The sequence below is a fragment of the Poecilia reticulata genome, chromosome 6, assembly GCF_904066995.2.
Source record: "Poecilia reticulata chromosome 6, P_reticulata-male-v2, whole genome shotgun sequence".
Lineage (NCBI taxonomy): Eukaryota > Metazoa > Chordata > Actinopteri > Cyprinodontiformes > Poeciliidae > Poecilia > Poecilia reticulata.
Genome location: NC_088835.1, coordinates 31730054 through 31837722, shown reverse-complemented (window position 1 = coordinate 31837722; position 107669 = coordinate 31730054). Strand labels below are relative to the sequence as shown.

The 107669-nt window shown below is 45.1% G+C and overlaps 5 protein-coding genes and 1 long non-coding RNA gene across 12 annotated transcripts; 3 read left to right on the top strand and 3 right to left on the bottom strand.

Annotated features, from left to right (window-relative positions):
* Positions 1-5401: 5401 nt before the first annotated feature.
* On the bottom strand, positions 5402-24802 carry mlycd (malonyl-CoA decarboxylase). The gene is made up of 5 exons (XM_008436466.3): positions 24214-24802; positions 17401-17513; positions 16645-16801; positions 15413-15565; positions 5402-11307 (listed from the first exon to the last, which is right to left on the bottom strand). The coding sequence occupies exons 1-5, from the start codon at positions 24757-24759 to the stop codon at positions 10768-10770; spliced, it is 1509 nt and encodes a 502-aa protein (XP_008434688.2). The 5' UTR covers positions 24760-24802; the 3' UTR covers positions 5402-10767.
* A 1817-nt stretch (positions 24803-26619) lies between these two features.
* On the top strand, positions 26620-51973 carry LOC103481169 (DNA topoisomerase I, mitochondrial). Its single transcript, XM_008436468.3, has 20 exons — positions 26620-26778; positions 27010-27132; positions 32543-32588; positions 32687-32721; positions 34109-34216; positions 34288-34375; positions 34501-34628; positions 34701-34816; positions 35699-35820; positions 37089-37211; positions 37313-37500; positions 38033-38177; positions 39124-39267; positions 39343-39528; positions 44475-44543; positions 47838-47952; positions 48666-48793; positions 49278-49378; positions 50849-50998; positions 51669-51973. Exons 2-20 carry the CDS (start codon positions 27023-27025, stop codon positions 51769-51771), a joined length of 2205 nt encoding a protein of 734 aa, XP_008434690.2. The 5' UTR covers positions 26620-26778; positions 27010-27022; the 3' UTR covers positions 51772-51973.
* hsbp1b (heat shock factor binding protein 1b) lies at positions 51594-56138 on the bottom strand. Its single transcript, XM_008436467.3, has 4 exons — positions 55949-56138; positions 53620-53686; positions 53399-53525; positions 51594-52554 (listed from the first exon to the last, which is right to left on the bottom strand). Exons 1-3 carry the CDS (start codon positions 55991-55993, stop codon positions 53401-53403), a joined length of 237 nt encoding a protein of 78 aa, XP_008434689.1. The 5' UTR covers positions 55994-56138; the 3' UTR covers positions 51594-52554; positions 53399-53400.
* A 949-nt stretch (positions 56139-57087) lies between these two features.
* On the top strand, positions 57088-83903 carry LOC103481170 (solute carrier family 66 member 2). 7 transcript variants are annotated; one of them, XM_081608420.1, is made up of 5 exons: positions 57088-57359; positions 60298-60571; positions 60642-60775; positions 74587-74803; positions 82768-83030. In XM_081608420.1, the coding sequence occupies exons 2-5, from the start codon at positions 60363-60365 to the stop codon at positions 82931-82933; spliced, it is 726 nt and encodes a 241-aa protein (XP_081464546.1). In that variant the 5' UTR covers positions 57088-57359; positions 60298-60362; the 3' UTR covers positions 82934-83030. The 7 variants fall into 7 exon arrangements, 5 of the variants coding, with proteins under 5 accessions (XP_081464546.1, XP_008434691.2, XP_008434692.2 ...); XM_008436469.3 differs by having other exon boundaries at positions 57089-57359; positions 60337-60571; XM_008436470.3 differs by lacking the exon at positions 57088-57359 and adding an exon at positions 57968-58664 and having other exon boundaries at positions 60337-60571.
* LOC145552053 (uncharacterized) lies at positions 83013-83705 on the bottom strand. The gene is made up of 2 exons (XM_081608421.1): positions 83137-83705; positions 83013-83103 (listed from the first exon to the last, which is right to left on the bottom strand). Exons 1-2 carry the CDS (start codon positions 83703-83705, stop codon positions 83079-83081), a joined length of 594 nt encoding a protein of 197 aa, XP_081464547.1. The 3' UTR covers positions 83013-83078.
* Positions 83904-86095: 2192 nt separating the features above from the next.
* LOC145552051 (uncharacterized) lies at positions 86096-88328 on the top strand. The gene is made up of 2 exons (XR_014087995.1): positions 86096-87423; positions 87523-88328. It is a non-coding gene; the product is annotated as an uncharacterized LOC145552051 (long non-coding RNA).
* The last annotated feature ends 19341 nt before the right edge of the window (positions 88329-107669 follow it).

Sequence of the window (107669 nt, the reverse complement as noted above, 5' to 3'; positions counted from 1 at the left end):
TTTGGAACCAGTTTGAAACCAGTCTGAAACCAGTCTGGAACCAGTTTGAAACCAGTTTGGAACCAGTTTGAAACCAGTTTGGAACCAGTTTGAAACCAGTTTGGAACCAGTTTGAAACCAGTTTGGAACCAGTTTAAAACCAGTTTGGAACCAGTTTGGAACCAGTTTGAAACCAGTTTGGAACCAGTTTGAAACCAGTTTGGAACCAGTTTGGAACCAGTTTGGAACCAGTTTGGAACCAGTTTGGAACCAGTTTGGAACCAGTTTGGAACCAGTTTGAAACCAGTTTGGAACCAATTTGGAACCAGTTTGGAACCAGTTTGGAACCAGTTTGGAACCAGTTTGAAACCAGTTTGGAACCAGTTTGGAACCAGTCTGGAACCAGTTTGTTACCAGTTTGTTACCAGTTTGGAACCAGTTTGGAACCAGTTTGGAACCAGTCTGGAACCAGTTTGTTACCAGTTTGTTACCAGTTTGGAACCAGTTTGGAACCAGTTTGGAACCAGTTTGGAACCAGTTTGAAACCAGTTTGGAACCAGTTTGGAACCAGTTTGGAACCAGTCTGGAACCAGTTTGGAACCAGTCTGGAACCAGTTTGGAACCAGTTTGAAACCAGTCTGGAACCAGTTTGTTACCAGTTTGTTACCAGTTTGTTACCAGTTTGGAACCAGTTTGGAACCAGTTTGAAACCAGTTTGGAACCAGTTTGGAACCAGTTTGGAACCAGTTTGGAACCAGTCTGCCAGAGTAATTTTAAACAAAGCGTTTGTTTAAAGAGCCTTTTTGAAACACAATGATTTCAGTCTGACTTCAAACTGAAAAGCTGCTGAAACACTGACCTCCTTTAAATCTTATTTTGTGTGTGTTGATGTTTCTGATGATTTTACTCATCAAAAGTTTGAAACTGGTTTTCTGTCTTTTATGTTTTAGTGTTTTTATGACATAAAGAACTTTGACCTTCCTTGTTGCTGAAATGTGCTCTATACTTAAACCTGACTTAGTTTTCCTAAAGTTTTATGTAAAATAAAAATGTTTATTATCATTCTATGTTTCATGTATCTGCTGATCACCTCGTCTCTTCGTTGTCGGTCATCCATCCTTCGTTCATCTGGTCCTCTGATCTTCCAGACTTCCTGTCAGCGTGGAGACGTTTCTGTGAGACGCTCAGACTGACGCAGACGCTGCACAGAAACTGAAGGACTTCAGAAGTCGGATGGTTGTGTGACCTCTGTGCTTCTGGCTGTCGACAGATTTAAAGCGACAGGACTGAAGGGCGCAGATGTTGCAGCTGGAGCGTTGGATCCGTCATCAGAGCGCCGGCCGGCAGACGCCACAGATTAAAATCAGTTTATAAACTGCTGAGGTCTCATGAGACCAGCAGCACCAGTGTTACCAGTTAGAAGTTGAGCCTGAACCTTCGCAGCAGGGCGGCTTGTGTAAATGATTAGGGAGATGATTCAGGAAGCTCTTCAATTACAGCGTCAGTGTGGAGTATTTACAGCAGAACCAGCCGGTTGCTAATGAAGCTCTCAGCTGAAGCCATTATCAATCCTGATCTTCATCCGTCACCAGAGACAATTATTCCTGCTATCGACGGCCCTCAGACGTCTCCGTCCCGAAACGGCTCCATTTAACCCAACCATGGATTAATCGTGTTGTTATTTGTTGGCCAATTTGCATGTAATTATTTAATAGCCAGCGTTTGTTTAAAGAGCCATTTTGAAACAAAATGATTTCAGTCTGACGGTTAATGACTCATCACACATTTCCTCTAACAGCTTCCACTCACTTTATGGGAGCAGTTTGGAGATTATCTCTCACGCCGACATCCAAACTGTTGGTCTGCAGACTCTAATCATTTTCTGAACTTTTTCTTCTTTACCTTGTTGTGGTTTTTATTAAATCTGGTTTATTTACATCTTTGCCTGATGTTGATCATGTCCGTTTGCAGCAGTAAAAGTCCAGTCGTCTTGATTTAACCAGATTAACATCCTGACATCCTGCAGCAGGTTTTCTGCTTCGTGTTTTCGCCTGCAGCATGACTAAAGCCAAACATCAGAACAGCATCAGCATTTAAAGTCCTAATTTAGGTCTTTATTTAATCCTGGTGACTAAATATTTCATCTTCCAGCAGCTGTAATGTAGGATTATCGTGTTTCTCCAACAGTTCTGATCTGAGATCTTCCTGTTCTCTGATACTTTATGAAACTCAGGATGTCCGACAGTCTGACCTGAAACTAACGTCGCTAAAGTCTCCGATTTAAACGCTCCCTCTGCGATTTGGCCACAAACTCAGCCTGTTTGATATTTAATCATATTTCTGTTGTTGTCAGAATCTAACAACTCTTTACTGTTTGATGGAATGATTTTCTGGTCCAAATGCGACAGATCCCACAGCGTGACGGTGAAATAATGAGCAAAGTCCTCCAAGAAACGGATTCACTGAGCGAAAAAGTGACTAGGCGATAAATCACATCATAGATAGATGGATATTAAAGATTTGTCCTTTAAATGAGGGAAAGTCAGGACACCCTGTGTTCTAAAGGAAGATGTTTAGTTAACTTCACATTTGGTCTCCCCATCCACACAGCATGACACTTCCACCTCCGTGCTTTGCTGCTATCCAGAGAAAACTAGCCATGTTCGTCCTGCAGCTTTCGGTCCAAACACATGACTTGTTACCTGCAGAGCTGAATGATGCAGATTTGCATCATTCTGGAACAAAACGAAAAGCTGCAGGATAGTAGCCTTTACTGTTTATTTACACACATTCATATTCAAGAAATATGAATATATATTCAAATGAGGCTCGTTTGTCAGATTAAAGTTTAGAAAATAAACTTTCAGCCGTTATTAAAAGTATTTTTCATTAAGCCTTTTATTTACCATATGTAAGCAAAAATCTTACATTTTTTTATATATTTACTGATTTGTGTGTGTGCGTGCGTGTGTGTGTGTGTGTGTGTGTGTGTGTGTGTGTGTGTGTGTGTGTGTGTGTGTGTGTGTGTGTGTGTGTGTGTGTGTGTGTGTGTGTGTGTGTGAATCGGGTCGGTTCTGTTCTCCCATCCACTCTTCTGATCAGATAGATTTTATGAAACGGAAGCTGAATCACAGAAACATGTTTCTCTGCAGATCCTCCTGCTTCACAGACATTCAGATTAACGCAGGAAGGATCAACATGAAGGTGATTTTATATTTCTGAATAAAAACATTGAGAATGAAACGTTTCTGTTTTACTCTGGAAGATTTTTGTGATCCGTTTACAGCAGCAGATATGATGAATGGAAAAACTATAAATCTGACCAACAATGAAGGAAGATTCAGTTACTCCAGCGCCTCTAGTGGCGTGGGGTGGTAACACCATTAACACAAGCACATCACTAAACTAGAATACCACAGTGTTTATTCACTATTAAATCCAGCATCACTGGCACCGTAAAAGATTCTCTAATATATTATTTTCTTAATGATGTAGAGCTAAGAGCTTATGGTTTTCTGATTTTGTAATTTTATTAGTTGTGCTACCAACCCCAGGACGGTGAAGGAGGCAAACAGAAATCTGCTCTTCCAGGGATGTGATGAAGAGGAAGGGAGAGAAGAGGAGAGCCGCCCCCTGCAGGGAGATCAGCCATGAACCCGGCTGCTGGGAGAGAGCCACAGAGCGATCCGATCAGTGTGCAGGCAGCTTAGCCGAGATCAGAAGTTAGAGGACCGGCAGGTGACGTTCATCAGGGCAAAGGTCAACCGACGGGATCAGTGACGGCGGCAGCAGAAGAGAGGAAAGGTTTACATTAAAGGAATAAAAAGCTTTAACTTTGGACCGACTTCTGGACCTGAACTGATCCGATAAAACCACCAGCATCAACCAGACGCAGCTAACCTGATATTAACCCAAACATCTGAGTCGCATTTTGGCTCTAAAGCTCAGTGGAGATCCGCCAACCAGGAGGATCATCTGGTAACCAAGTTTTATCCAGAGGAAGCTTCAGCCTGGACTCCAGAACCCGAACAGAACCTCCGGCTGATCTCCGCCGTGCTGCGTCTTTCTGTCTACAAGGACCAAATCATTCAGAGCCTCACAGAAAACAGCAGAATTACAATAACTTTTATTTAACAACTAAATTATTAAAGCACTTGTTTTTTAATTCTGATTCTGTTTGACAGAAGCAAAATATCCTGGAATAAATTCAGCATAAAAGCTTTCATCTCGTGATGCTCCACCAGGTTTCCTTCATCGAGCCGTCCTGAACACACCGCCGTCTCATCTTCGTTTTGGTGAAAACTGATGGAAGGACGCCGCAGCTTCAGCTGACATCACTTCCTTTGTGATTATGAAACTTTACCGCCACGCAGTCAGCAGAACGGAAACATCAACAAATCGCATAACTTTCTTAAATATGTGTTTCTATTACAAACATGGAAACTGCTTTGAAGCTGCACATGGTCCCGGTTTGATAAATACAGGAAGTGAAGCGTTAAAGTCCGTCTCCCTGAACTGGGATTTTAACTGGTGGGAAACGATGCCGGTGGCCGGACAGCATGGACCATTTACTGTCCATCATGTTTGTTTTAGTAGCCAGAGGACTGAGTGTGAAACTCATCAGCAGCAACGCTGCGACAAATCACAGCAAACTCCTGCTGGCTGGTTGGTTGGTTGGTTTGCACCTTTCAAAGCGAATAGCTGCGGGTAAAAACAGGATTTAGGGATTACCACCTTGGATAAATGCGACGTCGCTCACAAAGTCGGCCTCTGTCTGATGAGGCGTCTGGTTCAATCAGCCACGATCAGGTGACACTTTTTAATTGGTTAGCATTTAAATGGTTATAACCTGTCAGGAGGAGTTAATGGGAGACATGGAGGAGGATCTATGAGGCGGGGTTATGTGGAGAGTTTGAAGCAGAAAGTGTGTTACATGCAGTGAACAGCAGCGTCTGTGTTGATGTTGTAATGAGTGAAAAGTTTTAACTTTTGAGTCTCATTCTCGTTTCTAAAACATGAAACTGAAGAAATCTGGGCTGAGAACCTTTTATACAAAAACACGTCCTGAAGAATCTCCGATTAAAAAAACGTTTTGAAAATAACATTTTAGCATTTCTCTTTTTCAAATGTTTTTCTTTGGTCTGATGTAATATTCTAATTTTTAAAGCCATGGTTCATTAATCATATATCAAAATGGCCGCCATTTAAAACGGTTTGAATAATGTTAATATAATGACTGACAGATCCTGTTAGCACGGTCCATCTAATATCAGAAATCATATTCTGCATAAAAACACAAAATGACTGAATATTATGACACAATAAAGATTACACTTTGTAGATATGTAGTGTTTTAGCTTTTATTCAAAATAAGAACAGGCAGTGAAAGACGCAGATTAAATTAAAACTTCAAAGGAAAGAATAAAGCAGGAAGAGATTTTATTCAACCAAATGAGAAAATTATTAAGACAAAAATGAGAAGGAAAAATACAGAAATGTCAAACTAAAAGAAATGGACAGAAAAACAAGGAAGAGCAAAATCAAAATTATTCTGGAAACTAAGACCTGATCAATATCATTATATGGATCAATATCCATAGAACATTTAGACAGGAAATCAGACGTTTGACCAGCTGACCATGAAATAAATTAGTTAAATGGAGGCAGAGGAATTAAAAAAACTATGTTGATAAAGTTTGGACCGACTTCTGGACCTGAACTGATCCAGAAGTCCAGAAGAGTTTATCAAAAGACACTTTGATAAAATGTTTTTTGGCTGTATCAAAAAAAGGCACGCCACACTTTTCAGATTATTTGAAAAAACTGTTAAAAACCATGAACTCTTTTCTGAAAGCTCCTGCCTCGCTCATCGCCTCCTGCAGGCTGATCTCCTGGCTGCCTGCCTGTCCAGAACCAGAACCAGAACCAGAGCTACAGGCTGTCTGAGCAGAAACCTGATGACCATAAAACCTGAGAGGCCTGGCAGGTTGAAACAACAGAATAAGAACAAATAAAACATTCTCTGTTTTATCTGTCAACTCTGCAGCTGTTCTGACCTGAAAGGAAGAAACAGACGGGCAACGAGCGACCGACTCGGTGGGTTCTGCTTCAGGCCCGCTGGGCCGACGGCGGCTCAACTCATCCATGAAGCTGCAACTTCTGCTGCGTCCCTGTAGTTAAAGGTCTGGCTATATATTTACATTATTGGTGATAAAGTCCCAGCTATGTGTCTGGTAACAACGTTAAGCTATATTTACATTTAGTGAATAACCTAATCTGATACAAGACGTCGGGTCCAGTAATGCCGACAAATCAGGGCAGAAAATGCCATTAAGAAGCCAAATGAGTTTTAATTACGTCTCATAACCAGACAGAGCAGATCTGTCAATCTCAGGCTAACTGGGCCAGAGGGAGCGGGGCGAAGGGGTTCAGGGGAGATGGAGGGGGAACGGAGGGGCACCGGGAGAACGAAGGGGCATTGGGGGAACGGAGGGGCAACAGGGGAACGGAGGGGAATGGAGGGGCACCGGGAGAACGGAGGGGTATGGGGGGAACGGAGGGGCACGGGGGGAACGGAGGGGTATGGGGGACACCGGGAGAACGGAGGGGCACCGGGGGAACGGAGGGGTATGGGGGACACCGGGAGAACGGAGGGGCAACAGGGGAACGGAGGGGAATGGGGGGGCACCGGGAGAACGGAGGGGTATGGGGGACACCGGGAGAACGGAGGGGCACCGGGGGAACGGTGGGGCACAGGGGGGAACGGAGGGGCACCGGGAGAACGGAGGGGCACTGGGGGAACGGTGGGGCACGGGGGGGGGGGGGGGGCACCGGGGGAACGGAGGGGCAACGGGGGAACGGAGGGGTATGGGGGGCACCGGGAGAACGGAGGGGCACTGGGGGAACGGTGGGGCACGGGGGGGGCACCAGGGGAACGGAGGGGCAACGGGGGTACGGAGGGGCACGGGGGGAACGGAGGGGCACTGGGGGAACAGGTTGGAGTTCATGGAAAACAGGAGAATGGAAATGTTTGCTTCACTGAACAAGGAGAGAGTCTGAATGAAACTCTGCTGCCCTCCAAAGGCTGCATGATGCAAAGTGGAACGAGCTGCAGGTGTGTGTGTGTGTGTGTGTGTGTGTGTGTGTGTGTGTGTGTGTGTGTGTGTGTGTGTGTGTGTGTGTGTGTGTGTGTGTGTGTGTGTGTCCTGATTGCTCACAGAAGCATGAAGCCCTTTGAAGACGGTCCAGAGGATTGGTTGGACTGCCAGAAGTTGGAGGAGGAGAATGGAGATGAGAAGCATGAAGGAGGCTGGGGACGGCGAGCGGGATGAATGGATTAACGCACCTGAATGAATCCCACACACACACACACACACACACACACACACACACACGTCAGCAGCCTGCAGGAGGAGCCCGTATCGGCTGAACCCTCTTCCCTGGCTGCGCTGCGGCGGCGAACGGACCACAGTGACATTTGGAACATGCGCTGCAGCAGCCGGAGCCTCTGCATGCAGCAGGCATCGATTTCCTTCAAATGTCAGGAATGTGAGCAGCAATAAGGCAGCTGAACGTTTCCACACCGCACTAACAGACTGGATGGTCCACAAAGAGAAAATTCACCAACTTCTGAGAGGTGAAAGGTCAGCGACCTGTTCCCCTGTCATCTGCTGGGCCAGCAGCTCCAGAACCAGAGAAACTCAGCAAGCTGATGAAGAGATGACGAACCCTGAGCATCGTCTTCATCACACTGACACTACATTCACACAGCAACAAAATGCAACTCCCATCCAATTCATTTCATGGCTGATCGGCCCAATTCTGACCTTTTGACCCGAAAAAAATCTGATCTGTGGAACTAAAATGGATCTGAGTTCTTTGAAAGCCTGCAGCCGACCCGTCGTGCTGCGATTTATTCAACATGGGCCACGTTCTGGCTAAAGCTCGGCTATTCCAGTTGCTCTCTGAAACCCGACTGTTTGTCTGCATGTTTGTTCACGGCACTAATTAAAAGCGATCGGAGTCAGAATCCTGTATGAACGGGTTCCGACCCCAAAGCCAAGATAGCCGTCCACCAGCAGCGCCGTGTTTACGGCAGTAAAGATGGCCGCCGCAGTAAAGATGGCCGCCGTCTGGGTGGATTGTAAAGTTGCTGAGAGCGACGGCATGGTCAGCAGACGGTCAGCAGGAAGCTGATGAAGCTAACAGCTAACAGCTAATAGCAGCAGCCTTTAGTGGAGCTGCAGCCTCTGACCCGGTTCTGACCCGGTTCTGGAGTCGGACCAGGAGCGGTCGGTTGGGATGTGATGCGTTCACTGACTCAAACCGCTTTCATCACTTCATTATTATTTTCAGCCATAGTTCAGATTTGCTGCTGGGTTTTAACATTCAGACGCTTTGGAAACTATCGGACCTCATTTGGTTCCAGAATCTTTATAAACATCAGCAGCGCTGCACTGAGGTGACGGCGCTCATGTAACATAAGTCACTTTATTCCCATGGTTTACAAGCAGCCATGTTTGTTTGGTTGCGCCTTCTGAACCAGTTCTTTCTTGCAAATATCCTCATTTTGTGTGTCTGCAGATGGAGACGTGCAGCTGAAATCTGCAGCTAATCAGAATTAGCCGCAGCCTCCTCTCTGCTGTTCTGGTCACTTTTGATCTGGAAAGAATGGATTAGCTTCATTCCTAAGGCGATTTCCTCACGATGAAATGCGCCATCAGCATGCACACGCGCAGGCAGCGTCGCCGCAAATTACAAGGACCGTCAGCGCTACCGGATTATTTTAGCTGAGGCGCAAATTTCCTCAAAAGAGAGAAGATCCAGTCGATTGTAACGAGGTTCTGGGATCAGCCGGAGTTCAGATGGAAACATTTCCGTCAGATAAACTGATCAGCAGGACGGAAAACCTGACAAACGTGGAAATTAGTCAGTTAAAAATCAAGACTGAACACAAAGAGAAAAACAATAATGGTTTGAATATATCGTCTGAATTAGCCTGATGTTTGGTAATGAATATTTAATGACGTCACGTTTAAATTAAAATCTCTAAAATCTCCATGAATTATCCAGGTTATGAACATGTGAAATATGACAGACACAGAGTTCACATGAGAGCTCCGGCTCTGGTCTGATGCTGCTGCCTCCAAAGGAAGGGATGTGTATGAAAACGTCTGAGCTGGTCCTCCAGTCCAAAGGCTCACTGATGTGATTTTAACTCTGCTTAATATTTCCAATCAATAACTAAATCCTAAAACTGTTGAATTATGAAGCTACGGTTTCATGAACATAACTATTATCAGCTCTCCGTTATGTTTTATTTTGGCCAGAGCGAGTCTAACCGAGCAGCACTCGGGTGACATTGGAGTTGTTTCCATGGCAACCCGTGGCGGCGTCCGTCCAGCTCCAGCCGGTGCTGGACGTTCCTCCGTCTCCACAGAAACCCGTTTCCTTCCTGTCCCACGTCTCCAGAGACGCTGCAGCCGCCTCAGAAGGGCAAACGTTAAACAACTGTCCTCTTCATGCCTCGTTATCCACACACACACACACACACACACACACACACACACACACACACACACACACACACACACACACACACACACACACACACACACACACACACACACACACACACACACACACACACACCCTCTCCATCAATCTGACCATTTAGTTTAACTGTATTTCTCACTCCATTAGTTTCTGGGACGCGGAGCAGCGCAGAGCTAAGAAAGGAGATGTGTTTGAAAAAACAGAAAGGAAGTTTGACTCCTCTGAGATAAAATGTAATTTCACAGTCAACTTGCTGTGATGTATTATTCCACAACAACGGGGCGGCGGCTGAACGGAGACCTGCTCGGCACCGAGTCCTCAGGACATCAGTGATCTCTGGAGAATGATCACCACTCCGAGTGTGGAGGGAAAAATCATTACTGGAGAAAAAATGCAACACATTAGGTCAGCGCGACAGTTTAACAAACAGAAAAATATGTTTTTTAGTTTATGAAAATATTTCCAGTGGGCGACTTCATGCTTCTTTAATGAGCTTTAAAGGCAAGAAGAAGAAGAAGAGCAGCTGCAGGTGAAGCTGAAGAAAGAAAAAGATCCATTTATCTTTGTTTTGTCTGTTTACGGTGCAGCAGCTCATCCTGATGAAAGAATAAACAGCATTTATTCCAGAACCCCCCATTACATGCCATTACCTACCAACATGCTCTGGCATTGATGGATGCCTTCTGCTTCATTAGCTGCAGTCTGCTCTGGGAATCACTTACACAATATCAAACAGCTTTGGCTAGAATCTAATGAGGCGCGCAGCAGATGGGCCCAGTTACATCATGGAGGAAACGGCCCACTTTCTGTTCCTGACGTCAGGAGTCCATCGCCGGGGGGCCCAGGGGGGCCCAGGGCCCATCAAACACTGACAGAACAACACATCAGTGGGTTTCAAATGAAAACTAAACTGTTAACGTTTAACTACCACTGTACACAGGAAAAAAGAGCAGCTTGTTTCTGCCAAAGAATCTTGAGTTTGAAAAAATTTAAATTGGAAAAACTCTGAAATTTTCTAGAGAAAAAGTTAAAAATTTGAGTTTCAAAAGTTTATATTTTTAAACCTTTGTAACTAATAAATTTCTATGTCTTTTTCTCTGAAATTTCCAAGATTAGTTTGAAAATGTCAGATTTTTTTAATAGAAATGTTTGAGCTCAGTTTTTGGTGGAAGCTTGCTCCTCTTTCTTCTCCGTCTGCAGTGCGATGATGATACTCTGCTGAATGCGACGCAGTCACAGCTTGCTGTTCTTCAGAAACTGCGACACGAGGCCCAGAACCTGCTGCGAAGCCGCCACCGCCTTATTCTGAAGGTACAGGACGCTGTTGTTGCTCGTCTCGTTCAGGAAGTAGCGGTAGTTCACCATGATGCCGCAGGAGTTCGCCACGCCCCTGGGGCTTGTGTCGGCGCGCCAGTTGATCCGCCACATGGTGGCGCCGTTCTGCAGATGGAAGTTGGCCACTGGGTTGAGGGCGAAGCCTCGGCGCTTCTCTCCGTAGAGGTACCAGGCGCAGAGGCGCATCAGGACGGGCTCCAGGGCGAGGCACAGCTTCTCGGAGCGCGTCCACTCCCCGGTGGCGATGAGCTTCCGCAGAGAGTCGACGGGCGGGGTTCCCGCGTCCAGGGCCTGCTCCACCTCACGCCACTCCTGCTCCGATAAGAGGTCGGCCCCCCGGCCCTCCTTCCTGCACTGGCTCAGCAGGCCTTGAAGCCAGGAGCAGAACCCCGGGATGGGCGACAGGCTGGAGAACTGGGCCATGTGGGGGAACTCGCTCTGAAACAAGAAGAAATTCATCTTACTTTGTAAAACCTTTTGAGATTAAAAGCATGAAACCCACTTCCCATAACCCGCTAATGTCCACTAGCGCACTAGCTTCATTTTTTCAGATAATTTCTAAAGTGCTGATTTATTTGGCTGTTCTGTAAACTTTCAGTTAAAGTTCGACACCCGTGTTGACGTTTTGGTAACCGACTGAAGTAAAACCATGCTCTTATTTTGAAGATTGATTACGCAGCAGTTCCGCTTCCTCTTCTCATGTTTCCCTTTTTTTGGCAAATACACAACAAACAAACGAATAAAACACCAACAGACAAACAACCGGGGAAGCAAATTAAACAAACTCAAAAATTCACATCCGAATCTCAGTTTCTCCACCTGTGATGCGATGCAGCAAATGTTTATTCAGTACCCAGAATGCACCACTGTAGAACCACCTGTGGTGTCATAGCCACTTAGGTGAAATCAGGAACTATGAAACTGAAACATGAGTGAAAAAAAACAAGTCACTTCCTGAAGTGCAAACCGTACAGTTAGGTGTCTACTAACAAGTTTGGTCCTGTCATGGTTGAAATTAGCATTTTAGCATTAGCTTCCACTGGTTACTATGCTGGCATAGCAGCTAGCATTAGCAGAAATAATGTTTATGATAAGTGCTTTGGGGTTAGCGCAGCTAACCTTTTAGCTAGTGGCGTCAGCCACTGATGAACCCCAAATGAATCATAATCAGCCCTTCTGGTGGATAACAGAAATATATTTGACTCCAGAATGAGAATAAAACCTAAAGGTTTCCTTCGGTCTTTGCTCTCGTGGAAACGGCTGCAGAGTTTCGTGAAGCAGCTGTCTGAGTGGATCTGTGTCTCCATCCTGTCACAGATCCACTCAGACAGGAAGCAGCAGAGACAACAGGGAGGAAGTCTGCAGAGACCTTCAGCCTTCACCGGTTTTCAGAGACGAGACGGAGGTTCAGGCTCGGTGTGAAAGCAGAACCTTGTTGCTCTGGCGGCTCGACCCCGTCGGTTCCTCCGTCTGGGACTTCATTAGGAATCATCTGAGCTGCTTCATGAGGCGGCCTGCTGATGCTGATGGCTCTCCTTCCTCTTCCATCCCTCGGCTGTCCCACCTGTCACCTGTCCCCGTCTCTAAACTGCCTCCCCTCCTGTGTGTCGTCTCATCGGCGGCGGTCACCCACCGCTCTGAGCTCCCTGCCGTCTCAACACCCTTTCATTTAGCAGAAAGAAAGCCTCTCTTCTCTTCAGACACATTTCTGTGCTTGGGCGTCTGCGTTAATAAGTGAGAGAACAATATGTCAGGCAGAAAGGCAATCGCTGTCTATGAAAGTGGAAGTGTGAGACACCGCCTGGTGGGACACTTTATTTTTCTTCTACTCTACCTTATTTCACCCACCTTTCAATTTAAAAATCAAGGCTCCTTGCTGTTCTCCCCTTTATGTTTCTTCACACCTGACTATGCTGTAGCTCTGCCTTCCTCACACTGAGCAAAAGGTAGTGGAAAAGAGAGCGATGGTATGAGTAAGAAAGCAGCGGGAAAGGCGAAAAAGGGAACGGATGACAGAGCGAGTTCTGCTTGGGGGTCCAATCTACAAAGACAAACAAGATATTTTTCCTGCACCTGAAATTGCAACTGTGACCTTTTCTATCCCACTCCATCATCTCTCCATCATTACAGGCAATGCTGTCCCTGTCGGACAGCCTGGATCTCTGCACATCATGGTTAGCGTTAGCTTCAGGAAGTCAGCTACTTCGATAGCCGACAAGCAAATCAACCAATCAGATGATGAAACTCGGTGCAATTAGCTTTCAGACGTGGTGATTTGATGAAGTTCAAAGCAAGAATCACAATGGGGGGAAAGGGATTTAACTTTGATTACATTTCCACAGTTAAATGCAAGATCTGCTGCCATTTCATACCAAACAACAGATTCCACCAACTAACGACCCATAAAATAAGGATGGAGTGGAGAAAACTGTGTCAGCATATCCCAGGCCTGTTCCGTCCGCTTTAATCCGGTCAGTCTGCCTGGAAATCCGGCTCGGCTGGTGAGGTGTGAATGCTAGTCGACCTCTGACCTCTGGTGCTCCGGACTTTGGTCTGGTTCAGTTAAAGTGAATCTGGTTTGGTTTGAATGTGAACGGCAAAAAAAATCTGCAAATGCCACATTGAGAAACTTTGGGGTCCACAGAGAATGACATGTTGGCATATCTGCTGATGAAACGATGACGCGCTAACGACGACACGCTAACAACGACGCGCCAACGACGACGCGTTAATGACGACGCGTTAAAGATGACGCGCCAACGACGACGCGTTAAAGACGACGCGTTAACGACGACGCGCTAACGACGACGCGCTAACGACGACGCGCTAACGACGACGCGCTAACGATGACGCATTAACGACGACGCATTAACGACGACACGTTAACGATGACACGTTAACGACGACGCATTAACGATGACGCGCTAATGATGACACGTTAACGATGACGCGTTAACGACGACGCGTTAACGACGACGCGCTAACGACGACGCGCCAACGACGACGCGTTAACGATGACACGTTAACGATGACACGTTAACGATGACGCGCTAACGATGACACGTTAACGATGACGCGTTAACGACGACGCGTTAACGACGACGCGCTAACGATGACACGTTAACGACGACGCATTAACGATGACGCGTTAACGACGACGCATTAACGATGACGCGTTAACGACGACGCATTAACAACGACGCGTTAACGATGACGCGTTAACGATGACGCATTAACAACGACGCGTTAACGATGACGCATTAACGATGACGCATTAACGATGACGCGTTAACGACAACGCGCTAATGACGACGCGTTAAAGACGACGCGTTAAAGACGACGCGTTAAAGACGACGCGTTAACGACGACGCGCTAACGACGACGCGCTAACGATGACACGTTAACGACGACGCATTAACGATGACGCGTTAACGACGACGCATTAACGATGACGCGTTAACGACAACGCGCTAATGACGACGCGTTAACGATGACTCATTAATGGTGACGTGTTAAAGACGACGCCTCAACAATGACCGACACGTGGGATCTGAGTCCAGACTGAGAAAATAATACATTATTTCTGTTCTAGATGTTAGATTAGGTGAATAAACACAACATTACTGTCATGTTCAGTTTGTGAAGCTTTCAGTTCAGCAGACTTCAGATAAAATGGCTGATGAGAAGGAACCTGGAGACAGCCTGCCATGTCTCTGAGGTCCCCGTCTGCAGGCTAGTTATAATAAAAAGTAAACAAAATGTTCTGCCTTGTAGATTTCCTTGTGCGGGCATCAAAAGATGCTGATAAGCGGCTTCTGTCTTCCTTCAGATTAGCTTCTGTAGCGTCAGAGTGATTAATCTGCCCGACGGAACAGCAGGAGGTCTCCGCTCCCGTAATGACAGCTGTCTGTGCCGTCAGAAAGGTCAGCGACCTCTGCAGCCGCTACCGGCCGCCTTCAAAACAGGAAAATAACTCGGAGTTTAATGGACCAATACTTTCAACAAATCTTTAAACTGAAAGCAGGTGATTCTCTGAGCATTTTCCGAGACAGAGGCTGAAAGGAGAGAGGAGCTGAAAAGCAGATTTGATGCCACCAACAGCCTGAACTGAGGCGTCTGGTTTCTGAGCAGGAAGCGGCTCTCCGTCTGCTCTGTCATACTTCCATTACGAACGCAGCCTGGAGGTAAACCGCTGGCAGCAGTCTTCTCACATGAATAAATGGACTTGAAGCAGCTTAAACCAGGTTTTGATGAGGCTGTGCTGCAAAGTGCTTCCCCCATCTGCTGGGTTGAGTGGCTCCTGATGTTGCGTTTAGGATTTTCAATCATGACACAACGAGCTGCGGCGGCCCAACATGGAGGGCTCTTGTCTGCTTATTGAGATGAATGGATTAGATTTCACCAAAGAAACAGCCTGTATGTGGAATATGTACGTTTTTACACCCAGAAACCTTTACAGCCCTGACACGATGCAGAAGTATTCATACCCCTGAAACTGGGTCAGACCAGCATGTTGGCTCAGCCCAGCAGCACCTTGACCCACCTGCAGCTCCCGGACCACGCGCTTGATGAGATAGTTGCCCAGCTCCACGCCCTGCAGGCCGGCCTGGGTGGAGGAGATGGAGTAGAAAATGGCTGAAGTGATCTTGTTTATGTCCTCCTCTGCATCAAGAGTCGCAAATTCCCGAACAATACTCTGAGGGAAGAAAAAGCACACGCCGCTGCATCTTTACTTACGGTGGTCAGCGACGCGGAGGAACGAGCTGCTCACACAAACAAACACAAAAAAACCCAAATGTAACAGAAAATCACAGCAAAAACAGCAGCAAGTATGAAAAGCTACAAACTCGCTCCACAACACAAAGTCCTCCGAACCACTAGGGGGAGACAAACCAACTGTATTTGGGTCTTCAGATTTAACTGGACGTCCAGAAGAAATGTGAGTTACACGGTTCTGGTTCTGACCTGGATGTTGTCTGTGCTGGTTCTGGTTCTGTTCTGGTTCTGGTTAGATAGAACAGCAGCAGATTTATGCAGGTGATGATGTCACCTGCTTCAGACTCCCCCTAGTGGTCAGGAGGACAACTGCTGCGTGTGTGCTTCTGGTTCTGACATGGATGTTGTCTGTTCTGGTTCTGACCTGGATGTTGTCTGTTCTGGTTCTGGTTCTGACCTGGATGTTGTCTGGTTCTGTTCTGGTTCTGGTTCTGACCTGGATGTTGTCTGGTTCTGTTCTGGTTCCGGTTCTGACCTGGATGTTGTCTGTTCTGGTTCTGTTCTGGTTCATGTTCTGACCTGGATGTTGTCTGGATGTTGTCTGTTCTGGTTCTGACCTGGATGTTGTCTGTTCTGGTTCTGGTTTTGTTCTGGTTCCGGTTCTGACCTGGATGTTGTCTGTTCTGGTTCTGACCTGGATGTTGTCTGGTTCTGGTTCTGGTTTTGTTCTGGTTCATGTTCTGACCTGGATGTTGTCTGTTCTGGTTCTAACCTGGATGTTGTCTGTTCTGGTTCTGGTTTTGTTCTGGTTCCGGTTCTGACCTGGATGTTGTCTGTTCTGGTTCTGACCTGGATGTTGTCTGGTTCTGTTCTGGCTCTGGTTCTGACCTGGATGTTGTCTGGTTCTGTTCTGGTTCCGGTTCTGACCTGGATGTTGTCTGTTCTGGTTCTGTTCTGGTTCATGTTCTGACCTGGATGTTGTCTGGATGTTGTCTGTTCTGGTTCTAACCTGGATGTTGTCTGTTCTGGTTCTGGTTTTGTTCTGGTTCCGGTTCTGACCTGGATGTTGTCTGAAATGTCCTCGGTCAGCGCCACGTGCAGCACCACCAGCGGTTCCCCCGGCATGGCGGCGTGTGTGAAGGCGTAGCAGCGCCGGTTCGGACCCACTCTGCGCTTCAGGTCGGTCCAGTTCCTGACTGGGTGAACCGCTTCGTACCTGGCAGAGAAACCCAGTCAGGTTTAGGCAGCAAACTCCTGCCTGACTATAAACTAAAACTCCTTTAACTTCAGAGGGAAACACTCGGCTGACGTCAGTCCTCTCTACTGCCAACATCTGAAGTCATTTAGTTTAAAACCCGGCTTTGCCTCAGAGTCCGGGCGTTTCCTCCCCTCGGTGCCGCGGCTCAGCTGGTAGAGCTGCTAATCTGCTAATTGCAGAGATGAAAATGCAGGAAGAGTTTAGAAAAATTCAGCCATTTAACAGTTTTCTTGGAGCAGGAACTCCAAATCTGTCCCGTGTTCAGGTGCAGCGAAGGCTTTCATTATTTCCTCAATTAGTAAGGAACCGTCTGTAGCTGCTCCCAACTGGGGCAGGTTGTGTTTCAGTGGGATTCACTCACCGACGCGGCGCTTTGGTCGATCAAATTCACCACGTTCTCATCTAAATTAGGAGCGAGAGAAATTTTCCAGCGTCCAGAGGATTACTGGTCAGAATGATTGGACATCCTGGTGCAGGTGGGCAGCGGGGCAAAACATTTTCCTATTTTTACAAATCTTTACCTAAGCAGGAGGAGCAGTGAGGACGAAGGGTCTTACTGGCTGATCTTCTGCAGGATCTCACAGGGCGACTGCCAGGTGATTCTCTCCAGCCGGAGCAGACCAACAGCAAACCACTTGGACAGCAGGCTCTTCAGAGTACCGTTCAGGTCCTGCAAGGACAGAAAACAGCTTCCAACTAAAACTCAGATCATGGCGAATGAAGCGATTCAACGTTTGTTTTATTGCTTCAATGAGCCTGACACTATTCTTAGGCTATTTTCTTCCTGGTGGTCCGGTCGACCCGGTTCTACTGGAACCAGAACATCTGCTCCACCTCCAGCTGCTGTGGTTCTCTGAGTCAAACCAACCTGTTCCCCTCCTGGCCTGTGGGGGCGCTGCACCAAGAACCACTGAAGGAAACGACACAGAAACCTCTGAAGACGCTGAGAGCAACTTCCTGTTTCACCAGATGGAAACAAGATGGAGGTGTCTTTCGCTAAAGTCTAAACCCAGACTGAGGCGGACCAGAGTTCGCTTTTTGAGCCGAACTTTCAAGGCAGATGGAGTAGAGTTGGATAAAAGCGGGCTAAGGACCAGTCCTGTCCGGTCCACTTTAACCCAACTCCAGTCTGTCTGCGTAGGAAGTCCGGTTCATTTGAGGAGGTGTGACTGTATCATCAAACCAAAAACAAGCAAACTCTGGTCCTCCAAACCTCAGTCTGGGTTTGGTGGAATCAAACTCTGGTTCGGTTTGAATGCATGTGTGCCTGGAAACCGCTCCAAAAGCAGGAAGTGGACTACAGCGCAGGGCATTCTGGGTAAATACAACCAAATCAAACATGCTAGCGCTAGCAGCAGAAATGGCTCCTGTTCTTTAGCCTAAAGAGAAATCCTCCAACTGCTAAAATCCTCCATCTTGTTTCCATCTGGTGAAGAAGGAAGTTGCTCTCAGCGTCTTCAGAGGTTTTGGTGTCGTTTCCTTCAGTGGTTCTTGGTGCAGCGCCCCCACAGGCCAGGAGGGGAACAGGCTGGTTTGACTCAGAGGAGAGAGAGAGAGAACCACAGCAGTTATAACCAAGTCTGCCAAACGATCAGTGGGAAAACATCCAAAGTGGAGTGAGCAGAGTCGGTGTGAATTCACCCTTTCAGCTCCAGGTTTTTAATTGAAGGAGCTCAAACTTAAAACTACCGTTTTATGGCACAGATTGGCTCAAAGCTTCCAGTAGGAAATGAAGTATTTCACACTCTTATCTTCCACAGGCCGCACGGTCCCCTGGCTGTCTGCACGCCGCTTGAATGTTTACACATTATGAATAGTGATTTGCTGGAGCTTGCAATGGACGTAGAAGGGGCCACTTCAATAAACACCTTGCCATTTCAAAGCAGGCATGTCCTCCAGCAAAGGTCAGACTTCATTTAAAGCAAATCTCAAACACACAAACAAGCATGCAGCACACAAGCTCTGGAACGTCCATACAGCTCCTACCGACCGTTCCATAGGACTTCCTTTAATAGCAGCTTGTCAATCACAACGGCCAACACAAAACAAACAACAGCCGTGGCAGAAAAGCTCCGTGAGCATCCTTCAAATCCAAACCTGACCAAATTGGAAATTCCTCTCCACATACATGCATAAATGCATCAGGCTGTGCATCATTCAGCTCCACAGCACACAGCTTCAGGAAATAACTTTCAGTTGAGCAAAACTTTCATTCCTGCTTATGTGATGCAGCCTGTGTGTGTGTGTGTGTGTGTGTGTGTGTGTGTGTGTGTGTGTGTGTGTGTGTGTGTGTGTTCGTAAAGCTGCCTGAGGTGAAGTAATGCATTTTGCTCGATAATCCGGGTGAGCCATTTTTGTTGAGAAGGCAGCAGCTCTATAGCAGCAGAGCCGCCGCCGCCTTGGGAAGCAAACTTTTAACCACACAATAGGGAGGTCAAACTGAGATATGTATTTCATTGACCCTGCAGAAGATGAAGTCTTTAGAAATGGAGGGATCAAAGCCTCAGGCTGGAAAGAGACCGGCTGACAGAGGAGAGGGCTAAAGAAGGAAATCCTCTGTTCTGTTGGAGGGAAAACGAAGCACACCGTATCAACACCTGGACAGTGGTGACCCGCCGATACGCTCCGGTGTGATGAAACAGTGCTTGATACTGCAGGACCGTGAACATGAGGGAATATTTAATCAGAAAAGACCAAAGAGCTGCCAAACGACACCAGAGACAAAACTGTACGCCTAACTATTGAAGTTATTTTAAAAAAAATGGAAGAAACTCAAGATGGTTGTCAGTCTCCCTCAAACCGGGACGGCATGGAAGAGCCGACCTGATGGAGCATCACTGATCATGAGAAAGGTCAGGGGTCAGAACTACCTGGGAGGTTACCGTAGTAACAGACAACGCCATCATCGATTAACATCCTGCACTTCAACATTTTCAATTCAAAAACCATTTTGTTGCTAAATTGTTAAATAAATAGTCATAGAAGCTGAACAACAAAGACATTTATAGATTTTAATCTGTTGTTCAGGATCTTCAACCTTCAGGTTGGAGAAAAGTGTTTTTCCATACATTCATCTCTACAGAGTTTCCATGGAGCTTCTCTAGAAATCCGGACGCTGACATTAGCATTAGCTGCTACATGTTTAGCATTGAGATGCTAGTTTAGCCTTGAATAGCTTCGCTGATAGGCTAACTCCTTTTAGTCTTTTCCAGCTTCCAACCAGATCGTTTGAAGCAGAAATTAAACCCCAGTGGGACCAGAGAAGCCGCTTCCATCGCCGTGCGTCACATTTACAGCTGTACCAGAAACACGGTATGACGGTTCGGTTCGAGACGATGACCCCAAACACCCAGGGTGTCACCAAGCAGGGACGCCATCAGAAGCATTTCAAGACGAACATAAAAAATCTATGGAGGGAGCTGAAACTCCCTGGAACCTGAAAGATCTGCAGAAGATCAGTATGGACCCGTATGGACCAGAACCTCTGCTGCAGGAAACCTGATCCAGAACTACAGGAAACAAAGGTTTCTGGGTCAAATACTAAAGAGGAACTAAACTGCTAATAAACTGCCTAAACAGGTAATTTATGACACTATATTTATGTTTTTGTGCAAATGTTAACATTTGCATTCATTAACATTTGGACAAGCATGTAGCGACAGTGGAGAGGAAAAACCTTTCCGTTCACAGGAAGAAACGTCCAGCAGAACCGGACCCTGTGAAGCCGTCTGAAATGACTGGAGGTTTGAGAAGACAGAGCAGAGACACAAAAACATTGCATGAAACTGGATAAAATCTTTAATTATTTGTCTGACGCTGCTGAGACACAGAGCTGCGGTAACCGCGCCCCCGTCGCCATGGTGACGGTGAAACTCAAATGTATGTTATTCAGGTAAATTCATACTAGACGGAGGCGATTACTTTTTCCACACAGGTCCAGATTGGTTTGGACAGATTTTTATTCTCTTAATAAAAGGAAACCATCATTTAAAAACTGACTTCTGTATTTATTCAAGTCATTTCAAGCTTTATCTAAGAACCTGAAACATTTAAAAGGTGACAGAAAAAGAGAAATACTTCTTTTTTTTACAGCCCTGTAAAGGTCAGAGTTCATATTAAAATCTGGTCATGTGTGGCAGGTCTTTCAGAGCCCTGTAAGGGACTGCTGTGGGATTTCCTGGACAGACTGTTCAGTCCAAACAGAACCTCACTGAGACCTGAATGGGAGCAGACCTTTACCCCAGTGGGCCTCATGCCACCTGTCAGCTGGGCTGGGAGAAAATAGCCCCACACAGACCGTCGGTGTAACCCTGAGGAGCCGTCTCCCCCCAACGTCAGCAGTCAGAAATAGATCATCAAGAATAAATCCCTGGATCAAGGTGACTAATCTACAGAAAACTCCAAAGTACATTTATTACAAGAAGCAAAGATTGATGCAGATGCAGAGCTGCATAATCCAGCCTTGCTTCCTCCGTCTTTGATGGTGTTTTAGCTCCACTGTGACAATCATCACACTTTGATTTCCTGCAGTCAGTAAACACATCATCATTCTGGTACCAGAAGCTTCACATCTAAAAATGACCTTTCCTCGTTTTTAGCTCAATCAATCATGGAGCAGCAGAAAGCAGAGGCTGATCGGCTCCAGCGTGACCCGGGAGGCATCGGAGTGCAGGCAGCCGGGACCTTTAAGGCTGTAAAGCTCTCCGTGTGGCTGGGCTGCAGAGACTGAATGCTTCTGAACAGCAGGGAGACATTAACACTGAGCTGGACTGGCTAAAGCTCAGCGCGTGATGATGACGCATCGATGAGAGGTCAACACCTTCACAAGGTGTTTGTCACAGCAAAATGGTTTCATTCACAAAGAGGACAAACATGTTTCACTCCATCATACATTAAAACACAAAACCAGGAAATGTCAGGACTGACAGATGTTTAGTTTTACAGTCAGAGTTCAAGCAGCAAAGTCTCAGTTTCACCACCTTAAAAGCTTTGATGAAAAGATGGATGTCAGCGGCAGTACCAGAACAACAGTGTTTTCACAACTGATAGTCCAGTAGCCTCTGTGTGCCTGGGGAACCAAGACATTTAACATCTGCTGCATCTCCAGCTGCTGTGGTTCTTTCTTTCTGCTCTGAGTCAGACCAGAGCAGAGGCTGAACTACCTGTTCCCCTCCTGGCCTGTGGGGGCGCTGCACCAAGAACCACTGAAGGAAACGACACAAAATCTAGCTACATTTCCACTGACCATAGAATAGCAAAACTGGAATTATGAAAATAAATGTTCATAATGGAAACATGCCCATTTAAAAAAGCTAATGTTTTTTAATGAAAAAAACGTTTTGCTCTAGCGTGAGGTAATTTTACGTCATATTGAAATTTGTTTTTCACTAAACTTCCATGGAAACTCTTTTTTACACATTGGGTCAGTTTGTATTCAGCAGCAATGAGCTCCTTGAACAGTCAGCATTTATCACTGAGATGCTGTTTTAGCATTAGCTGAAAGGCTAACTCATTTAGCACAACATAAATTAACCCCTCGTGGGCAGACTGAAGCAGCTTCCAGTTAGCAGATGTTAGCATATGTTGCTTGTGTATCAGATTTAAAGGTGTACTAGAAACAAGCAAATATAATGGTTCTGGACAGAAACTTTGAAAACAATGAAAACAATTATTGCGTTAAAATTTTTAACACTTTGAAATCTTTGTAATTAATTAATTGGAAGTCTCTGCCCTACTGTTAACTTTTTTAAATTTCAATGGAAATAAGCTTGGGAGGCTTATTTTTCTCCGTCTTGTGCTGCTGTTGGGAGATACAAAACGTCTCCAAACATCTCATATATTTATTTGACAGCTGCCTTTTGGATTTACTCGGGTTATTTTTGTGTGACATAAAGATTTTGATAATCTGAAACTTTTAAACATGTCAAAAAAGGAGGAAAAACCTTTTTTCCCCACTGCACATGTTCAGATATGAACTTTTATGTCTCCAGTTATAATTTTACCTTAGACAGTGTAACTTAAATGTTTTTCTATAAACGCTATGAAATATTAGTGGTAGTTTCGGGTTAACAGCTGAGTTTATTTGTATTTCTAAGTCACTCAGCGCATTCAGTAAATGCCAGCGAGCCTACTCTGCAGAGTCAAAGTGAAAACTGTAATTACATTAAACTGAAGAATCCAGAATATGAGAGCAGCTTTTCTAGGAAAAAGGGAGAGCTGCCAAAAAAGGGAAAATTAAGAGAGAAACCCCACTGGAGTCATGTCTCCGACTGCGGCAGAAATGTATTTTTTGTTCTTTCAATACCTTTTCTTTGAATCCACTCTGCCTTCAAAAGGTTCATTCAAAATACTCATTACAGGCCTGATTTATATTCAGCTCTTTCAATTTGTACAAGCAGCAGAGTAGCTCTTGCCTCCTCATGTGCTGAATCTAATATTGTTAAAGGATCGCTTTCCTTTGTGGCTCCTGCAGCACAGGAAAGAGGCTCTGATTGGTACCCAAATGTAATCTGTTCAGCTAGCCCAGCCCATATATATATATATATATATATATATATATATAAAATCAGAGGTTGACTGATTTTTTTGTTCTTTTGTTTAAAAAGTAAGGTTCCACTCTCCGCTGTTTGATCAGATAAAAGTCTGAAGGCCTCTCCAGCCAAAATCCCGCCTCTGTCTGCACCTATTCATCCCCAGAATGACACACGGTGGTGGTGGCGGCATCATGCTGTGGGGTAGCAGGTCAGAGTTGATGGGAGGATGGAAGGATGCACATCCAGGACAATCCTGAAAGAAAAACTGTTATGTACTGAAAAAAACCCTGAGACTGTTGTGGAGCTTCACCTTCCAGCAGGAAGGTGAATATAAGCCAAAGATATTATGGGATGGTTTAGATCAAAGCCGATTCATGTGTTTGAATGACCTAGCCAAAGTCCAGATTTAAATTATTTAAAAACTATTTTGCAAATAGACCATAACATAGTTCTACAAAGTAATATGCTAGAGGGGATGAGGGCATGTGCATGCCACACTTTTCAGATTCTTATTTGTTTAAAAAAAAGTCATAATTCTGCTTTATTTTGTCATGATCTGTCGCTTCAAACCAAAATAAAAAGAACTGAAGAAATACCGACACTAAATGTGTGTCTGAACTGAATCATGGAGAAGTCTGGAGGTGAAGGGTTTCTGAGAAGTCCAACTGGGGCAAAGGTCACGGCAAATGAGAACCACGTGACTCATGTAACCACGGGTAACACAAGCCACTCCATTCCAGTCATTTCATATTTCTGCTTCACAGCCAAGTGAATAAACGCGCATGCTGGAGTTTGAGCCATCCGGGCACCCGTACAGAAAGTAAACAAAGACCCTACCCTGATGTGTGGGTTTTCGCTTGCTTTGGACGCGAGTATTTCCAGCAGATCCGCTCGGAGGTCCACCAGGAACTTCACCCCGCCTTCGACCCGGCTCACATGGCTGAACAGCTGCTTGTAGCGCGGCGTCAGGCTGTACCGGAGCCTGTCCTCCGCCTGCAATATGGTCGCCTGGTCCCGCCGCTGAGCGTCCAGCAGCTTCGTAGCGAGCTCCGACACCGTTTTATGGTCCACTCCGCACTCCTGGGACAGCTTGGACAGAAAATCGACTTTGTCCTCCTTTTCCAGACCTCTGTAGTAGTTCATGAACTCCAAGCTGGTGGATTCGGGCGGAGGTGGAGATTTATCTCTGGTTTCATATGAAGGTAAAGGTGCGACGACCCTCGCCAGGATCTCCTCCATAGCCGAGACCCCGGTTCGACTCGGAGCGGAGTACCAGCGCCGGCTGCCGCCGCCTGAGGCCTCTGGAAGAGCCTTAGACACGGCTCGGTGTCTCCAGAACCGCACTCTGCTCAGGACAGCCCGAGTCAGCGGGTTAGATATCATCGTCCCCGCACAGCTGTCCGTCAACTCCCCAGCAACAAACACTGGGAAGGATTGTTTCCGGGTCTCTTAAAGAGACAGCGCTCATTTTATCCCAACAAGACGACAACCTGTAGCTGTACTCTGGTTATTTTGCTTAGCAAAATTTCAACACTGTCGGAACTTTTATGTGAACATAATCTCGAAGCTGCTGTTACTCCTGAATGTCATCTTTGTAAGTCAGTTACTATTTATATTATATCCTATTCGCAGTGAATTTAGCAGTTTCTAACACATTTTTGAGAAGTATTCTTAATAAAAAATAAAGTCTTCATAATGAAATAAGAACCAGTTTCTTTATTCCCAGAAGAAAAGCTATGATTTGCTAAAAGACAGCACCATTTAACCTAACGCTGATGTTTTTGGACTGTGAAAGAAAGCCATGTACCAGGGAGAACCCTCACTGCACAGGAAAAACACACAAACTCCATGCAGAAAAACCCCAGGTTGGGATTTGAACCCAGGACCTTCCTGCTGTGAGGCATCAGTTACCAATATTTCCACCGTGAAAAAGATTTTTTTCCCATTTTATTTGTAGGTCAAAATCAAAAGTCTGAGAGAAAAAAAAATCATAAGAATTGTTCCTTTACTTTTTGTTAGTGGAAAAACATCATAATTAGCAGAAACAGTGTCTTTGAAACATCCAACTGTGTGTAAATAATCTATGTAAAGTGTTTCACTAAGTGATGAAGCTTCTGAAAAACACTTTCAAATGTCTCCTTTGATAAAGAGGCTTGGAGCATCTTCCAGGTTAAATAAATAATTTAATTTAAAGCAAGTGGCTTGTGAGGAGGAAGCCAATAGATCGCTGAAAAAGCCAGCGATCAGGCCCGAAACCTGGGAGTAGTGATGACCTCTGAGTAGTGATACCTTCAGAGCCACATTAAGACAGTCACAAAGTCGGCCTTCTATCACCTGAAGAACATCTCCAGGGTTAGAGGACTGATGTCTCAGCGCGATCTAGAGAAGCTCATCCATGCGTTTATCTTTAGCCGCATTGATTCCTGCAACAGCGTCTTCACAGGTCTGACTAATAAATCAATCAAACAGCTGCAGCCGATCCAGAAGCTGCTGCTGCTGCTGTTCTGACTAAAACCAGGAAGATAGAGACATAACACCAGGTTTAAAGTCCCTCCTCTGGCTCCCTGTAGCTCAGAGAATAGACTTTAAAATACTGATGTTAGTTTATAAATCACTGAACGGTTTAGCACCACAATACCTTAAAGATCTGTTATTACTGTACCAACCGTCTGGACCCCTCAGATCTTCTGGTTCTGCTCTGCATCCAGAACCAGAACCAGACGAGGAGAAGCAGCATTCAGCTTCTATGCACCACAGATTTGGAACAAACTTCCAGAAAACTGTAAAACAGCTGAAACACTGAGAGCCTTTAAATCTCAACTTAAAACCAGCTGGTTAGAGTTGATTATGGCTAAATTAGGGTTAGAGTGCGGCTTTGATGTCTTCCATGTTTTTATGTCTTTAATGTTTTTAATTTCTTCTTCTTTCTTTTCGACGTTTTAATGATGTAATGTTTTTTGTTTTTTTGTTTTTATTTTTATCTTGTTTTTTTTTTATTTTTTTTAAATCTCTCTCTTTCTCACTGATTATTTCTGTTTTTATTTTAATTATGTAAAGCACTTTGAAATGCCTTGCTGCTGAAATGTGCTATACAAATAAAATTTGATTGATTGATTGATTGAAATACATTCCATTACAAATCAAAACTATTTCAAGTCTTCAGCAGAAATGTGAACAAAAAACTTTCAGTTCCCGCCCCTTCCGGTTCTCACCTTGAGCCCTCTAGCTCCCCCCAGTGTTCACATGCAGGAATGGCAGTTGACCGCCACTCAAACGGGCCAATCAGAGTTCAGCTGGGACAGCCGCCTGCTTGGTTAACCGTCAGAGGAAACGCTCATTTAAAGTTCGTGTTTTACGCGGAAAATAGCCTAAATTACCCAATTTTTGTCAATCTTCCAAACGGTAAGTGAGTTAACTGTGAATTTATTTCTGGTTGGAAGTAAAATACATTTGTGGTAATTAGTTTTAGTTAATCAGTCAATGTTTGTTTTAAGTGGCTACATCTTGGAAGCTAATTGTCAAATTTAGCTAATATGGATATTTAATCTGCTTATTTTGGGTGTGTGTTTAAACATTCTTGTAAATTTAGATGTATTTTTGTTACAAAGCTAATCTGTAAATGCTCTCCGTCAGACTCTGTGGTAAAATGGGAAGAGAAAGTGACGCTAAAGGAGATGCAAAGTTGAAGCAGAAGAAGCTGAAACGGTTGAGTGACCGGGAGAATGCCGGTTCCGGTGGAGATCCGATGAAGAAAAGGTGTGTGTGTGTTCACCTTAAAAACGTTTTCACAATTATTTAACTCAAACTGATTTCGCTCGGGATTTATTTAGGTTAAAAATGATTGTTGCAGCGTTTTAAAATCCTAAATTCTGATGTAATTTTTGCCCAGAGTTTACGTACAAATGACCAAAAGCTCTAGAGGAAAACAGAGTATACCCAACAAAACTTATACAGTGTCTAAAATTACATGTGTACATAAGAATAGAAAGAGTTAAATATTTTATTTCAGTGGCAGATGTCCAGTCATCTGTCATCCTGATTGCCCTTCTGACCCAGACTGACCCGGTGGAGGCTCGAACCTCTGCATTTTATTATCAAGACGGTGAATTTGATTTTTTAAAAATTATTTCTAAATCATAATCATCAAAATGCAAAATTTGTCACTAATTTTCTTTCTGAAATTAGTGACAAAAATATTTTGTGTATATATATATATAAATCAGCACAGAAACTCCAAAACACACAAAGAAGCAATATATATATATATATATATATATATATATATATCCATCCATCCATCCATCCATCCATTTTAAACCCTTGTCCAGGGGTGAAAGTAGTTTTAAATTCTTGGGGGTACTATGACAAAAAACAAACAAAAAACTATATATATATATATATATATATATATATATTGCTTCTTTGTGTGTTTTGGAGTTTCTGTGCTGATTTTTTTTGCGAAGCGATAAAAGCTGGTATCTCTTGAACTGCTACAAAATAAAGCTGTATTTCCTCCTTCAGCCCACTGGCTGCAATGTTGACACCTTGAGATGCCATGAGACCTAAATCCTGAACATCATGGCATGGAGAGCATCCCAGTTTTCCATGTCTGGTTTATAACCATTCATTTTATCTTTTAAACTGGTTCTACTGGTCCTGTGTCCAGACAGAGGGATAATCAGTAGCCCAGCATCATGACCTGTTTGTTCTGAAGATCCTGCAGCTTCTCTTCCTAACATGGCGCCTCCTCACCCTGACTCTCATACTGACAGGAGGAATCACAGAGCTCTGTTAGGTTAAAGCTCATCTTCTGAAGTTGGGATGTTTTTCCTCCAACAGGTTCCAGAGGAATCACCTCAAACCAGATGTTGGATTTTATCTCACTGTCATTTGTTAGAGCCTCATTTTCAACAGTGGAGCTATAAAGGTTGAACAAGGTTATCATTTTGGAGAAAATCTCATCAACATCAATATTTCCACTAAATAAGAGGCAAAAAACAAAAAGACTCTGAGCTCAACAGCACCAAACTATATTAGACAATTAATTTAATTTTACATAATTATCACATTTGTTTGTTAAATACTTAATGAAACATATTTACCGTGTTTGATGTTTGTTGTACATGACATATACTCACAAAGATCGAGGTAATTAGTCCAAGTTTGTCGTTTATTGAACGTTCAGAAACTACAGCGGCTGTGATGTGACACAGCAAAGAAACAACCTGAACAGGTGATCAGCTCTAAACCACTCCTACCTTTTTACTCTCTGCCATTTAAACACACCCGTTGCCATGGCAACCTGCTGCGCTCCACAAGCCGACCAGAGATTACGTTAAAAACATTCAGTCCGTTACGATATCAGGTTTTCAGGCTTCATATTTATTTTGCATCATTAATAATCCTCTCATGAACACAGAGATGGTTGATTGGTTCATTTTAATCTCCTGATCTGCTGTTATTTTGGTGATGGAACCGAAACGCACAGAATTGCGCAACACCTTGTAGAAACAATAATCACTGAGATTATTATTGTTGTTGTTGGGTCATTAATTTGAACACGTTTTGTTGTCCTTTAATAAAGTTACGAACGTTTTAAGCGAGCCAGAGGAGGACCTGCTGCTCTCAGCCTCCTGGCTGCGTTCAGTTTAATATCGAGATCGACTCAAAACCTTCCGCGATCCACGTGTTGCACCGCTGCTCTAGTAAAGCACAAACAGTTCAGAAACAATATGAAATGAGAAAAAAGGTATTTATTAACTGATTAAGTCTGTTTTAGATTGTTCTTGAAAAACGAATCAGTCACGGCTGATTAGTGGGTGAACTCACAGCTGCACAGTGAATCCGTTCATGTTTTACAGCAGACAGCCGCTCCCCTCTTGCAGGTACTGCGCACCCCTACTAAATCTTTTAGGGGTACGCAGTACCCTGCCGTACCCCCTTACTTTCACCCCTGCCCTTGTCCCTCAGTGGGGTCAGGAGCTGCTGGTGCCTCTCCAGCTAACGTTCCGGACGAGAGGCGGGGTCACCTGGGCAGGTCACCTGGACAGGTCACCAGTCTGTCGCAGGGCAACACAGAGACACACAGGACAAACAACCATGCACACACACACTCACACCTAGGGACAATTTGGAAAGGCCAATTAACCTGACAGTCATGTTTATGGACTGTGGGAGGAAACCGGAGTACCCGGAGAAAACCCACCATGCACAGGGAGAACATGGAGACTCCATGCAGAAAGACCGGGAATCGAACCCTGAACCTTCTTGCTGCAAGGCAACAGCTCTACCCACTGCCCCACTGTGCATATATATATATTCAAATTATTTCAGATTTATGTTACAATAATAAACTTTTTTATTAGATTTGAGGTTTTAGAAACTAAACATCAGATTAACATTTTTTGCAGATAAAATGCCTAAAATGATTCTTAAGTGTTCTGTCTTTATGTTTCTGTACAAATTGACATTTTTGTGTAAATTAGTTTAATTCTGCAATATTTAGCCTTAAACCTTCTCAGTGCTGCCCTCTTTGGGTTGAGTAGTGGCTACTGCAGTTGAATGTTGCTGTTTGTTCCAGCGGTGCAGCTCTGTTGACGTCTCTGTCGTGCAAAATAATTTCCTCAGTTTAGCTAAAAAGATTTTTTGTTTTTGGTTTTCCAAAAAGAGTTAATGTGCCAGCGGGAGATGGAGACATTTGCTGAATAAGTTCTGGTGTTGGAAACTCTCCCTGCCTTACCAGAGACACCAAACTCTGGGAAGAGACTCTCATATTTCTGAGATGAGTTCATGCTAGCTTCCAGGCTCTACTTCCTGTTTATTACAGCCATGCGCAGCGTTGATGACATTACGCTCTGCGTGTCTTGGTGGATTCTTCCAAACCAGCAGACATTGTGATATTTTAAAAGTTTGCTTAAGATTTACATAACAACTGGATGAAAACAGCTGCTGGTAGCAACATAAAGGACGTCTTGCCTGTGCTGAATCATCAGTCCGCCATTAGAGACTGGAACCATTATCTGACCAGTGAGCTCGTCCAACGTCTGCAGCTCGTCCAACATCTGCAGCTCGTTCAACGTCTGCAGCTCGTTCAACATCTGCAGCTCGTTCAACGTCTGCAGCTCGTTCAACATCTGCAGCTCGTTCAACGTCTGCAGCTCGTCCAACGTCTGCAGCTCGTCCAACGTCTGCAGCTCGTCCAACGTCTGCAGCTCGTTCAACATCTGCAGCTCGTCCAACATCTGCAGCTCGTCCAACGTCTGCAGCTCGTCCAACGTCTGCAGCTCGTCCAACGTCTGCAGCTCGTTCAACGTCTGCAGCTCGTTCAACGTCTGCAGCTCGTTCAACGTCTGCAGCTCGTTCAACGTCTGCAGCTCGTCCAACGTCTGCAGCTCGTCCAACGTCTGCAGCTCGTTCAACATCTGCAGCTCGTCCAACGTCTGCAGCTCATTCAACATCTGCAGCTCGTTCAACATCTGCAGCTCGTTCAACATCTGCAGCTCATTCAACATCTGCAGCTCGTTCAACATCTGCAGCTCGTTCAACATCTGCAGCTCGTTCAACGTCTGCAGCTCGTTCAACGTCTGCAGCTCGTTCAACGTCTGCAGCTCGTTCAACGTCTGCAGCTCGTCCAACGTCTGCAGCTCGTCCAACGTCTGCAGCTCGTCCAACGTCTGCAGCTCGTCCAACGTCTGCAGCTCGTCCAACGTCTGCAGCTCGTCCAACGTCTGCAGCTCGTCCAACGTCTGCAGCTCCAACATCTGCAGCTTCACCCGGCTCACATCAACGCTCAGCTCAGCCTTTCATGTTGCTCAGATGGAGAGACAAATTAACTCTGGCGCCTCGGTACTTCAGCCGCTGATAAATAAGATCATTTATATGACTTTGTGTGTGTGTGTGTGTGTGTGTGTGTGTGTGTGTGTGTGTGAGAGAGACTAAATGAAAGGCACAAAGTGTAAGAGAGAGAATGTGTCAGGAGGGCCGGTGGCATTCATTACACATCGTACAGTGAACGCTCCATCTTCATATGAATAAATTAATTTACTTGATATCAGACGCGTTTATTAGCATGCATATGTGAGCAGAGAGATGAGAGCGGAGCGATCCGTCATTGGCTCGTGTAATTGATGAGAGCGAAGGGATGAACAGACACCTGTAAGCGCGGCTGGCCCCGGGAGTGGCAGGCTGTTTGACGGCTTGCTTCTTGTTGTTTCACGCCTCTCTGAGCTTAGCTGAAAAAAAAACACAGAATAAGAATTATGTATCCAGCTGGGAGTGAGTGCAGCTCCTGTCAGATCGATCTGCGTGGAAACGGCGTTAATCCGCTGAGACCCTGCTAGTTAACGTGGCACATTTCCCAAAACCGCCTGACTAAAACAGAGACGGCAGTCGGGTATCGACTAAAAACTATTTTCAACCTTTTATTTGCAGCTCAAAATCCTTTGATTTATGCAGCAAAAAACCAAAATAGGTCGACCTGAAGCTCCTTGGCTGGTCTGGATCAATCTAGAGGGTAAAACACACCAGAACTGAACCGAAGACTGATTCAGAGAATCATCAGGTTCTGACCGTCACTGACCAGGTCCAAACCCAGAAGCTCCAGGTAGCTGAGGCTCCGTTAGCGCATCAACTGCAAAAGAATTTCCTTTTTTCAGGAATTATGATTTTTTTTTTGTGTTGTTCATGCTGCTCATTAAATGCGACTGCAGTTGGTTGAACGGTTTACGACCCCAAAGTGACCCGCAGAAGAAGAACGCAGCCGTCAGCCAGCAGCGCTCTGCTCACGATGTTCAAACTAAACACTCCCACCAGAGAACGTCTGCATTTTCCAGGTGGCTTAAATGTCTCCAGAGCTGCTTGTTTGGTAACAAACTGCAGCTGCAATGAGAGGGAGACCGTAGAGGAAGTGCTCCTCCTTCAAAATAAAAGCAGCATATTTGGATGGTCAACAGAACAGACATGGTTGGTTTGCAGTTTTGACCAGGACACCCTGAGGTCCAGCCTGAAGCGGTCAGAATCCCCAGGTCCAGTTTAGATGCGATCTGAATAAACGACATAAAAGCTTAGATTGTTTCTGCTCTATTACTCTAAACATTGTTTAAAAGAAACAGTTTTTATCTTTTCTCACTTTCTTCTTTTATCTCAACTTTCTGTTCAACAATCCAAGGTCATCAAAGTCCAAAGAGAAGAACAATGACGGGTCTCCTGAGCAGGTAAACCCTCCTGTCTGTGGGCCAGCAGCAGCAGCTGAAGCGTTTTCATGTCGAGTCGTTTCCATGTGCTGAGCTTTAAAGCTTCGTCTTCCTCACAGGTCAGGGACGTCCTGGAGCCGGCCAGCAGCTCCAGGTGGGCATCCTGATGTGTGATCTTTTCCCTCCTCCTCTTTCTGCCTCCCAACGAGGATTAAATGGACTCTGGTTTTGATGCTTAGTGACGGCAGACAGAGACTTTTGATCTTCTTTATAACGAGCGCATCTCTGTCTAACGTAAGCCAGTGCAGAGGACGAATACGTGAGGAGGTAATGAATGAGGTCATGGCAGCAGGACGCTGCATCAGATCCGCCTCGCAGTTTTACTCCTGCAGCTCTTAACAGATTATAGACGCAGATTCAGTCCACAGAGAGAGAAGGGTCGTTTTATTCCTGCTGCTGATTTTTCCTTTTTGATATTTTATCCTCATTTTTATTTTTTAAGCTTTTTTTCTGTTTTCCTCACCAGAGACCGTTAGGGGCCCATCGGTGCCGTTAGGGGCCACCAGTGGGCCGTTAGGGGCCACCAGTGTGCCGTTAGGGGCCCACCGGTGCCGTTAGGGGCCACCGGTGCCGTTAGGGGCCACCGGTGCCGTTAGGGGCCACCGGTGCCGTTAGGGGCCACCAGTGTGCCGTTAGGGGCCACCGGTGCCGTTAGGGGCCACCGGTGCCGTTAGGGGCCACCAGTGGGCCGTTAGGGGCCCACCGGTGCCCTTAGGGGCCCACCAGTGGGCCGTTAGGGGCCCACCGGTGCCGTTAGGGGCCCACCGGTGCCGTTAGGGGCCCACCAGTGGGTCGTTAGGGGCCCACCAGTGGGCCGTTAGGGGCCCACCAGTGGGCCGTTAGGGGCCCACCAGCGTGCCCAGCTGTAGAGGTGGTTGCCCCAGAAACGGTCCTGACTGGTACCTGCTGGTCAGGAACCATTTTTATAATTACAGAACTTCTCCCTGTTTTCCTCGTTATTTTATGATGACACTCTGGACACGTTTCCATGACGTCTCTTCACGAGTCGCTCTCTGATCTTAATGAACTAAATTTAAACTGCTGAGTTTAATTATGTTTTTCTTGGCTGGGAAATTTTCAAGCTTCCATCATGTGATTATTGTTTTTTCCTCTTTAAAAGTTATAAATGTGTAATAATTACTGGGACTGATATCATGATGGTTAACTGTCAGAGTGTGAAGTAAATGATTGTGTTTCTCTTTTCTGACATTTAATTTACACTGCAGTGTAAATTAAAGCTGTCATGAATCTGTAATTTGTTATAAAATATCAAACGTATTAAAATGTGATCGAACTGAAAGCTAACTATGGTCTGAATGAAATCAAATGAATCACAGATGGGATTAAAACATGACTGTTGCGGAAAGCAGGTGGTTGTGTAAAAGCAAAGGCTAAAATATTAATAATGGTTTATTTTTAACTCAAAGGTGAGACAGGATTTAGGCTGTTTGTGAAATAAACGCTGCTGTTTCTCTGATCAGTGATTTGGTGAAACTCGAGCTGCAGGACGACTTTAATGAGAAGAAGAAGAAAGGCTTGAAAAGGAAACGTGTGAAAGACGAGTCGATGGAGGAAGAAACTGCATTCGTGTACGTTGGGCTGATTCTCATCAAACTGAAGCTTTTTATTACTCTGACTTTCTCCTCTCACATTCCTGCAGCTCAGAGAGGGGAATCAAGCCCCTCAGTGACAAAGAAGCAAGTGAAGAAGAAGCTCAGAAAAAAGAATCCAAGAAGAAACCCAAAAAGGTAAACCTTCATCTCTGCTGGAGTCTTCCTCCTTCTGGACCGGCTGAACGCTGAGCCGCCTGTCTGGACGTTCGGGTCACAGCGACACATTTTCAATCCACATCTTAAACATTTGTCTCTGGCAGACGGTCAAGAAAGAGGAAGAAGAGCAGCCAGTCATCAAAAAACCCAAGAGGTCAAAGGAGGAGATCGAAGAAGCCAAAATGCTGAAGATGAAGAAGAAGGAAGAGGAGGAGCAGAGCCGCTGGAGATGGTAGGAAACGCCGTCCTGCTCGTCCTGCAGTCGCTCGTCTCCGCCTGTTGTCATCTGGCTGCTTTCTGTCAGGTGGGAGGAAGAGCGGTACGAAGACGGAGTGAAATGGAAGTGCTTGGAGCACAACGGGCCCTACTTCCCTCCGGAGTACCAGCCTCTTCCTTACAACGTTCACTTCTTCTACAACGGTCAGTTGGGTTTGATTCTGGCAGGACAACCAGTCGGTGGTGAATTCGGTGAGGACCAGCTGCCAGTAGGCGGCAGGAGCTTCTCACTCCAGGACCGATTCAGGAAACGACGAATCACATTATTCTGTTATTGAAGAAATCAATAATCATTAAATGTATAAACTCAAGTAAGGCCATTTGCCGAAACGGTATACTCAGAAAAGGAATTAAGCTAAAACTACCGTATTTTCCGCACTATAAGGCGTCTAAAAACCTTCAATTTCCTGAAAAGCCGACAGTGCGCCTTATATATGGACCAATATGGAGCCACAACAGGTCCAGCAGCTACGGTAAGCAGCCGCCGACTTCATTTTCCCCGTAGAAGAAGAAGCGCGCAGTGCATGCTGGGATAGTTGTCAGAACGCTGGTTTGTTAATAAAGTTTGATAATACATTTAAAGCCAGGGGCAGAGGGGCGGGGGAAGAGAGACAGAGACTGCGGCGGCGTGTCGGTTGATCTGTGTTACCCAGAATGCAGTTGGGCACAATATGGCAACACCAACACCGTGAGTGAAACAACGACTGGGGCAGCTACTATATAAAGAACTCTGGGATCATTTCTTTACAAATGTGGATGTGCAATAATAGAGTACGGAACAAATTGGCTACCCAAACTAAACCGTCTATTCTTTGCGCCTTATAGTGCGGAAAATACAGTATAAAAATGTTTTTATTTAAAATAATAATAATTTTTAAAAATTGTCTATAAATCCCAGAACTCAAGTTGGGTTCAGACTGCAAAAAGTTTCTGAAAGCTCTGCAGCTGGACGGCCGCCAGGCGTCTCCAGGTGAAGCGTGGCGCCGCCAGGCGAGGCGTCCAGGTGAGGTCTGTGTTTGTCTGCAGGTAAGAAGATGAAGCTGAGCCTGGCAGCAGAGGAGGTGGCGCTTTTCTTTGCTCAGATGTTGGACCATGAATACACGACCAAGAAGGTGTTTCGTGAGAACTTCTTCAGAGATTGGAGGAAGGTAGGACCAGACCTGCGTTCCCATTGGCTGTTGGAACCTGAGTGTGTGTGATGGTGTGTGTAGCAATGTCCTCTCTGTAGAGGAAACCGAGCCTCAAGGCACATCATGCAGAATTAATTTTGCGGCGCTTAGTGCTCAATGCTCTTGAAAATACGATTTATGTGAAAGCATTGATATGCTAATCCAGACAACGAGCTTCCCTGCACATGAACAAATCCAATTATGATGTTTTATTATAGCCAGAAAAGCCGTGAGCGCTCCGCTGCCCCCAGAGCCCGCCCGCCGCCCGCTGCCAGTCAGCCTGACTGACAACCAACAGATGGACCGTTTGTTTTATTGATATCTGATCGGTTCAGATCCAGTCCAGGTTTGGTGACTGGACGGGTTTACCGATCGTTATCGATGGGCTGAGCCTTCACGGCTCGTTTTGTTGACCTGCAGCAGCTTTAATTATGAAACCTGTTGATGTGGTGCTGGTTGGGTAAAGACGTTCAGCTGATTCAGCACCAAGCCCATCCATCCATCATGCACACTCATCGGGGTCGCCAGGGGTTCTGGTGCTCATCTCCAGCCGTCTCGGCTCCAAAACTCGTCACTTTAAAGGGGATCTTTCATTAAAAAAATTCACTTTTTTCAGGTTTTTGTTCTTCCATTTGTGTCTACCGCTTCCAGAAATGGTCTCGGCACTAAAAACACCATCCAGCCGCTTTCTGGCAATAAGTTCATGTTTTTGGTGTCCTGCCTCGTTACCTAGCAACCAAGTGGAGCTGCTGCATCCTGGATGTTCAGGAGGATCCTCCTCTTCTGCTTCTGGGTCAAAGATGTACCATTGTAGAACTGCATGCTGTTATTTTTACGCCTACGGGATGTAAGCATTGAGTTGGGGGCGTGGCCAGCTGCAGCTTATTTGCATAAAAGTGACAGGAGCTGAAAACAGGAAGGACTCAGGAGGTGAAACCTGATCATCTGAGGATGATGTGGTGCATAAAATGTAGCAAACATGTTTATAACCCGTAGCTCTAACCTGACTGGGTTAAACGGAAACGCAATGGGACCGCAGGGAGAACATGGACAGAACCTCTGGGTCGGACTGCAGGTCCGTTCAGAACGACCGAGCTGAAGGTGCAGCTGAATGCTTTCCCATGCAGCTCAGCAGCACTTCATGCATCACTGCTGTCAGTTAGAATAATTTAATGTGTTAAGAGTTTCCCCAGTCCAGGTCAGGAGAGAAATCCCAGTTTCATGTTAACTGGTTTGTCGTCTGATAGGAGATGACCCATCAGGAGCGGTTAGTGATCACAGATCTGGAAAAGTGTGACTTCAGAGAACTCCACGCTTTCCATAAAGACAAGGTGGAAGCCAGGAAGGCTCTGAGCAAAGAGGAGAAGCAGGTAACGCTCCGCCTGCTCCCTCCGCTGAGCTCCTCTGGGAACGCCGCCGTCGGTTTTCCACCTCTAAGCGACGCTCCGTCTCTACTGTGTATCTGCCGTAGGCTCAGAAAGATGCCAATCAGAAGATCGTGGATAAATATGGCTTCTGCCTGCTGGACAACCACAGAGAACGCATCGGGAATTTTAAGTTGGAGCCTCCGGGTCTGTTCCGAGGGAGAGGAGAGCATCCCAAGCAGGGAATGCTGAAGAAACGGATCCAACCGGAAGAGATCATCATCAACTGTGGCAAGTGAGTGTGAGGTGTTGTGCAAACTTTAAAAACCAGGATGGTCTGGAAAAAGGTCTGATCTGGAAAGTTTCCACTCCCTGAGGTTTCCAGGGAATGAACACTTTAACTGAGGTTCCTCTCATTTCCAATGAATTGCTGCGTTTCAGTTCTACTCAAAAATTCTGAATTCCTGGTTGGAAAATTGGGATTTCCCACTGTTAAACTGGGAGTAACTCAAACTTCTCCCAGTTACGACCTGTAAAGCCGAGTTTGTGTGTCAATATGGCCGCTCCGCTCATCAACAGCAGGAAAACTCGATTATTTTACACTCATGTAAGAATGCGTCTAATATTAACGCTACATGTGCCATCCGTACCGATTAATCACCATTCATTTAAAGCCCTAGAAAACATTAGTGGAACTTTTGGGTCTTTAGTTCCCTTAAACTTGTGTGGGTGAATATTTATTTCCCCCTAATTACCCAGAAACCCTGCAGCTTCTCTCCTTTCCCCCTGAGAGGAAGCAGCACTGACTCATGTTTCCGTTTCTGCAGGGAGTCCAAGCCACCTGCGCCCCCTGCTGGTCACCACTGGAAGGAAGTACGGCACGACAACACCGTGACGTGGCTGGCCAGCTGGACCGAGAACGTCCAGGGATCCATTAAGTACATTATGCTCAACGCCAACTCCAAACTGAAGGTAGTCCAGACTGAAGGCGGCCCGTAGGGAAGGCGGCCCGTAGGGAAGGCGGCCCGTAGGGAAGGCGGCCCGTAGGGAAGGCGGCCCGTAGGGATGGCGGCCCGTAGGGAAGGCGGGTCCGTAGGGAAGGCGGCCCGTAGGGATGGCGGCCCATAGGGATGGCGGCCCGTAGGGAAGGCGGGCCCGTAGGGAAGGCGGCCCGTAGGGAAGGCGGCCCGTAGGGAAGGCGGCCCGTAGGGATGGCGGCCCGTAGGGATGGCGGCCCGTAGGGAAGGCGGGCCCGTAGGGAAGGCGGCCCGTAGGGAAGGCGGCCCGTAGGGAAGGCGGGCCCGTAGGGAAGGCGGCCCGTAGGGAAGGCGGCCCGTAGGGATGGCGGCCCGTAGGGATGGCGGCCCGTAGGGATGGCGGCCCGTAGGGATGGCGGCCCGTAGGGAAGGCGGCCCGTAGGGAAGGCGGCCCGTAGGGATGGCGGCCCGTAGGGATGGCGGCCCGTAGGGATGGCGGTCCGTAGGGATGGCGGTCCGTAGGGATGGCGGCCCGTAGGGAAGGCGGCCCGTAGGGAAGGCGGCCCGTAGGGAAGGCGGTCTGAACTTTATTTGTTCTGTGGCTGAGATTTAAATTAGACGCGGCTTTAATGGACTAATTCTGTAGGCGACCGGTTTTATTGGATTGTATTTAGTGGTGTCGGAGGAAAGGGGGCTGACTTTGTGCCCCTTTAAAATGCAGCTCGGTATTTTACCAGATATTACTTGTGTGTGGATCATCCAGATTGAGTGAATAAACGTGTTCTCCGTTTGATCCGCGTATTCCTTCTAGTTTTAGTTTCAGTCTGCATCCATGATGTGATTATCTACAGAATATTTTAAACTTCTAACCCTTCAGTCGGCGGTTTATTATCCTCAGTCTCTCTGATTGCTCTCCTTCCCGTCTCCAATCTGACCTGCAGGGAGAGAAGGACTGGGAGAAATACGAGGTTGCTCGGAAGCTCAAGTCGTGTGTGGACAGCATCCGGGACGGTTACCTCCGCGACCTGAAGTCCAAGCAGATGGTGACGAGGCAGAGAGCCGTGGCCCTGTACTTCATAGACAAGGTGTTTGGGTCGCCAGCAGCCCTCTGCTCTGTGGTTAATCGTGTCTGAGCTGATGGACGTGTTTCCGTGCCGCAGCTCGCCCTAAGAGCGGGAAACGAGAAGGAGGAGGGCGAGACGGCGGACACGGTCGGCTGCTGCTCGCTGCGCGTCGAGCACATCACGCTCCACGACGAGCTGGACGGAAACGAGTGCGTGGTGGAGTTCGACTTCCTGGGGAAAGACTCCATCCGCTACTACAACAAGGTGCCGGTCATCAAGAAGGTACAGAGAAAAACATGGTGCAGGTTTTATGTCCATCAGTTTCAGTTTGGTAATTAATTTAGATCAGTGGTTCTTAACCTGGGTTCGATCGAACCCCAGGGGTTCGGTGAGTCGGTCTCAGGGGTTCGTTGGAGCCTCTGCCACGGAGGTAAAGACACACTTGTGTAAAGTCGTGATGACGCCCCGCTTTGCCGTCACTTAATGCAGAGGATCACGTTACATTGCTTAGCCAATCAGAGGATCACGTTACATTGCTTAGCCAATCAGAGGATCACGTTACATTGCTTAGCCAATCAGAGGATCACGTTACATTGCTTAGCCAATCAGAGGATCACGTTACATTGCTTAGCCAATCAGAGGATCACGTTACATTGCTTAGCCAATCAGAGGATCACGTTACATTGCTTAGCCAATCAGAGGATCACGTTACATTGCTGAGCCAATCAGAGGATCACGTTACATTGCTGAGCCAATCAGAGCTGCGGAGGAGCCCATATTGAAGGAGCTCCACTCTCGGCAGGGATTTGAACAGTGGTGGAGAAAGTACTCAAAAAAATGTACTTGAGTAAAAGTACAAATACCACATTAACATTTGTACTTAAGTAACAGTAAAAAAGTCCTGGCTTTTAAAAATACTTAAGTATTAAAAGTAAAAGTACTTACTTAATGGATTACCTAATCGCTAATATCATTAAGTGTGCCGATCGTATTTAGTTTTAAAAAATTAGAAATGTGCCATTTTAGTGATCAATGCCACAGATGAAGCATGTTGTGTTTATTCTCTGTAACATAGTTTAGACTTAGATATGTGATTCTATGCATCATGAATTCAGGGATGGAAACATCTGGTCTCCTGTCCTAACACAGCATGAACTTCACTTTTTTGCAACTAGTGGCTTTTATTTTGAAAGAAATCCAACAGGAAGGTGGGTGGGGAAAGACATGGAACCAAGGAGCCACGTAGCAGAGTTGTAGTCAAGACCAAGTCAAGACCAGCACCCTGCGCTATGTGACACAAAAAATTTACTTTTACCTATCAAAATTACTTCTCAAATTGAACTGAAAGATTCACATTCCCATAAAAAAACTAGATATTAAATACTTAGAGCTGAAATAAATTTAATCAGTAAAGATCCGTCCAGAAGAATCGGATTGTTTCTGAATGTCATATCACTATATTGCACTTTGGTCACAGCGTTGTTCCATATATGCCACACCTCAGTCAAAACCTCCACACAATAATTCAGTGCATGAGTGACAAACTGTTTTTCATCGCAGATGCAACATGTGTCTCTGTACAGCTAGCTTAGCTAGCATCACGTCCACAGCGCTTACCTTTCTTTAAGCTTTCCTTTTAAAGTGACGCTAAAAGTTGGACGAAGTCCCACCGTCTGTGAAAGCGAAGCGCTGCTGATTTTACATGTCGCCATATCAATTTATGCAGCTATTATATTACTGACATTAGACAGACAGCTTCTCCGCTCAGAGGAAACCACTGCGCATGTCAGGAGCTCCGCGTGCGAGTAAAGGTGGAGCCGATGGGTGACAACAGACACTACGTCACGTTATTGCTGGGATTTTACGGCGCCACCTTAAGTCCCTGAACTTCACATTTTAACGGAAAAAAAGCGCAACGAGACTTGGATGTAACGAGTAACGCGACAGTTTAGTAGAAATGTAGTGAAGTAGAAAGTACAGATACTTACTGTAAAATGTAGTGGAGTAAAAGTAGAAAGTATCCATTATTAAATCTACTTAAGTAAAGTACAGATACACGAAAATTGTACTTAAGTACAGTAACAACGTACTTGTACTTCGTTACTTCCCACCACTGGATTTGAACTTGTGTCTTTAATTACTTCAGCAAAACTCACAGTTTTTACCAAATTCTATAGCCTAAATCTGCTCCTTAGTCACATCTTTTCGAGGCTGGTACTGCCTCTAGTGGCGTGGGGGTGGTAACACAATATAATTACATTACTAAATCAGAATACCGCAAAGTATTTTGTGTGTCGGGGTGGTGTTAGAATAACGGTTCGGTGAGTGCGCATATGCAACTGGGGGGTCGGTACCTCAGAAAAGGTTAAGAACCACTGAGCTAAGTCTAGGCCAATTAGGCTTTCATTTCTTTAAATTAATTTCAGATTTTAAAACGTTAAAATTGGCGGCGCCGCCCTCGTGACGCCGCAGCGTTCAGCTTTTTGCTGCGTTGCTACTGTTTTTATCGAGCTTCTTTCTCTTTTTTAAAACATCACAGCAAAATCACTGAAATGAAAGAGTGAATGAAGTGGCGTGGAGGCATCCATGGTTTAATGGCTTTTAGTTAAAACAGATGCAGGTATGCAGCAAATTAAATAAAAAACTACATTTCTAGTTGAATTAGCATTTTTTTCTCTCTATAGAGTTCTTGGAAAGGTCTTTCTCTGCCGTTTTAATTACTTAATAAACACAAGACAATATTACTGAGTCGTGTTTTTTGAGCTCCAACAGAGAAAACAAAGTTGCATTTGTGTAGTTTTTATATTTAATTGGAACCTCAAAGCAGCAGTCGTCTGTGTGCGTCTGCATGTTGCATAAATGTAAATGTGTAACCTCTCCTCCGGTGTCAACCTGCACCATCTTCTGTTCCATAGATGGGGAAGGAAATGTTAACACCTGACAGCCAAAGTGTTTTGTTTCTTGGCAGAACATATAATTATTCAAATGAGTGCATTCAAAAGCATCACATTAGCTAGAATTAATTAGTCTCTGCATATTTTAGCATCATCAATTCCCTGGCAAATCAGTCTGATTGCTGCTAAATGTCACTTGGAATAAAATGGAGCAAGAATCAAATGATGGAATTTCAATTTCTCACCTATTTAGCTGTAAAACCTTTAAACTAATGCAGCAACCAGCCAAAACATTAAAACCGCTGCTGGTTCATCCAGTTCCAACCCGAAAGTTTCTGTCTGGGGCGACGAGAAAGGTGGGAAAAGATTCAATACTGAACAGAAAGAACAACTTCTGTAGTCACCAGATTCAACCGTTTAATTCTAGAGAACCATTTTATAACAGATATCTCAACGCACTGTAAAAAAGTATTCTAATTCAATGATATTAATTCCAATTGTATCAATCAGAGCATTAAGTTCAGTTTATTAAATTAATGTTCCTGCATAAGGAAATTGATAACTTTGAATCTTTAACTAGCAGATGATCGCTGGCGTTGTCGTTGACTTCACAGCGATCCCTCATACCGAGGAAGCATGTGGCGACAGCGGAGAGGAAAAACTCCTTTATCAGAGTAGCGTCCCGGTTGAAAAGACGGTCTCTAACTGATGGTTCACGTTTCTTTATTCAGCTGCCTTTATACATGAACCATTAGCAACTCTCAGTGGGTCCAACCTTTCACTTCAACCTATAAACCTCACTTTATGTAATATCATTCAATTTACAATACATGCATATAATTAACCAACATTTCTGTATTACAAATGAACTAAAACGTATTCTAACTGTTTCAACTGTTTGACAGTTAATCAAATAACAACAACATTTCATGTCGAAACATAAAAATCACGCTCGATAAATACAATTCAGTCATCAAAACACCCACCTTGTTCCCTCATCAACCAAGCGCTAGCTAATAGATTGTCTGGACCTTAATTGGACTATTCCCTAGTTATCTCCACCCACTCAACCGTAACTCGTACCCAAAAGAAACCCTCTTTAAATCAAAACATCGGTCAAAAGGCAACAAACAACTCCCTGCCAATGAGGAAACATCACATGTATGTATCAATAAAGTCATTTACAATCAGGAAGAAACCTGAACCAGAACCTGGTTCAGTACCAGACTGGACCCACTGGAGGTTTGAAACAACAGAGCAGAGACACAAAACCAACCAGGAGAACTTTCTATGTTCATGAATGCAGGAGGCGGGTCTTGGTGCTGTCAATCACCCTCGTGCACCCAAACCAAACTTGCTAGCCTAGTGCTAGCATGAGAACTGGCTCGTGCTCTTTTGAAATCCCCCAGCCGCTAAAATCCTCCATCTTGTTTCCATCTGGTGAAGAAGGAAGTTGCTCTCAGCGTCTTCAGAGGTTTTGGTGTCGTTTCCTTCAGTGGTTCTTGGTGCAGCGCCCCCACAGGCCAGGAGGGGAACAGGTTGGTTTGACTCAGAACCACAGCAGCTGGAGGTGGAGCAGATGTTCTGGTTCCAGTAGAACCGGGTCGACTGGACTGTCAGGAGGGAAACATCTTTAAACAGACAAACTTCACCAGAAACTGCTGGTTCATTTTTTGTGAACCAGTTGTATTCCTTTCATATTCTGTTAAAACCAATATTAAACATCCATATGTCCTAAAATGGATGCAACTGTTGCGACTGCAGGGCGATGCAGTAAAATAATAAAATAAACACAGGGCAGCAGAGGTGATGCGTCGGGAGTAATTTATGGATCAGGTTGTGTGTGTAAGTGAGTAACAATGGGATGAATAATGATCTGTCAATAACTGATTGCACTGAACGTACCAGCTGAACATATTGATCAGCGCTGCTGAGTCTTTGTTTAAGAGCCAGAGGGACCAGTTCAACAATGAAGCAACGGCTTCATCAGGTAACGACGGCAGCCCAACAAAGACCCCAGGTTTCTGCAACTTCTCACAACACATGCGCAATAATTGGAGTAATTTTATTTTTGTGATTTTTCTGATCTAAATGTTTCACTGATGAATCATTGGATGAGTTTAAGTTTTATTCAAGGCTTCATGTAGGACAGCTGGAAGACGACCAACAACTTTTTCTTTCTTTTTTCGATTGTTCAGTTGTTTGCTTTTCTTTTTCCTTTTAACCACACAAGATATGAGAAACTAACTGCAGACATGTTTTGTGTTTTTTCCCATAGTTTTAGTCATTAATCGGCTGAATTAATGGTTCAGACTAATTTATGTTTGTTTTTAGGTTTTCAAGAATATTAAGCTTTTCATGGAGAACAAGGATCCTGGAGACGAACTCTTCGACCGTCTAAATGTGAGTTTCTGCTTCCTCTTCCAGCTTCTTTGCCGCTTTCAGAACGCCTGCTAAACGCTAACGGCTGCTACACGCCACCGGTCGCTAACGGCTGCTACACGCCACCGGTCGCTAACGCCTGCTAAACGCTAACGGCTGCTACACGCCACCGGTCGCTAACGCCTGCTAAACGCTAACGGCTGCTACACGCCACCGGTCGCTAACGGCTGCTAGACGCTAACGGCTGCTACACGCCACCGGCCGCTAACGGCTGCTACACGCCACATGCTGCTACACGCCACCAGCGGCTAACGGCTGCTACACGCTAACGGTTGCTACACGCCACCGGCCACTAACGGCTGCTACATGCCACATGCTGCTACACGCCACCAGCGGCTAACGGCTGCTACACGCTAACGGTTGCTACACGCCACCGGCCGCTAACGGCTGCTACACGCCACATGCTGCTACACGCCACCAGCGGCTAACGGCTGCTACACGCTAACGATTGCTACACGCCACCGGCCACTAACGGCTGCTACATGCTAACGATTGCTACACGCCACCGGCCACTAACGGCTGCTACATGCCACCGGCCGCTAAATACTAACGGTTGCTACACGCCACCGGCCACTAACGGCTGCTACATGCTAACGGTTGCTACACGCCACCGGCCGCTAACGGCTGCTACACGCCACCTGCTGCTACACGCCACCAGCGGCTAAAGGCTGCTACACGCTAACGATTGCTACACGCCACCGGCTGCTAAATGCTAACGGCTGCTAAGCCGGGGATGGAAGCAGTGACCTGGTGAGGATTCTGTCCTGCTGGGAATAATTGCAGGTTTTGTGAGGAGAACAATTTGAACTTTGGGTTCTGGTGGAGCCGTGTAAAACGCATCAGAAACTTCTGAGGTGTGTAAAGAGAAAATGGAGAAAGCAAAATAGAATTACTTTTTTCTATCTTTTCTATGGACAAAAAGCTGTGGTAAAGCAAAAGGCAGGGAGTAAATTGCCAGGTGCAGCAGATGAGATTGAATGAGGAAGAGCTGTTGGTGTGCAGAGATGAAAGGGCTTAAGCGAAGCGACGGGAGGAGAAGAGCCAGAATATTAGAGCGAGAGGCTGAAAGCAGCAGCGATTGGAAAAGAGGCAACGGATGGACGGCCAGATTAAATGGAACTGGGGGGAAATTACAGGAATCAAACAAAACCTGCCGCCGTTACTGGTTACTGGTTACTGGTCCAGACTGGTTACTGGTCCAGACTGGTTACTGGTTCAGACTGGTTACTGGTCCAGGCTGGTTACTGGTTACTGGTCCAGACTGGTGGCTGGTTACTGGTCCAGACTGGTTACTGGTCCAGACTGGTTACTGGTTCAGACTGGTTACTGGTCCAGACTGGTGGCTGGTCCAGACTGGTTACTGGTTCAGACTGGTTACTGGTCCAGACTGGTGGCTGGTTACTGGTCCAGACTGGTTACTGGTCCAGACTGGTGGCTGGTTACTGGTCCAGACTGGTGGCTGGTTACTGGTCCAGACTGGTTACTGGTCCAGACTGGTTACTGGTCCAGACTGGTGGCTGGTTACTGGTCCAGACTGGTTACTGGTCCAGACTGGTTACTGGTTCAGACTGGTTACTGGTTACTGGTCCAGACTGGTGGCTGGTTACTGGTCCAGACTGGTTACTGGTCCAGACTGGTTACTGGTTCAGACTGGTGGCTGGTTACTGGTCCAGACTGGTTACTGGTCCAGGCTGGTTACTGGTTACTGGTCCAGACTGGTGGCTGGTTACTGGTCCAGACTGGTTACTGGTCCAGACTGGTTACTGGTTACTGGTCCAGACTGGTTACTGGTCCAGACTGGTGGCTGGTTACTGGTCCAGACTGGTTACTGGTTACTGGTCCAGACTGGTTACTGGTCCAGACTGGTGACTGGTTACTGGTCCAGACTGGTTACTGGTTACTGGTCCAGACTGGTTACTGGTCCAGACTGGTGGCTGGTTACTGGTCCAGACTGGTTGCTGGTCCAGACTGGTTGCTGGTCCAGACTGGTGGCTGGTTACTGGTCCAGACTGGTTACTGGTCCAGACTGGTGGCTGGTCCAGACTGGTGGCTGGTTACTGGTCCAGACTGGTTACTGGTCCAGACTGGTGGCTGGTTACTGGTCCAGACTGGTGGCTGGTTACTGGTCCAGACTGGTTACTGGTCCAGACTGGTGGCTGGTTACTGGTCCAGACTGGTTACTGGTCCAGACTGGTGGCTGGTTACTGGTCCAGACTGGTTACTGGTCCAGACTGGTGGCTGGTCCAGACTGGTTACTGGTCCAGACTGGTGGCTGGTCCAGACTGGTTACTGGTCCAGACTGGTTGCTGGTCCAGACTGGTGGCTGGTCCAGACTGGTCCAGACTGGTTACTGGTCCAGACTGGTGGCTGGTCCAGCTACAGGCGAGTGGAAGGGTCAGAGGTTAATTGTCATTATTCCTGTCACAATAAATGTTGCTGGATGATAAATTGTCCCAGGAATTGAGATAAATAATAATATTGTCGTTTAGACCATTTCTAACTAACATGACGGCGTAATAATGCAACCCTGTGAAAGATGAATGACATTTAATTTAGTAAACTACACATTTTAAACATCCAAAATAAAACAATAAATGAAAAGGAAATAAAAACTACAAATTGCTGAAACTATAAATAAAACAAAAACAGAATTGCTTTTAAAAAATGAATAAATTATTGATCTCGTTTTGTTTTATAATTGCTTTTGTGGCTTAATATAATGCTTCTCTCCGCTTCCTGTCTGTCGCTCATCTATTGGTCTCATTAATGAACATTTGTCATCAAACTTACCTAATAATATAAAAGTTAAATGACCCAAAGCGTTTGCTGTGTTGAACTCGGAATGATTAGGTTTATATTTTAATACCGAGTCTCTCTGTGTGACTAAAGGCAGATATAAGTTTGTATTTCTGCTCATTTTCATTCATTCATGATTTCTTTTGGTTACTTGAACTAAAAACTAACATGGAAAATTTTCATCAGCACTGAAGATCCTAACAGTGTGACCACACTGCCCCCTGGTGGCTGAGAGTGTAATGGTTTCCAGAAAGCTCTGTGTGTGTGTGTGTGTGTGTGTGTGTGTGTGTGTGTGTGTGTGTGTGTGTGTGTGTGTGTGTGTGTGTGTGTGTGTGTGTGTGTGTGTGTGTGTGTGTGTGTGTGTGTGTGTGTGTGTGTGTGTGTGTGTGTGTGTGTGTGTGTGTGTGTGTGTGTGTGTGTGTGTGTGTGTTTGACCTGCTGCCTGTTTGCTCCTCCCAGACGGCCCTCCTGAACAAACACCTGAGCTCTCTGATGCCGGGCCTGACTGCCAAGGTGTTCAGGACGTACAACGCCTCCATCACCCTGCAGCAGCAGCTGCAGCAGCTCACCAACAGTAAGCAGCTCCGTCTGACCAGCCGCCGCCGCCGCTCAGACCGCCACACCTGAGACCACTCATTTTAGCTTCTCCCAGACATCTGGGCGTCGGCCAGCAGCAGGTTATCTCAGCAGAACCTCGACCCGACTCCATCGCAGTCGATACTCACTCTGAGTATTCAGCTCTATAGAAATATCACAGTTCAGAACTGCTTCCATGTGTTGCAGTGAGAGGTGAAGCTGCTGCATCATGTTCAAAACTGCAGGTTGATAAAACTTATCAAAATGTTTTTACACATCTGGCTCATCCCGTCACCGTCGGGCCAGTTTGAGACAAATGACCTGAAAAATCTAAATCAAGCTTCTCCACCTTCTCTGTGCTAAGTAGAAACAACCAACCAGAGCCTGGAGGCGGGTCTTAGCGCTGTCAGTCACCCCTCTGTGTGGCGCTGCTCAATCCCCTGTTCCTTCACCCCTCCAGCCCCCTGTGCTCTCTGCTAAGCTTAGTTAGCATAGCCACTGATGATTACGGCAGATAAACGGTTTCTCTGGACGGCAAGTTGTTTCTCCACCCTTAGCACATTTAGCAGCGAGTACATGAGGTGATTGACAGCGCTAAGCTCGTCCTGTCTCTGATTGGTTGTTTCTGGCTCAGGGAGGTGGATTTGTTCAGATTACGTCTTGTAAACAGTCACAACCTGCCGCTGATGTTGCATCTTGTTCCTCCTGCAGAGGCCGACAACGTGGCGGAGAAGCTGCTGTCCTACAACAGAGCCAACAGAGCCGTCGCTATTCTCTGCAACCACCAGAGGGCGCCGCCAAAAACCTTCGAACAGTCGATGGCCAACCTGCACTCCAAGGTGAGCTCCAGGCCAGCCCGGCCAATCAGTCGCTCCGTGATTAAAGCTGCGACCTGATTGGTTAGAGAGCGTCCTCTGAGGGAAAACGGGTCGGTCCAGACGGAGGGAAACGGGTCAGCGCCGCTCAGATGACTTTCCTCGGCTAGAACATGTTGGACTGAATGTTGTTTCTCCTACCTACACGTTGTAGCACGTAGCATACATCATCAACTACCCAGAATGCATCAGTGTAATCAACATGGTGACATCCGTGTGACTAGATTTTATAAATTTCTATTAAATACAAACAACTTAGTGCATTTTTACTGTATTATTTTTACATTGGGGGAAAAATACATAAAATCTGTTCCAACTAATAAAATGGGAACCATTTAAATGCAGCTCAGCCAGCGTTCAGCTGATCTCCATGTTTTTTATGCACTGCTGTAATTTTAGAGCTCGTTATTCTGTGGTTGTGAGAAATGATCCTGTCCCCCCTCCCCAGATTGTTGCTAGAAAGGAGCAGCTGGCTCTAGCCAAGACGGAGCTGAAACTGGCCAAGAAGGAACTGAAAACCAGAGGCGGCCCGGACAGCAAGCTGCAGAGGTGGGAACATTAAAACATCATTGATATTTTAGCTGTTTTACAGCATCGCAGCCAATGAGCTCAGAGACATTCAGATGTTTAGAACATTTTCTGCTCAGGATGCAGAAAAACCTGTTTTAATGGTTTTAGGTCCAACACTGACACACCGCTAACGGTGTTAGCATTAGCATTTTGTCCTGTTTGGCGTCAGTGTGAGTAGCACTGACACACCGCTAACAGCGTTAGCATTAGCCGTTTGTCCTGTTTGGCGTCGGTGTGAGTAGCACTGACACACCGCTAACGGTGTTAGCATTAGCCGTTTGTCCTGTTTGGCGTCGGTGTGAGTAGCACTGACACACCGCTAACAGCGTTAGCATTAGCCGTTTGTCCTGTTTGGCGTCGGTGTGAGTAGCACTGACACACCGCTAACGGTGTTAGCATTAGCCGTTTGTCCTGTTTGGCGTCGGTGTGAGTAGCACTGACACACCGCTAACAACGTTAGCATTAGCCGTTTGTCCTGTTTGGCGTCGGTGTGAGTAGCACTGACACACCGCTAACAACGTTAGCATTAGCCGTTTGTCCTGTTTGGCGTCGGTGTGAGTAGCACTGACACACCGCTAACGGTGTTAGCATTAGCCGTTTGTCCTGTTTGGCGTCGGTGTGAGTAGCACTGACACACCGCTAACGGTGTTAGCATTAGCCGTTTGTCCTGTTTGGCGTCGGTGTGAGTAGCACTGACACACCGCTAACAGCGTTAGCATTAGCAGTTTGTCCTGTTTGGCGTCGGTGTGAGTAGCACTGACACACCGCTAACAGCGTTAGCATTAGCCGTTTGTCCTGTTTGGCGTCGGTGTGAGTAGCACTGACACACCGCTAACAACGTTAGCATTAGCCGTTTGTCCTGTTTGGCGTCGGTGTGAGTAGCACTGACACACCGCTAACGGTGTTAGCATTAGCCGTTTGTCCTGTTTGGCGTCGGTGTGAGTAGCACTGACACACCGCTAACGGTGTTAGCATTAGCCGTTTGTCCTGTTTGGCGTCGGTGTGAGTAGCACTGACACACCGCTAACAGCGTTAGCATTAGCAGTTTGTCCTGTTTGGCGTCGGTGTGAGTAGCACTGACACACCGCTAACAGCGTTAGCATTAGCAGTTTGTCCTGTTTGGCGTCGGTGTGAGTAGCACTGACACACCGCTAACAGCGTTAGCATTAGCAGTTTGTCCTGTTTGGCGTCGGTGTGAGTAGCACTGACACACCGCTAACAGCGTTAGCATTAGCCGTTTGTCCTGTTTGGCGTCGGTGTGAGTAGCACTGACACACCGCTAACAGCGTTAGCATTAGCCGTTTGTCCTGTTTGGCGTCAGTGTGAGTAGCACTGACACACCGCTAACAGCGTTAGCATTAGCAGTTTGTCCTGTTTGGCGTTGGTGTGAGTAGCACTGACACACCGCTAACAGCGTTAGCATTAGCCGTTTGTCCTGTTTGGCGTCAGCATGGTGGACAGGAAGGCGGCGGCGGTGAAGCGCTGTGAGGACCAGCTGCTGAAGATGGAGGTCCAGGCGACGGACAGAGAGGAGAACAAGCAGATCGCCCTCGGTACCTCCAAGCTCAACTACCTGGACCCGCGGATCAGCGTGGCCTGGTGAGCAAAAACCGACCCGGTTCTGGTTCTGTTCAGGGTTCTGTCTTAGTCATTTATCATCTTCTAAGTATTTAAACAAAAGGAAATGTGATTTTTGGCAGTTTGACTGTTTTTAAGTCAAATGTTGACTCATTCAGGAAATATTTTCTCCATAAATGTGTCCTCTGGGTCAGTGGTGCCAAAACTGACTTATTTTTGCTCACTGGGCTCCAAAAGTTTGTTTTTTTACTTTAATGAAACAAATCGGTTATTTTGTAGAAAAGTAATTTTAGATCAAGTGCAGAAAGTCCTGAAATTTGTTTGTTGAAAATACAAACTTCTTCAGTCTCAGTAACTGAAAACATCTGGATCGTTTCAATCAGATGTCCAGATGTTTCTGTTCCTGCTGACTAGGAAATTAAAGCATCGACACCAAAACATTTCTGGGAGGAATAAAGCGTCTCTGATCATAAACTGCTGCGATGATATTCTTTAGTCAAAGATGATCTTCGTATGGAGAAATGACTTTTTAATCGAATGTTATTTTATCTCAGTTTTAAACAAATCGGGTTTGGTTCTGGACTAACGGGTCGAGAATAAAGCCACTCAGACTCGCTTTGCTCAGAAACAGTTTATTTGTTTGGACATTTTGTGTGGAAGTGAAAAGTTTGACGTTTTTCTGCCGGGTCAGGTGTAAGAACATGGACGTGCCCATAGAAAAGATCTACAATAAAACCCAGCGGGAGAAGTTCGCCTGGGCCATCGACATGACGGAGGCCGACTTCGAGTTCTGACCCGGACCGGTTACTTCGTTGGTACTCAGTACTTTATCATCCTGTTTGTTGCTCTGCCTCAATGTTGCTTTAACGCTAATTTGTTTGCTTTTGGCACTTGATTTCAGTAACTGCTGATTGTTGTGCATTTGATTTGAACTAATCTCAATAAAGGCTCATAATTTGCATGAAAAATGTAAATAAAGTTCGTCAGAAGCCTGAATTTTTTAAATGTTGTAAAATGTGATTTTTGATCTTGGTGGAGATGATGGAGCCTCATTTCCTGTTTTTCAATAAATTCATCATGGGAGATGATTAAAACCGTTTGTTTAGGTGTGAATAATTCATGCAGGAGTTTATTGGCTTTAAACACTTAAAGGGAATAAGATGAGGAGCGACTCTCCTGGTCATGCTGGTGGAAACCTTAGAAAAACACAAAGCACCTTGGAGTTGTTGAGTTTCTTCATTGCTAAGCAAATAGTTACATATTAAGCACAGATTACAAACTTCAGTGTTAGAAGAACAGTAGGAGTGGAATGCGTCCATCTGTTGGGTTACTGGGCTAACTGGTTCTGACCCAGTAGCGTCCACCTCCAATAATCAACCGTCTCTGCCTTAAAGGTTCAGGACACATTAAACTAGTCTATCTTACAATGTTCAGCTCTTCAAGTCATTCACTGGAACCGTTTCACAAAACTCAATATATAAAAAAAGCATTTCACACAACATGACACCAACGAGTCGATTTCAGTGGAAAAGTTCTGCTGCTCCCGGGTCCAGGACCGACGTCGGGCCGCCAGGAGCCTGAGGGGAGAAGAGAAACGGGCTTACGATCCTCCACCACGTGACCAAACATTTCATTTCCAGGAGTTAGTTTCTCTTTCTACCAGAAGCTGGTCGATCGGCCTCGGCCTTTTCCTGGTGGTTTATTTAAAATGCCTTCCAGATCCAGTGGATTCTAACAAACTTTAAATTTGTTGGAATTTAAAGTTCTTTGGTCTCAAAACAACATTTTCGTTTATCGTGATAATTTCTGGGACAAGTTGACATCCAGCAGTTTGCTGCCGTGTCGGACTTCGTTTTGGTTTCTTAGCTTTATTTCTTTGACTCTTTGTCTTCAGTTAGCTTCACTTTATTTAGTGGGTCTATTTTTATTAAAGCAATTTTTATTTTTTGATACTTTGGTTAATTTTTAGGTGCAGCGTTCAAAAAGGTCAAAGTTTATTTTTGTGTGCTAAATCTCAGTGCAGTTATTGTTGAACAAACGGCTGACTGGAGTTTTCTGCTGTCGCCATTTTGGGGGCTAGCGTAGCGTAGCCTAGCGTAGCGTAGCGTAGCGTAGCCGCCAGGAGGAACATGGAGGGCTGTGATTTGGGGACAGCTGACAAACTGCTAGTGTGGGAAAAAATGATCAGTTTGAATAGATTCATAAACACAAAAATGAAGGACTTATCTATAATCTTTTAGTTTTATAAAAGCACAATCTAGTTCCAGTTAGCTACAGTTTCTCCCCATTAATTTTTATTCCTGTTTATGAAAATGTTCTCTGAATTTCAGTGTTGGTTGGTTTTAGTTAACCACCATAACCTTGAGCCGGTGAGGAACATGAAGTCCCAGCAGCAGCCTGAAGGGGGCGCCGCTCCCTCACCTTCAAGACGAGCCCTGGCTCTCTTTGGGCTTCTCCGGCGCCGCCTCGATCTCCTCCACGCCGGCCTGGGTCATCAGGTCGGCGATGTTCTTCTCCAGGTCGTCGATGCGTGTGCTCATCTCATCGAGTGAGCAGCAAGTTAAGGTTCATCATTTAGAGCTTTGGATCAATCTAGATTATTTTTCTACGCTAATCTGCCGCGGCAGCCATGTTTAGGATATTCCTGCCGATGATCTGGTCCGACATCGTCTGGAACTTGTCCTGCATCTGCTGCAGCAACGTCTGGACCTGCAGAGATGAAACCCGCTGGAATTAAAGCTGCGTCTGATTTCTGCTCTGCAGGGAGAATCACCACCACCCAGGACAGGTCAAAGGTCAGCTAGGCATTATTCTGACATTTTTCATTTAATCACTTCAGCTTACTTAAAACAATATTAGAAATACAAATAAATTACTTTTTAAATGCGTCAGCAGCAACTTTTTATCATTTGTAGGAAAAGATGCAGGTAAAAACGTCCTAAATGAAAAACTCAGGTCTTCCTGACCTGGAGATTATTTTATGTTAACTGGATGAAAAGGTGAGTTTTCTTGACCTAATGTGAACCAGGTGAAGTTAAAACCCACTTAAGTTCTGGGTAAAACAGATTTACAGTTTTTTTCATCTTGAATACAAAATGTTGATATTTTTGTGCCCTGCGACAGACTGGCGACCTGTCCAGGGTGACCCCGCCTCTCGCCCGAAACGTTGGCTGGAGATGGGCACCAGCACCTCCTGACCCCACTGAGGGAAAAAGGGTGCAAGAAAATGGATGGATGGATATTTTTGTGCCGTTTTGGCTTCATTACTGCTGACGGGTTTTCAACAAACGGCCCGTTTTTGATTGGTTGAGATGAATCACTTCACTCACGTCATGTTTCACCTGCAGGGCGGCGCTACAGATACAGAAACCAGACAAATCCCATATTTACACTAATTCCCCTCTTTCTCTTCCTCTTCAGAAAAGCTGCATGTTTTTAGATTTAAAACGTCTTCAGGAGCAAACGGTAAAATTCCCGGTTTATTTGCTCGGCCTTGGAGAATAAATCGGATTCTTCTCCCGCTCCACAGAACCAAAGCCTCGGGTCACTTTCTTTTTATAAAAGGACAGAAAAACGCTCATCAGCTTGTTTCCATGCCGACGATGGAAAAGGTGGGTAACTATGGAAATGCGTCTTTAATTCACCTCTACAGGTTCACATGAGAGCCCATTCTGTCAGTTACCGATCGCTAATCTTACTCTGTTGCTAAATACATAAATAGTTTCTGCTAATTTAGACTTAAACAAACAGAAACTAATTGATAAATGCAGAAAAAAAACTGATTTCAAAACTTACATAATGACGGCAGGACACATCAAAGCAGTGCGTGAAAAGTAAAGACTTTTCCTGTCCTTTATGCTCAGATCTGATGAAGAGCTGAAGCTTCATCAACCGAGGAAGAGGAGGGTCAGAGTCGTGTCCTCACTCCATCCAGCCACCGAGTTTCCACAGCAACAGGTTGCTCAGTATTTTAAAAATGGCAGCAAATTGATTTGATTGGCAGGTTGGGTAAAAACGGTCAAGGTGACGGGACCAGGAGTTTCCCAAAGGGTCAAACTGGTGATGACTCGGCGGGAGCAGCGCCGACCTGCAGCTCAGAGGCTGGTTGGGTAAAAACGGTCAAAGTGACGGGACCAGGAGTTTCCCAAAGGCCAAAGGGTCAAACTGATGACTCGGCGGGAGCAGCGCCGACCTGCAGCTCACTGCACTGGTCAGCTGCACTACATGCAAAGGAATGGGAATTCAAAACTCAGTGCAAATGTGAATCATTTATCCCGAAGGGATTAAATGTGGATGGTGATGCTGGAAGACGGCCACCGCTGATCCACTTCCTTTGCTTTTGCCACTGCTCTTTAAATCACCGTCAGGCCATGAGGTTGGACTCGGGGAAGCGATGGTGTGAACTCCCTCCTCTGTCTGCATCCATGAAACCCCCATGTAACTCCTCTGGGATTTGAGGTCAAAGGTCAGGTATTTGAGGTTTAGAGATGCTCCCTGTCCTAAAAACAACACGTGGTTGCCATGTGATACCGTGTTGACAGTAAACTGTCATGTTTCATTTAATCTCTGCTGGTCAACATGCTCATCTTTACGCCCACACCTGGCGCTGGAACCAACTCCATCTCCATGGAAACAGCAAACACCTGCCCAGAGAGCTCTGCAGGCTGTAGAATAACTATTACAGATTTAATTTACTAATTAAAATGGACATCAACTCAGAGTTTAACACTAATGTGTTAAACCACAGAATAAAAAGCTCCGCTGTTTGGATCCAATAAATGACACGTAGCGGTTAAGCTGAACAGAATTTAATACAAAGACTCAACGGACATGTTGGCATGTGAACATTTCACACCTAATGCGGAATAACAGCTGATCATTTCTGTCACTTTCGGGTTAAACTCTGGGACCTAGCCTAGCTCCGTTAGCATTCCTGTTAGCATCGTTAGCTAGCCGTGCGTCACGACTCACCACATTGGTGAGGTCCTGCACTGACTTCGGGTCCGTCTCAGCCATGGCGTCCAACGAGCTGGAACAAAGTCTTCAGGGGGTTGAAACTCGGCTATGAGGCCGCAGCTTTGCTGTTGAATCGGTTACTGGTCGCAAATACCTCCAGCCACCCACTCAGCCGTTCCACAACAAACGAAGTCTCGCGAGAAGAGCTAGCTCTCGATGCTAATATAAATCAGCATAGAAACGTTAGAGTAGATGCTGTACGCCCCCTCACAATTGGTACGTCAGCGAGTCCGACATGTTATGAGTGGCAAGTTTTCCTGTAAAATCAAAGTAAGTTCAGTTGGGAACACAAATGTGAATTACGCACCAACACCTTCAAATTTTTAGTTTAATTACACATTAAAAAATAATAAATGATTAGGGGCTGGGTGCTCAAGTTCAGTCCTCCAGAGCTGCCATCCTGCAGCTTTCAGATGCATCCAACACACCTGAATCAAATGAATGGCTTGTTACCAGGCCTGTTTAGAGCCGATCCCGGTCTGTTGGATACTTCTAAAAGTTACAGGTCCAGAGGACTGGACTTAAGCACGCCTGGACTAGAGGTATACTTCTCTGACTTAAACTTTTCAAGAAAGAAATGAAGTTTGATATTTTAAGTCAGATATTTCTGACAAAAACACCAGAAGTCCTCCAAGATTTAAGTCATTAATTTGCAAGATTTGCATCAACTTTTTGATAATAGAACATTTCCTAGCATTTTGTCTGGAAAACGTGTTACATTAATCTAAAAGTTTTTTTCTTGTAAATTTGCAAATTTCCATAATTGGAGAATTTGTTCATTTTTTCCTTCAAAATTTGTGACATTGATCTCAAACACTCTGAGGTTTTTCTAGCAAATGTATGACTTTCCAACATGAGACAGTTTCTTCCTCCTTTCTTGAAAATGTGTGAAATTAAAAAAAAGTATTAATTTTTGGGGTGAAATGTGCTCCTTTTTTATGTTTATATACTGTCGCTTTGATAGCCTTAGGCAGATTTCTTTTATATGCGTAAGGACACTTCCACTCACAATATGGCGGCCAGTTGGTGGCATCTACTCGTGTATATCTATGTTTAAGACGCAGATTTGGAAAGGAAACATGATTCCTCTCGTTTTGTTGATCCCTCCAGCCTGAAGAACATCCTGTAATTAATGTGTTTGTTCTTCTTTTAATCGCTCCTCCTAAAAACTGCTTCAGAAATTATTTCAGACCGAGAAATTAAAAGATTAAAAACTTTCCGGAGCGGTGACCGTGTGTGCGCGCGCCTGTGTGCGTCGGGTCGCGCGCTCGCCACTCCGGTCTGAGAGTTGAGATTTGAAAGTTGGAGCAGCAGAGAGGATCCGGTTCGGTGGTTCCAGACCGCAGGAAGGTGGATGAGGAGGAAGGTGAGTGGAGCTGCTGACTCAAAGTCCCCACCATCTTCTTCAGTTTGGAGAAATTATGATGATTTCAGACCCGGTTGACCCGAGTAATAAGACATAATTTGATGTTCGTGTTTTGGTGTGTGTTGGTTCTGTGTTGGAAGAGGTTCGGGCATGTTGGCCCTTCCCCTTTAAACTATGCTTTGGATACCTGACCCAGCCTGTTCTGGTCGGTCCAGCCCAGCTCCGCTCCGCTGCTGGGTTTATTCTCACAGAAACCAACTCCTGTCTAATATTTAACTTTATAAACTCGGTGATTTACATCCATGCTGCAGCTTTGCATCGTTATCTTTTTAAATCTTCCTCTTTACAGCCGCACATTAAAGTTCTCCCTGACTTTAGAGGTGAAATGAAACCAGGAAGCCTTGATGTTCCGTCCAGCCCGGGTTAAAGAACATTTTATTGGATTCAACCCGGAGCCGCGCTGTGCGGCAGCTGAAGCGCAGTGAGGCCTTCATATCTCCAGGCTGGTGCTGAGACCTAAAATAAGCAGGCAGTGCAGCAGGCCAGGCCAGGCCCGTCTCGGGTTTCCTCCGGTCCTTTCACAGAACCTGGAGCTCTGCTTCCAACAGCAGAATCAAACCCATAAACGGAGCAACGTTAAACTCTGCTGTGTGAAGCAGTTGGAGTCAGTTATAGGAGGAGACCCTGGCTTCTTATCTGACCCCCCACCGCCCATGATGCTGCCTTCACTGACTGTTGGTCTCCTGACCGTTTCCTGGACTCCATGTCAGTTCCTCCTTTCTCCTTTTCCAGATCTTTAACTTCTGTGTCCAGCTCATCATTTTCACTCTGCCATGTTGCTGCTGAGTCATAAATAATGCTTTCAAATTTGATGCGTCACCGTGGCAACAAGCTAACTGGGAACAGCTGATTCGCATCTAAAAGCTGAAACCATACCTGAACTTTGACCCCAAAGCCCGGAGGAGTTGAAAAGTTCAAACCAACTCTTCCATCCATCCTCATCCTCAACTTCTTCTGTCAATCTCAGACTCAAAAAGAAGCGGCAAAGGCAAAGGAGGTGGATCAGCAGAGCAACTGATGATGTTACTGTCTGCTGCCCAGATGTTGGGTCATACTAAGATGCTAGCGGGGGGGATGCTAACGTAACGGAGAGGGGGAGTAACGTAATTAGACTACCGTAAACCCGGAGAGAGAGAAGCTAACGTAAACCCGGGGGGCACAATACGGGATTTACGGTAAAATGCTAATATGGGAGCACGGAGGTAAAATACATCAGTTTCTCGGAAACAACGCGAGACTCTTCAGGTATGTGGTGGACACAAACCCAGGAAGGATCTATGGACTTATTCTGAAGAGGCTGACGCCATTTTAGAGGAACTGAATTGTTGAGGGAGACGATGGTAGATATGGATTTAAACCTGGTGGATGAAAACATTGAGTAAACGGAACCTGGTGGCTCACTCCGCGGACAGTTTTTTAAAGACAGGTTATGTAACAATCGGCTTGGGATAAATAAATTTCACAGTAATCTTAACGTTTTCCATGCGGGCGCTAACGTCTAAAGTTAGCTTGGTTGCGCTATGCTAGTTCGTTGACTTAATATGTAAAACGTGCGGGGTTCACGGCTGCGCTACGGCTGCCTTGTAAAATACTGAAACGTCTTTTTATGTCGGCTAAACGTCGCTGAGACACAGGAAATGTTGAGGCCAGTAAAACTGTCATGGCGGCGACCCGCCACGGACCGTCGCTGCCGACAGGCGCTGACGTCACGGTTGCCTAGAGACGGAAAACATCTGCGCCTTTTTTTTTTTTTTTTTTTTTTTAAACGTCCGCCGGAACCTCACCGCGTCCGCAGAAGCGAAAACTCCCGCAAAGATAGACGTGAGTAGGAAAATGGTTGAGCAGGATGAATATAAGCGAAATAAATTTAAGATGTTATGATTTATGCCGCTTCCTGTTGTGCTTTTAGCAGAATATTGTTTGACTTGAATGATGAGTTTGAATAAGCATGAATATAAATATAAATGACACTTTAAAGAGAAATCATACTCGTAGATGGACACAAATAAATAAATGGGATGAGGGGATCGTTTTGTTGGGCTCGTTTTAGGGAAATATCGGTAATTTTTTAGAAAGACTGTTCAGTGATCATTTCAGAAACGTTATTTTATTTATGTGGTTTAACTGTTGGATCACCTGACCTCCCATCAAGCCTAAATGTTGTTCAATTTAATTAACAATGAGTTCATGCTCCTGAGAAATGAAGCCAGAGAGAGAGAGAGAACGTTTCCGGCCTTTTATAGTAATTATTTCCACTGAAAAACACTTTTATCTAATCTGATGGTTGAAGAACGGATTTAAACCTGTTATCATCTTTTATGTTGAGCTCATGTGTTTATTTAAATAGCAGCAACATGGTTTTTAATTAAATGTTGCTTATTTTGTCGATTAATTAATTACGGACCATCTATTTATCAACCATATTTATAGTTTTTATGTAACTCGGTCATAGACGCTCCGTGAAAAACAAAATCATTTGTAATGTTTCTTTAGGACACCAGTCACATGAAGAAATGTGATTTGTGCCACTGAACTGCACACAGTCAATGCAGTCAATCTTATTTTCAAACTTATTGATATTTATTGGTACTCTATAAACAAACGGCATGGAAAATGGTAAAACTTATAATCCTGACAGTACAGGCAGCTTTTAGGGGTTTTAAAACCATTAATTGGAATTTATCTTGACTAATTCTTAACACAATAAATGACTATCCCAACTCAAAACCTCTAAAATGGCATGTTTTCTGGATTAACTTTGTGCTCACAAACAGAAGCTGTGGTTGCATCAGTGGTTTTGCTCCCTGCTCATCTATTTCTCTGTTTTTTTAAATCAATAGTCTGTTTAAACTGAACCTGTTTAATGTATTTAATCCAGTTTGTTCATTCCACACCATTTGGAATCGTCCTCCGTCAGGACCTGTGAACCCGCTGAGCGGAGCGATGGAGACCGAGGTGTTCATGCAGGCGGAGGACGCAGACGGCTCCTGGACGCTGCCGTCCCTGCTGGCGTCTGTCGTCATGGTGTTCGGCGGCGCCCTGCCCTACGTCCCGCAGTACCAGGAGATCCAGAGGAGCAGCAACACCGAGGGCTTCTCCACCAGGGTGTGCCTGGTCCTGCTCGTAGCCAACATCCTGCGGATTTTCTTCTGGTAGAGAAGAGAAGTTATTAAAACTGACAAAATGAATCTGCAGCTCGGTTATGATGCGTTTCTGTTGCAGGATAGGGAAGCAGTTCGAGGTGACGCTGCTGCTTCAGAGTGTGGTGATGATTGTCACCATGTTCGCCATGCTGCACCTCTGCTGCTCCGTCCACAGCTCCAACCGGGTCAGCACCAGGCAGCACCGGCTGACAGGTACGACCACAGGAGCCGCTTTGACCCCACAGATCCTCAAAAACACAAAATACAGATATTTAAAAACTGCAGATCATTTAGAAACTATAAATCATTTAAAAACTACAGATCACTTCTCGGTGTTCTAGGCTTTCTTTTCTCCGGCCCAGTCCACTTTTCCCAGTCTGTCCAGGGAGACCAGGGGGCGTTCACTGACTGATGGAAATCTCAGCGTTTTCATTTTTCAGGGGACTAATGGGCACAAATTTAGGAAAGAATCAGTTCAAGAAATGAGTTAAATGGTTTTTGGTAAAAGGCGACTCAAGAACTAACTGAGTAACATTTCATTTTTAAAGTTGCGTCATCAGACAAACAAATAATATAAGGTTATGTGTATATTCTGGTATTTTAAAGACTAAAATGAAAAATATTTGCATAATTGAATAACACATTTAAAAACCAAGCTCTAAACAAGTTTGAAAATCAATTTATTTCAATATAATACCATAATACCACTATTTACAGGAGGTAATGTATATATTAGAACAGGGTAAAATGACTGCTGGTTACAGTCCAGGGTTTTCACTTCATTTCTCCTTAAATGCAACAACAGACTCAGAAAGAAAATGACATCCGAATAACGAAGCTGGTGCAGAAACAAGAGGTCTCACTGCAGCAACTCTACATGTTTCTGAGTCACAGCAGGATCCAGAAATTAACAGTACAGGGTAGGAAATGGAGCCATCATGATTGATCAGGTTAATCGACTGATTAACCTGATAACTGATTAGTAACTGCAGGTTACAGACTCTAAAAGCTGTTTTCTGACTGCAGCTTTTGCTATATCATCAACCATATGATCCAGGAAGGCTTAAAATGTTTATTATTTAAAAACAATTTAAATTATTATCTTTTAATGTGATTCTAATATTGTTGAAAATCAACAGAATGTGATTTTGTTTTTTTACCTGAATAATTGATAAATCAGAAGAATAATCGATTTATAAAGTAATCATCAGTTGTAGTAAAACGACTCCTAAAGTGCTTTTTCCTCCCAATAAGCATTAAATTGTCCGGTAACATTTTAAAGTGCGTTTGTGAGTTTGCTGCTTTTTGCTATGTTGAAAGGAAACGATACTTATTTTCCCAGTTTTTGTGTAATTTTTGCCCAGTATGACTTAAAACTGAGCTGGTTTTCTAATGCAGTAATTATTCCTGTTTATTTCCAGAGATTTGAGTAATTTTTGTGTTAGATGATTTGTGAAATCCTGGAGTTTATTTTTAATCCTTTGAAACCTCAAATCGAAGGAAGACTTTAAATATGTAAAAACCAACAGTGTCCTTTAAGTAAACAGAATGATTAAAGTGTTTCTGGACTGGGCCAAATGTCTTCTCTGTTTGGAAAATCAAATTATGGTCTTTAAAATATCGCATCATATTAAAGGTTGTAGTGCCACAGCTGGCCAGGAGAGGGCGCTGTGTGAACAGTTTACACAGGCAGCTGACAGTTTTATTCATTATTTTTACACAAATGTTTATAATGGTGATTTTAAAATACACTGCTGTAAACATCCAGGATGTGGAACTTTTAGTAAAACTAACAGAACAAAACAAATGTTTATTTGTAATAAATATACAGCAGAACAAAACAAATGTTTCAGTTTCATGTTGTCTTGAGGCACTTTGCCAAAAAAATAATAATTTCAAGTTATCTATTATTTTAACTATTTTAGAAAGTTTTTATCTCAGGAAACCCAGCAGAGCTTTTAGTCGTTGACTTGCAGCGTTCAGGCCTCCCGAACCAGCAGGGGGCGACAGCAGGCAATGGCTTTCGTTGAGTTGTTGACTTTCCAGCCCCATACCCAGCATGCATGTGGCGACAGTGGAGAGGAAAAACTTGTTGTAGCAGAAAGAAACCTGTAGCAGAACCGACTGGAGGTTTGAAAACACGGAGCAGAGACAGAAGACGATGATGTCATGGCTTTGCAGGGCTCTGATTGGTTAACAGGAGGGAAACCTGGGGACGTATTTTAAGGCAACACATCAAACTTTCTGGGTTCGTGTGTGACATCATGGAAAAACCAGCGAATCAGGAAGAGAGCTTCAGTTTTACTGGAGCAGACTTAGTTTTACTTTACAGATGTGAAACTTAACGAAACAAAACAGGAAATTCATGTCGGGTTTTATCAGACTGTCGGCTACAGGAACAATCTGAATGATGGAAGCTGGTAACACAAGATCGGCTTTATTAAAAGCATAAATGAGGTTTTTACGTTTGGTCTGTGGAGGAAGCTGGGATCGTATTTAAATCCGGTTTGAGAGAGTTTTGCTTCTTCTGCAGGGGCAGAAAGTTACTCGGCATTGATGCATATTTATGCTAAATCCCGCGCTGATGCATTTTTCTCTTTGGTTTTCGTGGTGAGTGGAATAATAAATCTGATCTGTGCAGGTGAAGTTCCATCAGTCCTTTTCTCCACATGTTGATGAGGAGAAATTATGATAGAAAATATGGAAGAGCAGCAGAAAAGATGCAGTATTCTGTCTGCCATCCATCTGGAAGTATTGGTCTCATGTTGTTTTCTCTGTCCGTCCCATGAGAAGAGCGGAGCTGTGTGGTAAATGTGACTGGTCACGATTAAAACATCAACAACTTGCTGCCGTTTTCAGTTTTTTACAGATTCTGGAAATGATTTTAAGCTTTTCAGTTCTTCTCCACTGTGTTTTATGTGCAATAACAACATTAATAATATTTATAATTTACAAACGTAATGAAAGAAACATTGACTTGAGTTGCTTTGACAGCCTGATGAGAATAATTATTTAGTTTCAGGTGTTAAGATGCAGTTAATCAGCGCGGGGCCCAGCGCTGCTCACGTCTTTGGCATCTGATGCATTTTAAAACAATGAAAGTTCAGCAACTCGCTCTGAGAAACTGGAAACTGTTTCTGACATGAATTCCTCCGGTCATGAAGATCCTGAAGTTGTTTTCTTTCACCGATTTCTTCAGCTTTTCCTTTGATGACGGCCTTCAGCTGCTCATATTAGTGCTTTTAAACTCAATCCTTTGGAAACTCAGCTGAACGCTTTGAGCTCATGTCACGGCATTTAAACGGTCGATGCAGTACTGACCACAAGGGGGCGCCTGCAGACCATCTTAATTTACTCCTTACCTCTGAATGTAGCTGGTAGAGCGAAGCCCGCGCTCCAGGGGCCAATAGGGGGCGGTCTGGGGGCCACCTGTGGTCTGGGGGCCACCTGTGGTCTGGGGGCCACATTAGCCGTCCTGTCTTATCACACAGCGCTCCAGGGGCCGTTGGGGAGCTGCCTGCGGTCTGGGGGCCGCCTGCGGTCTGGGGGCCACATTAGCCGTCCTGTCTTATCATACAAATAATTTGTTTTACATTTTATTTCTTAAGTTTGTCTCATTCTATTTTGTTTTCTTGTTCTTTTTTGACTGTTTTTAATGTCTGTTCGAAATAAATAAATGAAATGAAATGAACACAGCGCTCCAGGGGCCGTCGGGGAGTCGCCTGTGGTCAGAGGGCCATCTCTGGTCTGGGGGCGGCCTGCGGTCTGGTAGCCGTCTGGGGGCCGCCTGTGGTCTGGGAGCCGGCCACATTAGCCGTCCTGTCTTATCACGCAGCGCTCCAGGGGCCGGATGGGGGGTCGAAAGGCTCGGTGCAGCGAAGCTGAGCAGCTGCTGATGATGTGAGAACTAAAGGCGATGAAGATGTTTTACTGAGTCATTTAGCAGGAAGTTGGCTGAGTAAAACCCTGAGGGCCGTCGGGCCCCCGCCTTCTTCAGATCTAACAAACTGGTGTCAAACGTTTGTGCAGCTATCATTTTAACGATATTAATAAAACCTCCACCTTCTTCAAGTCAAACAAATTTGGATTATCTGCTCCATTTGTGCTGCTCTTGCTGTGAAGATGTGAATGAAAGGTCAATAGGTCAACCAGCTGCCCTACATGACCCAAAAGTACCAGAGTTGATTGACAGCAAATTGAACTTTTAATCACTAAGTGAGCTGTGATGGTGCTTCGTTATCAGTAAGTGTAAATTCAGCACGTTTCCGTCTAAATGGTCGTTTTAAGCCGGTTCAGTTTCTCTGTCTGCCGATTCCAAACCTCAGATATCGACGGAAAAGGAGAAAAGCTCCGTTTCAGTTGGATCTTGATCTGTTTAGCTGCAGCAGAGTGAAGAGCAGAGCGACGAGGTCGAGAGATTATCCAGCGTTTGTGAGGGAGAGGAAGAACCGAGGATCCGCCGCTCTACCGGACCTCTCCTCCTGCCGGTCCCGGTCCGGACGGGTTTGGGTCCGGTTTAGGGAACGTGATGAGCGGAGCAGCAAACAGGCTGTTTTTAATTAAAGCTCCTGATGATAGCTGAACGGTTCATTAGCAAGTCAAATGAAGCAGCAAAACGCCTCCCAGGGAGTATTTGTTCAGATAATCATTCCACTCGCTGGCGTTCAGACTCCCAGAAGACGAGCAAAACACTTTTCTAATATAAAGAGAAGTTTTATAATTACCTTTCAAATGGGCAAGGTTGTTTTCATGAGTCAGCGTTTCGCCTGCTGGGTGTTTGGTGGCCTTTAGGTCTGAACAGAAACCAAACTCTGCATTTAAAGGATCATTTCAGGAGCCGCAGCTGTTGCATGATGAAGCTAAGTGGAGGACGGCAGCAGCGCTGCGACACAAACTGTGAAAACGCTCAGAGATCCGGCGGGGCGCCGTGGAGGTCAGAACCTCTCCATAAAACCACTTATATGATGATTTATAAACTTATTTTAATGGTTCAAACAACCCAAATGATCCTTAACTTGCATTAACAGAGGAACCACCGCGTTTGTACAAATGAAAACGCCGCCAGTGGGCGGAGCCAACAATCTGTGCGGTCCAGAGCGCTGAGAGGCGGGCTGTGATTGGTCAGTTCACGATGTTTTATGCAGAAACGTTGACGTTTTACTTTAACTAGACCACCTCCACTGTCTAGTTTTTGAATGAATTCATCCGTCACTGAGGAATTCTGGGTATTTTTATGATTGTTTGCTAAATAACTCCAAAGACTGAAAACCCCTGGATGTGAATGAAAACGTTCACGGAGGCTGTCTGCAGACAGGGGGCGCGTGAAGAAAACGGTTTAGTTGAGACTGAAAACTTTTACCATCCAAACCCCAAAAACCAGGCAAGCGGACATTTCTGAGCCTGTTTTAATCTTTTCTGAGATAATTTTATTTGTTGCTGATTGCAACAGGCCTGGTTGGTTCCTGGAGACCGAACATGCAGCCAGTCGGTGACTGACGGCTCTGCTTCGCTGCAGCTGATTGGACGAATCAGCTGCAGCGTTGTTTAGTAAAGATTGGTCAACTTTAAATGTTTAAATGGCTGTAATAAAACATTTAAGGCCAGCTGTAGATAAAAGGGTGTTTTTTGTTTAAAGGCTTCAGTTCAGTGGTTCTTAACCTTGTTTCAGGAACCGAACCCTCCAGTGTTGTATGCCCATTCACTGAACCCTTCTGTAGTGATAAATAAAATATGTTCCCCCCCCTCAAAATTTAAGACGTAGGGGTGACCTAACTAGAGTCTAGTTGGGTCACCCTAAGATCACCAAGTCTTCTTAAAAGTAGAGTCTCTGAGATCAGCTCTTCAAAATCTAGTCGGTGTTTTCAGTTGATCTGACTGTCCAGGAACGACCCGAGGTGTTTAAAATCTGCCACAGTTTCAACAGGTTGGCCATCGAGAGAAACTGGAACCACTTTAAGGTGTTTAGATCATTTAAGTAGCTCTACTTTCTTAAGAAAATGAAAAATTAATAATAAAGACTTTGCGGCATTCCGATTTAGTAATGTAATTATATTAGTTGTGTCACCACCTCCACACCACTAGAGGCAGTATCAACCCCGAAAAGATGCGACTAAGGAGCAGATTTAGAAGTTCACCGAAAGCTACAGGACTTGGTAAAAACTGAGTTTTGCTGAAGTAAATAAAGACACAAGTTCAAATCCCTGCTGAGAGTGGAGCTCCTCCAATCAGGCTCCTCCACAGCTCTGTTTGGCTCAGCAATGTAACATGATCCTCTGATTGGCTCAGCAACGTAACGTGATCCTCTGATTGGCTCAGCAACGTAACGTGATCCTCTGATTGGCTCAGCAACGTAACGTGATCCTCTGATTGGCTCAGCAATGTAACGTGATGCTCTGATTGGCTCAGCAATGTAACGTGATCCTCTGATTGGCTCAGCAATGTAACGTGATCCTCTGATTGGCTCAGCAACGTAACGTGATGCTCTGATTGGCTCAGCAACGTAACGTGATCCTCTGATTGGCTCAGCAACGTAACGTGATCCTCTGATTGGCTCAGCAATGTAACGTGATGCTCTGATTGGCTAAGCAGCGTAACGTGATCCTCTGATTGGCTCAGCAACGTAACGTGATCCTCTGATTGGCTCAGCAATGTAACGTGATCCTCTGCAGCGCGTCATCACGACTTTACACAAGTGTGTCTTTATCTCCGCGGCAGAGGCTCCGCCGAACCCCTGGGGTTCGATCAAACCCAGGTTAAGAACCACTGCTTCAGTTACATCAGTTCCTTCAGCAAAATATGCATCAGTTTTACGTTTTCCATTAAGCGACTTGCTAATAAACATGTAGAGTTATTGGTTGTTGTAGTAAAGCAGCAGTAAGTCCTGGCGGCGGTTGGTAAAGTGAGGCAGCCGGTCCTGCAGGTTTGCTGCTCGTTATTTCGTCTCTCAGATGAGTTTGGCCTCGGCGTTCTGATCAGAGGAAAACCACGCAGGAAGCTTTAAAACTCCGCAGGCTCGCTCATTAGGAGCGAAGCTCGCGCCTCGCTGACGGACCCGGCAAACCTCACCTGCACGGAGAATCAGATGCTGGAAGGTTTTAGCCGGATCAGTGAGGGAGCAACGAACCGCTCCGTGTTATTGGTGGTAGAAACTCTGTAGGGTCTTAAGATGGACTTTAAGATGTTAACATTTCAAGTTACAACTGAAACCCGTCATGAAGCAGGAAGTCAGAAGGCTTTCAGAGAGGAAGTGAGGACGGATCAGCAGGGCCCGGTTCTGCTGATGGACTAATTGGAGAGGTGACTGTGCCCTGGGCGCCGCCGGCCGGGAGACGCTCGGCTTCTCTGATCCGTTTCCAGCTCGTCACACGGAGCCAAACCCAGACAGACCGGGAGGAACGATGGAGACAGCAGGGACGATCCGGGTCGGTCCAGTTCACACACAGAACCGCTGGACATCGGTTCTGATTGGTTCTGATCCGGGTCGGTCCAGTTCACACACAGAACCGCTGGACATCGGTTCTGATTGGTTCTGATCCGGGTCGGTCCAGTTCACACACAGAACCGCTGGACATTGGTTCTGATCCGGGTCGGTCCAGTTCACACACAGAACCGCTGGACATCGGTTCTGATCCGGGTCGGTCCAGTTCACACACAGAACCGCTGGACATCGGTTCTGATCCGGGTCGGTCCAGTTCACACACAGAACCACTGGACATCGGTTCTGATCCGGGTCGGTCCCGTTCACACACAGAACCACTGGACATCGGTTCTGATTGGTTCTGATCCGGGTCGGTCCCGTTCACACACAGAACCACTGGACATCGGTTCTGATCCGGGTCGGTCCCGTTCACACACAGAACCACTGGACATCGGTTCTGATTGGTTCTGATCCGGGTCGGTCCCGTTCACACACAGAACCACTGGACATCGGTTCTGATCCGGGTCGGTCCAGTTCACACACAGAACCGCTGGACATCGGTTCTGATCCGGGTCGGTCCAGTTCACACACAGAACCGCTGGACATCGGTTCTGATCCGGGTCGGTCCAGTTCACACACAGAACCACTGGACATCGGTTCTGATCCGGGTCGGTCCAGTTCACACACAGAACCGCTGGACATCGGTTCTGATCCGGGTCGGTCCAGTTCACACACAGAACCGCTGGACATCGGTTCTGATCCGGGTCGGTCCAGTTCACACACAGAACCGCTGGACATCGGTTCTGATTGGTTCTGATCCGAGTCGGTCCCGTTCACACACAGAACCGCTGGACATCGGTTCTGATTGGTTCTGATCCGGGTCGGTCCCGTTCACACACAGAACCGCTGGACATCGGTTCTGATTGGTTCTGATCCGGGTCGGTCCCGTTCACACACAGAACCGCTGGACATCGGTTCTGATTGGTTCTGATCCGGGTCGGTCCCGTTCACACACAGAACCACTGGACATCGGTTCTGATTGGTTCTGATCCGGGTCGGTCCCGTTCACACACAGAACCGCTGGACATCGGTTCTGATCCGGGTCGGTCCCGTTCACACACAGAACCGCTGGACATCGGTTCTGATTGGTTCTGATCCGGGTCGGTCCCGTTCACACACAGAACCACTGGACATCGGTTCTGATTGGTTCTGATCCGGGTCGGTCCCGTTCACACACAGAACCGCTGGACATCGGTTCTGATCCGGGTCGGTCCCGTTCACACACAGAACCGCTGGACATCGGTTCTGATTGGTTCTGATCCGGGTCGGTCCCGTTCACACACAGAACCACTGGACATCGGTTCTGATTGGTTCTGATCCGGGTCGGTCCCGTTCACACACAGAACCACTGGACATCGGTTCTGATTGGTTCTGATCCGGGTCGGTCCCGTTCACACACAGAACCACTGGACATCGGTTCTGATTGGTTCTGATCCGGGTCGGTCCCGTTCACACACAGAACCACTGGACATCGGTTCTGATTGGTTCTGATCCGGGTCGGTCCCGTTCACACACAGAACCACTGGACATCGGTTCTGATTGGTTCTGATCCGGGTCGGTCCCGTTCACACACAGAACCACTGGACATCGGTTCTGATCCGGGTCGGTCCCGTTCACACACAGAACCACTGGACATCGGTTCTGATCCGGGTCGGTCCCGTTCACACACAGAACCACTGGACATCGGTTCTGATTGGTTCTGATCCGGGTCGGTCCCGTTCACACACAGAACCACTGGACATCGGTTCTGATTGGTTCTGATCCGGGTCGGTCCCGTTCACACAAAGTGCTGCTGGTGCTTTTAACAGAGTTTTCAGTGTTGATGTTTTTAATGAATGAGGAAGAAAGAATCCATTTGGTTCCACTGTCTGACCTTTTCATTGGTCCACAGATCACTGCCCAGCTTTGATTATTGGCCCATTGATCGGTAATTAAATGGTATGGGAGTCTTTTCCCTTAATTTATGCAAATCAATGAGCAGCTGATCAACTCGACGCTGAATCAGGTTTCAGATGTGATTTTTAACGTAGAGTCCAAGAAGAACAGCAGGAGAAATGAAACGTAACATGTTTGTTAGCTGAAACGTAACATGTTTGTTAGCTGAAACGTAACATGTTTGTTAGCTGAAACGTAACATGTTTGTTAGCTGAAACGTAACATGTTTGTTAGCTGAAACGTAACATGTTTGTTAGCTGAAACGTAACATGTTTGTTAGCTGAAACGTAACATGTTTATGAGCTGAAACGTAGCATGTTTGTTAGCTGAAACGTAACATGTTTGTTAGCTGAAACGTAACATGTTAGCTGAAACGTAGCATGTTTGTTAGCTGAAACGTAACATGTTTATGAGCTGAAACGTAGCATGTTTGTTAGCTGAAACGTAACATGTTTATGAGCTGAAACGTAGCATGTTTGTTAGCTGAAACGTAACATGTTAGCTGAAACGTAACATGTTTATGAGCTGAAACGTAACATGTTTGTTAGCTGAAACGTAACGTGTTAGCTGAAACGTAGCATGTTTGTTAGCTGAAACGTAACGTGTTAGCTGAAACGTAGCATGTTTGTTAGCTGAAACGTAACATGTTTGTTAGCTGAAACGTAACATGTTTGTTAGCTGAAACGTAACATGTTAGCTGAAACGTAGCATGTTTGTTAGCTGAAACGTAACATGTTTGTTAGCTGAAACGTAGCATGTTTGTTAGCTGAAACGTAACATGTTTGTTATCTGAAACGTAACATGTTTATTATCTGAAACGTAACGTTTATGAACTGAATCGTAACATGTCGTGAAAGAACAAGAGTAACACAGGAGGTGATCTGAACGGTGATCATATGAAACATCAGGCTTGGTTTTTACTTCCTAAAGACGGATCTAGTTTACAAGATGAGGCGTTTAATGTCGGAGGGGAAACGACTGAAGCAGCAGCAGATCGTTGACGTGAGAAACTTTCTTCTTACAATGAGATAAAACTCTTACAGAGAAAGTTTCTTAATTTCTAGCAGATTAAGTGTTTTATGTTTGCTGAGCTCCATCTTCTCACTCGAAGCTTCTGAAGGTGTTTCCGTTTTACCGTTTCTGCCTTTCCTGTTTAAATGGGAGCATTTTGGATTTAATGAGGAATTTCACGACTTTAACGAGATCCTGCTTCTGTATTTATTACCAAACTGGCAAAACAAAACGTTACAACGAGTTTTAGTTGCTCTAATAAACTGAAAGGTTTCAGAGGAGAGAAGATTGTTGTTTCTGCAGCCCCAGTTGGCCCAGTATAAACCAGTCCAGGCCACTGGGAGGCCTGGAGGTCCACATTTATTTTAAATTAGTGGCTGAGTGACGATATTCAGAATGAACACAGGAAACGTTCAGTTCAGGGTCAGAATTATGGGGTCGGTTTCTGGATGTTTGGTAAAGTTGTTACCTGCTAAGAGTGATTACCTGGTCACCATGGCAACCTGATTACCTGGTCACCATGGCAACCATGATTACCTGGTCACCATGGCAACCTGATTCTGGATCCAATCAAACCTGAGCACGCTAGCTGTTAGCAGTTAGCTGTTAGCAGTTAGCTGTTAGCTGTCAGCTGCTAGCAGTTAGCTGCTAGCTGTTAGCAGTTAGCTGCTAGCAGTTAGCTGCTAGCAGTTATCTGCTAGCTGCTAGCAGTTGGCAGTTAGCTGTTAGCAGTTGGCAGTTAGCTGTTAGCAGTTAGCTGTTAGCAGTTTTTGTTAGCAGTTAGCTGGTTTTAAAGGCCTGCCGTTTCATCCAGGGTCTCTTCAGATCTTGTGTCTGCAGACAGAGAAGTCATCATGAAATGGACAGACTACAAAAAGCAACTTTCACACATCATGAAACGCAGCTTCATCATGTGTTTCCTTCTCAAAGCGACAGTCGAGTCAGCAGATCTGGACTCGCCACGCTGTCACTGCCGGCCTCCATCAGTCTGCGCCGCTCGCCCTGATGAGTGGCTCTCCCTCCCTCCCTCTTTCCATTTCTAGTCGTCTCATCCTTCTTTCCTGCGGCTTGTTGGGCCTAACACTGCTGAATTCAGGTCTAGACGTTTCCACTTGTCAAATGCAGAAGTCATTCCAGCTCCAGTCCCACTGGCTGGGCGACTCCCTGAACTAACTTTGTGTGCAGGTATTGAATTCCTCCAGGCTGTTTGGTAATTGAATTGTTTGATTTTAAATGAGGTCCATGCAAACCGCCTCGCTGCCGTCTGGGTAATAATGCACCTCAGACGGGTTCTGTTGCAGAAGAACCTGAGAATGACGGATTGGATCGGCGGAAAGTGGTTGATGTGGAGGCAGGAAGTTTCAGCAGCGATACTTTACATGAATGATGCGCAGCTTTCTCCTCCATTACTGTCCTCCAGCGACTGAATTATGCAGGTAAACATGCGAGGCGGCGAGAGGGAGTGCAGATCAGCTGGACTGAAGTGGAGCAAGAGGAGAGTGTGTGTGTGTGTGTGTGTGTGTGTGTGTGTGTGTGTGTGTGTGTGTGTGTGTGTGTGTGTGTGTGTGTGTGTGTGTGCGTGTGTGTGCGCTGATCAGCTTTACAAATGGAGGGCAGAGTGGGCTGAGGCTGAACTGAGAGATGAAAATGTGACTCAGAAAGTTTTGTGCTCTGGTTTGAAACGGCTCCTGTCTGTAGCTGCTGCTGTCAGCAGTTCATTCTTCACCACTTCACCTCAGAGCTGCACAGAACAATCACTTTTTATCTGCCTGGGGAATGAAAGGCACACACACACACTCACACACACACTCACACACACACACACACACTCTCTCTCTCTGCTGGCTGCACTGACAGCTCTGATTAGAGTTTCAAGAAAAGAGTCATCAGCAGAGAGGTCGGCTTGGTAGAGTCTACAGTCAGTAAAGTGTGTGTGTGTGTGTGTGTGTGTGTGTGTGTGTGTGTGTGTGTTGCTCTTGTCAGCTGCAGGCGGTGTGTCTTTAGCAGGTAATACATCCATTAATCACCTGGCTGTTGGCTGTAAACATGCGGCGCCATGCAGGACGTCTCGCTGCGCAGCTGTGTGTGTGTGTGTGTGTGTGTGTGTGTGTGTGTGTGTGTTTGCATCTGTTTCTGAGTGAAAATCATGTTGAAATCATGAAACTGAGATTTTTATTGACGAATCAAATAAAATGTTTCTAGTTAGTCACAGAACACCAACCTGCGCTAGCTAACGGTTAGCTAACCACTAGCTAATAGTTAGCTAGCGGTTAGCTAACCACTAGCTAATAGTTAGCTAGCGGTTAGCTAACCGCTAGCTAACCGTTTGCTTTGCTAACCTGAAGCAAAGGCTGCGCTGGATATTTTTGTTGTGGTCATTTAGACCGACGTGTCAAACATAAACCCAGTCAATCCCAGACAATAATGGAATATTTAATCTCATTTAATTTCCAGATGAAGATTAGTGGCTTCAGCTGACTGAGCAGCTCTTTGGTTGCTTAGCAACAACCTGCTGGCGCAGCAGTTTCAGTTTTCTCCATTGTGCCTCAAAGCTGCTTTAATACAAACAAAAATGGCGCCGAGTGGAAAGTGAGAACAGCCAGAGAGGAAAATGGATCAAACAGGAAAAGTCTCGTCAACATTTTGTAAATATTTCACTAGTTAATGATTATCTCTGCGATGGTGGTAGGTTTTTCACCACTAATCTGACCGTTTTTCTAGTAATTTAGTGAAAAATCATGAAATGTCCATAATTTCCTCATCGAGTTCAGTATTCATGCAGATAAAAACTGGATGGAAGCGACGAGTTCAAGAGAAACATCAACATTTCTGCACAAACGACAAACTTGACCGAACGGTGCGTCGTGTGAACGCAGCAGCTGCATGTGCAGCAGGCCGCTGCTCTGCAGCATTTACCGCCACGCTTCAGCCGCCCCGCTAACTAATGAGCTCTTATTGAGCCATCAGCCCCGTTTGCTGCTGTCAGCTCGGATGTTCAGACTTCGCTGCTCCGTTGATGGAACGGCTGATGTGGAAGGAAGACGGATAAACTGACAGCCTGGACCGTCCAGAGGCCAGAAAGCTGCTGAGGAGCAGAAAGATTTTCACAGCCTTTCGCTCTTCAGTGCATTTAAACTACAATATTTTAAGAACATGAGGTTTGCAGGTTTCCGTCCACTGGAACCTCTGTATTTTGTTTCCAGTACGCCTGTAAATCAGACGCGCCGCTTCATCCGCTAGCAGAAGCTGCTCTGGTCCAACTGGGGTCAGTTTCTGCTTATAAAAAAGATTCGATTGGAGCTGAGCTAGCAGGAGTTAGCCTGTCAGAGAAGCTATGCTAGCATCTCAATGCTAATCATGTAGCAGCTGAAGCTAATGTCAGTATTTCTGAAGCTCCATGAATCATCAGGAAAGCTGAATGGATAGAAAAACACTTTGATCCAATCTGATGAAGAGCAGATTAAAAATTATAAATATCTTAGATTTTGAGCTCCTGTAGATGTTTATTCAATAATTTAGCAGCTAAAAGTGGCATTGAATTGAAAACGTTGCTGATTTTGTCGACTAAAATGAAACTGCATATTTCTCCTCCCCTCTCCAGATCTGGACGTCGGTTACTTCTGGAAGTGGAGCGCGTTTGAGGACTACCTGCTCTTCTGCTTCGGCTTGGCGGCGCTCTGCGCTGCGCTCACCCTGCTGCTGCTGGACTCCGCCATGTTTGTGGAGGCGCTGGGCTCCCTGGCCGTGATGTTTGAGGCGATGCTCGCCGTGCCGCAGCTGCTGCAGAACCTGCAGAACCGCTCCACCAGGGGAATGAGGTACGGCTCGGCCCGACTGACTGCAGCAGCAGGCTCAGGTTTCGTCACCAACCACAAAATAATTCACTTCTCTCCACTGATTCACGGTGAATCAAAAAACTACAATCTGTTTCTCAGAAACCTTGAAAATTGCAAAACAAGCCAACAAAAGTATTTAAATGCAGAAACGACAGTCTGGGCTCCTGTTCCTGCATCGCTGCAGCCTGAGGTTCTGCTGAGGTTCTGGAAGTCCAGATAGCTGTTGGTTCTGGTGGATCACGTCTCTCTTTTGAAAATCCTGCAGTAGGATTATCTAGAAACGTAGTTTCATAAAGAAGAGAACTTCGGACCTCGCAGCATCCTGAGACGGGCCTGATGTCGTCTCTGGTTCTGGAACAATCTGCTCTGGATTCAACACAATCAGCTCATTCACTTGTGCAGCTTTTCCTTCCACTCAACCTTCCTGTAATCATTACAGAACTCTGTTTAATGTTTCTAACCTTCCAGTTCATCGAGTTTTGGGACTTTTTAGCTGAAAGTCGAACAGAAGTGAATCTGTGTGAAATTCCTGCTCCCGTTTTAAAGCAAGTTACCTGTTTGATATTTTACTGTTCGCTGCGTCTAGATTATCACGACTGAAGCAATAAATTATTATTATTAGGGATAAAAACACAAAGCGCTCAATGCAACGTTTGAAGGTGGTTTGGTTTGATTTGATTCAGTCATTTAATTCCCTCCTCTCTGGTGGCGGTTCTGCCGGCCCGGTTCCCCGGTTCTGCTCCGAGCTCCATTTGGTCCCTAATGGGACAGAACCTCCTGCTGATTATCTCCATTACTTCCTCGTTATGCGGCTCATCCATCGTCGGCACAAACTGATGCAGTCGATGTCTGGGAGCCGGAATCCAGCATTCGTTTCATCTGCAGAACGAAATGTTTCAACTGGAAACGTGAAGAAAATGTTTTCGCTTTTCTGTTTTATGATGGAGCCTCATGATGCAAATATACATTTAAAACGGCACAAACTAAATGACATCACACGTGGGATTTTACAGGTTGACCTCTGTCTGCTGGGGAAATGAAGATATCAAAGTTCTTTTCTGTAAATTTAAAGTTTGCCGATGGCTCAAACAATTAAAATATGTTATTGGTTCCTGTCGTATGCATGTAATTACCGTCAGCAGATCGTGTCTTTATTAGTCATTTATTGTTCTGTCCACACCGCTGACAGAAACGCTGCAGGAACCGAAACGTTCGGCTCGATCCGGGAGGGGAGCTTTTATTTTTATTGGGAACTGCAGTTACCATGGCGACGTAACTTTAGCAGGCCCCGTTTGAATTCTTCAGAAATTTTCTAGTGTTTTATTTATTATATGGTGTTAAGAGATCAGTGTCACGAAGTACAAATCAGATTTTTACCTGTGTGTTGAATGTCTGTTTTATCATTTATTCACCACCAGGGACTTAAAAAAACCTGTTAACTTTTCGGCAAAATTCACCAAATTCTTAAGTAATATAATAAGATAAATGGTATTTCAAAAGAGCAGAATAAATCTTATGTTTTTGAACACGAGCGCGTTTCCTGGTAACAAAGAGCCATGAAGTAAACATCTGATTTTTATTTTTGCAAAAGTAAAAATCAGAAGGCAGTGCATCAGCATTAGCATCAGCATTAGCATCAGCATTAGCATTAGCATCAGCATTAGCATCAGCATTAGCATTAGCACAAATATTAGCAGTAGCCTTTTCTCTAAAATAAGCTTTTTAGCTCTTCTCTTTTATTTCTTAGCCGTGTTTAGACACTGAATGGAGGGAGACGACATGCTGGTGATGCTCCTCATGCCACTGGCAGCATGTAGGCTAACATTAGCATTTTGCCTAGTTTTAGCTTAAACACTAGTCTGATGAAAAGGAACTTATTCCTAATCTTTAGCGTTTCCATCAACCTTTACAAATCTGATTAATCCAATTAGCTAAAAGCTGCTGCTGCAAACAGAAAGAGACGCCATGTCTGCCTCCTCAGGTCAGGCTCAGGGCCCCTCATGTTTCCTCTGAATTAAATTCCTGCTCACATTTTTCACAGAGGAAGCCAGCGAAGCGTTGCTTTCAGGCCGACTCTCTCAGTAATTTAACAAACTGAAAATGTCCTCAGGGTGTGCAGATGTTCTGATGACTGAAGATTAAACACGCAGAAACGGTTTATCAGCCTCTCCGCGTGACGGACGACGAGCTGCAGAGCGTCGCTTCTCCCTCTTCCACACATTCACTCCAACATTAATCAAAGACGACACAAATGTTCCTGGAGATCAAACGGACTGCTGCAAATTTTATTACAAAACATAACTTGATGACTTCGTCTGATGGGCTGCGATATTTAACCTGAACGTTTTCAACATCTTTTCCTTTTTATAAAAATGAACTTGTTTAGCTGCAGCCCTGCTGGTTTTTACAGTGACTGCTGCTGCAGTACGTGATGAGAAAACACTCACCTTCCCTGGGAACCTGCATGCTCAGATAAAGTCAGCCATGTCCAATTACACACAGTGTGATTACCAACGCCGCGCTGCTATTGACTTTTTCTGTAAGTGCTCAGATTCAGTCACTCGGGGGAAATCAGGCGGCAGCAGAGAGGTGAGACAGGACGGAGGGCAGCAGGACATGGACGACACCTGCAGCACCTGCACCGTGTCTTTAAACGCCTCTCGCTGTGACGTTAACTCACCGCTGTGTGGAAATGTTTGCTGTGTTTTCTGCTTCCATGCAGCATTAATCAGCTCGCAGTGGAGTTCTCAAACACCGAACTCATTAACATAAAGAGCTAGAGTCCAATAAAGCGTACAGCTGCTTTAATTAAAGCCAGGAGGGAGAGAAGCACAGTCAGAAACTGTTGATCTGCATAAAGCTGGACATGAAACCTCAGAGGGATTTGATGTTTACTGAAGTACAGCCCGCTAATTCTCCGGCTGTCGTGACTCCACAGAAACCCCACGCAGGTGCTTCATTGCCCCCGAGCGAGGGGCAAAAGCTTCAAGGACAGATGTTTAAAAACCCCAGTTTGTGAGTTGATTCATGGCAGGATCCCACAGAGGAAGCTTCAGTTTAAAACTTGATGCTGACGTAATGTTTCGCAATCTGAGAGAAAATGAAGCAGGAAGAGCTGTCGGCTTCTTCCAGCCATTAAACTGAAAACACTGAGGTCAAACCAGATGTAAACCTGTTTTCTGTCCCCATCCAAGCCGGCTGGATGATGATATTAATCATTTTAAAAATGTAAATAAAGGCATTCAGATCTCTCCAGTGTTTAAAGTCTTGGTCTCGGTGAGATCAGGCAATAACATATAATCCTGATGTCTGGATTTTATCCAAACAGTTTGTAAAAATCTGAGTATTTTACCAAAAATTGGACAAAATGATTGAAAATATCAGCAGCAGTCCACTAATCTATTTTATTCCTTTCTGCCAGCAGTCGATGCTGAGCTGCTTTCTGCTAATGCACTTTAGCATTTTTGCTAACTTTGAATAAATGAGGAATACAGAATAAAACACTGAGATGAAAAACCCAGGGCTGATAATAAAACAAGTACTTGATGTTTTAATTGACACATGGTTGATATCTGCTTGGTTAAAGTTAGCGCTGCAGCCAAATCAGCTGAACTGATGTTTATGGTTGGTGCTTTAGGGTTAGCGCAGCTAGCGTCGTAGCTAGTGGTGCCCACTGCCGACATCAACAAAATCATTTCTGAGATTAGTTTACTTTAAATTAACATGTGAATAAAGCACATCTAGATGTGTATGTTACTTTTATATTTTCTAAAACTAACCATCTACAACTGCAGGGTCAGAGGTCAGGGTGGCTGCTGCCCACCGCCAGGTCAAACTGAACCTTTCTGACAGGCAGCTTCACTCGGAGTGGAGTCGTCGTAAAAGGAAAGCTGATATGATTCATCCGAGATGTTTTTAAATCAAATGTCTCTCAGGTGAATCAGCAGTAAAAGGTTAGTTTGTTTTAGTGACGCTCCGTTCTCTCCTGATCCACCGGAGGTTTGTTTTCTGCTTGGCTTCCAGCTCTGCGCCAACATGGCCGCCGCGGCGGCGGCGCCACTCTGATGCTAACGCATGCTGACAAACAGAAACGCTGCTGCTGCTGCGTTTCCACTCTGACGTGTCTGAGCAGGACCGGTCCTGCTGGGCTCACAGCCAGCCGGTCCAGTTTGGTCAGGCCTGGTCCAGTCCAGCCCGGTCCGGTCCAGCTGTGACCTTGACCTGGCTGTGTTTCCAGGTCAAGGTCACAGCCTTCCGGCTGCCGTGTTTCCACTCTGACGTGTCTGAGCAGGAGCGGTCCTGCTGGGCTCACAGCTAGCCGGTCCGGTCTGGTCAGGCCTGGTCCAGTCCAGCCCGGTCCGGTCCAGCTGTGACCTTGACCTGGCTGTGTTTCCAGGTCAAGGTCACAGCCTTCCGGCTGCCGTGTTTCCACTCTGACGTGTCTGAGCAGGAGCGGTCCTGCTGGGCTCACAGCTAGCCGGTCCGGTCTGGTCAGGCCTGGTCCAGTCCAGCCCGGTCCGGTCCAGCTGTGACCTTGACCTGGCTGTGTTTCCAGGTCAAGGTCACAGCCTTCCGGCTGCCGTGTTTCCACTCTGACGTGTCTGAGCCGGACCGGTCCTGCTGGGCTCACAGCTAGCCGGTCCGGTCTGGTCAGGTCCGGTCAGGTTCAGTCCAGCCCGGTCCGGCTGTGACCTTGACCTGGCTGTGTTTCCAGGTCAAGGTCACAGCCTTCCGGCTGCCGTGTTTCCACTCTGACGTGTCTGAGCCGGACCGGTCCTGCTGGGCTCACAGCTAGCCGGTCCGGTCTGGTCAGGTCCGGTCAGGTTCAGTCCAGCCCGGTCCGGCTGTGACCTTGACCTGGCTGTGTTTCCAGGTCAAGGTCACAGCCTTCCGGCTGCCATGTTTCCGTGGCAGCGGCCATCAGCCTCCACCTCGTCAGCGCCGGCCCCTGGGGATGCAGCCGCTCTGCTAACCTGGAAGTAATGAGTGACCTTTGACCCCGAGCCGAGTCCCAGTGGGGCCTCCGAGTCTGAGCTGCTTCAGCTGTTGGAGACTGTCGACGTTTTCTGAACCAAATGATCTGACAGCCGAACTAACGGGGGATATTTAACAGCCACTGCAGATGAAAACGTTTTTATAAACGCAGATTAATATAAACGCGTTTCTCTGCATGAACGACGAAACGCTGCAGAAGTCGGGACTAAAACTGAGCTTTGTGTAATCTGTGATATTTAACTGCATGCGTGTGAATCCGCCCGAGGCGTTTTGCCTTGAACAGAGAGCAGCTGCAGCTTCATTAATCCTGCGAATAGGAAGAAAAACTCTTTTGGCCCCAACAGAAAATGTCTGATCAGTCGAACAAAGCAAGTAACTCAAGCTGTCAGATTCCTGCAGCTGTTATTTACCGTCCTTCATTTTTATTTCACATGCTGCTCCTTCAAATACATTTATTCAAATTGTTCTCCATTCTTTATTTGTAGCCCGTCAGACTGAACCTTAAATCTGTCGCCTCCAGCCTGAACTGGTTTCTACACAGTCATTCATTCATATTAATCTTCATAATTTCCACATGCAGAACTTTTTATCTAATGAAAACAATCAGCTCTGCTGGGTTCAGAGCAGGATTATGACTTCATATGACGAGGTGGAAGTTTCATGATGTCTGTTGTTATTATATGAGTTGACAGCCTGCCATACTGCCCTGTTGTTGAAGTTCAGTCAGAATTGGTTCATAAAGTATTTAGTGTTTGTTGTTCCATACCAAGCAGCAGCCCATCATATTTGAATAACCTGAAGTTCTCCGTGTTCGCCTCGCCTCCTTCCTGCCCGTTTGGATCCGTCTCCCTGTCAGGTTGGGAACTTCTGGCTCTGCGATCGATCAGCTTGCATAATTCATAGTCAGAGGGTTCAGAGCAGCTCGGCTTCTCCAGCTGCTCTTTGATTTTCCTCTCTGCCGCCCGCTGCAGCACCGAGCCGTGTGTGTGTGTGTGTGTGTGTGTGTGTGTGTGCGTGTGTGTGTGTGTGTGTGTGTGTGTGTGTGTGTGTTTGGGTCGGACGGTTCTGAAGCGCCTGGTGCTTTTGCAGTTTCCATCAGTGACATCTGTAAGCGTCCCGGCCGGCCTGGTCCCCCTGCAGGGCTTCAGCTCCAGGATGTTTTCGTCGTTGCAGCAGATCAGCTGAATTTTCCCACTGATTCAGAGAAACGACTCAGATTTTACTGGAGGATCCCAACCAGCAGCACAAAGCGGGTCGTCTCCGTAGTTTAACCGCCAGGCAGAAGATGAATAGCTGCATTGTCCAGAAAACACTGGATCATTTATCTGACTTCAGGAAAAAATGCTTATTGCTTTGCAGAAAAAACAACTTGGGAGTTTAATCCGGCTTTAATCCTGAGTTGTGGGAGAATAAAGGATATTTCTAATCTGAATCACGAGCAGATCGTTAAACATTCAGCCAGTTTACAGGAATCATGTTTCTGAGCGAAGGCGTCTGGATTCATCGTGTTGTTTGGCTGTCAGCAACGGAGCAGACGGAGGAGTTTCATCCTCCTGCTGCTGCAGCTGCAGCGGAGCAGACGGAGGAGTTTCATCCTCCTGCTGCTGCAGCAGCGGAGCAGACGGAGGAGTTTCATCCTCCTGCTGCTGCAGCTGCAGCGGAGCAGACGGAGGAGTTTCATCCTCCTGCTGCTGCAGCAGCGGAGCAGACGGAGGAGTTTCATCCTCCTGCTGCTGCAGCGCTGCAGCAGCGGAGCAGACGGAGGAGTTTCATCCTCCTGCTGCTGCAGCTGCAGATTTAAATTCATTTCTTCTTTCTGGCTGATGTGATGACAGAGATCATGTTTCTGCAACATTTGACATGAAACAGCATCTGAGCTGTCAGAGCTCAGATGTTCTGATGAAACGTCTCGGGCTGAGCCGGTCAGAACCGGCGGTTCTGTTCAGACGCTTCATTCTTTCTCAGCTACAGTCTAACATTTATTTGATTTATTAAATAATTTTAATCGTAACACCATCACTTCTTAATCTTTTCGATTGAATAAATCTGTCAGCATTTCTTAAAAATATGTCACTTAAAAACACACAATGCAACAGAACCAACTGATCTGGACCAGAACAGGAACCAAACAGTCGGATCAGCACCGCAATGTTTTAACTGAAGTTAAAGTGAAAAATGGTTATTAAAAAACAGCTCTGATCAGGGTCAGGGGTCAGGGGTCAGGGTTAGGATCAGGGTCACGGATCAGGGTTTCCTCCGCTCAGACCAAACTAATCGATCCAGATCCGACCAGCTCCCTGATTGGCCGTCTGGCTGTGATGGTCTGAGTTTTCTGGTCTCTGATTGGTCGAGGAGCCGGTCCAGCACGCCGCGGCTCTCTGCAGCGGAACCATCTTTCTGATGGCCTTGAACTGGACCGTCCTCCCGACCCGTTAATGATCCAGCTTCCTGTCTCCAGAGCAGCGAGAGGAGCAGCTCTGCAGGTTCACCCGGTGGACGGTGAGCCTGCTGGGCCAAAACTCACCTGCAGTCTGTCTCTGACTCGGTGTGGATCAGGCGTTCGGGCCACAGGGTCCGTTTGGGATCAGGCGTTCGGGTTCGTCTCCACCTGCAGGGATGTAATCCCTCTACGAACGGAGAAATCTGCAACAAGGTGGCAACAGAAATAAAAACCTCACTGCTTCATCGACTCGACACGATATTTAAGATGTAAAATATTTATGAGAAAAACGTCGTTTCAACCGAGATCATCTGCCAATGGAACTAAAACTTCACCGATATTAAGATTTATTCACATTAAACTTCCTTTTCTTGCTGAAAAGTGACTGATGAGAAGCGTTTGTGTTGTTTTACGTGAGCTCAGATGTTCCCACCAGAACCCAGTCGGCATCTGGTGACGTTAGTTTTAGCAGTAAAGCTTTGAATAACGTGCTGTGGCTGTTTCTCTGCAGCGTGAAGATGGTTCTGCTCTGGACGGCGGGCGACGCCTTCAAGACGGCGTACTTCGTGATGAACGAAAGCCCGGCCCAGTTCTGGGTGTGCGGTTCGGTCCAGATCCTGCTGGACGCCGCCATCCTGCTGCAGGTTCTGCTGTACGGCCGGGCCAAGCTGGGCTGAACCCAGGAGCCGCTGGTCCAAAACCAGAAGACGATGGAAAACCAAAGAAAATGTTTAGTGGTGAAACCAAAAACCCCAAAACCTGAAACAAACTACAGATCTGATGATTCACCTTATTTTCTACTATTTATTGGAACTTTGAGGATTAAAGGAATTCTGGAGGGGAACGTCTGGCAGACACCCGGCATACGTCCGGCAGACACCCGGCAGACGTCCGGCAGACACCCAGCAGACGTCCGGCAGACACCCAGCAGACGTCCGGCAGACACCCAGCAGACGTCCGGCAGACACCCAGCAGACGTCCGGCAGACACCCAGCAGACGTCCGGCAGACACCCAGCAGACGTCCGGCAGACACCCAGCAGACGTCCGGCAGACACCCAGCAGACGTCCGGCAGACACCCAGCAGACGTCCGGCAGACACCCAGCAGACGTCCGGCAGACACCCAGCAGACGTCCGGCAGACACCCAGCAGACGTCCGGCAGACGTCTAGCAGATGTCCGGCAGTCACCCAGCAGACGTCTCGCAGACACCCGGCAGACGTCTCGCAGACACCCGGCAGACGTCTCGCAGACACCCGGCAGACGTCTCGCAGACACCCGGCAGACGTCTCGCAGACATCCGGCAGACGTCTGGCAGGCAGACGTCCGGCAGACACCCAGCAGACGTCCGGCAGACACCCAGCAGACGTCCGGCAGACACCCAGCAGACGTCCGGCAGACACCCAGCAGACGTCCGGCAGACGTCCGGCAGGAACCAGAGCTAGGTCCATCCGTCTGACTGATTCGTCGTCTGGACGGTTCTTGCAGCATGTTGATGGTTCTGCTTGCTGTTTTGGTCGGGTGAAGGTTCATTCGTCTGCGGCTCAAAGTTCAGAGAATAATTCAGGGTTTTTATAACAATCGCTGAATATTTAACATTATTTTTAGGTCCAGGATTTCTATTTTTATAATAAAGTTAAACGTTCCTTGATCTTTGTGGCACTGATCTTTTTCTGTTTTAATATTTCATGTTTTTTACAGCTTGAAACAGAATTTGGACAAAGTTTGAAGGTCCAGCTGAGTTTAAACTGAAACAACAGGTTAGGCGCGTTTTTTCCAAAATAAAAGAAAATAATTTGAAAGGAAATCAAACCATTTTTGGGGGTAAAGTTGAGAAACTGCAACACAAAAATAATATAAAATGTTATAGAATCTGAAGCTAAAGTATCGATCTGATGCTGACTTGGTATCAGCAGGGCTGATATTTGGATCGATCAGATCACATTCTAGTTCTGCGGATCGTTTTAATCAGCCGACCTGTGAAAACCAAAGCAGCGGAAAAGTCGTGGTTAAAATGAAAATCTAGCATGTCGTCTTCATCTCTGCAGCTTTTCTGTTGTATTAAAGTGAATATATTTGTTTAATAATGCTGGTTGGTTTCTAAACCATATTATATTACAGATTTAAATAATTGAAGAGTTGAAGAACGTGGCAGCGCACCGACAGGAAACCGAGACGTTGTTTTAATCACCTTTCCTGTTTGTTTCCACGGTAACCACTCTGAAGCTTCAGCATCTGAGTTACCTAGATCTATATGAGCGCTGAAGGCAGAAACATCCGTCCAGCTGCGCAAATAATATATTATTAATCACAAGTTCAGCTCCGATTTTCTGTCATGAGGCGATTTTTATATCGACTGAAAAAAGAACCGATGAAAATGTAAAATGAGGTTAAAGTTTCAGTTCCTGATCAATCAGAGAATCGGCTTCTGATGCCTTCAGCTCAGGAAGACGATTTGTTTTATTTCTCGTCTTTCGGCCTGAACCTGTGAACTGAACGTCAGATTTATTTCCTCCCGGTGTGTGTGTGTGTTTTCCTCACGGTGTGTGTGTGTTTTTCTCCCGGTGTGTGTGTGTGTGTGTGTGTTTTCCTCACGGTGTGTGTGTGTTTTTCTCCCGGTGTGTGTGTGTGTGTGTGAGTGTTTTCCTCCCGGTGTGTGTGTGTGTATGTGAGTGTTTTCCTCCCGGTGTGTGTGTGTGTGTGTGTGTGTTTTCCTCCCGGTGTGTGTTTTTCTCCCGGTGTGTGTGTGTGTGTTTTCCTCCCGGTGTGTGTGTGTGTGTGTTTTCCTCCCGGTGTGTGTGTGTGTGTGTTTTCCTCCCGGTGTGTGTGTGTGTGTGTTTTCCTCCCGGTGTGTGTGTGTGTGTGTTTTCCTCCCGGTGTGTGTGTGTGTGTGTTTTCCTCCCGGTGTGTGTTTTTCTCCCGGTGTGTGTGTGTGTGTGTGTGTGTGTGTTTTCCTCCCGGTGTGTGTTTTCCTCCCGGTGTGTGTGTGTGTGTGTGTTTTCCTCCCGGTGTGTGTGTGTGTGTGTGTGTTTTCCTCCCGGTGTGTGTGTGTGTGTGTGTTTTCCTCCCGGTGTGTGTGTGTGTGTGTGTGTTTTCCTCCCGGTGTGTGTTTTTCTCCCGGTGTGTGTGTGTGTGTTTTTCTCCCGGTGTGTGTGTGTGTGTGTGTGTTTTCCTCCCGGTGTGTGTGTGTGTGTGTTTTTCTCCCGGTGTGTGTGTGTGTGTGTGTTTTCCTCCCGGTGTGTGTTTTTCTCCCGGTGTGTGTGTGTGTGTTTTTCTCCCGGTGTGTGTGTGTGTGTGTGTGTTTTTTTTCCTCCCGGTGTGTGTTTTCCTCCCGGTGTGTGTGTGTGTGTGTGTGTGTGTGTTTTCCTCCCGGTGTGTGTGTGTGTGTGTTTTCCTCCCGGTGTGTGTGTGTGTGTTTTCTCCGGTGTGTGTTTTTCTCCCGGTGTGTGTGTGTGTGTGTGTTTTCCTCCCGGTGTGTGTTTTCCTCCCGGTGTGTGTGTGTGTGTGTGTGTGTGTTTTCCTCCCGGTGTGTGTGTGTGTGTGTTCTCGCGGTGTGTGTGTGTGTGTTTTCTCCCGTGTGTGTTTCCTCCGGTGTGTGTGTGTGTGTGTGTTTTCCTCCCGGTGTGTGTTTTCTCCGGTGTGTGTGTGTGTTTTCTCCGGTGTGTGTGTGTGTGTGTTTTTTTTTTTCCTCCCGGTGTGTGTGTTGTGGTGTGTGTGTGTTTTTTCCTCCCGGTGTGTGTGTGTGTGTTTTCCTCCCGGTGTGTGTGTTGTCCTCCGGTGTGTGTTTTTCCGGTGTGTGTGTGTGTGTGTTTTTGTGTTTTCCTCCGGTGTGTGTGTGTGTGTGTGTGTTTTCCTCCCGGTGTGTGTGTGTGTGTGTTTTCCTCCCGGTGTGTGTGTGTGTTTTCCTCCCGGTGTGTGTGTGTGTGTGTTTTCCTCCCGGTGTGTGTTTTCCTCCCGGTGTGTGTGTGTGTGTGTGTGTTCTATATTCTCCTCACGCCTCACCAGGTTGTGTCTTATTGTTTCCCTCAGACGTTGTGATCTCTTCTTTTCCAGGGCGGATGGAGAAAAAACTCCACTCGTATTTTGGGTTAGTAAACCAGTCGGGGTTAAAGGTCACGATGTGCTGAATGTGTTTTTATTGTAAAAATCGCTGCAGAAATATTCACACCCTCAAACATCTGTGGAGTTTTTCTGACTAGAGCCAGAAGTGGAGATGAAAGTTGTTTTTACACATAAACATTTATAATCAAATCTTTTCAGAATCATCTGCAGATTTTATGACGTTTTTTTAAAACTTCTGCTGTAACTTTTCTGTAAGATAAAGAAACTTATTCAATAATCTCTTATTTATAGTAGAAAGCTGCATTTCCACTGGCAGATTATTTCATATAACAAGAAACAATCTTCCAGTGGAACTAAAACTTAATTTTTAACATTAAGTAATTATTGATCAAATAAAACAAAAGTTGTTTGTCAGTTTTGTCTCATTTCAAATCATATATTTGTGTTAGAAACTAGAGAAAAATGAGTTTTAGTGATTTTGCATCAGATGCTGAACTTTTGGGATCATCGGTTTTAAATCTTCCACAGAATCTCAGTTGCGTTCAGGTCTGGACTTTGACTAGGCCATTCTGGATCAGCTCTGATCTAAACCATCCCATATCATCTCAGGCTGGTCGTCCTGCTGGACGCTGAACTTTGACCCCAGGCTCAGCTCAGGTTTTCCTCCAGGAATGTCCTGGTTAGTTTAATTTATGGGTATCAGATTAAAAGGGGGTAGAATACCTGTGCACACCTGACCTTTAAACAGGCTGATTGTGTGATGAGAGACGTGAAGCTTTAAAAACAGCCAGATTGGTTTTTTTTATTGCTGTTTTAATGTTTATTTATTCAGTTTCTGCATTTGGCTCAAAGTTTCATCGTCTTGCTGCCGTTTTAAAAGCTTTTATAAATCCCGTTGGCATGGTAACGCCCCGTGGGAGTGAGTTTGGCGGTAAACGTCGATGACGTCACCGGAAAACCTGAAACTCCTTCATTTAAATGAGCGGAGCTGGAAATAAACCGTGGAAACGTTTGGATCCGTTCAGACGGTTCTGCTGTTGGACTCCAGAGGGAAATGATGAAAAACGTTTGACCACCAGTTTGTCCTGCTGGTCAAACTGGTTTCAGGTGGGAGGCTCGCTCTGGTTTGTTGATTTGCTGGACGGTCTGGAGCTTTAATGGTTTTCCTAAATCAGCCGCTGCTGGTCTGGTTCTCTGCTGTTTCAGAGGAAACCTGCTGCAGCCGCTTCCTGTCCATCAGTCAGCTGATCATCCAACATGGCAGCCGAACAGCCGCCTGGTTAATGATGGATGAGCTGGACGGAAATAGATCACCTGCTCTCCAGGTCTCTGGTCGCTCCTCCATCCATTAATTATAATCTCATGGTGGGACCAATATGCAGCTTTCCTCCTGATTATAGAGGCACAATCTTTTTAAATAAAGGAGATTTTCTCAAACAAAACCCAGACTGGACTCAAAAACCGATAGAGACTGAAAACGGATCGCCTCTGCAGTTCGGTTTGAAGTTTATCGTCTGTCTCCAGCCGACTGACTTTGTGTTTCACGTGTCGCCATGAAAATATTCAATAACAGGAAAATGTTGCTAAATTTGTCTTTTTAGCAAAATTACAGGGTTTGAAAAGATGCTAAATATTGCAACAAAGTCGCTGAGTCAGCACATTGCTACATGCCCCCTCCCCTCGTTCCCACACTGGCCACGCCCCCAGGGCCCTTGGCTCCGCCCACTTTGGTGGAACATTAGTTTGGGGGCGGGGCCAAGCTTTCACAGGGGGTTAGTTACACTTTAAACATGTAAGAAAAACACTTTGATTTATTAACAAATTTCTAAAGTTAATCAAACTCCTGGGAAATTAATGTCTGTAAATAATAAAAGCTAAAATATTTAAATATTTTTCATGATCCTGAGTGAAAATAAAGATGAAGATCTTGATAAATGTCAGGACAAACATCGAAGGAAACTTCTGGCTGTAAATGTTGCACCAAATCAAATAAACCAGAATTTACCGTTAAATCATTCAGGTTGTTGCCAATAAAACAACAAACAAACATTTCTCCTTTTATCACTAATTAACCCAATAAATTTTACCTAAAATTTATTGGGTTAATTCCTGCTAACAGACGTCACGATGAATTTTAGTTGGTTTAAGTCAAATCTAGAGATGTTTTTATGAGAGGCCAAAACTTACAAACTCTCACATTCACAGTCAAACGCAACGGAAGTTAACTTAAAATGTCAGTTTCTGATTGGACCCCAGGCAGGAGTAGGCGGGTTTTCACGGACAGGAAAATAGCGGAGCGGCAGCGACGGCGCAAGTTATGACGCTCTCTTTTCAAAATAAAAGCGCATCTCCGGTTTATGTTTCATTCAAGTTTCTCTCCTGCGGCTTTAAAAATGTAAAACTTTCTGTTTATTGATTAGCTAAAGGAAATCATGTGTCTGAAAATAAATTAAAACATATTATGTGGGCAAAATATTCTGTAGCCATATTTGCTCCTCTATCAGAATTGCTGACATTTGACATGCAAAAAATCTTTCAGATTACATAAACAATACTTTCTCCCTCCAGGATGACGCAGGGACATCTATGACCAGTTTAACTGAGGTTGCACATATATGTGCTTCACAGGATTTTCTGCCTACATAATGTTTTTTTTTTCAGATACATAATGTCGTTCTGCAAATTAATTAACACAAAGTTTTAGCCTCTTAAAGCCGCAGGAGAGAAACGTGACGTGTGAATCAAACATAAACCGGAGATGTGCTTTTATTTTGAAAAGATTGCGCCATAACTTATGCTGTAGCGCACATTAAAATCGAGTGCAGGCTGGTTTTACCATAGACATCAATACGTATTAATGTCTATGGGTTTTACCGCCATTTCCTTAGAGGCGGCAGCTTTATCCCACTGATAAGATGGTTTCTGATGCTGGCTGTCGGCTTCTTCTGATGATGCTGACGTCACTGTAGCAGCGCTAATGATGTCATTTAAAATATTAGTTGCCTCTGTGAGTCGCTGCCGCTCAGCTGTCCGTGAAAACCCGCCTACTCCTGCCTGGGGTCCAATCAGAAGCGAACATTTGCACAGAGTTTGACAGTGAATGTATGAGAGTTTGCAGGTTTTGGCCCTTGGAGCCTCTCATGTTTTCTTTGAACTCCAAATGTTTAAAACTTGAGCTATAAAATAATTTATGACGTTTCACAGTTTGATGTGAAAGCAGCTTTTTACTGGAGCTGCAGCTGAATCATGGATCGGCGACCCGGCAGAGATTCTGGGTCACCGGTTCGGCTCGGTTGGAGTTTCTCTTCCACAGCCGATCGGCCGCTGCTTCAGAGAAACTTATTACTATTATTACTATTATTATTGAGACGTTTCAAAGCCCTAAAGGGTTTTTACCATATTTGGAAGAAGTCTGTGTTTTTCGTGTTTGGATTTTACGGATGGTTTTACTAAATGGGCCTGTTAACTTTCTGATCCTGAATTATAAATGTTCTGTTTAACTGCAGCAGCTTTCCGGCCCGCCGCCTCTCCAGACAAAGCTTTAGCTTTAGCTTTAGCTTTAGCTGCTAGCGGATTAGCGAGCGTGTACTGAACTTGTGGAGAAAAAGACAAATGCTGAGGTTGATCCAAAAACAGTCGAGCACGGTGGAGGAAGCATCATTCTGAGGGGTAAAGTCTGCAGCGTCGGCGCCAAAGGGATCTCAGCTGGATCTGAGTGTCGCTTCAGAAGCTGCTGGCTGAAACATTTCACTGCATTTGTTTAGTTTCCTCTGAAACGGGAGACGTTCTTCCTGGTTTCCTGCTCTGCGGCTCTGATGGTTTTTCCAGAACCTGAACTGCTTACAGATCATTTCCAAACTGTTTGACGTGTGGAAACTTCTTCCTCTCTGATCCGACCGTCTGAATGTCTGTTTCCTCTGCTGTTGCCAACAAGTTGATGAATTGCATAACTGGTGTCCTTCAGCTGCTGTAGTGAATAACGTTTCTGCAAAACTAAGTGATGCCGTATTTATACAACCTGGCAGTAAAATCAACAGTCCAGCCGCGTCTGACACGGTTCTGTTCGGCCCTAGAAGGTAAAGCTGGGCAGGCGACGGATCCATCCGAGTTTCAAACGGCTGTCCTTTTTCTCTCATTTATAAAAATCTGCATTTGGCCGTTCAATTTTTCCCCTTTATTGAGGATTTAATAAAGTGCTGACAGTCGGCCAGAGCAGACGGGCGAGGCGGAGAGAGGTCAGACTCATTTCATGGGAGGATCCGGGTCCAAAGCCGGCAGATGGTTCTGAATGAAGGGAAGTGAAGCAGCCAGGTGAAGCTTTTTACTGCTCATATCTCACTTTAACACACCGGAAATTACCGTCTCACAACTTTTATTGATGGAAAATCATGCAAAGGGTGAACTGAAACCCTGCAAGAGAAATGAAAAATTTAAGAGAGATGGATTTTAAAGTAGGTCCAAAAAGCACTAACTGGTTCTGGGTCAAAATGGATTATAACTCATTTTATCCCTCAGGCCATCAGAGACCTGCTGCCTTCCAGAACCACAACAAACTGAAGCAGAATTTAGTTTAAAAAACTCCATCATATTTAAGATATGAGATTATAGATTAGGTTCAGATTTAAAATTTAAATTCTGTATTTTAACATTAGTTTTTTTTATGCTGCTAAGATCTTCAGTTTCAGCCTGAAGCTGTTTACGGTTAGCATGAGGAGCAAAACATTTTCTCTAACCAACAGTTTGATACCAAACTTAATCTGTGAACGTCTTTTCAGTTTGGTTTCATTTAGCCTTAGTTCCAGCTAATTGTGCTAGCTCCTGCTAATGGTGTTGGCCGTAGCTAATTGTGCTAGCTCCTGCTAATGGTGTTAGCCTTAGCTAATTGTGCTAGCTCCTGCTAATGGTGTTAGCCATAGCTAATTGTGCTTGCACCTGCTAATGGTGTTAGCCGTAGCTAATTGTGCTTGCTCCTGCTAATGGTGTTAGCCGTAGCTAATTGTGCTAGCTCCTGCTAATGGTGTTAGCCGTAGCTAATTGTGCTAGCTCCTGCTAATGGTGTTAGCCGTAGCTAATTGTGCTAGCTCCTGCTAATGGTGTTAGCCGTAGCTAATTGTGCTAGCTCCTGCTAATGGTGTTAGCCGTAGCTAATTGTGCTAGCTCCATCTGGCAAAAATAAATTATTTTTAATGACCCTATTAGTGATATTTTTACTCATTTTACAGACAAATGCTTCTCAAGAAACAAATATTTAAAACAAAAAACAAAAAGTCCATCTGATGGATTGACACAGAACTGAAGGTGACAAACTGGTGAGTAAAATGAAAAACTTGGTACATGTGAAGTAATGAAATTTATGTAAATTACATTAAAATGAATTAATTACGCATATAAGTGAGATTTGACAACAATTTCACTGAAAGAGTCAGAAAAACTCTCTCTGATGGAGTTGACGAAAAGCTAAGCTACCTCAGTTTATATGATGTTACTCTGAAGCAGGCCATATTGTAGCTCATCAGGTCCATGAAATATTTACGTTTTACCAAAATTAAGCTTTTATTTCACAAAATTTCATCAAAGTTTTGTAAATTATCAGTTATGGTGTTGACACGTCATGGTTGTGATGAACAACTTAGGAATAAAAAGCAGAAAAAACTAAAGAATAACATAAGCTAACCGGAGCTAACTAGCCCTGTTAGCAAAGGAAGAAACAGGAAGTGGTCATGGGGTCCTCAGAAGTTCTGCTGCCCCCAATAATGCCTGATTTTTTTTACATTCTTTTCATTTCTGACGGTGTTGACAAAAACTAGGGACAAATTTCAATGGAGTTGGAAAATATATAAAAATGATATTTAATTCAATTTATTGATACCTTTATAATTATTTATATGACTACTTATACTTAATTGTCATAATATATAATTGTAGTATTTCTTTAATTGTTTTAAACTATTATAATGTATTGAGTTCTGATCCTGGACAAGGGCTTTTACAGGCATCATCCACCGACTACAATGTTTAAAATAAAATAATATTCAGCAAATACCTGGAAAATATACATTGTTGTGATCACATGACCCAGGTTAGTTTAGTCAGATATTTGAAAAAATAATATTTTTCTATATTTTATTCAAATTTTGTGTTTTATGCATAGGACCAGTTTGTCCCTATTCTGAAGAATCACTGATCCATTACGGTATTTATTAATTCAGTTTTTCCTATAAAATGATTGAATCCAAACTGATGAAAGTGTTTGTGAAGTTGTTGCTGTGTGTAAATGTGTGTGTTTGGCGTTTGTAGATGTATTTTTAGTGAGTTTATCAGGAAGCAGGCAGATGGTGTGGAGGCTCCATGTGGAGCGAAGAGGAGGACGAACCCGTCAGGATGAAGGTCCAGCTCCTGTGATGGATGAACCGTCTGGCCTGGCTGCAGTTACAGGCCATGCAGTAAATCACAGCTAAACGCTGAGCAGCATTTCATGCAGTAATTACAGCCGTTTACTGCTGCAGGGTTTCCTGCCTGAAAAACGGCGTCTTTCCTTCACCACCTGCTGCCTGTGGAGAGCCGCGCTCTGCTCTCATTGGCCTTTTTCCATCTGAAGGGAGAAACACACAGATGGCCAAATGGCTCATTCTTTTTTATTTTCATGGTTCATTTTTATTTTGGATCATTAGCCAAGAAAAGACGACAAATTATTTTTTATCACAGTGCAGGCAGATATTTCCCCTCGTCGTGCATTTAGTTAAAACTCCTGCACCATTTCTATGCAGTGTGTGTGTGTGTGTGTGTGTGTGTGTGTGTGTCGTCTGCCATGATGGGACATTAGTTGGTGTTGTGGAAATGGGTCCATCCTGCATCTTGACATGGATTTTAATTTGCTTTCATTGAATTTGAGCTCATTTAATTTGTGCAAAATGTGATTTAGGGATTTAAAAGGAGAAATTGATTAATTAAAAAGAAAAAATACAAGAAAATTAGGAAATCAGTGTTTAGAAATTGGAAATGTTCTGATTGCGTCATGAGTGACAGGAATTGATTGACATTTTTAATATAGTTAATTGACGGTTTTGGCGTCGGGACGTCTGCTGCTGCTACATGTTTAGCATTGAGATGCTACTTTAGCTTAGCATAGCTTGAACCAATCAGGTTTATGAAGCAGAAACTGAACAGATTCATCAGCAAAAGCTGCAAATACTAAAAGAAATAATTTTAACAGATGTAAATATTTAGATTCCATTAAAATACTTAATGCATGAAAATCGATCAAAATGAATGTTTTAAGGTTCTGACTTTAAATGTTTTTTGTGTCTTTCTGAGATTATTGAGTTCTGAGGTCCTTCCAGGTTCTGGTTCCTCAGAAATTGTCCAACTTTTTGACTTTTGCAGTTTTTCTTCACCAAACATGCGAAGCAGGAAACTGTGACGTGTTTTCCTGAATTAATATGATGAAACTGAACGTCACCCAAACATCATTCTAAACTTTCAACACGACCTTCATCACCTGAGGAAGATTTTCAGGCTTTTTATCCGCTGCATAAAAATGTTATTACAATGTGATTAATTAGTTACCCTGAAATAAACTCCTTTAAACATTATAATGGCGTCCCATCACTCCATTAAAGATATATTTATTACAGAGATATATTTTTAATAACAGGTTAAAGGTCACCTTGCTGTCCTGCTCTCTGTCTTTGCCTCTTTTTTTTTTACTTCTTTTGCTTCATGATTGTTTCTGCAAAGCTTCGCTGCTCTGTCCTCCACTCACTCATTGGCAAGGAAGGTCAGTATCTACCACACACACACACACACACACACACACACACACACACACACACACACACACACACACACACACACCAGGGTTTTAATGAATGTCTTCTGTATTTCAGCCACGTTCCTCGTCCCGCTGCTCGTTTTGTCTCCTGCAGGGTGAAATCAGGACGTCTCGTCTTTTTCTCAGCTTCTCGTCTCAATTAATTCCTGATTTGATCTGATCGATTTGCTCTCCGCCTGGTTTGGGGAGAACTTGAATCGATTCCTCTCAGAGCAAATTAAACCTCTTTCCTCGCTCTTTGTTGAGCTTATTGGTCCATTTTGAGTCTGACCGCTGGACCCGGATCTTTGATGGCAGCTGATTGGGACGGGAGTTTATGGAGATCCAATCAAAACGTCTCGGTGCGGGACGGATAGACGGTGATGAACATGAGGGTGATGAAGATGCTGAAACGGGTCACGTCGGACCCAAAGCGGCTTGCCGGCCGGTTTCCGCTCCAGTGCTGCGGCTGACAGGTTCTGACCTCTCGGCCGTTCTGGTGGATCCATTAGCTTGATTATCTCCTGCTTTATGGCACGTTGCTCAGCATCTGGATCTACGGGTTCAACTAAAGGTCACTTTTTGAGCTGCGTGCCGAGATAACGGCAATTTATGCAAAACGTCTCGGAGTCAAGAGTCCAATAATCATTAGTTGTTGATAGGAGGCAGGAAATGAGCTCATCTGGAAGCTAAAGCCACTTTGGAGAGGAGAGACGGCGGAGCGTTACCTTCAGCTGCTGCTGGATGGAAATGCTTCGGATGCAGCAGGTTCAACTCGTTCAGGGGAAAAGAAATATGAGGAAGAGGAGAGAAGAAGAGGTTGAATCAACTTCATCCTGCCAAAGCAGAGACGCATAAAAACATCCGTCATTCTGCAGCTTCATGCAGGTCCGTCTGTCTGTTTTCACATTTCCTGTTTGGTGTTTCTGCAGATGATGAATCAGCCTCAGTGCTGCTCTGCAACTCCAGTAACGATTTCAGATGATTTTTAAACTTTCTTCACACTTTGAAAATATTTCCAGAAGAATAAAACAGTGACTTCCTGAAAATCAACCCAAAGTTACAGAATCACGTCTTTGAACATCTGCAGGTAAAATCCTGCAGGCGGCGCAAATAAAACATTTACAAATAACGTCATTAAGTCCTTTACTGGGCAGCTCACCTGCTCAGGTAGAAGTTACATCACAACATGTTCATTGTTTTGGATCAAAGCCACCATGTCCAACTTGATATTTATGAGGAAAAACATGGAAAATTTGCCAGTTTGGAAAATTAACAGCAGAAACTTGGATAATTTATCACAAGAGAAAATTACAGATGGTTTGTTTTCCAAAGTCTATTAACCTAAACATCTCGTTAGCTTAGCTCAGCATTTAGTTCACTAACTGAATGTTTAGCTCCAAACTAAATATTTAGCTCAAAGCTAATGATACGTAGCTCTGAGCTAACGGTTTAAACCCAGATATTTAGCTTCAAACCTCCTGCAGTCGATCTTTCTGCTGAAGTTAAAACCTTCCCTCAACTGAGCAGCTAAAGGCCATGAGGAGCCCAAACATTAGCATGATTTACAGCAGTGGGAACAGCAACGCGGCTCTCCAGCGTTCAGGACAGAAACGGGCCGGAGAGACGATGTTTTACTGCCGGAGGAGCTGAAGGGAAAATGCTGAGTCATCATGAGTTACAACTGGTACATAAATGTAATTATTACTACATGATCGTTTCACCGTATCAGGTAAAAACGGCTCATCTCATGTTTCCATGAATCCAACATAAAGCAGCGGAAACGTGGCGCCACATTTTGCATTAATTATGTTTTTATTACCAGGAGAAAAAAATCAAAACAGAAAAATTCCTGCAGAGATTTTCTGTCCAAACGCATTTTATGAAAACATGGATTCACTTATAGATTCACTAAGAGATGCATGAAGGAAAACAACACGCTGAGTCACTAAACACACACACACACGCACACACACACACACACACACACTGTGTTTTTTACACTGTTGAAGTTTCTGGCTGAAGAGTCATCAGTTCTTCTCGGTTCTCCTGTTTTCTCTCCTCTTTATGGATGGATGATGGATGGATGATGGATGGATGGATGAACAGATGGATGGATGGATGATGGACGGAAAAGTTTGATGTTTCTTTACCTAAAAACATGAACAACAGGAAGTGACGCTGCAGACAGATTTTTTTTCTGGACGTTTGTTTATTTTCTGCAGCATAAAAACCTGATGATGTTCCGTCTTGTTGAGCCTGAAGGCGTCGCGGCGCAGAGAGCCTCAGCTGCTGACGTCATTTCCTGCAGTTGGCGGGACGGCTGAGTGAGGAGGAGGAGGAGGAGGGCAGACCTTCATCAGGTTTTCCTGTTCGCAGCGAAATGCTGTGACTCATTCAGACTCTGACAGCCGCACGTTTCTACGCTGCCTGTTGGATTTTTGATGAATTTTGATTAAAAAGAGAAGAAACCGTTAAAACCGACAAATTCCTCCGATGCTTCCGTTTGTTCAGGTTTTATTGGTTCCATTAAATGTTTTGATTCAAAATAAAAGGCTCCAGTTTTACAGCAGAAAGACAAGAGGCATCAAATGAACAACCTTTAAGCAGGTAATAAACATACTTCTCAATTATTCATATTTCAGTTTTTTTAACCTTTTAATTTGAAATGCCGGGTTGTGATTGGCTGTGAGAGAAGCAGACATTTTGTTCCAGGTGGAAATGATCTGAGGATTCAGTCAGAAACATCCAACATGCTGGAAACTTTAACCTGGAGAAGAAACTGCAGAGTTTTAACAAACGCTGCATGTCTGGCTGAAATAATGAGTTTTTTAGTTATGTGACACATTTTTGTGTTTTGTTTTTTTTTTTTCATATGTTTTGATCTTGGCGACTTTCAAAATAAAAGCTGGTCATCGAGTAAAATTCAAAATCGGATTAATTAAGCTGCGTTTCAAATGGAGGAAACTTCAGATTAGAGCCAGAAGGAAATGAAGCGCTGGAACGCTGCAGCTGGAACGCTGCAGCTGGTATCCAGGACGGTACCAGGACCAGCACGGTACCAGGCGGCAGTTCGGGTCTGAATGAACCTGACAGGAAGTGGATCAACCTGAGGAAACTCGAGGCTGCTGGTTCAGATTGTCGGTCAAATAAAGAAAATAAAACGGAGAACAGATGATGAAAGGCTGAGAGAGGCCTGGTTGTTCTGGTTCTGTTGGACCCAGGAGGAACTGGGCGCAGCGCTGCGTCTCTCCTCTCTGACTCCGGGATGTTTGAACGCCGAGCTCTCCACAGGCAGAGGTCAGAAGGTCACGCTTCAAACAGGAAATCCTCCTCGGCTCAGAGAACGCATCCATTGTTAAAATAAAAAATCACGAAGCTTTGAAAGCAGCAGGATGAGAAAAGCAGTTAAAAAAACCCAAAGCTGGTTGGAACAGCAGAATATTCTTATTAATCTGTTATTTAAGACAATTAGCTTCTCTGTCTGTGTTTCGCTTGTTTACCTTCCACAGAGGAAACTCTGACCTCCAGTCAGCAAACCTGAATCTCACTCATATAATCTGTCAATAATCTGTCAATAATCTAAACCCGGAGAGGTTGGGCAGTAAAAACATATTTTTGCTGCCTGTCTCCCATGTGACATGCTGAACTAGATAACGTGACCAAATGTCTAAAAGTTATTTCTAATTTTGGTTTGATGCTTTTTAGAGACACTCGGCATCTGAGGAAAGAAAATGAGTAGAAGAGTAAATGATATGCATGAATTCTGAGTATGCTACTTTGAATCAAAACATCAGCTCCGATTGCGAGAGGAACGTAGATAAAGATGAACCCAGACATGGATCGGTGTCGATTCTGAGCCTTTAAAGACGGACGGTGACTCAGAACATCATCTAAGACGTTTGCTTCGTTTTACAGATTAGATCTTTGTTCTTGTTTAATTATGATGATTCTCTGTTTTCACTGAAAACGCGACTTAAAGATGAGATTAAAACATCCGACAATAAAAATCCTGTTGGTACAGAAACAGGAAGTTAATGAATTTAGTGAATATCTCTGTGTTCCTTTTGGTTTAAGTTATTATTAGTGTTTCTACCAATGACACAAATTATTAGATTGTTTTAGAATCACCTGACAAGCATGTTAACCTTAAACTTTTCTACGTCCTGCAGCAGACAGCTGCACTGCAGTGAAAATCCCAGCTTGTGTGCAAACATTTATTTTCCAACCGTAGCTAAAACTTGTTGCTGTGAAGTTGCTCTGCAGATTCATGAAGGAGAAACTCGTGTTTTTCTTTCAGCTCCATTATTAGAAATCGATGTTGGAGATGAAGGTGTGATAAATTATTCGGTTTGTTCACGAAGTCGCTCTGCTGCGCGGCAGCTGCTCCTCATGCTAACGGCTAATTGGTGCCCGTTCTGCTGCGAAAGCTCTGAAACGACCGGATCCGATGGGAAACGCGTCGCTTCCTGCTGGTTTCACTGGGAGCCGAGGAGGAAACCAATCAGAGCGAAGGCTTGAGACGATCTGCAGCCCGGCACTGAGGGGGTTAATGAAATGAGACGGATGAACGGTGTGTGTTCAGGTGTGTGTGTTCAGGTGTGTGTTCAGGTGTGTGTGTTCAGGTGTGTGTTCAGGTGTGTGTTCAGGTGTGTTCAGGTGTGTGTGTTCAGGTGTGTGTTCAGGTGTGTGTGTTCAGGTGTGTGTGTTCAGGTGTGTTCAGGTGTTCAGGTGTGTGTTCAGGTGTGTGTGTTCAGGTGTGTGTTCAGGTGTGTGTGTTCAGGTGTGTGTTCAGGTGTGTGTTCAGGTGTGTGTGTTCAGGTGTGTGTGTTCAGGTGTGTGTTCAGGTGTGTTCAGGTGTGTGTTCAGGTGTGTGTGTTCAGGTGTGTGTGTTCAGGTGTGTGTTCAGGTGTGTGTGTTCAGGTGTGTGTTCAGGTGTGTGTGTACAGGTGTGTGTGTTCAGGTGTGTGTTCAGGTGTGTTCAGGTGTGTTCAGGTGTGTGTTCAGGTGTGTGTGTACAGGTGTGTGTTCAGGTGTGTGTTCAGGTGTGTGTTCAGGTGTGTGTGTTCAGGTGTGTGTTCAGGTGTGTTCAGGTGTGTGTTTAGGTGCTAACACACAGAATATCAGCGTTTACTCCAAATGCTGAGCATGCTTCTCGTGCTGTTTGGTTAAATTGGTTGTTGATTCTCAGACTAAGGGAATAAAATGTCCTCTTTTCACCTCCATCATCTCTGCAGTGACGTTTTCCTCCTTCTGCCTTCAGATCTAAGAAGCTGCTGGTATTTTAAAGATTTTAATTTTAGATCATTAATGTCGTCAAAGCAAAACCAGCAGAAACTGAACGTTGTTCTCTGGTTTCCTTCCTGATCAGAGGTTTTCCAGAAATGCTCTGAAACCGTTTCAGTGATCCATTCAGGATCCCCTTCCTCATATTCAGGATCCCCTTCCTCATATTCAGGATCCCCTTCCTCATATTCAGGATCCCCTTCCTCATATTCAGGATCCCCTTCCTCATATTCAGGATCCCCTTCCTCATATTCAGGATCCCATTCCTCATATTCAGGATCCCCTTCCTCATATTCAGGATCCCCTTCCTCATATTCAGGATCCCCTTCCTCATATTCAGGATCCCCTTCCTCATATTCAGGATCCCCTTCCTCATATTCAGGATCCCTTTCCTCAAAGTCGATGGTTCTGTTTCCTTCCAGGTTTTAATAATCTGTTTTTCTTTTCTGGACCATATTTGAGGTGTTTTTCCTTTGGTGCCACAGATTTGACCGTTCCTAAGCATCTTTTCCACGACCGGAGGACTGGAAGGCAGCAACTCTCCAACCGGAAACTCATTTCTGTTAAACTCAGGCGGTGGCTGGGTTTTATTTTTGCCCTGTGACGCATCGTTATGATTTATTGGATTCATTGTAAAACCAATCTGTGGTTCAGGAAGCGGTGAAAAGCTTCAGCCTCAGTTTTCCTCCCGTCTCCATCTTGTTTCCTTCCCGTTTGTGATGCAGCTGCACAGAACCAGCAGGACAAACGATGAACCCAAACTGGTTCTGAGGAAGCATTTTATTCCTTCCTCTGCTTGTGAAGCAACTTCACGACTCTTCAGATGGTAAACCAGCGTCTCTGGCGAAGATGACTCACCAAGTTGCTCTTTTAGTTGGCGCCATGGAGGCGTTGAGCGAGGAAAAGGCTCACGATGTTGGAGCCAAGCTGTCGAAGAGGCCGATCAGGCTGTCAGGGGGAAAGACGCAGCAGCCAGACTAAACCCACAAGCTGCTGTGATCAGCCTCACACCAACCAGCTGTGAACATACGCCGCTGGGCCATGGAGCGATTTAATCAGCTGAGCCGACATCACTTCCTGTTAGCTCAGCGGCTTCAGTCATGATGAAACGGTGAAACGTGGCCCAGACGCCCGGAGCCGGTTGATGCTTTTCCTTTTGTTAGCTGGAACCAGATTAATTTGATATTTTCTCCCAGGTCTGCTTATAGAAACATGTTGGCTCTTTATGATGATCATCTGAGACGCCATGGAAACAGGCTGGACTCCCGCTCTGCCCCGTTTGGACCATCTGAGGCCTGGTCCAAGGAAACATCTCAAATATTTTTTAAATGTTTCGCATAATGGAGTATTTCTTTGATATGTTTGCTGGTAGAAATGTGAGCAGTTTGCTTGGTGTGGTTCTCATCCTCCTAAAATGCTGAGGCGGCGCAAAACGTGTTTCATTACTGAACATGTTTTATGTTAAATATTATACAAGGACGTCTAAAATGCTGTTTTCATGTAAACAAAATGAAACTAAACTGTTGCTTTTTGCTGAAAACTCTCCCACTTTTGATATCATCACAAATCGTTACTATAATTCAGGTAAAACAAAGTTTGCATTTTCACCCCGAGGCGACAGAAACGTGATGGACGCCGTGATGTTTGAGAAGATGGAAGCGGAAACGAGGCGGCCTGCCTCGTGATGAACAGATCAGCTCGTCTTCCTCCTGCTGGCTCCTTTCATCAGGACGTCCACCTGGATCTCAGGTGCTGCTGCCTGTAACAGGATGCCGTGAACCCGAGTCGGACAGGGTCCGGTTTCCTTCCCGTCAGCTGGCTGCTGTCCTGTTTGCTGTGAAAAAGAAACCTTCTGGATCCGATCCGAGCCGGACGGACTCTAAACCCAGATGATGACCTCTCTGGTTTTTCATCATTTATCCAACAAGAGGTGGAAACCAAACCTGTTTTCTTTGAGTTGTGCAGCAAATATTCAACTAAAACTAGAGCTTTAAATCCATAAAAGACACTTTATTTTATTCATTTATTAGTTTTTCTTGACAGGAGCAGACCCACAATAACACAAACTGAATAAAGAGCCATGGTGTATTTTGGTGCTAAAGGGGATTAAACACAGCAGATACTCGTGCAACTTGACCGGCGTTTAAACTCACCGGTTGCCATGGTTACCCACATTTATCTAACATTAGCTAGCATGCTGTCAGTGAACTAACTACAGCTGTTTATCACAGCGTAATAAAACAAGTTATGGCACCAAACTGACACTAGTTAACGACCCGAACGCTGCATGTCGTAGCCAGGCATTACTAGCAAGATTAAAGCTAATATTGCTTTTTAATACTAATACAAAGTTTGCTAGCTGGACAACTTTTCCTGATTTTAAAAGTTAGCTAGCTTGACGTTACGGGTTGACGCTGTAGAGACATATGCAGCACAAAGCTGCTGCCAAGAACCACAAACAGGCTCCAAATTAGTCGCTGATATCTGCAGAAAGCTAACAGCTGTTAGCACAACAAACTGACCACAAGTTCAGTGCTGCAGCTAGCGCTAAGCTAAAAGTACCATTTGTTGTGACATTAACTGAGAAGTTTTGTGGATTTTATAAAGTGTTCGAGCTTCATATGAAACTATGGAGGTAAATAAAGCTGAGAAGAAGAAATGGAAAAGAGTAAACGAGGAGCTAAAGTGGAGAGAGCAACAGATGAGATAAATAGGGAAACAGATTAAAAGTAGCAACGTTAAAGGACTTCAACTAAAGTTAAAATGTGACAAGAGTTAATCTCACCATTACTTCCTCTTTAAGGTGTGTGTGTGTGTGTGTGTGTGTGTGTGTGTGTGTGCGCGCTTAAGCTTTACATTTGAGTTGGTGAAACCTGCAAACCTTGTATAAGAGGACATTTCCTTCTAGGTGGGAAATGTCTTCAAAATGAAATGATGAATCTCAGCTTCTCACATCTCCTTGCTCGGATGTCGTCGGCTTCCTTCGTTCCCATAAAGACTTCCTGGGATGTTATTTTCTTGTAAAGTGCGGACTCGGTCCTTCCTGCAGGGAGCCTGATATTTCTCACCACGATGAAGCTCATTACAGCTCCTCTTATTTTAAAAGCTTTAGAAATATCCAATCAGGAGTCGCTGTTTGCTTGAGGCTGGAATCTGCTCCTCATGTTCAACTCTGAATCAAATATTAAAGTTGCTTTAATGCAGGGAATCTTGCTGCTGGTGTAGAAGTTGTAGAAAATGAATGGAGCTGGAATGAACGAGGCTCGGCCCGGATGAAAACTCCTGAAACTGCGTTCTGCTCTGCCCACCTGGTGGCCGGCTGTACAGGATTCCCTTTTATGCTGGAAGGGATTTTGAAGTCGGCTGGAAGCCTCGCTGATGTGCTGCGAACCTGCTTTGAATACAAATGATTCCCCTCTGAGCAGAGTACACAACGCCGGCTCATTCTGACTGATTCTGCACACTGGAGGCGACGCAGGTCCTGAATATTTTTACATGAAAACCCATTCAGATTCTGCAAATCAGCCGGCGCTCGTTGCTGTGGAAGACGAGAGGCTACGACTTTCTGTTTTTATTGCCGCCGGAGCGGCAGAGTTATCCAGTCCAAACAAAGCCGCAACCAAGCCGTTGATTTAGCTTCCAGCTCTGAGAGGCTGACGGCTGCTGAACAAACGGAAAATTTGGTTTGGTTTTAAACGACGAAGCTTTGACGTTTGTGTAAATATCCTCATCAAGCTCTGGGATGTTGAGCCACACGATGATTTTACAGACCAACAAGCTGCCAACATTCAGTAGAATCACCACCTTAACAGGGAGGACATGTTCACCTCATTCATCCTGGAGATGCTGTTCCGGGCTTTGACTAGGTCAAATGGCTTCAGAGGTTTCACCAACGAGTCGATTTTTAGGGTACATTCACACTGCAGCCTGAAATGATGCAAATCAAATTATTATTTTTTTGCCCTAATGCAACCTGGAACTGAGTGACTTAATGAAGAGCTTTGGATCCGGTGAAATCAGGGAGCTGCTGCCCAGAGCTGCTGGAGGAGCCTGTTGCACATGGAGGGAGAGCGGCAGGGTACCGCCTGGATTTACCTGGATTTCTTTACCTGAATTTACCTGGATTTCTTTACCTGGATTTACATGACTTTACCTGAATTTACCTGGAACAGTGGTGGAGAAAGTACTCAAAAAATGTACTTAAGTAAAAGTACAAATACACAGACAAAAATGTACTTAAGTAAAAGTCAAAGTACCACATTAACATTTTACTTAAGTAAAACTAAAAAAGTCCTGGCTTTTAAAAATACGTATTAAAAGTAAAAGTACTTGCTGAATGCATTACCTAATCACTAATATCATTAAGTGAACCAATCATATTTAATTTTAATACATGAGAAATGTGCCATTTTAATGAACAAAGCCACAGATAAAGCCTGTTTTTATTGAGTTTACTCTGTAACATAGTTTAGACTTAGATATATGATTCTATGCATCATAATTTCAGGGATGGAAACATCTTGTCTCCTGTCCTAACATAACATGAACTTCACTTTTTTTGCCACACATTTATTTTGAAAGAAATCCAACTGGCAAAGGAGGACATGGAACCAAGGAGCCTCGTAGCAGAGTTTTAGTCTAGACCACCGAACCCAAGACCAAATCAAAACCAGCACCCCACGCTACATGACAATAACATTAAATGCACCTATCAAAATTGCTTCTCAAATTGATCTGAAAGATCCACTTTCCCATAAAAACACCTAGATATTAAATACTTAGAGCTGAAATAAATTTAACCAGTATCAATTCAAACTCTTCTTCATTCTGTTTTGCTTTCATCTCTGTGCCACAATACACAGAGGTCTCCTGCCATCCCTAAAGAAATAATGCCCTGGGCGGTTGCCCATATTTCCAATGTCAGAAATTGCACCATTAAACATAGCAATTAACAACGCTCAACTATGAACACTGTCCAAGGCCCAATAAGCAAGAAGTAACCAAGCAGGAGGAGCACCGTGACTGTTCTCATCCTCCCTCCTGCTGCAACGTCTGCCACCATGACAGGAGATGAAAACAAAGAGCAATGAGCATGCTCTGTGTTGCTACGTTCTTGTTTTATTTATTCGCCAATTAAATATAAAGATATTTTAATGAAATAAAATAGCTACTGCAGTGTACGCAGAGCATTACAAGAACAAAGAATGGCTCTCAGTGAGGCTTCAGTACTATAGGACTTGGTCAAGATCCGTCCAGAAGAATCGGATCGTCCATGAATGTCATATTACTTTATTGCACTTTGGTCACAGCGTTGTCCCATATATGCAACACCTCAGTCAACATCTCCACACAGTAATTCAGCGCATGAGTGACAACTTTTTTTCATCGCAGATGCAACACGTCTCAGTCAATACAGCTAGCTTTGCTAGCATCACGTCCACGGAGCTTACCTTTCTTTAAGCTTTCCTTCCAAGTGACGTTAAAAATTGGACGAAGTCCCACCGTCTGTGAAAGCGAAGCGCTGCTGATTTTATTGTATAATTTATGCAGCTATTATATTACTGACGCTCAGAGGAAACCACTGCGCATGTCTGGAGCTCCGCGTGCGAGTAAAGGTGGAGCCGATGGGTGACAACAGACACTAAGTCACGTTATTGCTGGGATTTTACGGCGCCACCTTAAATCCCTGAACTTCACATTTTAACGGACAAAAAGAGAAACGCGACTTGGATGTAACGAGTAACGAGACAGTTTGTAGAAATGTAGTGAAGTAGAAAGTACAGATACTTACTGTAAAATGTAGTGGAGTAAAAGTAGAAAGTATCCATTATTAAATCTACTTAAGTAAAGTACAGATTCACGAAAATTGTACTTCGTTAGTTACTTCCCACCACTGACCTGGAATTACCTGGATTTACCTGAATTTACCTGTACCCTAAATCCAAGGGATCAGTTTCTAAGTTTAGTTCATAAAGTTCCAAGGTGAGAGTATCCCTGATTATCAGAACCAGCCGGTTTTCAGAGCGACAGAAGATCTTTGACTCTTCGGTTCGGTTTTCAGGAGACAATCAGTCGCAGAGAGAGAAACAGATTACAGAACCACCTGGAGAGACGCCGCAGCAAACGATGAGCTTTCAAACATCTGAGTCAGTCTTTTTTTCTGTCCCACACCTGTAAACTCGCTCAGCAGGACACCGGCTGCTCTCATCCCGTCTCTGCTCCTGCTGCCTGTGAGGGATTAAACCGTTAATCCGCCGGCCGGCCGCAGATATCTGTGTTTGCAGCTGCATCTGTCTGCAGCTGCAGGTGTGTTGGAGGCAACGTGGGGTTGCAGATGAGAACGAGTTGGCTGGTTCCACGTGGAGAGACGCTCAGATCATCTCAGCTTTATTATCGACCATACAGAAGAATGATTGATCTGTGTCGCTCACCGCTCTCACTTCCGCCTGTGAGCCGCTGATGAATGCTAATTGCTGTTAGTGTTGCAGGGTATGATATTAATTTGACCATTTTAATATTAGATCCAATTGTTGATTATCCTAATTTAGTTTGATTCGGTGTGTGCAAGAAATATAGTCCTTTGTCATTGGCGCCATAGTCAAGAGTCCACTAGGGGGACTCGTGCGCTCTTTACAAATAATACAAGAACAAGTAAAGGTGCACTGGTTCCGTCTGATCATTTCTCTTGTATTTCTCCCTTTTTATAAGGGATAACATTAGCATAACAAAGGTTCTCTTTTCCCCGGACATTTTCCGGTTTTCAGCGGTTTGCAGGCCACCAGTAATCCCGTCACTCAGCGGGACACGAAACCCATAAACGTCTGAAAAGTGAAAATTCATCAGTTAAATTTACTGAACATGAAAACAAACTAAGAGCCTGATGATTTATTATCAAATTTAGATTTCTGTCATTTCTGTCCAGGTTTGCTTAAAAAATGAGCTGTTTTTGTTACAGGTTAGTTTTCTAAGAGACTTTAAATAATTATGCACAGATTTGAACATTTGGGCTTTTAGCAGAAATTACCAGGATTTTAATCAAATTTTTAATTCAATCACTCTACTAATCGTCAGAATAATCAATTACTTAATTACAAAAATAAGGGTAATCAATAGTCTAATATAGAATTAGACCTGCCCTATAGATCTGGCACACTGTCACTGATACCTGATGTTTTTTCAATAGGGGACCTGATGCAGGTATTGATATTGTATCGGTGAATCTCTGGTTCCATGTTTATTCAGCTCTGAGTGGAAACGCTGCGGCTGACCTGCTGCTGCTCTCGCCCTGCAGACCTTCTGCACTCTGGGTTAATGAGTAACGATGGATATTTGGTTAGAAAACACTCATGTGGAGAGACCCCCCACCCGGCGGCTCGGTTTCCATCTCCTCTGTAATGGCCTGCCTGCTCCGCCTGCAGACGTCCCGGCCGGGACAAACTGTTTCTCCCTGAGGCGCGCCGCCTAATGAGCTGCTTCTCAAGGACAAACCCAGAGAAATCTGCAGCCCGGACCTCTGGGGGGTCCGCTGAGTTATGGCGCCCGGCCGTGTTTGGTGCGTGGCTGTGATGCAGCTGTTCAGCCAGAAACGCAGCGTCGCCCTTCCTGCATCTGAACCAAGGTGTTTCTCTCTCAGTAGGAGGTCTGGTGCTTTTCCTGTTTCACAGGACAGGAATCCCTGAATACAGGAAAGACGGGGGAAGAAGACAGATGGAGGACATCGGTCTGGTGTTTGACCTGTAACCTCCCAGCTGACAGTGAAAACTTTATACAGTCAGAAAAGTCTTTCATTAGCGACATCTGGTTGTTTAGCACCAGGATCCGCTCTCTGCTCAGCTTTCTGACCGTACAGTCAGACATTTACAGAGCAGCAGCTAAAGCAAAGGAGGCGGATTAGCAGAGCTGCTAGCAGCTGATGATGTCATCATGTTGCTGTGGAATATCGTCTCTGCTGTCTGGATGTGGAGCTGTTAGCATGTTAGCATGAGACTGTCATACAGCAACAGTCTTCAGTCAGAGGCTTATTCAGATATGTTGGAACACTGACTGCTACTGGAGCTCCTTCCTGCCCACCATCCACTCTTTGAAGATAATTGCATAATATGTTACATTAATTGATTTGATTGATTGATTAATTGATACATTTAATTGAATTGAATTAAAGAAAGATCTGCATTACAGAAACTTTTTAAAATTTTTAGTTTTCTGTTGTTGATGGGAACCAGCACCCAACTGGGACAAAGTGTTGGATGATGGATGG

Coding starts and splice junctions, on each gene's coding strand:
- LOC103481170 (XM_081608420.1), top strand. CDS start 60,363: ATGGAGACCGAGGTGTTCATGCAGGCGGAGGACGCAGACGGCTCCTGG. Junction 60,572..60,641: donor ATCCTGCGGATTTTCTTCTG/GTAGAGAAGAGA, acceptor TTTCTGTTGCAG/GATAGGGAAGCAGTTCGAGG. Junction 60,776..74,586: donor CAGGCAGCACCGGCTGACAG/GTACGACCACAG, acceptor TCCCCTCTCCAG/ATCTGGACGTCGGTTACTTC.
- LOC103481169 (XM_008436468.3), top strand. CDS start 27,023: ATGGGAAGAGAAAGTGACGCTAAAGGAGATGCAAAGTTGAAGCAGAAG. Junction 32,722..34,108: donor GAGCCGGCCAGCAGCTCCAG/GTGGGCATCCTG, acceptor TTCTCTGATCAG/TGATTTGGTGAAACTCGAGC. Junction 34,629..34,700: donor GAGCAGAGCCGCTGGAGATG/GTAGGAAACGCC, acceptor GCTTTCTGTCAG/GTGGGAGGAAGAGCGGTACG.
- mlycd (XM_008436466.3), bottom strand. CDS start 24,759: ATGATATCTAACCCGCTGACTCGGGCTGTCCTGAGCAGAGTGCGGTTC. Junction 16,802..17,400: donor ATCCTGCAGAAGATCAGCCA/GTAAGACCCTTC, acceptor TTTCTCTGCCAG/GTACGAAGCGGTTCACCCAG. Junction 11,308..15,412: donor GCGTGGTCCGGGAGCTGCAG/GTGGGTCAAGGT, acceptor TTCTTGTTTCAG/AGCGAGTTCCCCCACATGGC.
- LOC145552053 (XM_081608421.1), bottom strand. CDS start 83,705: ATGGACCTAGCTCTGGTTCCTGCCGGACGTCTGCCGGACGTCTGCTGG. Junction 83,104..83,136: donor GTCTGCCGGACGTCTGCCGG/GTGTCTGCCGGA, acceptor GGTGTCTGCCAG/ACGTTCCCCTCCAGAATTCC.
- hsbp1b (XM_008436467.3), bottom strand. CDS start 55,993: ATGGCTGAGACGGACCCGAAGTCAGTGCAGGACCTCACCAATGTG. Junction 53,687..55,948: donor TGCAGGACCTCACCAATGTG/GTGAGTCGTGAC, acceptor TCATCTCTGCAG/GTCCAGACGTTGCTGCAGCA. Junction 53,526..53,619: donor GGACCAGATCATCGGCAGGA/ATATCCTAAACA, acceptor CTTGCTGCTCAC/TCGATGAGATGAGCACACGC.